A 144,179-nucleotide genomic window follows, 5' to 3' on the forward strand; every position below is an offset into this window, starting at 1 on the left:
TTGTAGTCTTCAAATGGTGTACTAGATCATTCATTTGTTGGATTTTCTTTCCCTCTCTGCAATGTCATCATTACCACAATAAAAATATGAAGGATTTACCTCATAGTGCTAATCACTTCATTGTTGTTTTCCAACAGATTTAATTATTTAGTACCCATTATCTTGCCTAAAACCCAGGTGATAGTTTGTATGATTTTTTTGTGAAATGTTCAAATATACCTAACTCTAATCTGATTTTCCCCACTTTTCTGGGGGTTCTTAGATAATGTGTTTAAAATGTGATCTGTAATGCTTCAGAAGGATTTAAATGAACAAGTGGGATTTATAAGGAAATAATTCAATCTAAGGGAAACAAACATTTATCACCATAATAACCAAAAGAGGAAAGAGAAACTTTATAAAATAAAATTTCTGAATCACTGATAATGCTCAGATAGGACCAGGTGGCCTTTCCAGGGACAGAAAATGGAATTCTTTTAAAGATTGTAAAAGATTATAATCTATTACTTGTACTTCATCTACCATTTCTTAGCACGTTAAAATTCTAAGTAGAAGTACACAAATGATATGAATAAATTATAGAATGCACGATAATATAAAATGATTTTGCTATTGACCTAAATATTCTATCCTTTTTAGAAAAGTCACCTTTATTCCCTGGGTTGGGGGTTGACACTCCCATTTCTTTTATGTAATAATGCTTTCACATCATCTAAGAGTAATTAAGAAACATCAGAAGAATGTGACAGCCTGGAAAGGATAACAGATATAAAATCATCCATCGTAACTTCTTTTGGAGATCTGAGACATTGTAGTTATGCATTTAAACCTGAATCTAATTCAGTGGACATCTTTGGCAAAATTAATACGATATGGATGTTTCAAGTCACCTCTGCTTAGTCTCCTCACTAAACCTCAAACTTCAAACAACCAAAGAAACAGACAAAAACAAAGCAAAACATAAAACACACAGAAGGAAATCTATTAGAGCTCATACTTGTGGTTTAGCTTGAAATCTCTCCCAGTGAATTCCTAAAATAGCTTACTTATAATTTCTCTTACGGCTTTGTCACTTCCTATTGTATGTAATGGCTACTTTTAATTTTAATATGCCATTTATTTCCTACCATTCTGTCAGTGTCTTGAAGTTACAACTGGTATCTGATTAATGTTTATATCCACAAGTACAGCTAGCCTAGTAGCTTGTTTTCAGCAGTACACAACAGCAGACGTCTAAACTATGTTAATAAATGTCATTAACAAGGGAGGGACTTAATTTTTTTTATTAGAGAAGTTGTGGGTTTACAGGAAAACCAAAAAAAAAAAAATAAAGTTCCCATATATCCTCTCCTTACACTCAGTTTTCCTTATTTTCAACACTTTGCATTAGTGTGGTAACTTTGCAACAATTGAAGAAACAATATGATCATTATAGCATTAACTATATCCATAGTTGACGTTAGAGTTCAATGCTTCTTTGTATCAGCCTACAGATTTTATTTTTTAATTTTTATTCTAGTAACATATATACAGCCTAAAATTTCCCCTTTTAGCCGCATTTAAATATCTAATTTGGTGGTGTTAATTACATTCACAATGTTGCGCTACCGTCACCACCATCCATTACCAAAACTTTTCCATCGTCCCAAAGAGAAACCCTGTACCTATTAAGCATTAACTCCCCTTGAGAGGGATTATTTTTCCTACATGAAAAAAATAAACTTTTAGGGATAATGATGTACTCTTTTAATTTATTAACATAGTAACATATTTATAAGTCTATATTTAGTTAAATCAGAATAATTAAGAAATAATGCATTTTTCTATTCATATTTCATAAAGACTTTTCTTCAAAATCTTCAACAGGAGTTTTAAAAAATCCTTTTGAGTCATTTGTTCCACTTTTTCAAAGAATGTGGTTTTCACCTCTTTCTAAGAATTTGTGAGTCTGTCCTTTATGTACTCATGAATGATGTCGTTACTGGAAGTTACATCCCAAGTCAGGTGTCTCCATTTGCATTATATAAAGGTGGTTGTTTTTGTTCAGTTTGTCCTTACAGATATATATTTGTGACTGCTACACAAACTTATTTTTTAAGTGATATTTAAAGAGATAATTTACAAGGACATCCAACAGTTGAAAAAGAGAGGTATATACTTCAAGAAGAATGAGGAAATGGGTATCATTTCTTAAACTCTTTCTTAAGGAAATTTGTCTCCAGTAATCTCAACATGCATCAAAAACTAAAATTGATTTAGGTCCTTACAAGCTGATTGGTCTTTCCAAAATACTAATTGCTGTCTGAAATAAATAATTAAGTGAGATTCCTATAATGGGAGAGGTTTAGTAAAGATCGAAATTCAAGGTAATCCTTTTTTTGAATGATACTTCTGTTAATGAAACTTTCCTTACATTTAGGCAAATGCACACCACTTCCCTCTTACACCCTACATTCTCCTTTGGATCTCAGAAGTTTTAAATGCTCTAAAAAATAATGCTGTAAAGAAAATAAAAAATCATTTCAACTCAAATTTGGCCATTTCTTCAACCATACCTTATGCTATTTTTATGAAGAATAGAAATAATAGGTGTAAAATGTCTGAAATCTACTAGACCCATACAACAAACAATAGCTGCTAATTTTATTGTCAGCAGATGCTCAGTGTCCATTTAATAAATGACGCTATCGGCAGCTAATGAATGTGAATTCCGTGCTAAATGCTTTGCTTACAAAATACTATTTAAAATACTATTTAATTTTCAGTGAGGAAAATACTTACCAACCCCATGTGCTCAGATGAGGAAACCTGTCTAGAAGGTGATGTGACTAAGCTTCTTGCCAAACAGCCTGCTTTATTGTCCTAAACTGATGCACTTTTTATATAGATGCCATATTTGAAAACAATCTTGGGACAACAGCTGTGTATCAACATTTGGATCAATAGTCAGGGCTGAAGGGAAATTCTCTACCTCCATCTCAAACCTGCAAGATCTTTAGTGGAACTGTCAACTGGGCTCAAGTGTACCAATTATATCTAAACGTGGCTTGCCCTCTGGTCTGGATGGAGTCTTGAGTGCCTTTGTCGCTGTACCACGTGCAGAAGAAGGAAGCTCAGGCTTGCCCATCCTTTACCTGTGCATCTGACTCATCAGAGTTGAGTCAGCACTCTTGCCCCAGGACGTGGGTGTACCCTCCCTGGTCTTCACCGCTTCTGGCTTGTGTTTACTGTATTCACAATTGCTATCTGGAAGGATCAGCAGACGGAAACCCTGTGACTTGCTAATTAGATTTCCCAAAGATAGCGTCAAATTAAAACCTGGGCCTCTAAATTCACATAAACATCAAGAGATGCAACAGCCAAAGATCTGGGGCGATTGTTGAAACCTGGCTGCTTTCTGAGCCATCCCCCCACACCCCGCAACTATTCTCTTATCTGAGCTGAAGAGACAATTGCCTCCAGCAAAATTGCCTTGAGCACTTATGATTCTTAAATAAACAACAGTGCAGCTGAGCTCAGGGTGTTTTTTTGGCCCCAGTGCCCCATCATCCAGCAAGTTAAATCCAGTGTTGGGGCTGGTTGGAGGAAATGATACATCTTTATTTCAAACTGGTCAGCATTTCTAAGTCAATACGGTAGGTGTCTTAGCCCTCGGCTGTGTAAGTGCAGCTCTTGGATCAGCTTGTTTCCACTCCCAACTCTGCTGGGCGACCTTGGGCAATTTATTTAAAGCCTCTCTAGTCTCCTTACTGGCCCTCAGTTTCCTTATTTGCTCAATGAGGATCACCTACCTCATAGGGCTACTGTGGGAATGGAAAATGCAGGCAAAGCACTCAGCTCAGGACTGAACAACCGTGAGCTCTCATTTGCTGCCACTTCTGGTATAAATGGTGCCCAGCTCGCTGGAGGAATAAAGGAAAACAAAGTCAAATCAGTCACAAGTCATGCCTGCATCAAGAACAAGACTTTAAACGAGGCTGGAAAGGAGTCTTTGACTCTGGGAATGCCTTATAAGAGAAATCAGAAAGGGCACACTGAGATTTGGCCAGGAGGTGAGCTGGGAACCCTCCATAGAATTGTTCCATCTCTGGTTTGGGGGGATGTATCAGAAAGGGAGAATAGGTGTGGAGGTGTCAAAGACACATCTTGTGGGTGATGTGATAGCGCACAAAGCATGCAAGCTTCATCCCCTAAAGTTGAATGTGAGCACCATTTCTGTTACTTTTGATAAGTTACTTAATTTCCCAGGACCTAAGGTTACTCTTCCCCCCCCCCCCAACGTTTTCTGTTAGGTGGAGAAAATATTTCCCTTCCTAAGATATTATTAAAGTCAAACGAGAGAACGTTTCTAAAGCATTTCAATCCTTGTTCATGGGTACTGGTGAAAAAGAACATTAGTTTCTCTAATCTTACACTCTCCCCTCCCTACACACTTGCCTTTATTTCACGAAACAGAAGATAGTAAAAATAAGTTGCAGCAAGCTGAGAAAGAGAATGGAAAAGTCATGTGGAGAACCAATGGAAAATGTGTCGGGGAAATAAAGTACAGGAAGCCAAATTATTTCTAAGCCTAAAAATAGTACAGGGCAAAGGCTAGACATGTTCAGAAGGCATCTCTTAAATTTTGAGGTGCTTATTATGGGTACAAATACCATATTTTCCAACAAAGCACCCCTTGTTGCTCCTGAGAGAGGCAGAATGATCTTCTGAGAATAGACACCCCTTCTCTTTTTCATTGTAAGGATCTTTTCACACTGTTTCCAACTTTTTAGGCATTTGCACAGATAATTTCACACTTCCACAAAAATCATTTGTGATTTCAAAAAGACTATTTCAGAGATATGTTGAGGGCATCTCTGGTTGATAATGTCTTAACTCTGAGTTAGGCATTTTGGATTCCTTAAGAGAAAGAAAAGTTTTGCACAATGAAAGAGTTTGTGGCCAAATCTATTTTCCAAGATAGTAAAGGCACAAAATGACTTAGACTCTGAATCCCAGCTGGGTTCCAGTCCAGTTAAATGGGAAAATCACAAAGACCTGAACCCACAGACCACACAGTGCACAGCATCCTGACACAGTGGATTCAGCTCACACCTGCTGGGTTGAGAAATGAAAGGCAAGTCAGCTCTGATTCACATCTCTGATTTTAATTTATTTTTTTTTTCTTTTCTAGATCAACAAGATAGCATCATTCACCTTTTCCAGAGAGACTACCTGCGTCTCTGGTGAAAACCTACCCCAGGAAGTACATTCCACTTTTACTAGGTAAGAAAATTAAAAACATTTAGATAATTTTCAAAAACAAAAGTTTGGTCCTTATCGTGTATTATGGTAAGTGAGATGAAGGGTGAAACTTTAAATAAATCCCTCCTTTTCTATCATTGTATTTTATCATCCTTGCAATAAAATCCTACACAGTAGACATCCTCATCTTATAGAATAGGAAACTAAAACTTAGAGAGTCTAAATAAAACACAACTAGTGAAGTGGAGAGGCTAGGATATTATCTTAAGTCTTATGATCTTTCTACTCTACTACCTTTCTTTAAACTCTGTTTTCTTTCTTTTTTTTTTTTTCCTTCAAATTATCTGCTTGACAGGAGAGATTTAAGATTTTGTAAATCAATAGTCTATGATGTTATCTTATCAACTACTATGGAAAATGGTCAATCAACTTCTCAAAGACAGGCTTAGTATACACAAAATGAGAGGAACATGGAACACCCGTTTTTCTTTCCTATGGATAGAGGCAGGGTCTTATGTTCAGAAGAAAGTAAAGAAAGAAAATATTCAGGAAGCTTCTAGAATTTAGAAAGAGACACCAGTCACCCCATAGCCAGTAGTTCTCAACTGAGGATGATTTTGCCTCTTCAGGGAACATTTGACAACATCTGGACATATTTTGGTTGTCACAACTGGGTGGGTGAGTGGGGCTGCTGCTGGCATCTAGTGTGTAGAAACCAGGAATGCTGCTGAACATCCCCTGGCGCATAGGACAAGCCCCAGCCCCCAACATGGAATTATCTGGCCCCAAATGTTACTACTGCCAAGATGGAGAAACCGTGCCAGAGACTGTAAACTCCTTGAGAAGAATTATGGGCAAATGAAAGGCACTCACATATTTGTGAGTGAATGAAGGAATGAGTGGTACATGAACTAATGTTCACATCAGAAAATAGCTACATCTGGTAGCACCAACCAGACACAAAGGAGGTCCTGAATTGTATCTCAACTGACAATTGTACAACTCACAATTGCTATGTGCAATTAATTATATGCAAGTAATATATCAGTTAATCCAATGAAAGGTAAAGAGAAATATAATGCCATAACCCATTTTCTGATCCTGTCATGGCATCATGTAACGATAATAAAATTTAAAATCAGAAACTAAATAACAGTGTACATCATTTAAAGTTTCCAATACTTACTATTCTGTTTAAAAAAAAAAAAATCCTTGAAACCCATGCTATTTAGTGAGCACTTTTCTTCGAAAGAGGAAATGGTTATAACAAGGGCCCTGTTAGAATTAATACAGGCTTTTCTATCGGACTCTCTTTCCCCCTTTTAATTCTGTTTGGGCTGTATCCTCATCAGAAAATGGACAACCAAAGAGCGGAAAGGGGGCGGGGCCGGGGAGGGGGCCACAGAGTTGTTAAAATGTCACTCCTCTCTGCAGCCGTAAAACGACCAACCAATAACCTCACTTCCTGGTATCATCAGCATTATTATAATGCTGCTCTTGGTACCGAGTTTCATCACAATAAACTCATGGTTTCACTGAGGCATTTTCCCATGAGAACATTTTAATTAATGTATTAATTGCAAATGCAGCTGCAGGTGCTTGAGTGAGTTGTTTTTGTCGGTCGTGTGTGTGTGTGTGTGTGTGTGTGTGTGTGTGTGTGTGTGTGTGTGCATCTGTGTGTGTGTGGCTAAGTGCATGCACATGAGTGTATGTGTGTCTTAAATGCTTCTAGATCCACCTCCCTGGCTCAACCTGTCCCAGCTGGTTGGCAGCTCTAGAAACTGATTCCCAGGCAAGTCTGTGCATGCGACTTGTCACGTGACGGGGTGATCCTCTCGGGCCTGCGGAGTTATGCAGGAAAATAGCATTGTAATAATCAGGTGCTGGCTTGTTGGCTCCTGGACCCTGGCAATGGGGTACAGGCTGGCAGCAGTTTCCTTAGAGACAGGGGTGTTATTTCTAACCATGATGGAAATGTTCAGATTTTTTTAAAAAGCTTCTTCTTTATGCTAAGGAAGGTCTGGTCTCTCATGCCAATGTTAGCACCTTACTAATGATTTTCTGTTATATATTTTCTAACCCAACGATATCAGCTGGGAGTTAGCCTTTGCACTCTCAGCATAAAACCTTTGCAGCTGGGTTTTTGGTTTTCAACAAAGCGCCATTTAAACGGGACAAAGATTTTAATATGGCTACTTCTTGGGAGGGAATTAACAGTGTGAAAAGAGCCAAGACTTTAGAGTTAGACTGAACGGAGCATCAACCCAGTTTGTGCACTCATCTAGATATTGAGCAACTTGCCTGAATGCTTTGGAGTTTCATTTTGCCCCTTAATAAAATAGCAGTTAAAGCAGCTGCCTTGTGGGACTTTGTCAAGATTAGAATACTCTTTGAACTGTTTGACACATAGTAGGCACTCAATAAATGACTTGCTGGTTAATGCCATCACTATTGTTTTCTCATAAGCACTACATGAACTGTCTGGTTATTTTCATTCTCAGGTCTATAGTTTCCATTAAAAACTGATTCATATTTCCACTTTTCAAATTGAATGTTCAAAGATAAATAACTAAAGCAGAGCGACCTAGTTCTACATTTCCCTTTCCCTTCCCATGACTTGCTATGGTTAATTATTTGGCTGTTTGCTCTGTCTTGTTCAGTAAAAATACAAGTCCTACTAGGGCAAGAGCCATGTATTTTCCACTTTGTGTATTCCTTCATCCCCTCACTGCATTAGGAATTATTAAAGTCTTAGTAAGGTTCTGTGTTTGTTGTTATATTTTCTGGACATAACTGAAAGCTTACAGAGTAGCATCACTGAGTTTAATAAGGAATCTTCAAGTTACTTTACTGATAGGATCTTAACCTTCCAAGTGAATGCTTAGTGTCCACTATAATCTGTAACCTTGAATGAGAACTATAATTTGCAAAAAATAAAAATAAATCATATAACAATGAAAATCATGTGTGACACTTTTAGCATTGATCTCCTATGGACAGAGTCCAATATGGTAATATAATATACCTTGGCATGTTTTCCTGTTCAAATGCTTGTTGCTAATTAAAATAAACATTAGATTCCTGAGGTTTACTGAAATTTTATTACATTAAAAAAAAAAAAGTAAGTGTGTGTGCGAGAGAGAAAACGAGCAAGAGAGAGATAAAAGTTAATTAATAGAATTTGGCCTTCCTCCAAAACATACTCTGTGAGTTTGAGGTATTTGAGATTGGGTAATTCAGGTTGGTTGGTATGTGAAAAACATCCGTCATGATGGGTCTTGCTATAAAATGCCGCTCACCGGGAAGGCACTGCAACACGTTCAGCAGCATCAATATGACTTTCAAAAATGTGCCACTTCCTCCATCAGCTGTCTGGTTCTGGATTGAATGACTTTCTGCATTGATTATAATGAGCTTCACCCTCTAGGTTGGCTCAGAAAGTTGAGTGGTTAGTGACGCCACCGGTTCCCCTTGGAGTTGATTTATATTTCTATTGGGAGCTCGTTTCTCCACCAATTTTTCCTAAATGGAGTTGGGAAAGTTTGATTGGGTTTGGGGTACCCTATCTGGTACTATTTATAATCTCTTAGTCCCCATTTTACAACAAGGTCTGGAACTAATTGCACATAAAATTTTCCAACTAGTTTCTGAATTAAAATAGTAATTTTTATGGCTAGAGCCAGGTTTCCCAAAGGATATTCCATGAAATGCTACTACCATGAGATGTTCCTCAAAAGGGGTCCATTGTTCAAATAAACTTTGAGAAAAAAGTTCATCCATTCTCTCTTTGCTGTATTTTCTGGGCAAGATCTAAAGCTTAGGGAAGAAGTCTCAGGGGCTGCAGAAGCAAGATCCTTGGGGATAGTATTTAGCATTGAAGCTCCTCGCATAGTGACCAGCAAATGGGCAACACAAAATTTTGTTAAATTAATGAATAAATTAACGAAGGCTCTGAGAGTCCTATAATAAGGAACCACATTTAGCTTTGCTCAACCAAATATTTTCCAAATTTTAATAATGATGGAACCATTTACTTTGCACAAACTATTACCATTACATAGAACTAATCTTCTCAGGAAAATATTTTAGGGAACTCTGTCAAGAGTATTCAGGGAATTCATTAAAAAATACTTATATGTGTATATATATATTAACTCATTCAAGAATTATTTGAAAGCCCACTATGTTCTATGTTCTGTGAATCAATCAATCAACAAAACAGAGGCTCTGCGTTGTTGACCTTGCAGCCTACTAGAAGAAATATGAAACACACATGTTTTAATACAAGACAGTATGTGGTAAGGATCATATGTGAAGCATACCTAAGTGCTATGGGGCTACAAAGTGAGAGATGGAGAAAGCTCTATGTTTGGATATCCTCCTCATGACCCAAAAGTCAGAGAGCTTTGCTTGTCTGTGTGATTCGTGGATGGTTACTTCTTACACTTAGCCTGTGATCTGTAAGCTTTGTGAAGATGAAAGCCTACTCCTGCAAAGACTGAAGAGAAAGGGTAAGGCTGCTTCAATTTCACCAATTTTTAATAATCCACTCTCAGTGCCCCCCCCCCAAATATTTTTCATCTAGCTGCATAACAATTGGCTTTATTCAGTTGTCAAAAACACCCTCCCTGCCACTCCCACAGAAAATATCCCTGCCATCTCCTGATACTACTCATTTTCTTCCACTATAGGGGCTACAAACTAGAAAGCTGACAGAGGCCAAGCAAGTATTACAAAAGAATAAAATTCTCTGGGAGTAAGTCAATAGAGAGAGGCAGGGACCATGTTTAACTGGAGAACGCATGCCAGTTTCCAACCAGATAGAATTATTGCCACGGACCTGGTGTTAACAATCTTCCTATTTGTCTAGAGAACTTTTAGCTCTGGATTTTGATGTACAATATTCTAATTATGTCCTTCTTCTTATGTACTGACAGCCGATTCCATTATATACACACACGCCCTTACATATATATATATGGTAGTTTAAACAGACACATGAATTTTCCTATTCTCTCAAAAATGCCACTCAAATTACAATAAGGGGATGTTTTAAAAGGAGAGAAATCTTCAAGGATGTGGAAAACAGGAGAGGAACAATAGCAAACGAAATTTGGCAGCTGGCAAGGGGATGGACCAGTGGTAAATAATTTAGCTGTTTCCAGAAAGCCAAATCTCAAACTTGGAATGAGGAAGGCTGAGTACCTTCTCTTACGCAATTTTCCAAAAAACTCAGTAAATGTCACCAGGTGGCATCACACCTGTGGAGGAAGGCAGGATGGCTAACATCAGACAGATTGTGTGGAAGCTGTTTGAAAGTGTTTAGATCCCTAGATGCCCAGTCTACCATATTCTGAGCAACTGATTTCTCCACACTGTCAAATGTTTGGCAATTTATTCCATGCCTGGTCTGAATAGAGGGGTCTGTGGATTGTGTGATGCTCAGCAAGTATGAGAGTGTGGATGCTGCAATAAGTGAAAACTTAATTATGTGGAATCCTGAAAAAAGGTACCCCTTACCCCAGCCCTCTACTCCCATTCAACTCCAAACATACTGACAACCTGACTTAACTCTCAGACAGGAAATTGGGAGAATGTTCTCTTGGGATACAGACTTCGAGGGATCCCAGACCAGTGGCTACCTAGGTCTTTCTACGGCAACCCTAACAAGCAGTCCCATCTGCAGGATTCTCATCCTCATTTTAGCCCACTGCTCATAATAGAGCAGACAGTCAGGAATCATGACACACCTGAGAAAAGCCTCTGCTATGAGTGATAGAGACGAAAACAAATAGATCAAAGTAGGGTGGAGGAAAGAGAGACTATATAGAAAGAACAAACCTTCAGAGAGACAGATCATTCACATCTTCAGAAAGAAGCTATTGCCTCCTTGAAATAAGAGCAATATGCAATGAAAAAGGAACATTTAGAGACTGCAAAGAAATCTCAGAAATTAAAACATCTTAGAGAATAAATGAAAAATTCAATTGAAAGGATAATAAATAAGTTGAGGAAATCTTCCAGAAAGTAGCCACAATGTCAAGGTGACTGAAAACAGGTAGGAAATAAAAGATTTTAAAAAATTATTAGAGAACCAGTCCATGGCATGCAAAATCTAAATGAGAGTCCCTGAAAGAGAGAACACAGAGGCAAAAAATTAATCAAGAAAATTTCCCAAACACAAACTGCCAGATTTAAAGAATCTACCTTTTAACTGTCCAGCACAGTGAATGAAAATAGATTCATACCAAGGAATATAATGTTGAAACCTATGATCAAAGACTTGGCTGAGTATAGTGGGACCAAGTCAAGCTGCATTTAATGGATCAGGAAGCAGAATGACATTGATTTTTACACTGGAATCAAGAAGATGGTAGGGCAGTGGCTTCCAAGCACTGCAGAAAAATTAAACATGAAGATTATTATCTCCACCCTCATTATCAATCAAACCTGAGGCAGAATGAAGACTTTTTTTTGACATACAGAGTCTCAAAAAACTTACTTTTCCTTCACCCTTACTAAGGGTATGTGGAATCCTGAAGTAAGGATATGCTCCACCAAAATGAGGCTATAATCAAAGAAAGAAGACATGGGATTCAGTCCAAGCAAGAGAAAAGGAAATGGAACTCCAAGCTGATGGTGAACGGAGATTCCAGGATAAAACTGCATACAGTTCAGATGCAGCAGTGTGTTCCAAGTCACCCACAAGCAAGCCTGCTGCCTTCAACCTCAGGACAGAATGCCTGGGAAATCCTGGCAGAGTTCATTGTGCAATCAGCTCAGTTTGATCATTGGTTGATGCAATTTTTGCCCTCCATTCCTTGCTATCTGGGCCAAATGAAGATATTTATTGAGTCCAACAGATACATTCTGTTCTGAATTAGCTTTAAGAACTGGAGGAAAACGTGTGTTTAGTCATTAGAACATTATCAGGCCATGAAAAATCTTTCTGGACATTTATTACCAGGCTCATACTATAACCATGTCACATGTCCCAGCTTGGTGAGGCCTGGGTTACTCAGACCTCACCCATGAACTTGCCCATTTATTTCCCCAGAAGGGGATTCTCTAAACTCTCTGGGAACTGAAGCCAGAGCTACTGCTCAGTTTATTTTCTATGTGGATTTCTAATACAACTTAGTTAACAGGCAATGTTGCCCTCTACTTACACAGCTAGGATTGTGCTTGCTATTCAGGTTTTCAAAACTTAACAGTATATTGCTCATGCACAGCTGGAACAACTTTAAAATCAAATGAATAAGCAAGTAAATGACTATCACAAAAGTCAAGATAATGGTTAGTTCCCGGGAGAGGAGGGTATATAAGTTTCCTATTGCCGCTGTAACAAACTACCACAAACTTAATGTCTTAAACTAATGTAAATTTATTCCCCTATAGTTCTGGAGATCAGAGGTGAAGAACCAAGGTGTTGGCAGGTTGGTTCATTTTGGAGGTCCCAAGAGAGAATTTGTTTCCTTGCCTTTTCCCAGCATCTAGAGGCCACCTACATTTCTTAGCTTGTGGTGAATTGTTCGAACCTCTAGTCCATAGTCACATCTCCTTTTACTGATTATGACTCTTCCCGCATCTCTTTTATAAGGACCTTTGTGATAACATGGCACCCACTGGGTAATTCAGGATAATCTTCCCATCTCAAGGTCCTTAACTTAATCAATCATATCTGAAAAGTCCTTTTTTTTCATGGCATGTAACTGATTCAGAGGCTCTGGGGATTAAGACAAGGACATCTGTGAGGGGCCATTATTTGGATGCAACATGGGAGACTCGCATAGGGGACTTCTGCAGATTTTTAAAGTAATATTCTATTTTTTAAGCTTCATGGTGGGTAATGAGTACTCATTTTGTTATTTTTCTTTAAACTGTACATTTGTTTTACATGCTTTTCTTTGTGAGTCATACATTTCATTAAAGTGTACTGCACATGTACTGTCTGTGGGAGAGGTTTATCTTGTGGCCTCCAGATCGTCAAGTTTATCCAGGAGAATACTCACGTCACAGGTCTACTTACAGTCAGAAGGATGACACAGCTTATTTGGTGCTTTACTCTCTGGCACAACTGCCTGATCTCTTCTTTGGATATAGCCTAATTTCCTTTGGATTTGAGGCTATGGGCATAGGTTAAGTGTATTAGTCTGTCTTAAAATGTAGTAGGATAGCAGAACCAAGAACACTTTTGAACGGACATTTATAATACGTCCTCAAAAATGTGAAACCATATTTTGGGTTTGAATTTGTTTTGTCTTGGAATAGACATTCTAGAGGTTCACTTCAAGAAACCAACATCCGAAATAATTCCATATTCTCTTCCTTTTCCTGTATCTTTCCAGTCCTTTAACAGAGTTTTTACAAAGTCATGTGTGAGGGCCTAAGAAATATTTAGTTACAGGCCAAATGGCTCATTTCTCACCCCTTGTGGTCCAATGGCATTTTCTTGGTGACCCTCTTGAAATTTTCAGGAGTCAATTTTTCTTTCCCTCATCCGAGCCATCATCACTTCCCCATGGACGTTAGGAAACCTTCAGGCTTGAAGAATTTGGAAACCATGGGTGGGGTAGCCTAGTAAAACAATTGTTAAAAAAATAAAATTCTAACATCCGAGTCTACTTTGCAAACAGTAGCAGCGATCCTGTCAGCAGGAAGTTTCCAGGTAAGTTTATGGTCAATTCGAAATTGGCAAAGCAGGATACACAGCATATTCTATTATGGAGATTTCCTTAGTGTTACATTTCTTCAAGTGATCGCGCCTGTAAATTTCTCTGGAAGCTAGGTCAGAAATTGAAAGAATAAAATGAAAGTTTGTTGCAGTATTTGCCTTTTTCTTTTCTTTTCTTTTCAGTCTGGGCAAGAAGCATAAGATAGAGAAAATTTAGATGAAATGCTTTTTGTTATTTTAAGAATATAAAATTAATATTTAAAATCCTCAAAGTGGAAGATTATTATTACTAACTGTCACACATTGAAGCTGAACAGCTGGGAAATACTTATTGTCAAATTTTCAAGCTTGGAAGATTTTCATATATACAAGGACATGTTCCTTAGCTGGTAGTTCAAACTATCCAGTGCCCAGCTTCTTCAGAAAGAAGTTTAAAGAAGTTTTCTTCATCTTAGGACAAAAGGTCAAAAGCTATGAGATGACATTATACAGTCACCAAATGAGCAGAGTATTTAAAATTTGTATTTTTTAACCTGTATAAAATGTGAACAAGAACACATAAGCTTCAATTGAGTCAGGGCCAATTTCATTTGGTTGTTAGGGAGAAATGTGTGCCTGGAATGATGGGTTTGCCCTGATCCGATACCTTTAATTCTGGCTGACTTATTCTGGAACCAGCAAACATCGGTCTTTGATGTGACAGCTCCGTTGAAGCCAACATCCTGGGCTGCTTCCTTTGCTTTCAATTCCAATCCTGGCTTCTAATGTGCTGGTCTGATCTCATATCTGGTCTTGTTCTCATCTTTTGCACTCAGGCATGAGGCCTGCCCTTCTTGGTTTGGGTCCCCAGTTATCCCCAACACATGACCAGAGCCAGATGCCCCTATTAGCTGGGGGTGCATCTGGCATCTCTCAATTCATGGTTCAGGCAAAACTCCTGCCTGGCCTCGAGGAGGAAGTTACTCCCTCCAGTACCTTAGCTTAAAGGCCTCTTCCCAAATCTTGGTGTCCTGCCCAGACTGAAGGCTTAGCAGGATAATTTACATTTGATGCTCCTCGGCGGAAACCCCATCCCTGGCCACTGTGATAAGGTGTCTCCTCTGGAAAAGGTAAGGCATTGGCACCTTCCCCTAAATTGGTTTTGTTTATTTGTTTTCTTTTCTTTTGTTTTTGTTTTGGGACTTAAATAGCCCTGAATATAGGTCATGATCAGGCAAGTCCAAGTTGTAGGCACAAAGTTCAGTCTAGTTCTTCTCCACTTTCTCCTCATCAGCGGTTCACAGAATCTTGTGCTTTTGAACAGCCACGTTAGGTGAATATTGTTTACCTTTTTCCAAATTGAAAGCTTGGGGCCCTGTGCATGTGTGTGTGTGTGTGTGTATGGAGGAGTGTTATCTTAGCAATACATATTTTTAATAGGCATCTAATATAAATTTTTAGATCCATAACACTCTAAGAGTCTTTTCATTCCTAATATGACAGTGACAGAATTTTAATGAATTTGGCAAATGAAAGCTCCATGAAAGAAAAATACAAATCACTTCTTCTGGAGAAGCCCCCTAAGCAGCTTTTCCCAAAAGTTGACAACACATAGATTTTAGGGGTTGCCTTTGTGACTTTTCCACATTTTAATCATCACAACTTTAATAATAATATTAAAAATAATAATAGTAATAGTAATAATTGCTCCAATATTACTTGCAATTTAAGGAGCATAACCTACAGGCCAGGCACAAAGCTAAACATTTATTCCATTTTAATGAGAAAGAGACCAAGGCTCAAAAGAGTTAAGAATGTTGTTCAACATTATGTAACTAATAAGTGATGGAGTTTACATCTCAGTTCAAGTCTGTTTAACTCCAGATGTTTAAATCTGAACTTATATGTAAAAACAACAACAACAACAAAACAACTACAGATAACAAGCAGTGGAATGAAATTCCAGTATTAAGATATTGAGCTATAGAAGTGAAGAAGTGAAGTGTCCTTCACTCCTTAGAAATCACCCCAAAACAAGAATAAGAAAAAATTAATGCATGCAGACATCATCGTCAAGGAAATAAAGGGGTGTCTCTAACTCCAAGCCACAATAAGTGTTGCAGGGTTGCTAATTGCAGTGGTGATCAAATAGGGGCTGGGAAGACTGAGAGAGAACATCTGCATTTACCTTATTTCTGAAAAGCCAGCAGAATTCAGTTTTCCAAAGTAGGCAGGCACCCTGGAAGGTAATAACCACAATCTGTTGTTGGAACAATTAGAACCGGGTAGTTGGATTGGCGATGGAAATTTCTTGGGTCCTGTTTGGCAAGACAGAATCACATTGGAGATAGAAAATAGGGAAATACTCAGATATATTTTCCATATTTGCAGGAAGCAGCCAGTAAATGAGGCAGAGAAAGAGAGAGACTTCAAATTGTGAGCAGCTCTGCAGCTGCCATCCTTTGTTCTCTTTGTCACACACACACACACACACACACACACACACACACACACACAGTGAATCATTGAGGATTCCTTTTACAAGGGAACAGTGTACTGGCTCTTCCCCACTGCCCCCATTCTCTTCCTACAATAAGAGGCCCATGGGCAAAGTTCTTGGGGGTTGAGAACATAACCCAAGATTTTTATCCTTGAGTAATGACTACTTTTTTGACATAAAAGAAATGGACCAATATTGCTAAGTAAGAAAGAACACAGGGGAGGTTGTCCCCTGAGACCTTTTTGAAGAAAAGGATAGAGGAAGAAAGGGAAAGCTCAATAATCAAGAGATGAATGGAAAAATTCTGACAAAAGTATTAGCCATGAAGCTTGACTCTACTTAACTGTAGGACAAAGGCTGAAACAACCAGGGATTTAGAGTTAAAAAACAGAATGTAATGTAATTTAATGTAATTGATTGACAGAAAATAAATGTGTGGATGTGCATATATATATATGATACACTACACAATGACATATATTAAATATATAATATGTATATATAGGCATATATATGATCATGACAATTAATAAATAATGTGTCAAATAAAATCACAGTTTGTAAGAGGAACAGGGATAGAAATTATGAGGTGCTGTAATATGCCAATCTTTTATAGCTGGAGTTTAAAATGATACAATTTAAACTATATAAAATACATAATAATGCAAAACTATATTTAAAAGCATAAATGCAAATACTAAAAGAATTTCAAAAATAATTTAATCCGTCAAATTCTGGTAGTGAAGAGATGATGGAAAAGTAGGTAAAGTGGAAAGGAGAGCAATCATAAGTTTTTAATTTCTCAATCAACACATATTTTCTAGAAGAAGAGACTGAGAGGAATATGTGAGTTCCAGTTACAAAGGAAACCAAAGGAATGAAAAATAGCAAGTAAAACTTCCAAATTATCAGAAGGAGCACACACAACAAACAATAGAGCTAGGAAAATAAGTAATACTGTAAAAGTAAGAAGCGAATGAAGCAGCAGCAATACAATAGAAAGTATAACATAGGTTATGACTTTGATTCTTTATCAGTAAATATAAATGGTATAAAAATGTAAAGGGAAAAAGAAAAAAACAAGTATGTCCCAGACAGGATTACAACTCCATAGTGTATAAATCTATGCATACTGCAACCCTATACCATGTAGAAGAGATACCTAAAACTGATTGGGTATGGCATGTGGGGAAGAGGGAGGTTTGAGGGAAGGTGAGTGGTGGTTGAAAATAAAAATGTGGACTAAAGAATAACAAGTAAATGAATAATGAAAGGAAGCAGGGGTTCTAGTCTGAATGTAAGATATGATTGAATTCTGAGCAAAGGGCATTACAAAAGACTACAAAGATGACATGATATAATCAATCCACAATGAGCATTTAATAGGTATGAATAATTGTGCAACCAAAAATATATGGACAAAATCTAATATAGTAGATTTCAATATACCTCTCTTACACATGGCATAAAGAGTGGATGAAAAATAAGTATAAAAATTTAAAACCTTAAAAAATAATAATAATAAAGGGGATCTAATATCGTGTGTGTGTTAGTACATGTTAAATCTAGATTGAGGAAAGAGAATAAGCCTTTACAAAGGTTGATACGACATTCACAAATGACAGTATATTAAGCCATTGTAAAGCCTTAATAAATTTCCCCAAGGCAGAATTAGTACAGAAAACATTTCATTTTCAAAATAAAAGAAGACATGACAATAAAATTAGGGGGAAAAACTAAAATGAGTAAATAAAAAATAATCTTGAAAAACATGTTGATCAAAAATGAAAATAAAAATCAAGTTTTCAGAAAATTTACCTAGTCACAATAATGAAAATAAGTATCAGACTTTGTGATATTCAGTTAAAGCATTTAAAGAAAACTTCACACATAAGAATATTAACATTGATATAAAATGAAGAAAAAATTAACAAACATCCAAATCAAAAAGTAAGAAAAGGATTAAGAAAATCAACCTAAATAAAATCAGAAAGGAGCAATACCAAAATAAAAGCAGGCATTAATGAATTAGATAACATAAAAATATAAATGTAAACAATAACAATAATAATAGCATAATAGCTTGCAGTTATTGTATATTTGATCTATGCAAATCATTATGCTAAATGGCTTGAATATATTAATTCACTTGACCTTATAGTCTTTGATAATAAAGTTAAAGAAAATGAAAAGCTGTTTTTTGAGTAGACAGATAAAACAAAGAGAGCATTAGAAAGATTGACTAAGGTAAATTATAGAAAAAGCCAAAATAAACAAAATCCGGTATGAAAATGACAAAACTACAAATAGGGAATTATAAAAAAATAGTGTACCAATAATCTTTGCTGAGAATTATGAAAACTTAGAGGAAATAGATACTTTTTAAGAAAAAAAGATGAAATACCAAGCTGACTCAGGAAGATATGGACTACCTGAAAAATATCAAGAAATATTAATGAAATGGAATCAGTTTTTAAAACACCCCCCTCAAAAAAATAACTACATAGTGAAGATGATTTTAGAGATGATCTAAATGTCAACATACAAAATATCAAGGTACAGGTGTCTTTAAAAACTGTTAGAGAATAACAGAAGAGATCAAATTCATGGATTAATTATGATGTTCTATAACATATATCAAAACCAGGTGAGAATGATAAAAGAAACAAAGTTACAGACTACTCTCTATTATGAACAAATGAAAAATAATATTTTTAAATATTTAAAAAATGTGTTTAAAAGTGGAAATGTTAGGTGGTATGTATGTTACTAGAATAAAAAATTAAAAAAAAAACAAACATTAGACTGTGCAACACAGTGAACCCTCATCTAAACCATAGACTATAGTTAATAATACAAAATAAAAATGTTCTTTTATCAGTTGTAACAAATGCAATACAATAATGCCAAGTGTTAATAATAAGGTGGTATATGGGAACTCTGTATTTTATGGGTGATTTTCCTGAAAAGTTACAACTTCTCTAATAAAGAAAATAAAGATTAAAAAATGAGGTGGGGGTCAGGGAAGGCTTTCTGGATAAGGGGGTTCCTGAAATGGCACGCAGTGGAAGGAAAAATAAACAGCAAATTTAAACCAATATTAAAATGAGGTTGGTAGCTACAACCTTGTCTGAGATGAAGAGCACAGGCTTTTTCCTTGATGTGAACACATAGAATTTCTAGATAAAATACTTAATAGTAATAGTAACATTAATATTAACACATGGTATTAGTACAAGGCTGTGCTTTAAAAAATTAAGATTTGTGTATGGAAGGGTAGCCCTGCATGCTAGAGACAAATGCTGCCCAGAAGTCAGAGATCTGTGAGTGAACTGACGCTGCAGCCCTAGTGACGAGGGGCAGGCCCAAGAAAGAACAACAGAAGTGACCTTGACCCACCCAAGCTGGGGGAGCTGGAATCCCACTCCCTTCAGAAAAACTCAGAGCCTCAGAAAACTCTCCTGTTAATGAAAAGCTGACTTGTCAAACTCTTCCTTCTTGCGCTGGGAAGCACTGAGGAATTTTGCCATTTCAGAGGAAGCCTTGAGAGGAAAAAAAAAATTAATTCGTCCCCAAGAATAGGTATGTGGTATTCAAATGTACCCCTGCTAAATGATGTAGGAACACTTGACCAAGAAGTTAACAATAACAAACAAAAAAGATAAACAAACAACTTTCAGAACCTGGGAACTCTCTAGAGCTCCAGCAGAATAAATGCAAAAGCAAGCGCACATGACATTTCACCATCAGGAACCCACCCAGCTCCCTTAGATATGCGTTCGTAACAACAACAACAAATTACACACTAGAAGAGGATTTCACAAACAAAAGAATTGGCATAGGAATGGGCAAATCTATCCAAGGAACAGTTCATATAACAAAGGTGGCCTTACAAATTAGTGATTACAAATTAGTGAGGATCAGATGAGCCATTAAAGGAAGGTTACCAGGGAATTCACATGTCCATATTGAAAAAAATAATTAAAAAATTTAAAAAGTCACATAACTGGACAGAAAATGGGCAGAAAATTGTAATACGTAATTCACAAAGAGGAAAGCCAAATGACTAATAATGCTCACACATTTTAGTAATTAGAAAAACGTGAAAAACAGAGGATATGTCTTCATACCTATCAGAATGACAAAAAAAAATAAATAAAATAAAAGGTGTGATAATTCCAACTGCTGGAGATGATATGGGGAAATGATGACACATGCTAAGGGCTGGGCAGGGAAATCTGTGCAATCACCAAGAGAACATTGTACTCTTAGCTCACCCTGAATCCTCTGTCTCTGTCTCTTGGGTTAATGGGTATCTGTTAATGGAACTTACTCAGGAATCACCTTCTATGACCCGCTTCACTCATTTCCCAGATGATAATTGCATTGAAAAGTCCACCTGCAACTCATCTGCATTTCAACCCTCTATCTCCATTCAGGCTGTACATCAAAATGATTCAAAAGCTATAACAATGGAACCACATAACTTATGAGAGGATATACATTTCCTTATTTCTCCTGTTGCATCGACTGGCTTGGGATTTTGTGGAAATATATTTCAGGCTAACGCCTAAAGCCGTGGATCAGTTTTTGCACGTAAAGTACGGACCACCTCAGTGGCAAAATCACTTTGGCTGGTGACAACAGCAGCTGTGTGGAATGCCACCTCCTCCATAGAAAGAAGGGAATGGGCGGGAATCCCCCCAAATCCTCTACACAAATAAGGTTCAGTTGATGAGGCTCTTAACTTCCATTTTATAACAGATCCACGTGGAAAGATTTTTCCACACTGAAATCAAAATGGGTGGGATTGGTTTTGTTTTATTTTAACTAGTTTTCCTTCATATGTGAGATTTCTGGCATATAGCCTGAGAAGTCTGCAGTAATGAAATGCATTTAGTATGGAGAGGGGAAATAAAATTTTCTTCTTCTTTTAAAAATTTTTTTCCATGCCCGTAAACACCCCATTTCACCTGGCAGAAATGTTGGTTGTGGCCGAAGGCTCACAGGCAAAACAGGGTTGGACCCAAAGGAAATAAAGAGAGCGCTTGTCTTTTCTGTTATGTGGAGCGATTTCACATGCAATGACCCATAGTTTGAGAGGAGGAAGATTTTGTCCCTGGAAGGCTTTCCCCAAGGTGGCCTGCGCCAGGTGGAGCAGGTATGATTTACAGAGTAAATCTCAGAGGACCCGGGCATGGCCTTCACTCTCAGTAGACACTGCTTTTGCAATCAGTTGTTATCTGTGAATCCTTGCCACAGAAGTAAAATTATAACAGCCTATAGCTTCCTGCACTATTTGCCACTTCTCCTTATGGACAACAGGCCTGTGTGCAGTGCGAGCTGATTTTATCAGGATATGTATTTTGAGTCTGGTGGTTAAAGCCATAGCGAGGTGTGATAAGGTGTGAAGGAAACAGTGCAGTTTTCCAGCCTTAATCATTCTCCCGGGCAGCAGCCAGAGGAGCACAGGTGTGTCTGATCTCCCCAGGGGGTTGATTATCTCAGGATAACCACATCCTCTGTAGTTCCCTTACTGCTGTTTTTTTTTCCCAGGTTCAGATACAAAGAAGTGATTTAGGTGATTGGGTTGACTGACAAAAAACTGCCAGCCGGTCTGCACCATGACATTCTAAAGGAGAATATCCACTTTCTGCAGGATTAGCTGCCAATAGGCCAGTGTCAGCAAATTAAAGGCTTCCTAGATGAATTAGGCTCCTGCAGCAGCCGTTTGTGTTTCAATTTCCAATGTCCTTTTCACAGGCAATTCAAAACCTAAAACCTAAAAGCTCCCCCTGCTCTTAAGAGAGATAAAGGGCACTGAGTTTGCATCACTCTTCAGAGAAGTACACAATTGTTTGGCCAGTGCTTAACGATGGATTGGGGGAGGTCAGCTGCTATACCAGATTATTCTGGTGGATCAAATGTAGCAATAACTTATCTCTTACAACCATGCTGAGACAGGAAATGCCAAAGGCTAGATGAATTACTTGCAGGATAATTTCATATATGATGCACAGATAAAATGATCAATATTTCAATCTAGTTTAATTCAATGTGAGAAATTATGATACTACTGATATCCCGTTTTTGGACTGCGTACTTTTAAAAGACTATTCATTAGTTTAATGTTCAGTATTCTTTTCCAGAACAAAGTTAAATTGGGGATTAGAGAGAAATAAATGAAAGTTTAGCTAAAGATCGTTTTCTCTCCACAGAAGGGGATGCTGTAAATGAACCTCTAATTGCAGCTATCCTAAATACAGAAGAATAAAGTTGTGTAACTTTTCCATATTCTTTCCAGATGCAAAATATCTTGGATTTCAAGTAAACTGTTCTTTTGTAAATAAATGGTCTATTTTTTTTTCCCTCGGACTGCATGGCTTCTAATCATTAAGTATTCTTGCTTTTAACTTAAAAATAAGAACTGGTCACTGCTTCGAAGACAAACTGCATGCTGCGCTCTATTCTAGGAGCTGAGTATGTGTTAGTGAAGCAAAGCCCTGCTCAGGCTGGCTCAACCTTGTATTCTAGTCCATTCGTGTAAGGGTTGGGATTACGATTAGGTTATTGACTCAACAGTGGTTATCAGAGTTTTAGGACTGTAATCCATTATGGCAACCAAAATAAGTCCAAGTATTTTGAGTACACTCATTTCCTGGGAGAATGTGCAGTTGCATAGTACGTTTGCACCTTGAAGGGAAGCTTTGCAAAAACCAAGCCAAATGGTGAAATCAAAAAAGTTGTGCAACTGGGATAACAGGGCAAGGGGTGACAGCTATGTCAGCATACATGGATGTGGCCAGAGCTATCTCCTATTACATTTATTCAAATATCATCAGATTTTCTAATGATTTCATACTCAAAGCTTCCTTTCTCTGAGGGGCCCTTGCATTTTCTGTTTTTCTCACGTCCATGTAGAAGTCCTAGTTCAGGGATCCACATTCAGTAAGGGCTCAATAAATGTTTGGTAATAAACCAACATGTTTCCTTTCCTCAAAACTGAGAGAGAGCTCTGTTTCCCCTGTTGGAAAAAATAACAATAGCAGCAGCGACACACCTTGTAAAAACTCACTCACTTGGGCAAAGAGAGTTTAGAGATGGATTATAACATGAAGAATGAAGTCTCCCCGCTGCTTGAAAGAAAGTTCAGCCAGAAAACGTACACAAGAAAGTACCCTCTAGGATACAACGTGAAATAATGCAAGAGAAAATGGGCCCTTGGAGGAGGTAGTTGAAGGACCACAGGATGAATATCTCTTTGTACCTATAGCTGAAATGATACAGGTGGATGAGGAGTAACATCTCCATTAAACAAACTATTGTGTATCTAAAATGGATGGGTAGATTTCTGGTTTGTGGTAGAAGAAATAGAAAGATATACATTCATTTTACTACACTAACAGGGCATTAAATATGGAGGGTGTATTTTTGTAATGAATACAAATAATTTTATAGTTTTATCTTTCTAATTTTCCAGTAAGTCAGGGTTATTGATGGTAAAATGACTCGATGCAAATTCATATTAAGTTTTCATTTATTTTCCCTGCAATATTCCTGAACACCTGAAAGAAACGTTTCATGAATGGAAAGTTAATCTACCCAAACTGGGATGCCTAAAGCATTATGAGAAATTGGACACTTTTTTGGATTTAGTCGACCACATAGGAGCATTGTACAAAAAGGTTAGGATAGAGACGTGATCTCAAGGTCCAGAGCTTGATCCATAGTTGAAATAATCAAGGTGCTTTGTTTTCATTTTTCCATTTAAATGGGTTCAAATCACCAGCTTCCTCAATTTTCACCCAGAGCTGAATGCACTGGGGACTCCCAGGAAATAAAACTTGAAAAGCAAAATGAGTATATCTACTAACAAATATTCTTAATGACATCTGAAACGTGGCTGATGTATAAATTCTTTGTCTTTAGAAATGTATTAAGGACTCAAAGACAGTAAAGTGTCTAGACAGCTTCTCTATTATTTTTCCTCGAATGTTCTTTCTCACACACAGACAAGAGGCTTACCTTAACATAGGGATTTAAAACTTTAAAATCTTTTTTATTTTGGTGAGCACCTCCATTAAAAATTATTTCTTTTTAATTTTATTATATACACTTTTGTAGACATTCACTGGAGGTAAAATAGGCAGGTGAGTTTAGACTGATAGCCAGCCTGTTGGTCATATCCAGTGTTCAGTACCCATGACAGACAACTCAAAGATAGGATCTACCATCAACTCTCGATTCCTGCCCCTGGAGGAGAAAAGTTGCAGTGATGTGCGTTTAAGTCAAGAATATGAAGAAGGAACAAAACCACCACAATTTGAGAAAGAGGCAGGGGCATACATTGACACTACTATCTTGGTTTGTCTTATGATTCGCATCAAATATTTGGTAGAGTAGATGCAAAATAATATTTATAAAATATATTAGAGTATACAAAAATAAATATAACAATGATCCATTCACCTACCACCCAGTTTAAGAAATGATATATTCATAATCATGCTCCAGCAATGATTTGGCTTATGCGTGCATAAAAAGTTTAAAAACAAATAGAAATATCATTTGACTAAGAGATGTAAGTAATTAAGAAAGATTATTGAATTATGCTTCTGCTGACACACTTATTTATAAGAATTTAAAATAAGACATTAATCATAGATTTTTCTTTAGCAAAGTGTTGGTATTCCCAGAAGTAAACATTTCTACCGGCATACCATATCCAAGAATTTGGCACAACAAAGATCTTTTTGCTCCTACACTCCTACCCTGATGCTCACAGTCAGGTCAGAAATTACTTCAGTTTTGTAATAAATCTGCAAACAGAAGTTTATCTCATGATTGTGCTACTTGTTCTTTCTTGTGAATACTAATCACCAACATTCAAACTGATGATTAGACTTCATCTGTGATATACAAATTCCTGATTTTCTTGTACTGTACAAAAAAAAATCCTGGTTTCTCTGCATTTTTTGCATTGTAACTTTTCTCTGCCTGTTCTCTGCTTAACTGCTTTTCTAGAATCTGTTCTCGGTGTCACTTCTACATAATTCCACAGGTAGAGGTCCAGCATGCAAAACATTCATATTTTTTAACTCTTTCACCTTTTGGATTCTGGGTTAAACTCAAGGGGGCATATATTTTTTTCTTGGTATTAACACATCAGTTTGGCTCCACCTGAATTTGCCTTTGGCTATGAGGAAGGAGACAGTATGGCATGACTGTAAATGAAAAAAGAAAATAGGGAAAATTTGTGGAGAGCCGTCTCCCGGGACGGGCATAGCGCATGCGCTGTAAACCTGCTCCAAAGTCCCCCCGCCCATCGAATGAGCCAAGATGGCGCCCATATCCTGCTTCCGCTTATGACGTGCACACTCACTATTCCTATCTGCCAATTGAGTGCATATGCGCGGCGCTAGATCATTGGTTATGAGTAGAGTACTTAAGAGTTTGCCCAAGCGAACCTCGGGGAGACAGCCCACTAGGAGCCGTACCTGACGGCCACATCGAGGCTGCTCTCCCGCGAGGCACTCTGCCCCGCGTGGAAACCTGTAACAGAGAATGCTTATCTAGCTTCAGTAAAAGACTTGCTCTCGCAACCGCCGTGTGGCTCGAGTCGTGACTTCCAGCCAGGTCAGTTTGCGTGGTCTGCATCTCTCTCTCTCTCATCCCTTGTTTCTCCCCTCGCCGGCCGGGGAACAGGGGTCGAGCGGGGCGGCGCCGGACAAGTGGTGGCCCGTACGGGGAACGCTCCTCCTCCTGCCTCGCTCTCGACGGTCCCTCTGTGAGGAGAGCAGCGCTGCGCATCGAGCTTACGGCGGACTTCCCGCGCCTGATCAACGCGAGAAGGTGAGTGCGTCTTATTACATGATAGTTAGGGCCCGTGGGTTTTCAGGTGACCCCGGGGGACTCGGAAGAGCTCTCCGAGTGACTGAAGTATAGTGCCGACTGCAATCATGGGGCAGTCCGGAAGTTCACCTCTCTTAGCTCCCTTAAAGAACCTTTTGAAACAACGGGGTATCTCGGTCAGGAAAAGCTCCCTTCAGCGTTTTCTTGATGATGTTGATACTTTTGCCCCTTGGTTTGCCTGCACCGGCAGCCTTAGCCTACCCTCTTGGATGAAGCTCGGTCGCGACATAGACCGAGCGCGCCAGACGGGCGTGTGTATGGACCCGATTCTAGTACCCATATGGGAGACCGTCCGTGCGGTCCTTGAACTAGAATCGGCTGCCGGCCTAAGCCCGTCCTCTGCCTTGCAAGAAGCACGGTGCGCGCTCCAAGAAACCCAGTCAGTTTCGTCAGCGGACGGCTCCTATAAGGGCAAACCGCCGGAGTCCAGTGACTCTGACTCAGAGTCAGATAGCGATACCGACGAGGAGGCAGAAGCATCCCCGCTACTTGAGTGGGAGGAGCCTCCCGCCACACCCGTGCGGCCTTCCGCCCCGCCAATGTCTACCGCTGCACCCCCAGGGACACCCCAGCTCCCAACTGACGCCTTGGGCGGTCCCACCAAAGGACCTCGCCGAGAGCTCCCTCTAGTGGCCATGCCCAGTAAATGTAATTATCCTTTGCTGCCAGACCCGGAAACCCCGATGGGCCGGTCAGGGGAGGGGCAACCTTTGCCGTACCCCCCGCCCGAGTACACAGGCCCTCAGGACCCTTTGCCATTAGGTAGTGGTGGGAGACATTTCTGGAGATGGAACCCTTTCACAACATTTAGACCTTTTGGCATGCTGGGTGGCTACCAGCCACTTGAGCCGCAGCCAGTCTCAGAAATGTACCCGGTTATTATCAATCCCCAAGGTGGCAATCAGCACGAATCATATGATTACAAACTATTGAGGGAATTGAGGCAGGCCGTCCATCAGTATGGCCCCAATGCCCCTTATACCTTGAACATGATCGAGAACCTCTCTGCTCTAAATCATACACCCGCAGATATTTTTCAGCTAGCCCGTGCTTGCTTGCCGTCAGGCCGATTCATAGATTGGAAAGCATGGTTTGAGGAGTTAGCTGAAGAGCAGGCCGCAAGGAATGCGGCGGGGAGACGTGGCGGGTGGAATGCTGACATGCTGTTGGGGAGAGGCGCCCATGCCCAGAACCAAACGGGTTTCCCACAAGAGGTCTACGCCCAGATCTTCCGCTGTTTTGTGGGTGCCTGGAAAAAGCTAACAGGTAAGGGAGAGGCTCAGGCCTCACTCAGCAATATACACCAAGGCCCCACAGAACCATTTGCGGATTTTGTAGCCAGGATGCAAACCGCAGCTGAGAGAATCTTCTCAGATCCAGGAGTAGCAGAGACTGTGGTTAAGCAAATGATTTTTGAGCAGTGCAACAAGGAGTGCAAAGTTATCCTGGCACAAAACAGAGCAAAAAATTTGACAGAGTGGGTCAGGCTCTGTAGAGATACTGGCAGCCCTTTAACTAATGCAGGTCTAGCTGCCATGCTAGCTAGCTCCCTACAGGTGGCTACAAAAGGCCCGAGAACCTTAGGGGCAAAGTCTAACGGGTGCTATGGCTGTGGCCAATCAGGGCACTTTAAGAGAGATTGTCCCAATAGACGTCAGCCCCCTGCCACTCAACGGTTTGGCGAACCAGGTGCAGTAACCAGGCCATGTGGCCGTTGCCACAAAGGCCCTGACCCGGTGCTCAGCTGGGCCAGAGGCTCTGTTTGTGTTTTTCCCCAGGAACCAGGACGTCAACCAGTGTGGGTTCCGGAAAGACTGGTGAGAACCGTGACATCACCTGAAGAAGCCAAGGAACAGCTGTCAGAAACGCCAACGAATATACAACCTGAACCATTAGACCAAGCCTCCGACCCTGCTGATGATGGCGACGACCGACAAGACGATAATAGTAGGACTGACCACCCCGCGGTTGCCCAAAAAGAGGATCGTCTAGGCGTCCAAGAGGCATACCTTACCCGAGACGTGCTACGCCGCCACAATCAGATGCTGAACTTAAATTTCCAGGCCATTCAGAAACTCCTAGCGGAGATAGATGAACTTGGACTAGAAATAGATGGACTCTGGAGAGTTCTCCAGCAGACGTGTGATACCCGATGGTTATTCGGGAGGCTTTGTGTCACCCCGGTTAGGGTGAACTTGACAGAGGAGCAGCAAGATGTCGCCGAGTGGCTCAAGGACACTTATCTCCCCAACTTCACCAATCTCTCCGACCAAGTGAAATCCGACCTTCAGGGACTTGAGAACATTAGGGAATTGAAGCCTGTTAGTTTCGACCTTTCCACACTGGGCGAGACTGTAAAAAATCTGTGGGACCAAGTCACCTCTTGGTTCTCTTGGCCCAATTTGACTAATTGGATTCTCTTGATGGTGGGACTATTGGTGGGATTAGTCATTGTTAAATCTTTGCTAGAACGCCTGTTTCAAGCGCGGCAGTACCGTGTTACCACTATGATGGCTATGTCCTCCACCTTTGATACCCCCAACAGCGACCATTCTGATGGCCATACCCCATCCTGGCCGCCTCGGGCGGGGCACTCGGGAGCGAGGTTTGTAGCTAAGCGCGCAGCTGTGTCCCGGGTATAACGGGCGACGCCAGCAGTCATAATTTTTGTCTCAGGTAGGTCCCTAAGGCAGAGTCATAGTTGTGGCCAGACTTGACTCTAGCCAATGCATAGGGACGCCTAGTGACGCCTCCGACTCTGGTTAATGCTATCCCTGCCCCCGCCTTTGTCCCCCAGTTGCAAGGCAAAGCACTGCAGGGAGAGTCATGTTGTTTCCAGCTCACGGACTCTCCTGTCTCCATATGAGGTGAGCATTCTGGTCGGTGCTAGAGGCTCCGCCGCTAAATGGCTGAGACCTAGTCCAGACTCCCCAAAGCACCGGAACAAATTGTGAGCCATCTGGGTTCACGGGAGCACACTCATCACTGGGGACACTGGGTCGATATAAATAATAAAGGGGGAGATGTGGAGAGCCGTCTCCCGGGACGGGCATAGCGCATGCGCTGTAAACCTGCTCCAAAGTCCCCCCGCCCATCGAATGAGCCAAGATGGCGCCCATATCCTGCTTCCGCTTATGACGTGCACACTCACTATTCCTATCTGCCAATTGAGTGCATATGCGCGGCGCTAGATCATTGGTTATGAGTAGAGTACTTAAGAGTTTGCCCAAGCGAACCTCGGGGAGACAGCCCACTAGGAGCCGTACCTGACGGCCACATCGAGGCTGCTCTCCCGCGAGGCACTCTGCCCCGCGTGGAAACCTGTAACAGAGAATGCTTATCTAGCTTCAGTAAAGGACTTGCTCTCGCAACCGCCGTGTGGCTCGAGTCGTGACTTCCAGCCAGGTCAGTTTGCGTGGTCTGCATCTCTCTCTCTCTCATCCCTTGTTTCTCCCCTCGCCGGCCGGGGAACAGGGGTCGAGCGGGGCGGCGCCGGACAAAAATTAAGCAAAGCATCCTGTTTACCTTCACTGGAAAAGCCGAGTAGAATAACCTGCTAAGCCACAGCCTTGTTTTTGGACAGATTATGCATTTGGTTAGCAAAAAGGTGGTTTTAAAAGCACCTTTTTGAAAAAATAATCACTGGGCACAAAGTAAAAAAAAAAATCATCATTTTGGAGACCATTCCTGGAATAGGCAGACTTCTTAATTTATTTTAACTACTTGGGCAGGGATATTTCAAAGACAGTCTATGGGTACCTTGGCACCAAGATTAAGCTGGGCAAGGGTTGCATCTTAAGTTCTTTCCTTGGGGCACATCAGCCTTGTGCTACTTCTACAGCCATTCTTCCAGTTACCCTAAATATGAGTAACTCTGCAGATTATCCTGCCTCTATAAACAACTTGAGTTATTACAGATGGAGGCAAAATATTTGGTGGGTTTATGTGGAAATTTACAGAGGAAAAATTGTAGAAATATATGCAGATTCTGTATGTTATGAGGACTCTTAGGTTGAGAATCTAAATGGGTCATTTGCCTTGCATTTTGGTCACTTCTGCAGGACAGTTGGATAAGGCTTAGTTTCAAAATAGACCAAAGAACCTTGTAATAAAACATCCCAGGAAAAGTAAGTTGAGGGCCATTAAGTTTGGTTCAAAGACAATTCTATAGTCAAGATGGTCTTGATTCCATGGATTCATGTCTGATAAGAGTAATTTTCCAAAAAGTGATAGTAAAAAATTAAAATGATAATTTTATAAAATCTCTGTAAGACACTGAGAGACTAAAACAACATTGCTTGTAGCTTTAACACAGGATGGAGATTAACTGAGGTTAAGTGCACATGTCCCATTTCAGATCACAATATTCATAGCTGTGAAAGCACAGAGTTTATGCTAACAATGTTTGATCTAGTTTTAGATGGCAACATTACTGGTTGGTAGAGTGGGGAGTACTAAGGTACATCATTGAAGAAGCCAGAGGGGGAAATGAGCACAATGGAAGAAACACTATCACAAGTAGTGGAGACAACTTGTGGCTAGCATTCTTGAGACATCCTGGGAAGTTCCTAAAGGCAATAAAAGGAATAAGTATGAACAGAGCTAGATAAGTACTTGCTGGATACTATTCCACTGACTGTAACTTTACCGCCTCCCCCAGATTATTGTTGTGGTCTTTGGAAATAGATTAAATATGTGACTGTATCAGCATGACTCCTGACTTGTTTGTGAACAGTTGCTAAAAAGCAAAGAGTTTAACCAGTGATCCAACTACTAATAAGCCAAGTATTTTAACTTGATTGATAAATCCTTAAGAGATTGACAAAATGTAGCTGTTATTTTGGTCCCATGTGGTCAGGTTTTATTGAATAGTCATCCTTCTAAACCATTTTTTTTTTCCAAAAAGATCTTATCTGCGATGATTTCTCTATTCTTAAATTGTTAAGCTGGAAACTTGATGATTGGTCTTGGAGTAAAGTGATGTGGATGGAGGAAAAGTTAAGAACACATAGTGAGGGTTCTTACATTGTTTTCAGCGCTAGAGTAGATGGCCCTTAAAGATTTACCCTATCTCAGAATTATATAAGTGTTATAAAAATTCTTCAACCTTTAAACAATGAGGTTAGAGTCATGCTTATTGTTTATTGTTCAGGTTAGTCATTGGAATAGAAACAACCAGAAATCAAAAACTTACTTTCTGGGTTCTAGTGCTGGCATTGATCTAACTCACTATGTGATCCTGGGCAACCAACTTAAGTTCTCTTTGGTTTGTCTGTCTCATCTATGAAGTAGAAATGTTAAAAGTTAAATTGAGATGAGCATAATTGCTCTTTGAAGAAGGTAAAAATCATCACAGTGGCCTATAGAATATATTTTGATTTACATATTTAAATAAGAACATATATGCACATAATAATTGTTGACTTTAATTGGCATAATAACCAGACCATAGAATCTCAGAGCTGGGAGAAACCCTAAATTTTAGAATACAGTGGTCCTCAGACTATTTTGTCAACCAAACCTTTAATCAAATGAAATTCCACTGAGAAGTCCAATGTTTACACCTGATAGGCATAGAGTTGCTCTAATATCAGTAGGAGTCAGCAGAGTATCCCAAATGGACTCAACAACAAAAAAAAAAGTCCTTTTTTTCCAGTCATGGGTACCTCCATGACATCTCTATTTCCTGTACAAAACAATTGAAACTTTTTTTTACTGGTTTACTCCCTTCATTTACAGGTAAAGAAGCTGAAATCCAAGGAAATTGCTATTAATTAACAAATATATGCTGAGGGTCAAGTTAATCAGAAAATTACATAGTTAACTAACAACAGAGAAGATCATGGAACCAGCCATGCTGCTACCCTCAGAGCTCTGCATCCCTCTGCATGCCTCCCCTCAGCATCCCCTTACGGTCATGGGAAGACAGAGATATAAAAAGAAAGTAAATTCTCTAATGGTGTGGTAGTGTGGAAAGGTAAAGAGAACTTATTCAACATAGAAGCTACATATCTTTACATATGATCTTGTATCTTTGAAGCAAAAAGGATGAAGTTCTGCAACTTATCTTTGTTGAGGAGTTGTCCATCTAAGAAGATTATGTGAGGTCTCAATTGTCCTTATGCATCCTGATTTACCAAGGGAATCTAGCTCTCGAAAACCTGTCTTAATATAATTGGGACTTAAATGAAAATTTAAAGTGCCCACTTTCCTTCTGAAAAATAAAAATGAAATCAAATAAACTTACTTTCTGTGTCTCTTAAAATATCTGACCTAAAATGAAACATGCTATGTTCATTTCCTTGGCTACTCGAGCAAATAAATACCATGCAATGGTTTGGCTTAAACAATGGGTATTGATTAGCTTATGGTCTTGAGGCTAGGAAAAAGTCCAAATCAAGGCAATTATTTTCTCCCTGAGGACTGGCATTCTGGAGTTGCCACCGGTGATCCTTGGTCTTTGGCTCCTCTCTCATATGACAATGCACATAGTGACCTCTCCTGGCCTCCCTGTTCTCTTCTGAGTTCTGTTGACCTTCTGATTTCTGCTTCCTATGGCTTTTTCTCTCTGATGTCTGCATTTCATTCTGCTTATAAAGAACTCCAGTAATAGGATTAAGGCTCATCCTGATTGGGTTGGGCCACACCCCAACTGAAGTAACCGCATCAAAAGGTCCTACTTACAATGGGTCCACACCCACAGGAGTGGATTAAGTTTAAGAACATGTTTTCCTGGGGTACATAGCTCCAAACCACCACACATGGTTAAAATAATTGTTTGTGTATAATGCTGTAAAAATCAACACACCTTAGAAGGTTAAATGTACTGAGTTCACTCTGACTTCGAGTATGCTCACAAAAGGATTATGTTTCAACAATTTTTTAATCCCTACCATATACCCAGTCAAAATCCAACTAGAAAAGAGCTGGCCTGAACAAGCAATGGGGCAAAACTCTTCTCTAGCTATTATTTCTCTCTAGGAGCATTACCCAGGAGAAGGTATGACTTGGTTTCTCAGGCATTTAAACAGTCAGTAGTTAGAAAGTACAGAATGAGCAAGAAAGGAAAGCCAAAAACAAGAAACAGAACACTCCCACACACCCTACTTGACCTCAGATTCCAGCATAATTATACATCCACATCTTCTTTCTTAATTTGTGTTTTCTGTTTTCAAGAAATTTCCAGACAGCTACAGAATGATGCAATACTAACATTTTTTAATTATCATTTTTAGTAATTGCTTATAAAATAATTCTTGCTTATTGTAAGAAGAAACACAATATTTTAAAGAAGAAGCAAAGCCACTCAGAATGAGTAGGAATTGCTTCATTTAAGCTTCTCTGCAAATATAAACACATTCTTATTCAAAATTGGAATTAGCGTGCTTCTCAATGTTAATGGTAAGGTGACATGATACGGAAGAAAGTACTCTCGACTGGGAATCAGGAGGCCTGTGACATGGTCACTACTACTTTACTGTTATCTAGATGAGTGGTGTGAAAAAGTCCTATATCTCTTTTTTTGGTTTCTGTTGTTTTTTTGAATGTAAATGGATTTTTTAATTAATTTTTTTTGTTAGAGAAGTTGTAGATTTACAGAAACATCATGCATGCAATATATAAAATACAGAGTTCCCATATACTACTATCTTATATTCTCTTGAATGTCGATTTCCTCCTGTCTGAAATAATACATTTGGACTAAAAACATTAGATATCCTTCCAGGTTGAAAATTCTTTGATGTCATCATCATTATTATTATTAAAATGAGTAGTATCAAATGACATAATGCATATATTTTGCATGGATAAAATAATTAACAGATGAAAGTTGCTTTCGTACGTGTTGCCACAAGATGATCATGGAGTTAGATGTTACCGAGGTTTTAGGTGAGAAAGGATTTTGAAGATGAAGAAACAAGGTCTCAAAGAGGTTCTATGTTAGCTCTTTCAAAGGCCAGTAAGGACAGATCATTGCTTTACATTTTCAGTTGAAATGAATGCTGTGCAAGAGCATTCACTTTTGGTCACATGGGTTGAAATTCACTCCCAGGACCAAGAGGAAGCTGTCACTCATCCACCCATAACCCTGTCCGTAGATTCAAACTATTGCTCCAGGATCCCAGAAAAATTCTTATGAAGTTAATGGCTGCCACTAGCTCAACAGAAAATTATAAGGGGAGTGGTGCAGCACTGGTTTAGTTATCTAAATGACACATATGAACATTGGCTGCCACTAGCTCAACAGAAAATTATAAGGGGAGTGGTGCAGCACTGGTTTAGTTATCTAAATGACACATATGAACATTTGTATATTTGCAAGAGTTTTATTCTATATGTTTACCAACTTCTACACTGATGAATCATCCCATTAGGAATGAAATGACTAAAAATCCTAAGAAGGTTTGGGTGTCTTTTATGTGGGGAAAAGAATCCAAACCCTGCAGCAAGAAAGCCGTGCTCATTGGAGGTACAGGTGGTATTTTGGGAACATGAGCGTGGGAGGAAGCCTTCCCTCTCTACAGGCTTCAGCACGGTGCTGTGTGTGTAGGTCCAGTGGAAAATCGGAAATCCCCACGTGCCTTGCATTCAGAAATGCTCCTTCGGCATGTTGGGTAAGAGCAACGTTATATTTAAGAAGTATCTGCTATGGGAGCCTGTACTATCTCTCTTGAATCAAAATTCCATGAAATAATAGCTCTAACTCCAAATGTTGACCAGTTTTCTCTGGTACTAGATGCACACACACACACACACACACACACACACACACAAACAACATACAAGGGTACTAAAAAAGGTCCTCACCTTCCAGTGAGTTCAATCTTCAGGCCTGAGTGTGCACTCCTGGGTGTCCTGGCAGTGAGTCAAAGCTGGTAACTGTAACCCGCACACTTTTAGAATTTGCCTAGAATTTTGAGTTGCAAATGGATTCATGCTTTACCTCATTTTGCGTTAAAAAGATTTCTGGATAGTTAGTTGGAGGCTGCCATTTTCTGCCTCAGGACCACTGAAGTTGAAGTGGAGGGCCTTCTGGGAGGAACTATCAAAGAGTATAATCTGATAAAGAAAAGGGGCCATTCTGGGAAATTTGGAAAGCACTGAACTTTCAAACCAAGGCCGCTTCGTTTAATAAATAGGCTAGCGGTAAGCTGCTGTGTCCCCTGGCATGACATCTCCTAAACTTTTGGATTTAATGTCTTTCTTGAAGGATCTCTTATAAGCATATATCATCAAGAAAAAGAATAAGTTTATAAATCTTCACTATCTAAAGATTATAACACATTTAATTTCAATGTGATGTATTTTCTTAGAATAAGGTAAAATGTGAAAATTATTTTATTTTGTAGGTTTTGATTATTTAAAAATGTCATGTTGCAGACATATTTTACATGGTTTAAAAATGATAATAAAAATATATTTCCATAAAATAGCTTACTCCTCACCCATCCCCATTCAGCGTATTCCATGCTCCCAACTTTCTCTCCCCATAGGTAACCATACTTAAAAATTTTTATATATTCTTCTATTTCTGTTGAGACAAATAGAAACAAATACAAAGAGATATGTTTTTATTTCCTCCCTTTGTTATACAAATGGTAAGGAATAATATGTTCTGCATTGCACCTTTCTGTTTTTCACTTAACAATATATCCTGGAGATCTTTCAAAATTGGGGCATAGTTTCTTCATTACTTCTTATAGTCCCAGAGTATACAAAGTATGACCATTTTATGAATCCATTCCCAATAGATGTATCCTTTTATGGCTTCTGGTTATTTGTAGTTGGAATATGCATATATTCAGGTAAATATATGGGATTAATTCTCATAAGTGGTGCTGCCAGGTTAGAGAAATACATGAATTTGTAATTTAGATAAATATTGCCAAACACTACCATTATGAAGTCAGTTTAAAATATTTCAGAATATGAAGATATTAAGATTCTTCCCTTCACATAGTTTGGAAAATGATCAAATCTGATCCACAGTATGTAGCTCATGCAGAGCTAGCCATCAAAGTTGCTTTGAAGAGCTTTTAAAATGCAGATTCCTGGCTCACCCTCTGCATGAGTTCAATCTTTGGGCCCCGAGTGGGACCCAGGGGTTTGTGTTTGAAACTCCCAGGTGATTGTGATCAGGATGGATTTAAGGTCTTCTGTGGTCTTAGACAACTTAGACATTTGAGATGACAACCCTCATACTGCTAAAAAACTAAACAAAACTAAAATGAACCACATGCCACTATATTGTTACATAATTTCACTTTGGTAATTAACAAATTTGATTGTGCAGTTTTCATATATTGGAAGCAATAAGCGTTTCCCCCACCTTCAAATAGTTCAATAGGTCGTTGAAAGTTTGGAGGCCCCAAGCACCCAGCATAAAACAACCTAGATTGGTATTTGGGAACCACTGGTCCTCTCTCATCCAAAGAATGTTTCTTCATGGCTGCAATATTTTTAACCCTTACTTCATCTATCAATCATGAAATCTGAGATTTCAGAGTCGTAATTTTATTCCTTCTATTTATTTGGAAAATGCGAAATGCAGAAAGTTTCAACGACTAGCCATGCTTCTCCCAGCAAGGGTAGGATATCCCAACAGGGAAGCAGCTTGTGGGAGGTTCTGGCTTGTTTTTCCAAAACCGAAGGCAGCTGCAGACCATCAAGTTGAAGGGGACTGGGCTCACCCAAGGGAAGCCAACTTTAAAAATTGACCTTTAGAAAACTAATTTCGGTGAATTTTAGAACCTGCCACTAATTAAAACTTGCAAATTGGTAGCTGGTTGTTTATAAGTTATAAGAAATTGTGACTAAATGGCAATCTTTGGTAAGCTTTGGGGGAACTTTGTTTCAAAGGAACAAAGTTCATTGTTCTTGGCTGGGATTGGCTAATCCGTTGTGGAGGAAGCGATTGGTTATGTTTGAATGGGAGTTTTCAATTCCACAGGGCCCTCAGGAAATGTGCTACAGATTTTATTCCCAGACTCAGACCATTTCAGCGTGAAGAAGGCATCATGTAAGACAGAGTGAGTGGATGGGTACCAGAATATCACTGGTTCTGGGTTGCCACAACTAAAACAAACCCCCTACTAAAGGTAACTAGGTTTGTCTATGCATAAGAACAACTGTCAAACTGCCTAAGTGTGACTGTTATCACATTTTGCAAATTCTGCCTTAACTTTAGTAATATATGTATTAAACAATAAAGGGTGCTGGCACACAAATTGTGCTGATACATTCATTAATTGTAATTATGTCACCTGCATATTAAATATGATTCTAATTTCTTTTGTGACCTTCTTGTTCTTTTTACTTTCCTTTTTACAGTAAAATTGATTGTTAAGACCCATTGTTTTGGTTTCCTGTAGATGCTAACATTAACTATTCAGGAATGTAGAAACTCAAAAGCCTTATGAGAGAAATGTGATCATAATAATCCAGAATTATTGTTTCTTGTTAAAGGACCTTCACAGCCCATGCACTATCTATTACTTGAAGTTACTGTGACAAATAATAGCTTAGCCTTTGTGTTGTTTACATTTAAGCTAAGAAAGTGTTTTCTTTGTGGAATTTTGTAATAGGTGCATTTATTGTCATAACATGAATATCTGGCTCAAATCTTACAGTAAAGGTAACTGAATATATGATTAGTGCATGGTACTTTCTTTTAGAAAACATTCTTGAATAGAAGAAGCAATTGCTCCTCCGTCAGAAATTCTTACTTCCAGAAAGTTTAGAAACACCAGAGAAACCATAAAATTCTACTGGTTTTCTTTGAGACTCACTCATATTTCAAATATCAACAGAAGGCAGATATTTCTAGAAAGCCCACTATGCGTTAGTCACCCCGACATTTAGACACATCTTTCAGAATGGATCAAATTGTTACATTCCCATCATCATGGTTTTATTCAAGTATAGCATTGTGTAATGAAGAATCATGGACTGAGTGCAATAAGCCAGGTAAACTTTCCAAGTAGGCATATGGGGATACATTGGATGGAAACTTTTAAAATTCCATGCAGTTTGTTCGGGCAGAACCAACCATTTAAAAATGAACAGTGACAGATCAATTTTTAATGGTAACTCTATTATTTTTTTCTATTATACGTACTACTTTTTGCCAGACCATGAAAATTATGTTGACATTTGAGAAGCATGTGATTAATTGTAGCAGAACAAACATTCTGAGTGCAGCCTCAATTTAGGAAGGTGATACCAAGCATGGGTCCTGATTATAACATTGCTGGCAAACTGTAGACTTGCCTTTTATTTTTTACTTCACTGAATGTTGAAAATCCTAGGTGTGCCAGTGATGAATTGATATACATTTCAGGCACAATGGATTGTGGAGAAGCCATTCTCAAAACCCAGAAATTCATTCAACTAAAATCTGAGTAGATTTCAGAAATGAAACCATATAGCCAGACAACTCTGGGTTGTAACACAGGCCAAAATGTGCAAATGATGTTTACAGTTGAAAGAGTTGTGCTCAGACATTACAAAGAATTCACTGCGTATCAAAGCACAGATATGAGAAACTTTCATTTTAATGGAGTACAGATGCCATCTAAACATTTCTTAAAAGGGATACAGAACTGTGATCATAAAATAATGAGATGGGTTTTCATGATATTAAGATGCCCAGATTAGAGAATTGGAATTTAAGAGTTGAGTTATGTCAAGACATATCTGAACTCCAGATACCTAGTTCAACTGCCCCACCTTCCTTGATATTCTCATAACTTTTAACAGGATCTTTTTGGGGTACAATATTTAGCCATGAAGCATAGCACATTTAAGACCCATATGGGAATCAAACTTAAAATTATATAGTTGTTGGTGTCATGCTCAAATCACCTAACTTAAGTGATCTGGAATATACCAGGTTTGAAAAACCCACATTTTACTCTGGTATTTCAGAAGAGAGAAAGACTGGGGCAATTATTTCACAAAAAAAAAGGAAGACTCTGAGAAAAAAATCAAGTTAGATTCTGAATCAGAACTCAACTGCCAAATTACCTGAGTTATGTTAGAAATACTGCAACTTTTCTGAGGCTGTCTTTTCACCAAAATCTAATGCATTTACTCTGATATCTGCTCCCAGCTTTGGCTAAAAGAAAATGTTAGGTATTAAAGAAGCAAAAGTAAACGAGCCAATATTTGATGGGAAGGAAACTAACCTTAGTGATACAGTTTCATGTGGATAAAAAGTACAGTCATGAAGATGATATAAAGAAAGCCCTTTAATGTTTTATAGCATGGTGGGAATGGTTAGATCTTCATTCCACTGGCCCCAGATGTCTATATTTAAGCAACATATTGGAGAAAAATAGCATAGGGTAAAGTAGGAGTTGACCCAGTGTGATGATAGTTGTATGTCCTAATTCTAGAAAGATGTTTTAAAAAATTATTTCCATTGGCTGTTTAAGTCACCTTTACTCTTACAGTCTTTAAATCCTCTCTAGACCATTAAGAAAAAGAAAGGAAGCTTAACTGGAAGAGAACAGCTGGGCTTATTAAGGCAACCCAAATAGCAAGTTTTCCAGAAAGAAAAACAGAGAGGAAATCATCATTTCCATTTAAGTGCTTTACTACAAAATGGTGCTTTATTATTATAAGCCATTATCAATATTTGTTTATATCTACCCTAGGCAGAAACTTTTTTATGCCCTTGTTTTATTGCTACACAAATGAGGATTCCCATATTCCTACTATGTTTTTGTATTGAATGAGATTTAAATTTGTGAAAATGATTGTAGCTCAGTGGTTGCATATGGACTGAAACAGATAAAAATGAATGGAATTTTGAGAGTCCAGTTATTATTATGGTTGTGTATTTCTATTAACAACTGGAAAACAACCTAATTTGTTTCTATAAGAGGCTGTGGAAATCTGTTGAAAGTTAAATGAATCTTCACCTTTGAACTTTGCCCATATGTTGTGTGGTTTTTAATTAGTCATGTGTAGGTGATTTTCTTTTCACTTTGATTGTTTTCATGATTTATATTTGTCTTTGGTGTTCTGCATTTAGTACAATGTGTAAATGTAGATTAATTTTCACTTTCATTTTTGGACTCGTGGTTTTTGAAACAGGAACACGAGGACATTGATTCTGGAAGATTCTGAACCATTATTTCTTTTAACATTGTTCATGGAGAAATTTCCCCCCTTGTGTTTTATAGTGTGATATTGAGAGTTCTTCTTTAGTGGGACTGAACTCTTCTCAATCTCTCTCTCTCTCTCTCTAACCCCCCCCCCACACACACACACTTCCCTCTCTCTTTTCTCTCTCTCTTTTCCTTTGTGAGTCTTCCTGTGGGCTGATTTGTGGGAAAATCACTCTAGAACTATTTTGGGTTTGCTCTGTGACACACCACAGTGATGTCATTACAGTAGACACCAGCCCAGATACAAGTTTTCTTAAGTGTTTTGGTTTGGGGGTTCCTGAAATATGAAAATAGTGTAAAATTTAACTTAAAATGCATGAAATTCTTAGGCTCTCGGTGGAGTTTTTTTTTTTTTTTTTTTTTTTTTTTTTTTTTTTACCCAGAGTCCTAGCAAAGATAAATAAGCATCCTTATATTCTCCTTGTGTTGCAAGTTTGTTTTGTTTAGTTTTGTTTCTTCTCTCACCTTCTAGGGTGCTTCCCTTCAAATGCCCTCACTTTAACTAGGGATTTCAGTTCTAATTCAGTTGCATTATCCCTGAATGGGCGTTTTAGCCCAAGTTTTAGGTGACGAATCTGAGAAGCTCTTCTCCAGGCTTCTGAAGCATCACAGGATCAATCCACTGATTTTCACCTTATTACTGGCACAAGATGATTTTCTTTTACATTTTTCAAGCTCAGCTAAAGATTTATAAGAAATTTTGTCACATTTATCCAGACTATATGGATGCGTATAGTAGGGGAAATTTCGGGTTGTTATAATTTACCATCTTGCCCATAATGTGCGTGATTTTACATGTTTCCAGTTCAATAATGCTCGCCTTTAATTCTCTGCCTGTAAATGAGGGCTGTAGGTCATCCTGGATAGAAAATCCTTCAGATACATTACAAGGAAGAATACATGTTGCCCAAAATCATTTGCAAACATTTCTGAAGCAAAAATCCCATGATCCATCTGGCTGGGAATCAGCAACCTTCGAAGTTTCTCGCTACTGCTTTGCCTGAAGATAAAGGATTAGACCAATGTGAGGCAGTCCATTCTCTTCCGGGCTTGAACTTTAAGGATGTTGTTATTTTTCTCTTCCCATAAGGTCAGGCTGCCATGTTCTGCTCCTTCCCCAATGCTTTTCACACATCCTCTCCCTGGAGAAATGTGAGAGGCAGTCTGGAAAAACATCGCCGTTATGTATATCAGAGCCTGCTTACACAGAATGCCAACAGATGGCAATATTTTATCATTATTACGCAGACCAGAGACCCCTTCATCTTTTGCTTCGGGGAACGTGAGGAGTCGGCTCTTTGGTGTGGCACATGTCACTGAAGCTTCACCCCCCATTAACTGTGCTGTTGTTTGTGATTGTTAAGCTGCGTGTCTCGCCGTGTGTCACATTCTTGACTTGTACAAGGGTCCATTAGTAAGAGCCATCTGAGTACCGTGAGTCATAGAAGGCCCCATTCTTGGAAAAATAAACACTGCACATTCGGCTGAGATTAGAGCCACTGGCTAGTAGTGAACGGGATGGGGTTTCATGTCAAAGGCTGTTTCTGCGATTCATCAAGGCCTTTCTCCCCCCCTATCAATACACTAGAAATGCATATGACTATCGTATGGCACCCCCTGTTCACAAACACAAGCAGGGCACTCGTTTATCTCTGGTGCTAGGTAGGATTTGGACTATGAGAGAGGAAGAAGGAAGAGCAAGGAGAAAATGTGAGCCACATATTTCAAAGCTATCTGGAGCCCTTACAAAATTAACCTCATGATTGCAAGTAAAAGATGATTTTGATTTTTAGATGTAATTTCCAGAGGCTTGCTCTTTATTTAGCCCCCTATTGTTTCCTTCCTCCAGTCATTCCTACTATTTCATAAATTGCTTTCTCTTTCTTTTCCTTATAGCTTTCAAGATTTTCTGCCTTTTTCTTTCCTTCTTTCTAACTTTAACTCTTTTACTCTTTTCACATCATCTTCCTCCAGGCTCTCTTTCATTTCCCAGCTTACATTTCCAGACCCTGATACATAGGACTCCAGCCCAAGAAAGCCATCCTAGTTCTTCAGAGCTGGCACCAAAGGGACGTAGCTGCCTTGCCAACACTACCTACCCAAGGAACTGAATTAAGAAAAGAATCCCCTCCAGCCATCATCTTACTTTGCCATCGCCAACATTATAATTGTAAGTCATCCATTGGTTGAAAACTGGCCTGAGACTAAAGAAAGCAAGACAGATAAATGTTCCAGGTTGGGTATAGGGAAAGTTTTGGGGTTTCTCTCTGTGCATGTGACTTTTGAGGCTGCATTTCAATCCTTGATCCCCCTAGCAATCTGGCACGCTCACTGTTTGTGTTTCTCTTTTCTACCTTTCTTTTTTTTTTTCTTTTAGAAGTGAATTCTGGCATTTTTTCCAGGAAGGAAGGAGCAGGAGGGCTTCAGGCACTGCTGGGAGGCATGAAGGCAAAACTGCACGAACATCTTTACAGACCATCTACCCCACTCAATACAGGGTCATGACCATGTAGTCAAACAACCAAGGGTCAGAGGGGAGAAAACAGATGGGGACCATAGGCTCCCAGCTTCCATGCCTTTTTTCAAACCCTGTTTCAGAAAGTGATTTTCTGTGAAAGTAGATTTCCGAGGGTAGAGCTTTTACAAACACTGCCCTCATTTCCTTGGCCTATGAGAGGTGTTTTGTATGGGAGCGTTTGCCATCCAACAAGGTTTTATTGAATATCCCCCTTGTTGTTGTTATAATAATCCATGCCGGTATAAACCATGCTCCATAAAAAGCCACAATATACATCCACTGGGCAACGCCACCGGGCAGGCTCAAGCCGAGCTCCTCGGGCAATAAAACCGAGACTGCCAGAAACACGGCTGCCATTTATTTCCCCGTAATGTGCTTTCTCTCTTTCTCTCTCTAGGCAGATTTTCCTCGTGTTGAAAGGGAACCTCTGGTCAAAAGTCAGCAAGCAAAGTTGTAGAAAGCTTTGATAGTCAGTGAAGTGAATCATGGCCGCACATGGCAGTAGCATGCACCAATGGAGACTTGCTGGGCAGACCTCCCTCTAAGAGCAACTTCTGGTCATCAGTCAAAGGGGCCCCCAACAAGTTTTGCACAACCAATGGTTTCACCAGCTCCATGGTGCCTGGGTCCCATGTTGCCCTTTTCCACAGGTATTGCTAAAGCAAATAGCAGACTGTATTTACTGGGTGTGATGCTTTCAATCACATTAATCTAGCCAGTAAAAAAATTTATGACCAATAAAAATTCCACCATGACATGGCTGATTGGAGGGGAGGTTGCACGATGGAAATCCAGGCCACGCCTCTGCCTCTCGCTAGACTGTCACAGACCCTGAAAGGAAGTAGGAGTCCGGGAAGAGAAAGACAGAAAAATCTCTGGGGTTGTTAAAACTAACTCAAGGGTAGATCAATAAAACTCTTAAATCCTTTAATAAGTCCAAACTCTGGAGGGTGATTGATTGAACACCTACATTGAAAAGCTACCCGGGGAAAGTGTAGAGGTGGTTCCACTTCTACCAGAGAATCACATTGGGTTCCTTCCTTCCAGGCCTGTAATCATATGGCTATTTATTCATAATTAAATAAATACATTTTTTAAAAAGTAATCAATTTATAAAAGGGCTAGAAGGATGCCTGGGTGAAGACTCTTTCTCTGTTTTGGAGCCAACGGGGAGTGTAGCCCACATGGGTGTTTTTGTCCTGATTGACTCGTACATGGTTTATACAGATCCAGAAGGGCAATGACTGCTCTATTAACATCTGTAAGTCACTCCTTTTCCCAATTCATGGAACAGTCCCCAGACTGCATGGTTCTCAAGTACACACCGGCCAAATCCTAATGCTCTACAGCTTCCCCCTAGAATGGGGCAGCAGATTCAATTATTTGCTAATGATCCTAGGTCACGCATGACAATGAGGATGTAATTTTAATGAATTTATATTAGAAGTCCTGCCACTTTTGAGTGAGTACTTGATTAGTTAATTATGGCTAATACTTCAAATAGCTTATCTAATATCCATTCTCCAATTCTTTTTTAGGAATAGAACCACAAATTTAATCCATGTGGCAATGTGCCAAGGCAAAAGACTATTTGTAAACTCCCTTGCCATTGAGGTTGGCCAATAAGAGGTAAACTGAAGTTTTGACGTGGAAATTTCAAGAAAGCTTATAAAAGAGGGGGACAGATTGTTGGCATTTGCTTTCCCATCCTTCTCAAACTCCCTTTCATTTCCTGCCTGGAGTGAAGACCCAAGAACTACAAGGCAGGAATTCCAGTAATTGTCATGAACCATGGGATGAGTTTGATGATGGAAGTCTCATGTTTTAAGGATGGAGGAGCAGAGAAATAAATGGAGAGGAGCCTGAGTCTCTGATGACTTGATGGAGATACCATATGATCTGGAGACTGCCTGCCTCCAGATTGTTTTATTTTGAGAAGGGAAAAAAAAAAGAAAAAAGAAAAATTTCTGGTAAATCATTGCTATTTCCAGTCTAAACACTAGATTTCCTAATCAGAGTCCCAGAGTTCAAAAAGGTGTGTTGAGAAGCTGTCTTTTACAGCAACCTGCCCTCGAGGAGTACTCAAATCTTCCAAACAGACTGACTCTCTTGTTTTAAAATATTTCTGGTTGTAAGCAACTTCCTCTAAAAACCAGCACTTAACACACAGAGAATTTCTCGTAAGACATGCTTTGAAATGTTTGCTGAAGCATGGCTGGCACTAGGGAGTAGAAAATAGATAATGGTTTTTATATCCCAGATTCCTCACCGACTAGCAATGTGAGATTAGACAAGTTACTTAAACTTGACCACCAATGTTTGTGACAACAGAATGTGTAAGGCACTATCGAACTGGTAAAAATGTACTGACAGATGGCCCAAAATATATTTAAAGTAGCCATAACATAACAGATGCTTAGGAAATTCCATTCTCTTCTTGGTTTGGAATTCCATACCTCGGTTTTAGTGGCTTATGTTCTCTTAATTCTGTCTTGGGGACAAGTATCAAAGTCTTCCTGCCAACCAACATATCACCAAGCTTTGTAGCTTTATCTTAAATACATTATTTTAATAAAAGGGCAGGAAAAAGGATGGGCTAAGCTGATTCGATTCCTTCTAAGTGCAACAGCTAGTTTCCCCTCGGTACATACTTCCTGAGGTCTAATGCCTGGTAATCTCTTAAAGCCAAGCACGTGATTGCCTGTGTTGAATTTCCTGGTGGTGCCACACTACAGAGAAATTACCAGATATTCATGGAGGTCTTGCTGATATGTGACATTTGTAAATTAAGAAGCACTTTTAATTTATTATTCACTTATAAAGAGCACAATCCAGCACTGAGTGGTGAAGGGTAAAAACATAAATTCAGACAGATCCATGTGCCTATATACCCAAATTAACTGATTGGCCTCTCTCAGCCTCTGGGCCTCATGAGTAAAAGTGGGAATTTAATGGTAAATGCCTCATGGGGTTGTTGTGAGGGTGAATGTGACAATGCGTGTAGACAACAGAGTATGATGCCAGAACTATAGTGGTCACTACAAAGATGGTTTTTATAATCACTGTCTTCCTCACCCCTTACTAAAGGGAACAGGCAGTGATGACTTATTGTCGGTCGGAATTCTAGGACCTCCCCTCAAACAGGAGTTTATTTTTAGAACTGAGGAAAAGACCTCATCAAAAGACATTGCTTCTTGTCTCTCCAACAACTTCAAAATTAGTTCCTTTTGAAAGAGATGGGAGTGGAAAACAGAAGAAAGTGAGGCAGTAAATTGAGGTTCATGAAAAATTTATGTTGACCTCTGCTAAGTATGATTTGTGAAACGCCACTTCGGCATCCCCTTGTAGAAGACTGGATAGTTTAGGAAACAAACCTGGATTTGAAACCCAGCTTCACCATTCAGCTGCTTGGCTTAGGCAAGTCAATGCACTTCTCTGAGTTTCAGCTGGAATGCCTGCCTCTCATGTTTGTAGGCAGATTACATGAACTAACATATGAAAGCACCTAGTACAGAGTCTGTAAAATAGGAGTGACAGAAGAGATATTTCCTCTCTTTCTCCAGCCATCTTTTTTTTTTTTTTTTTTTTTTGGTTGTTTCCCTGTCCATGAACATTGGTTCTTCTCTTTATCAGGAAAAGTTAAAAGATCTTTCCAATGGAATCAGGAATCTGGTGGATTAAAAAGGAAGGAAAAGAGAGAGAGAAGGAAAATAGTCAAGAGGCACTGAAAACAGATGCACCAAGGTGCTCTGCTTTGTTTACGCTGCGGTGCCAATCCTAAGGCTTGTTGCCGCCTGGTACTTTGCTGCAGTTCCGGAGGTGGTACTTGAGAAACCACAGCCAGGCCTGGGATCCCATGGCAAACCACCACCTCTTGAAATAACAACCCCCTTAGTCTCTTTATTTCTCAGTCCTCAGACATAGGAAACAATCAGGACAACACCGCAAATTAACCAAAATAGTCTATAATAAAGGATTCTAACCCCACAATTTGGGACATTTGGAATCAAGCTACCCCAGCCCCATGGCATTCAAGGTGATTTTTCAAATCTTTCACTTCTATGTTTCAGAACAAGAAACAGGCAAGAAATGATCTACTTATTTACTTAGGAAATTTCATTTTTTCCCTAAAGTAGCGTATAAAGGGCTTTTAGCCCAGTCTTCATGGAAGGATGTGTCTTCCTAAGAAGGGTAAATGATTCTCTAAGTCTACCTACCGTGGACTGTTCACAGCTTTTATATTCGGAAGTCACAAGGGACAGAGTGGTCCTGATTGATGGTCACACTTTCAACTACTCCTCTGATGAATCTGACCTGGAAATGCTAATGGCATTTCTGAGTTTGAAATTAAGTCTTTAGTTTGGAGACCTGACATCATTTATTTGGTATTGCCTAAAATTAAGTGGCTCATTAAGCAACTGAGAAAACTGCCCAAACCCACTTCTGGAATGGTGTCTCCAGATTCAAATGTTCATTAATACTTGAGACAATTGCCTGAATATCACCTTCCAAGAATGCTAAATCAACCCTAATTATTGAGTGATGACAGAGGTGGTTCATTTCATTCTTAGCAACTTAGAGGAGCATTTTGGTTATTTTTTTCCTCCAGCATAGCTTTGGCCAGTACCCTATTTTTCATATATTCAGTGTAGTCAGAAACACCACACAAAAATTCTTTTTTTTAAAACCAAATCTGTGCTATTCAAGAGACAATAAGAGACTGATTCCTGGAGAGGAGGGTCCCTTCTAAGAAGAAACAAAATCAAATACACATGGTCATGTTATTAGGAAGCAGATGCCAAATATCATTTTGGCTGGAAGGTTTGGCAAGTCACCACTGGGTCTGGGGCTCCCCGTCATTACTGCACTTGCAGTAATGTGCACCCCTCCAAGCCTAATGCAAAGCTAAACACCAACCATATTGCCAGACTATGTACGGTCTGGGGACAAAAACAACCACCTATCACACTTATCCCATCTGAAATCATAGCTTGGCCTACATGTGCTGAAGGTTTGCAAACTTCAGCGAAACTCTAGACTCCCCTGGCCTTGATGTTGAACCGGCAGCAGAGGTTTTCCACAGCTGCAGTAGAAATACCCGAGTGAGTGAAAGTTTTCACTTTCTAAGCAGGTCCAAGCTGGCCAGGACTTTCCGAAGCAGGAGTGGAGGAGAGAACAAAAGCGTAGGAGTGAGGAATGGGAAGTTGTGAGGTCACAGAAATTGCATTTGATTCCTAAAAATAGGATTTTACCTTTACGGAAATACAAATCTCTGAAAATTTAGGTTGATACTAACTTGTAGCCTAAAACTAGCATTTCTTAATAGCTCTGAGATTTTCTGTAAAAAAAATAACAACCACTTTCACTAGTCTGGGATTGTAACTATATATGGGCCACAGTGCCAGGGAGCTGAGCAGAATGTTATTTGCCATGAAAAATGGGACTCAGAGGAAAAGACTCCAGCATTTTCTTTACTATAGGATATCAGTTCATCTCTTCAAGTATTGACTTCTTTGTAGGCAACATGGCAGCATGTGCCAAGGAATGCATTTGGTTTTGAGAAGCTTGAAACTTCCCTAAAAATCTGGGCCAAGTCAGTGCCTACAATCTCTCTGTACTCTGATTAGCACAAAAGCAAAGTTCTCAGTTTAAAGACAAATGACCAAGGGGGGAAACATAGAAATTAGGAGAGTGAGTGCTTTCCATGGAGCTGAACTTTATCATTAAAAGTATTGAACAGGCTTCTCCTTTAGCTTCAAGAAGACATAGGATTTATAATAAGAAGCAGAGAGTTCCATTATTCTTAAGAGGTAGCAAGGGTATTTGCTCCTATTTTATGGCCATCCATTCTAGAGCAGAAGGCTATGAAAATTGTTGAGGAGGATTACAAGGTGGGTGGATTTCCAAATACAGGTATCCTGTATTTGTATTTGCTAAATATGGCAATACTAGGCAAGAAATGGCTATTGAGATTGGAGATAATTGGAAATGCAATTGGAAAGAGAAGGCTGACCCCAAGAGAGTTGGACTGAGTATATTTTCCTTGCTTCTTCCATAGCCCCCTTGGGTTCATAGTAGACTCCCTAAAAATGAGAATTGATTGATTCATTGACAGATAAAAGAGAAAGGCAAAGACTAAGCTAAGGACTTCTGGTTTGAATGTTTTATTTCTTGGGCAAGATTTGGACGTACATTTTACCATTTGGAACACATAATTTTGGAATTGCAAAATATAATGCATTTCTAAACACAGGTGCCCTTTAAAGTCCCACCCTGATAACTCTCTCAGGTTGTTATTCATGTTTATATCTTAATGTATTCCATAAATCAATTTTTCATTTTTCCTGGTGAATATTTCTGATGCTTACAAATGAATATCACTCCCCTCCCCCACCTCCATAAACTCCCAAAGCTATAAATATAGACTGAGACTGTTATGAGCCCCCCTTTCCCTTAATTTTTTTCCCCAGTGTGTAATGGATTTCTCTTTTCACAGTGTTAAAAGGATCAGTAAATCATTGGGTTACCTATTGATATTAAAGTCTTTTCATTTGAAATCATTATTGTTTTAGCAAATGGCAAGGGAAAAAAATACAAAAGAGCAAATAAATCAAGGAAAAATTACAAGCTTTTGCAAAGTATGGGTGGAGTGGAAAAAGTGATCTTGGCTTAATTACCCACACTTAGTCATAAGATGCAGGAAGCAAAGGTTTTAAATAGTCCAATTGGGGCTGTGTTTTATATACACACACACACATACACATATATTTTAAGGTGTTAATTTCCATCACATCATACTGTGCTGGGTTACCATATAAAAAAACTTTTGAATCTTGACCTTCATGTGAAATGTTAAAATCACACTCTCTTGGAAGGCCCAGCTGTCATGAAATATTTTCTCTGCATAGTCACTGAGGAGTATCTCTGTACAGGTAACTGGTGGTTCAAGATCTAGGTGTATATTGCCTGGGGAAAGAAGCGCATGATTATCTGATGAGTCTGGATTTCCTTTATGTCAGTAATATTTCATTTTTGCCTCTATTTGTTAACTCATACCATTCTTTGAGATTTGAATGCACTAATCTCTACAATCTCCTATGTTTCTCAACCTCAATCATTCCAATATGATGGCTCAAGTCAATCCTCCTACCACTGAATTTCCCCTTCCCTAATTAAGCAGTTACATCAGTTGTAGTCAATATTATGCACTTAGTTACACACTTTAACATTTGATTATTGAATGCCTCATATTATTTAATATTTTCTCATGCATGTGTGTCATTCCTAAAAATACTGAATATACCCTAAGGACTTATACATCTCGGAGGTGTTTTGGGAAAAGTAATCACCTGTGAAGGTACTGGGTACCATAACTTTTAGAATAATGCCAACAGATATTTCTTCATGAACCTAATGCTATTATTTCAATCAAGTTACTTCAAGGGAACCAATTCATATGTTAGAATGAAGGGAGAAGTCTAAGAAGTAAAAGAATTTGTCAGTTTGTCATTTAGTAAGATATAGATACTTGTGCCTTATATCCATAATCCCCAAAGCAAAGTCTATTTCCTTGCATAAGGCTGGCTATTTAATAACTACCTGTTGATATGCATGATCATCATGACAGATGGGTTTTTCCCTCTTTTAAAAATGCTTGTTAGTCTAATTTGAATGATTTCTCAAACATTTGGCATTGTGTGGAGGAACTGTTGGCATCTTTTTTATCCAGGGAGGAGTACACCAGACTCCAGAAGCTCTTTAAAAAAAAATCCCATTGCTTTTGAACAAATGTTTGCTGGGTACTTAGTCTACAATGCACAGAGTTCAGCTGGATGAAATATAGCTGGAATTACTTGGGTGTAAACACAAAGCCCCAAGCTGACTTGAGTTCCTAACGATGAAGACCATGTATCAGGACACTTGAATCCCCCAAACACTAGAACATTGCTATTGGCTGTTGTGCAAGCTAAGGATGCACGTGTTGAGGGCTGAGGGTGGCAGGATGGAAATTGTGAGGTAAGGGGTTGGCTCAGCTGCCCTGTAGCATCCTCATTCCCTGGGAGCCTCTTAGAAATGGAGAATCTCAGATCCCACCCCAGACCAGTTGCATCAAAATCTGCAGTTTAATAAGATACCAAGGTGATTTGCATACACATTAAAAATGTAAAGAACTACTTGAAAGTAACTTGAGTACTGTCTTAGGCAGGAATAATTTCTGGTGCCATTTTTCTCTGTCAGTATTCTGGGGACATTTTCTACCTTTAAATTCAAAATCCAAGTCCACTGGCTCATTGCTGCTGTATTTGACTGTCAGTAGTGGATGTAAATGTCTTTAGAGGGTTTGAACAGTGTTCCACACTGTCTGTTTCCTACCACCTCTCCTCTTATCCTTCCTTCCCCAGGTAAATGAGAAAGCCCTAAATGAAGTCCAAATTTCACAGGACTCAGACCAATTTTCCTGATCCCCATGATGTGTGTGTGTGTGTTTAAATCCAAGGGTCACTGCAAAGTCTAAGGGAAGTTGCCGAGCTTTGTAAATACAACAGATTTGGACCCTATTTTATACGATGGAGGAAATAGCAGCAATGTGATGTGGCTGATGTAGAGTAGATTTTATCAACCTACTTAGCCTTAATAATAAAACCAATGGCCCCTCACATTTGGAATCAGACACATCAGGATTTGAAATCCACTTCTGTTTTCTAACTTTGAGTTCACTAATTTCTCTATCTTGGTTTCCGTCATTGTTAAGATGGTGATCATTATACATACCTTTTAAAGAAAATTTAAAAGAGATTATGTTTAAAAAGCAACTAAACAATACATGACAAATATTAAGTGCCCAATTAAATGGCGGTGCTATAATTATAATTAGACACATAAATTTCCCCCAGTTAATTTATTATAAATTTGTGTCTGACCCACCTGTAAAATGAATGAAGTTTGCATCAAAGGAGTGTCAGGAAAAGTAATCTGTGTTTGTAAAGCTCCTTGGATGAAAGCTAGCATTTGGCACATGCGTAAAATACTATGTGTTTATTGACATGAATATTGGAGTCTGAAAAAATGAGTCCAAATTTTTTTGCACCATAAAATATGGGTATGCAATTTGATATCTCTGTTATCTAATAGGATGGATTATTTTGTTTAGACTGCCCTTTGGCTTCATTAATGGGAGGGGAAGGGATAATTGAAGGAGTTAGCTGCCACAGATAGTAGTAAAATGATCATCATAAAATTGGCATTTCTCACCTATATTCAAGATTATAGAGTTTTACTAGCCAGTCTTCTGAACATCTCTGTAACACTGGGGGAGTCCTAATGTGCGACAATGAGGTTATAGATTCAAACTCCATGGTCATGACCAAACCATGGCCTTCAATGTATCGTGAGTGGTTTTGACCATGAATATAGATAGAACTGAAAAAGCCATTTAGCAAATTGCCATCCCCAGAGACAGTCCCTTGAAGAAATAACCCAGGGAGAAAGTGTATTCAAAAGTATAATCATTTTTAAAAAGTTGAAATAAGAGGTAAGAATAGTTTCAATATTTACCCAAGGGTATTAGGCTACTGACGAGGGGTGTGAGTTTGGAACATCCATGTAAAAATGAGAGGGAAGGTGATGAGAAGAAATCCTGCCTTCTGTAGGGTTTTCCCCTATATTAAGCAAGTGGGTTTTCTTGTCGTTGTTGTTGAACTATCTCCGCAGTGCCCAGAATAACATGAAGTCTGTTGAACTAGTGGTTTGAACGAGGAGACTATCTTTTTCAAATGGTGTACTTGTTAACCAAAGAATCATATCCCAAGTAAATGGCCAAACCACATAAAACTAGTCAACGTTCAAGAATAGACTAGGAGCAATCACTTAGCAGTGACTTTGGGAAAATTGAGATGACATAATAAACGAATATAAATAAGTTTAACTTTTATAATCTGACGTAGTGTCTTTTCTCCCGAGGGATTCTGAGCAAATCTCAACAAAGTGAGCAAAATATTGAGCTCTTTTTTTGCCCCTGCATTGAAAATAGTTGTGTTTAAAACTTTTTATGTGAAAAGAACACCTTTCTAGTTTAGTACCTAACAGCCTCGTAGATAAACAATTCTGTCACCATCTCATATGAGATGCAAGTCTCTCTACAAAGGACAAAAAGCAGAAAAATTGTGAAAGTCCGATTGCATCAGCTCGCTAAAATTTAAATCAAGATTTGATATTGAAAATCAGGTCAATGAGTCAAACAAACAAACAAAAAAAGTCAATACTTCAGGGGATTTATAATGCTTGTATTCTACTGATTAACAAAATAATATCTTTCTATCCAAATCTTTTAAAACTTAGGGTCACAGAAATAGGCCACCCCAGAATGTTATTTTTACTGTTCCCTCTATTTAAAAAATACGATTTTAATCACATGTTTCAAGTTTTCTTATGTTCAACTAAATATCTCTACTATATTTAACTGGATGATTTTCCCAAGTGTGCTAAATACAAATGTGTTATACTTTGTATACAAATTGTTAAAAAAATTGTACAAAATCTTGAAGGCAAAATTGTAAAAGTAAAATTTTAGATAAGAATATAGACAAAAGAAATTGATTGGTCACACAATTTAAAGGAAACTTATAGTTCTGGAGAAGAAATAAAGGATGTAAAAAGGATAAGCCAGAACCCCAAAATCTGACAAAGAATTTACATTAAATAAAACAGCATTACTACTACATTAGAAAAAATTGCACTGAAAAATTTCAACTTGAAATAAAAGAAGAAATAATCATCAGAGTCTTTTTTGTTAATTACGTGTTGGTATTTCTATTCAACTACTTATGAATCTATTCTGTTCTGAACAGAGGGGCTACATAATGGGGAACTTTTTCAAAAGTAACAATACAATACCCATCAAAGTATCAGAATCCCATTAGAGCAGAAAGAGGCAAAAGGGAAATTCAAAAAAGTGGGAAAATTTAATTTTATACCAAATAAATATCCAATATAAGGCAGTGATATGTAAGGATGCCAATTAGAGCCAAAAGTCAAACAGTTAATTGAAAGTATAGGATTCATTCTATTGTGTACTCAGAGTCCAGGGAAAACTGGGCACAGAATTTTTTTTTCTTTCTAGATCCATAGAAATAGTCTTCTAAGCCCAAGTGAGTTATTCTTTTTTCCTTCTTTCAATTTACTTCAATATAATTTGCTCAAGATTTAATGAAGGAGCTGTGCAATCCATATCCCACCCCCTTTTCAAGAAGTCTGGCCAATGGTAGCTGTAAATTAGAAAATAATGCCCTGCATTCATAAAATACTTCACACATAAATACAAAATATATAAACACTGATTAAGCGAGTCTTTCCAATACGTTGTTTAAACAATATATATATGTATATCCTAAAAGCCTCCTCCAACTTTTAAAAAATACATAGTTTTACTCTAAAAATGTCTGTTTCTAATCATATATTAACCCATACTCATATTTTGAAGAATGATTGCTAAATTGCAAGAACAAATTATTAAATGCAGGAGGTCCGAAGCAAGACCAAAAGGAATGTTGTGATTTAGTATTTTTTGACCTTCCTGTTAGATGATCTTACGTTCAGGCCCCCCCAAGTATAGTCCCAGCTTATGCCAGTTATCCTGGTGTAACTAGTAACAGCACTGCCTTCCACTCTGAAAGGGTCCCATTTTGGATAGTAAATTATATGGTCACCCACCTTTAAGCAATATATGAGGTGTGGGTCAAGAATTCATGAAGCTTAGTCTTTTATTTTTACAAACCAGTAACACACTGAATGAACTATTAAATATTGTTAAATTTGGTATAGGGAATTTATTTTACACATATGCATTCAGCTAAATGTGTGTGTGTATATATAATCTCAAAATTCATAGCTTGTGAAATAAATAAGTTTAAATAAAAAGTAACAAAGTTTATTCCACCACCATCATGCTACTTAGGGACGGATTTCTTCAAAGAAGTTATTTTGGGGCACTGTGCATATTCCAAAAACACCCATCCTAACACAACTCTGCTCTAAGTGCACATTTAATCAAGTTATAGACATTTAAGAAAAAGTTTCATTAATAGCCACCATGTATTTTCAATCAGAAAGTGACTGACCAGATGACACAAATTTTAAGACCAGAAGGCTTTTATTTAGTTCAAGAAAACATCTACAGTCAAAGGACACTCATTTTAGTTTATTAGGTTGAATCACAATAATTTGTTTACTGTTTGTCTCCTCTCTCAGCTCCTTGAGCACTTGAAGAAAAGAACTTTCTTTTATTCATTGTGTCGCTAAAATCCTGTACAGTGCTTAGGGCTTATTGGACACTCAGCAAATATTTGTTGAATCACAATGTGAATGAATAATGAATGAGTCCCCAGTCTTTTAGTCTTTGAAGACAATTCCAAAAGAAGAATTTGCATACTCTAAATATTGTTAGCAATTGTTTTGAAGGAAACAGTGCTAATATTCAGGCAAAAATCCCAGTGGAATCATTTTTAGGTCATATGAATACACAAACTTAACAATTCCGTACCTTATCCCAAACAATTACGCTCCCTTTTGTGAATGATTTTGGTTCAGCACTAGAAATTGATCTTGGCTTATTGTGGGGATGCAGAGGGGCCATACTGTACAACTTTGCTCCTCAAAGTGTGGTCCATGTATCTACAACATCAGTGTGATCTGGCAGCTTGTTCAAAAAGAGCCCCACTGCAGACATACTGAATCAAAATCTGCATTTTAGAAAGACATCCAGATAATTCGTGAGGGTTTACAATATGGAAGTCAAGACAATGTGAAGAACAGGAGTTGGGGTACAAAGGGGTAAAAGATGGGATTTAAATATTACAAAGCAACCAGCTTGTCTCTGAGGATTTTATAGTCTTGTGAGAGAAACAGACCTTTTAAAAGCAGGCAGAATAAAATGAGAATAATCATTTTATACTTTTAGATGGAACATAGTGCTAGAATAGAGTGAAACTAATATAATTCTGTGTCTTGGAGAAAGATCAACAGGGATCAAAAAAATGGAGAAGGACTGATGATGTTTCTTTGTGTGTTCATGAATACTTACACGCCTGTGTGGGTGCTATCTCACACACATTCGTCTTACACGTTTACCTCTGCCTGCCTAAAAGAGATTTGATGGGACTAAAATATGTGTCATGGCTATTCTCCTGGTATTGATGTTTCTCTTTAACAATGTGGTTAAACTCTAACTTCAATGCCCTCATTAGTGACTTGAATAACTTAAGACTATCCATAGGGAAATAAATATTTAAATGAAAAAAAAAAAAAAAAAACTGCTTTTGACATGCACTGACCTTGTTCACCTTGCAGGTAAAAGCTCACCAAGGAAATAAATATCATAATCTAATGCAAGCAAGCAGCCACACAATATGCAGGGCTGTGATGAGCTTCAGCTGTTGCTCTTTCTCCTGAAGATATAACAGAGCTGCTGAAAAGCTCACTCAAAGAAAAGTAAGCTTATCAAGATGACTCCAAGACACTAAACTGAGAGTGCTTAATTGCCCAGGGCCTAGAATCTAGGATTAACCAACAGAGAGTATTACATGGACAGATAATGACATGTCCTTGGTTTGACTCATAAAAGGCTGTCTTAAATTTCTGTCTTCAGTCTGTCAAGCTTGTTACCCCAAAGCCAATACAGTTGTAACAATAATATCAGATTATAACTTAAAAACTCATGAATGCTGAGAAAACCCCACTGAACTATTTGTGAAACTATTGATCCTAAAATACATTTCAAGAGTAGTGAACCTGGCAAATCTTGCATATAGACTTGGTTATAACATTTAATTTATGCATCTATATTATTCTAGAGAAAATAAATCAAGTCAACCAATACTTAGTGATCCCCTGCTATGTGAAAGTTTCTGAAGTGAGTTTCGAAATCAATTATAACATCTCTCTGGGGGAGACTTTTCTGAACTTCCCTTTTCAAGAAGAGTCAATAACCCTATCTTGCGTGCTATGACCTTATTTCTAAATGGTTAATACAACTGAGCTAAGCGTTATTATTATAATTTCGTTTTATGTTCTCACATCCATATAATACACATTCCTTAGATCAGGGGCAATGTTGTGTTCATTTGCTTCCTTATATTCTAGTACAGATTTTTAAACTTGACAAGCACACTTAATTAAGGTGTATACATAAATGTATATCCTTGTTCTTAGGAAATATACATGGCAGTATTAAATATTCAAGGAGCATGAGGTATACACCTATATTTAAGTGTTCAGTAAATGGATTGATAAATAGACACACAGACAGATAGATGGATAGATGAATTGACAGACTGATAGATAGCTAGAATGATATGGCAAATGTGGCAAAATGTTAAAATTGATGGGTCTGGATATCTGGGGGTATGGGGTGTATTCTAATTTTCTGTATGGGATTTGCATTATTTTTGTAACTGTCTTGTAAGTTTAAAGTATTTCAAAATAAAAAGTTTAAAATCTAAAAAAAAAAAAATTGTGTTTTAAATACACTTTGCTAAGAAATTAACCCAGGTGCTTTGATCATTTCTGTCAGATCTGCCAAGGACAAAATGCATTTCAGACAGAGTGAGGTAACACACGAAATTATTCTTACTTTATTCAGAATTTGAATTTGCTGTAGAAGGCTGGTTCTCATTGTCTGGCTGAATATAGTGAAGTCATTCCAAAGACTCAGCAAGTCATCATTTTTCCTCCCACTGATACTCATGGAGTTGATTTTAGTTTTGTTTGTTTTCAAATAGTATATATTTCTTTACCTATAAATACAAATATAAGCATAAACTAGACAAACTTGGATGTAGATAGGTTAACCAGGAATGAGAGAACATACCCGTGGTTAGAAAATAAATGTATGTTCATGTGGCCATTTCTCAAATGAAGTGTCTCTTTCCCCCTAATTAATTGCTTTTAAAGACTTTGAATATGCATAATTCATATCTGATTTGTTCCATAAAGAGAGATGTGGAGTTTTAATACATACATGAATATGTTCGTCTAAAAATAGGGCCAGCAAACTTATTTAAACATTCTTATTGTAAACTATTGGCTTCCTCTCAATGAATGCCAATTCTAAAACGACTTTATCACCCAGGAACTCTTACTGTTGTTATTGCCCAATCTGACTTCAAATTATTGTACAAATTGATGCAAGTTTTAAAGTGCAGACTTTAAGAGACGTTTGCTGAAGGAGTTACAGCACTGTCTGCGAGCTGCTTGAGGATATCTGTTCCCCGGAAGAGTTGAGTCAGAGGATGATGCTTTGCACTGATTCTTTGGACACGTAAGCACACAGCTGATTCTAATATAAGACATTAAGGGTCTTTAGTTTATAAAGGCAGGAATTATTAATACTATTTTTCATGCCAAGACATGGCCCTTGTGCAATACAGCTCTTGCTTTACAAAATATATGGCTTATTATCCATATTTTTTTTCTAGAACTAACAGACTGTGATTATCCAGCAGCAAATCATTTTCTAAATGTTAATTGCATTCTTTCAAGAAGGAGGAATGTTCGTGAATGTAATGTAATTGTATTTTTTCAGCCCTTCTAAGTAAAGCAATGGCTCACTTGGGTTGGCACCTGTAAGAACAAATATTGTTTTTACTTAAGTGAATTAGCAATTATGGATCAGGAATGAAATATTAGGACCAACTGAGACCTGATGCCTAGGTGATATTTTGGCAGGTTGGATGTTATATGGGTGAATGGAAAGAAACTAAATAAATTATATCTATGCTTAGTTTTTTGTTTTTTTTTTTTTTTAATCCAACCACCCCCCCCATCCCAAGTACTTTATGAAGGTAATTAGTACTTTTCAGTAATTGTACCTCACACTCACCATGGCTTAATTCCCAAGTGTTGGGTAAGACTGTATAATATCTTTGAGCCTTGATGAGGAAACACTCCCCTAGCAGGGATTATCAAATTAAATTGGATGCTTGAGTTTCTGACCTAATATATTTTTCCAGAGGACAAGAGAGTCCAGTTATTAAAGTTCATTAGGGGCAACCTTTTGCTGCACAGAGTATGGAAGAGAACGACAGTGAGTTAATAGAGAGGGGAAGAGAATAGTCCCCACCATCCATAGCTCTGGTGGGAATGAAACGTTCCTTAGGGATATAAACTACAGTGCCTGATTGGGATTTTGGACTTTCCTAAATTACAGCAGTCCTGAGCTAGTCTAAAGGAATCACTTTAGACTTGTCTTGGCTTGCTTTAAAAAAAAAAAAAAAAAAAAAAATTCCCACAGACAGAACAACCGGAAAGGTTCAACAGCAGGTTATAGAGTCTCAGTCAGCCAGAAACTGACAGTCATTGTCTTAGGAGGATAAACATGGCTGATCCGATTTTTTAATTTCTTTATTTACAATACTATGCTGGCAAAAATCTTCCCTTGATTTTTTTTTTCTTTTTCTTTGTTTTCTTTCATTGTGTAATCAGATTTTTACCTATCATACTATTTTAATCTTCTAGATAATAATGCAACAATCACATTTTGCTTACAACCAAGATTTTACAAATGTTAAGCTTTTTGCCATACTTGCTTCAGATCCCTCAAAAATATTTAAAACAAAGGAATCTTAAAGAAATGTAGACTATCATTATGCTTGGAAACAATTCCTCTCAATAGGACAGATGTTTATTTCCCATCAATTGTGCTTATCTAGATACTGCATGTATAAGATATAAATATACACTCAAATATACATATAATTTGTTATTTTATCTTTTCCTTTGGAGTTTAGACTGCTTAAAGCCAGCGATTATCTTTTATATATAGTATTTTCCTCATAATAGGGACTTAAGAACTATTGTTGGCAGAAAAATATAAAAATAAAATGCTTATTAAATATCTTGTGTTATTTAATTTTCATTTTTTTTTTTTTTTCTTCTGAACCATTTAGTTGGTAAGGCATTAACTCAGTCAGTTCTTTTCATTCTTCTCCTTCAAACCATTGATTGGTAGAGAGGTCATTTAAACTCTCCAAAAGTTCTTGAGAGCTCAGTTGAGCTGAGTGATACAACGAGCAGTCCTTCCTTAAAGAACCCATATCCCTGAATCAAAAGAGTGACAATAGCCAAAACGTGAGGGAAAAAAAAACAAAAACAAAAACAAAAAATAAGTATCTATCAACAAATGAAACACAAAATGTGGTATAAACATATAAAGGAATATTATTCAGCCATAAAATATAATGAAGTTCAGACACAGGTGAAAACATGGAAGAGCCTCGAAGACATCATGTTGAGCAAAATAAGACAGACACAAAATGACAAGTATTGTATGGTTCCACTTACATGAATATCTAGAATAAGCAACTTCCTAGAGACGGGAAGTAGATTAGAGGTTACCAGGGGTCAGAAGGAGGGGAAATGGGGAGCTATTGCTTAAAGGGTACAGTGTTTCTGTTTGGGGTGATGATAAGGTTTCAGCAATGGACAGTTGCGATAGTAGCACAACATTGTAAATGTAATAAAACCACTGAATTGTACACTTAATAATGGTTAAAATGGGAAAATGTGTGTTATATATTACCACAATAAATTAAAAAAAAAATAACAAAGAAAACCAATAGAAATGTGGGTGATAAATCAATTTGTTATATCATTTTTATTTCCTGGATCAGTGCTTTTGAGGCTTTGTTCATTTTTCAAGAGCAGCAAAAACCTTTCTTGAAAGAAATTGTTCATGGAAATTTGTTCATGGAAAACTCAGTAAAAGTGATGCTGTCCGAGTTAAGGCAGGAAGTGGGGAGTGCACAGCCAATTTAGCACCCCCAACCCCAGTCCATCAAATCCACTGCCTCTGAGACTCCAGCCATGGAACTTCTAAGACTCTGTAGTGCAAAGTTTAGAAACTGCTTCCCGAACTCTACCTTAATTTTGATATTTCAACTCCCATTAATCTTTTCAACTAGTGATTTTCAATCTTGACTGCCCTTTGGAATCACTGGAGCAGCTTTTAAACATGCCTGTGATTGGGTGGGCCTCACTCTTGGAGATTCCGTTTTAATTGTTCTGCAGTGAGTCCCAGGAATGAGTGTTTTTTTAAAGCCCTACAAATAACTCCAATAGATAATCAGGTTTGAAAAACACTGCCATGATTACGAATAATGAATTTGGATCCTAATTCTATCAGCTTTCGATTTCCTTGTGGAAAGAGATTGCACGTAGTACAGCTTGTCTTGCCGTCAACGTTCAAATAAATGAGAGAATGAAAGAAAAATGCCACAACCAATCAAAATATCCAAGAACACTAATTTGTCTATAGGGCTTGTGCAGCACCCCAGGCTGGAAATCAAAAGGCTTCCTTTATTCCCTTACCCATTCATTTATGTGCCAGGTTTTTAAATGTGCCTTTTAAATGTCTGGCTTCCTTATTAGACTTGAACGCGTTTACAACAATTAACGTAGCACTTGGCACATGAAGTTACTAGCAAGGTGCTGGACATCTCCAGAGAATTAACAGTGTTCCAAGATACGTTCTTTACATTCAAAGAACTAACTAGAAACTTAAGAAGAGAGGATGGACATGGATATCACATACATTATGAGAAAATATTGTAAATGAGCGGTCCAGTCTGCTGCATCAGAGAGATTTAGAAGAAAAGGAAGCCAATAAACTTGGGGCTGCCAAGGAAAATAATACCCTTTAGTGGCACCCTCTAGCTGTAGTTCTGCTAAGGTATGATGGGAAACTGCCAACTTTTCCAACTTTCTTTGATGAGTACATATGGCTTTTTTTTTTCCCCAAATTATTCTCAGAACATAAAGGGGATAGGAAATAATCAAAATAAAGGTCATTGGATCTCTCATTTAGAACCAGAGAATGTGGTAAAAGAGAAAGTGGGGTGTGCCCACCAGACTTCCTTCCCCCATTTGTACACATCTCTAAGCTACGAGGTGTAGACAAAGGGAGACTATTAAGCAGCTCCCTACGACTGGACTCCAGACACATAAGTAGCTCCTTGGTGTGTTCTTTTGGCCTGCCATACTATTAATTAGGCTGTGGTTGTTTATTTTGAGACATTTAACTAGAGACCTTCTTGAGAGAGGCCTATCCTTGTGGTTTGCCCTGATCCTCCTCTAAGTGTGGGAACCTTTGTCTAATTGGATTGACTGCAAGTGTAATAGTCATGGCGTGAGCTCTGTAAGCAGTGCCTAAACCGTGGACATTCACATGGAAATGAGGTTAATTACACAGCATCATGAATCCAAGGGTTGCACCTGCAGCACCACAACAACCTCCCTTTAACTCAGTTACACAAACAATTACAAAGAGCAGCTGCGTCGTTTCCACAGTTAGAGTTAAAAAATCTGTAATGATCCCCAACAGAATAGAGGGACAGGGGGTAAGTGTGAGGAGAGAGGGGATTCTTCCGGTTCAGATGCCCTTCCCCAGCCACCTGCTGATTGCGCTAATCCTGGGAGCCTGGGGTGCAGACGTGGAGCCCCATAAGCTGCTGCCTGCTAGTCTTTGCCTCCCACTCCCACCCCTGCTGACCAAAATTACACTTTCTCATGTGTCAAGATTCATTAACATGGTGATGGAGAGTCAGCGAAACTCCAGACCCCAAGGTGGTCAGTACCCAAACCATTCCCCAAATCACGGAAGGATGACTTGGACCCATGCAACTGAGAAACAGCCAAAAGATTGTTGCCGAGCCATCTCAGAAGACTCTGTCTTGTTTCTTTCCCTCCATTTTCTCTTCCTTTTCTCTTCTTCATTTGATATGTTCTTAATTGTCTTTTCCCCATTTCTATCATTTTTCTCATAGGCACTGTTCAGTGTTCAGGAATGCTAGGAGGACATTAATCTACAATGTGTGCTGATTCCCACCCCTACACATAACTGGAGCTTAACTTAGCTGAGCTGATACCATCTGATGGGGACTGGGCTCTCAGAGTGATCACGTAGGGATCCAAATGGGATTCCCCTGCCGTGACTGTGAAAGATGACTGCTGCCAACGTCAAATCTGCCCTCAAATATTTAAACATTTAAGGAATGTGCTTCAGGCTCTAAAAGCAATTCTGAAAAGGGGCAGGTACAAAACGCTGATGAATAATAGTACAAACTTTCAAAGGAACTGAGTTGAAGCAGGATAGCCATGGGGCTGTGTAACTTGTTATGTTTGTTAAAATAAGTACACTTATTTTTCTTTTAGTCTGGTTTCTTATTTCTTTTCATACCATATTGACCGCCAAAGACAGGTCAGAGGCAGCAAACTTACTAGGTACACTGACAAACAGTAATCTAGAAGGCAGTCAGTTCTGACATTCCTGCTCAGCACTGAACTAGCTGCAGATGGATGAGAGGGGAGAACTAATCTCAGAGAAAAGCCACCAAAATTCCATTGGTTATATCCGTAAGTCTCCACATATGAGGATCCGCTCAAGAAAACCGTGCCGACGTCTCCATGCCTATCGTGCGGAGGGCGGCAGGGATGGGAGCATGGGGGCCACTGCTTTTGAGGGAAGGAGTGATACTTTTCTACTCCCCACTTCATGTTGGGGGTCAATTTCATAGGACATAGAAAAGTGAATTCAGTTTCCAAGCAGGAAGTAAACAAACAGAGACAAATCATGAGATTTTTGAAAAATAAGTTTACTTCCTATGCCTTTGACTCTTCTAGATCACACCCTGACTTGATAAAGGGCTGAAAAGAACCCAATACCTCCGTTTTGAATCAATCCAAGAGGAGACAAACTGGGCTGTTTTCAAAACGTTCATGCCTGGGCTAGTTACTTATAACTCACCTTCTCAGAGGTTAACGACAAAAGTAATGTTCGGGCCAGTAAACCTAACCTCAGAAGGTGTTGCCATCACTAATAAGAGTTTGCAGAGAAGTGAAAAGTCGCGCTGTGTGATGCAAGGCGTGATACAGGCACTTAAGAAAAGTGTACTCAAGGCGGGAAACACAGACCTGATTTAATTACTGGCAACCAGATGCTAGGAACTTAACCATCTTTACGCACAAAGCAGTACCCAACTGGCTTCCACTAAGTTGTGCATTAGCAAAGTTGGTTTGGTGGTGCTAAAACACGCATAGTACGTAAATGTCTTCTGTTATCACGGGTGGCCCTGGAATCATTTTTGTTGAATGTATGCAAGTCATTTATATTCAGGACAACTTAAAAACTGCCACAACCTAACTGGGACAGTTGGGATAAAAAAGAATTGCAGGAACATAATATAGTTTTAGCATTTAAAGGAAACACACATATGCTTTAAAAGGCTGCCATTTGGTTTAATTTGGATTTTCGAAAACAGTTCATGCAAACAAGACTTCTGTTTACACTTGGGGAGGCTCATTTGACTTGTTCTGTTTTGCAAAGCTCAATGTTTCTGTAATAGGTTTTGGTGGCATCATTTCAAATCAAAACAAGGAAAGTGGTTCTCAAAAATAAAACCAGAGGCCAGCTAAACAAGGATTTGCTAAGTCAATTGGTTGTTTGCTTATTTATACTACACTTCTTTTCCTCCCTCCTTTGGGAATTTGTATTAAAACACACACACATGCACACACACCTTACACATACACACACACACACACACACACACACACAGAGACTGATTGTGGCAGGGATTTGAACAGAGAGGAACATCATGTCCTCAGTTCCCTGTGACAATTTGAAAGAGGAGGTGAGCAATTATATATATTTTATTTTTATTGACCCAAAGAAAAGAGGGTAGATAGTAGCTAGGTGAACAGTTTAGATGTAAAACAAAGAGACTTTCACCAAGCCTTGCCTGTTCAAACATGCTATCTTTTTTATTTTCTTTAAGGGAAAACCTCTGAAGCTGATTTGCAATTGTTAAGCTAATCTGTGGCCTAGGGGAGAAAAAAGCCACCAAAACCTTATAGAAATGAAGGAAATTACACAGACATGCCCACCCCCAGATTTAACGTTCCACTTCCATGCGGTTTTGGAACACATGAGAAGTTTGAGTTGTACTTGGAAAGAAAAAACATGCACCAACGACATCTGGAAGAGGCATCGTGGTAAATATGAGGATTCTGACAGCAGTTGGGGATGCTGCTAATTCAGGCTGGCAGTGGCTGATTTTATTATTAAAAGCAGTTTTATTCCCTTTACCAGATACTGCAAAGAAAAAATATATATGTTTCTGTAGGCTGAGGAAATCTGTAATCTGAGGCTTTACCGAACATGCTCAAGTTCATTCATTCATCCATTTGCAAATTATCTATGGAGCACAGCCTATGTGCCAGGTCTTGGGTAACGGCAGTGACCTGGAGGAAAAGCCCACTCGACCTTTGGAGCTCCCATTCTAGAAGGTGTTGGCAGACAATAAATACATGAACAAATAGGCAAGGTAATTCTAGTTAGCAATATCTTTTAAATATTAGAACATAGAGCAACATGGTACAAGATAGAGAGTAACTGCGGACAGGGATGCGTGGCTGCTTTAAATTTAATGACCAGAGCTGGTCTCTAAGAGGTGACAGTATTTGACTTGAGACCTGAATGCAGGGCGGAGTCAGCCAAGCCAATGCATGTAAAGCAACTGCCCATCATGGTTTCAATTCCCTAGGGCCCACCAGATACATTTGCAACTCTATCCTGGCATCTGTGTCCTCCGTGATCTAACCATGACATACCTTGTGGTCTGAGCTCTCATCACGATTCTTCAAAATTCTCAGTTCCAACCCAAACGGAGGTTCTTTGTTCGTGACTTTGTTTTGCTCTTACAGTTCTTACTCCATGGACTGTTTCCTCCACCCTACTTTTGTATGTCCAAATTCTCCCATCCTTTAACAGCTTTTCTAAATGCCACCTTCTCCATGAAACTTTTTCAAACCCCAGATAAGCAAACTATCCTTCCTTGAGTTCCCATCAGAATATGAATATATAGTTTTATGTCACTTCTTAAACTCTCTTCTTTACCTTTTACCCTAGTTATCTATACTGTCTCGTATTTCTCCTACTTGAATATGAACTTTTTGTGAATGACTCTCTTTGTCTTAACTCATTAGGATATCCTCCATTTCCTTAGTGAACATTTTGTCAGATCCTCAATAAATAACTACAGAATGAGCAAATGAATTAAAGCTAATTTCTAAATACAAAACCAAAAGTAAGGGGTGTGTGTGAGTGTGTGAGATTCGTGGAGGGCTGGACAAATAAACGGTGGTAATAATAAAATGGGGGAACAGCATCGTAATTAAAACAGAATAATTTTTGTTTCCTTTTTGTTATATTTTTCATCTTTACTCAATGTTTGGGTCAATCAACTGGAATTCAGTGTGACTGTGACTAAGTTCTGTTTGGTGCTGATAAACACAAGCTTGCTCATGAAAGAGGAAATTATTTCCAGCCATAACTCCAGCCAGTTACTTACCAGGAGATATAGCTCTACTTATGGAAAAACTCAAAAACGCAACAGGTCAGAAACAACATCTTTGTAGGTAAAGGACAATACTTGCTTTGGTTGGATTGAGCTTTCTTCCGTGATAACCTTGCTAAAGAAGATATCAGCTTGCATTGCCTTCAATGATTTGTATTTCTCAACATGATATAGAATCCATCTGTGGAATTTCAAACATAAAACGGGGCTCAAGGGCTTGTGTTGAAGAAGATGAATTTGAAGCTTTGAGAGGCTTGGTGATTGGCCCAAGGTCTCATTGGTAACTTCAGGACTTGTAGCCAAGACTCTAAAAAATTCTAAGCGCAGTATGGTTTTACAGCACGCTATCTTGATATCCATTATGTCATAATTTTAAATGAGGAGAATTTTTTTTTTTGTTTTTTTGTTTTTGTTTTTGTTTTCCTGTCATACTATCCTTGAAGATTTTAGACAAATTGTTTCTGGGAAAAAGCAATCCCTTAATTACTAAGATATGTGAATAATAAAGAATCCTCAAGAAACCCTATTGATGAAGCTTCACACCAGTTGCATCATTTCTGGCACTGGGCCACCCAAAACAGAGCAGGTAGGTGGTGCTTATCTCCTTAGGTCTCTTTATGTTTCAAAATAACTGACTTTCAGGAAGGACTACAACTGAAATCGTTCCCAACATCACACAAAGGAAACTGGGTGCAACGAGGCGCTATGGGAAAGTGAAAAGAAAGAAATAAAGAGAAAAAAACCCCATTGATGCCTAGTAAAGCCAGGAGTAGGACAGGGATCAGGAGGGTTTGTCGGTTCCAGAAATAACAATAGTTGACATTTGTTACATGTTAATTACACGGTATTGTCTCTTGGAGGTTAAATCAATCAGAAATTTCCTGTACAGCCAATTAAATTGGAACCCATCCTTGGTTTGCCATGTCACGTTAAAAACTGTCTCGGGACAGAGTTAGAACACTCAGGCTTTCATTTGTTCTGGGCAGAAGAAATGAGATACTGCCTCTTTGATTAAGTTAGACAGGTTAGTGTTGTCCTAAAGTAAGTGTTAAAGGAATAAAAAGTATGATAATAGCTGGCATTTATTGAAAGTATATTGTGTACCAGGCACTTTTGTAAGCGCTTCACAGTAGAATCTTACCTGCTTGTTCACGAAATCTGATGCAGTGCTATTTTCTCCATTTTAGAGAAACAGAAGCTGGGTCTCAGAGAGCTAAAATAATGTGCCAAGTTCACACAGCTGGTAAACATTGCACTCAGAAACTGAACTCATGCTTGTCTAACACTAAAATCTGAGTTTGGATCTAATAATCTCTAGTGCACGTATTACGTATTCAGCTAATACTTGATGATTTCAGTTGAACACTAGTATGACATCATTTGAGTGCAAAAGCCCATATCTACTAAAAAATTTATTGACTATTTTCTATTATAAGCACAATTCTTCACGTGAAAAAAGTTGTTTTAAATATTTAAACGGTTACATGCCTCTCCCCCCAAATATTCAGCTGTTGTCTTTTTTTAGATAATTCACAGACAATCAATTAAATGTGACAGATTAGATGAGACTCAAGGAGTTTTAACTAAATTATCTCAGTACTAAGAATATTTCTATAAGAAAATCAGAAAATGAATATCTGGATTCACTTTAGATTGATTATTGTATACTTTAGCTTTTGGGCTCTATGTTGAGAAAACCAAGACCCAGATATTCAGATCCATGTTTTTTGTTTTGTTTTGTTCTGGAACTGGTTCAAAGTATAGTTCTTCCAAGAATTTTCCCTGATTCCTTGCACCAGTGGCCCTAAACTCCTTTACTCTGTAGTATTCAAGGCTTAAGTTTTTTAATTTAAATATATATAATGTTTACTACTGAGTTTTACTTTTGGAATATATTTCATACAGTTAGATTTTGTTTTTCTGGGTAGATGGGATACCTTCATTCAACCTCCTTATAATCCACTCCTCCACTCCTATATTCCATCCAATCTAAGATATCATTATAAGACACACCATTATTTTGGACTGAAAATGAAAAAAGAAAAATGAATGACAATTAATCTGTTGCATGAAGTTTTACGACCACATCAATTGTTAGACTTGTTCAGTTTCAGAGACGTTAAAATGTAAAAAAAAAAAAAAAAAAAAAAGTACATCCTAGAATCCATGAAATGCATTGACATATTTTGCCTGATATGTCTAAGCACTAAATCAATGTTATAGGTTAGCTAACTGGTTGGAGTGGGACTAGGTGGTGGTTAAGATCTTTGGATAAAAATAATTGTTTTAGAGAACTTCCATAGGCCAAGGTTTTCATGGAGGTAAAAACTCTTGTCTTACAAATGTGTTAGAATTATTTCCGTTTTACAGTAGTGAGAATATGAAGGCTCCCGTCAACTCTTGCTCATTCTGCTGGCTTCTTCAGTTAAGGAGAAGGCCAAGATGCCCAAGAAACTTATGGAATTATTCTACTTACTAAATTTTCATTTATTATTTCATATTTTCAAGATTGCTAATGCTAGAAAGACTTTAGGGATCAAGGTAAATATTCTATGCAAACTGTCTCATAGCAACAAAAACTAAATGCTGCATTTGTGTACGGTCAGCCAAGTTTATTTGTTGCCATTTTCCCCTTGGGTGCCCTAAAGAAATTCTTCCAAGGAGAAATATTGAAATATTACCAACTCCTAATATTTTGTAACTCTGGTCTCCCTGTGAATCAGTCACGACTCACTTTCTTGAATTTCCTTAATGACCCGGCTCCACCTGCTTGTTTGTGAGAACTGGCTTCCAGCTATCCTGGTACTGCAGAGGCCCTTTAATTGGCTGCCTGGTAAATGACACACTGTATTCTTTTTATTGGGATAATTCCCAGGCAACTGATTGGATATATGGAAATGACAGTTACCAGAGGATTACCGGCTGGGCCGGAGTCTTGCTTATTAACCAACACAGGTAGGACTGGTATTTGTCAGCCTAAATTTCCTTCTGCATTCATCTTTGTTTCCTGGGAGGCAGACTTCTGGCTCACTTCAAGATGTTGAAAGTGAATTCTTAAACATGTACTGAGCCTGAAAGGTGATTTTTCTCTTAGGCCACATCATGATGAATAATGTGAGGGGAAAATTCAGATCACTAGCCAAAGGAATGAAGGCTCCAAAACTGGTTGCGGGGGAAAATTAGATTTTGAAGAAGGGAGAGAGGGAATTTGGTTTTATAGGCCTTCAGATATTTAGATGTATGTAAATTCCAGGGTCAAAGTGATTTCTCTCTGGAATTGTGTCATTATTGGACAGTTTCTCGGAAACAATCCAAGCTTTATGCTTCCTTTTATGTCATATGCATGGAAAGGACATGCATCTTGTCCTTATGAGACAAGTAGAAATTTGCTTATCTGGAGTTAGGATTTTGCTTGGCTACTAACACAGATATTAATCCAAGCCTGATTTCCCCCATTTCTAAGGATGGAGCAGTTTGACATCTCTTATAGCTGTCTATTCTGCACCATTCTTAGACTTTTTTCAAGCCTGCCAACATTAGGTTTTTCATGCTTGCATGAAGAACAGCTAAAATTTGGCAAGAAAGCACAAGTGATCTTTTTGATTTTTTCCATTTGGAGGAGATTAACACTGAACTACTTCCATTAGTTCCCCTTAAACTGGGCACATGTGTGCCTTGGCTATAACATGACTTAACCTAGCCCAATATCCATCTTCCATCATTGTGCATGGCTAGTCTGGGTCTGCCTCCTTTTCCTATGTTTGTCACCATGCCACACCATGCCACCAACCCCTCATAAAATGTTCTTCCCTGGTTTATTATCATTTTGTCACTCCATGGATGCCAAAAAATATTGTGTGGCTAAATTGTGAAATCACACGTTCAAGAAAATGCATTCCTAAGAAAAACTGGGAAGAGGTAAGTTTGAATGAAGTCCACTCAATAATATTTGGGGGAGGGAGGGCTTCAGCTACTCTTTCTTCTGATGCTTGATTTCTTCCATTCTCAACAATCCCCATGGTTGCATTTAAGGTGTCAGAATCCGTAACTGTAGCACCTTATCTAGGCTACTGTCTTTTAGCATGACTTCAGCTGCAATATTCTGTTTTGCGACTTCATTGGCTCATCTGAACCCTTTGCTCTAGTCAAATGTCAAATTACATTACATCATAGTGGTAGAACAGCAATCTGATTAAACCAATTAGCTCTATTACATGAATACATGATAACTCATGAATTAGTTTATACTGTTTCACTTCCTCTTCCTCCTGGAATTCTTTCTGCTTCCTCTGTTCCTCTCTGGTTTCTCTAAGGTATTTAAGGTTTTCCCCAATTCTCTCTTTGCCTTGAAACCTTCTCTGATCCCCAGTGTACACAGGGGCTCTCACGTCCTTCTATATTTCGTTCTCTCCCACTTATGTAGGACTTTAATTAGACTGTGCTATAAGCTTTATAATAAGCTCTCTTCTCTTTTGCACCATTCTGTTCTCCCCAAATATAACAAATTAAGGTATACATTCTTGGAAAGCAGAGGTTATGGTAATATGGAAAGAGCCTTGGAAACGGATTTAGAAAGACCAAAGAACAAATTTTGGCTCTCTCATTTACTGATTCTGTGACCTTAAACATATTTCTTATCGTTTCAGAATCGGCTTTACATTCTGTAAAATGGGGATAACAAAAATACCTCTTGGGGTTTAGTGAGTAATTAAATAGGCCATTGGAATGTTCTTAGTATACGGCCTGACACATACCCTGCTCAGCAAGTGTTAACTCCCTTATACATCCTTTTTTCTACCCGGTACCTGACCCTGTGCTGAGTAGAAAAGTAATTTTAGAAATTAATAACTGTGTGCTGATTGACGTCGCTGTCATCCTGAGTTTCTCTGATGTGCTCTCTCTCTCTCTCCATAAGAACTTTTTAATTTCAAGAGATAATCTTATTCTCAGTAAGTCAATCTTTTTAAAAGGAAATGTGATGTTCTTTTGAAGGGCTGCTTCAGACATCCTTTAGTGTTCAAAAATTGGTTGACGAAGGTCACCGTATGGATGCTGCCCACCGAAGTAGAAGTTCCACCATTAACAGCGCTTTTGGAATGTGAAGATGAGAAAAATATCATGCAGTTGAAAATTAATTGCATGCTATAAAATTTGTCTTTTAATAATAAAATAATTGAGGTTGGCTGCAGTCAGAATCCCTGCAAGACATCTGCTGGACCAGAATGAACCAGTGGAGACACACATCAGAGCCCAGACTCCGCTGCCTTTCCACTGCTCGTGTGTTTCCTCCTCCCTTTTCATGTTGAGCTGGGAATGAGCAGAATTTCTTGTGTGGGGTAATTGTCCTGTGGGAGGTTTTTCTCCAAGGCACCCCTAGAGGGCAAGATAACTCTCCTGCACTTACATTTTCTGCTGTCTGCCAGGGGCATAAGTACAGTTTGAAGTCAATCTGTTCTACCCAACAGAGGGTTCAAAACTTAGTTGCAAATAACTTAGATCCAACTATTGACCGATTAGCATCATCACCTCATACTCGTAAAGTGCCTACTATGTGTAAGTCTTATTCTGTTGACACAACTGGGCAATGTAGACATAATGAACATTAGGTTGAACTCCATTCACCAATAGTTAAAACCTGACATTTAGACTCCTGAGTAACTGTATTTAATACATTTAAAATGTATTATTTCATTGAAAAGAAATGTGTTTTGTTCTTTCCCTAGACAAAATAATGTTTAATTTTTTCTCATATTTGGATACTGTACTTTTAAAATTTTAATGCGTACTGCACTAATTTTCTAGGAGGAATTCAGTGTTTGTATGACCATTTGTACGCGATTCAAAGTTGCATCTTTTCTTTTTTTTTGCTCAGAAATCCTTTATAAACATAGATGTTTATTTAATCCTTGAATATTTATACTTGCCAATCTAATATAATGCTAAATGGAGGAAATTTCCAAATAAATACAAATACCCATTTTTATTTACACAGTTGTTTAGTTGTGTTTTTCTGGTGATGTCTGGAAGCTTGGTGTGATGCAGGCACAGAATCAGCTCAGCTGGAGGCAATCTCTTACATATGTGGGCAGCACAGATTCGTGGTTTAGAGAAGAACCCCTGGTGATGAAATGCTTGGGTTCAAACCCTGGCTCTGCTAATTGCTAGCCAGCTGACTTTGGAATTCTTGCTTAACCACTCTAAGCTCTAATTTTCTTATTTGCAAAAAAAAAAAGTAGGGGGACACTTATAGTACATATTTCATATGGAAGTTTAAAGAATTAAATGAGACAATCTGTGTAAAGCAATTAGCACAACGCCTGGCATATAGTCAGTGCTCAATAAACACTATTATTCTGAAGGACGTGAAATTTTGTGGCACAATGTTCTAAAACTTTTAACACAGCACAGCTTTATTACAAAGAGGTAAATCATACACAATTATGCCCATGAATATCTGATCCTTTTTATTCTAAGATTTGGGTGTGTCATTTATTGAGTGCAGACATACTTTGGTACACTGCCCACATAAGGAATGATTTGAGAAATAGTTTGGTTGCCGGTAGTAAAACACAAACACACACACATTCACCAGAAAAATTTTACCTAGTTGATTTGAAGTGTGTCAGTCAATGACTTGGGACTGGAAAATCTCATAGAATTTCTTACATCTGAATAACATCAGTGCCAATCTGTCAGCATGCATTTTTAAAAAATGGAGCAAAGTATCTTTTTTATCTTTTCAATTCTGTTATCAAATCCAGAGTGCTTCTTCATAAAAAAAGATCAAATAGAGCAGCAAAGATTTGAAGGATAAAAGAGATTTGATATCCCCCACATGTCCTCTTTCAATTCCACCTCCCTTCTAGAGAATCAAATTTGTCCTTGAGACACTGCTATCATAAAAAAAGAATTGTAGTCAACACATTATTCTCATCTCCTTCTTCACTCAGTTAAGAATATAAAGGACATTCTGCTAGTCTGACTGAAGCCAAAAGGGCATTTCCATTAATTACTTCAACATGGCTTTCTCAGATATAGAACCTTCAACCTGGGGATGTGACTATATATAGACAAGGCTGCCACTTGGGGATTTGATCTCAGGGGCCAGAGATCTCCAGATAAATCCTTCCCTGTGTACAATTGACATTTGAAACTCCACTGGATGAAACCCTGTCCTTCTCTTTCAGGTTTTCATGTGTGTGAACTTTATGTTGTCCTTTATCATTTGACACTTAGCACAAATGAAGATCTTGATGATTGCAGATGAAAGAGTTAAGTAGAGCAATTGAAGGCATTAGAACCCTGATAAAAGGAAGAGAGAAAAACAGTTTTTAAAAAAGTGCTTCCAGGTCAAAGCTGATTTCATAAGGACATAATAGAAAATTCTTCCAAGTTTTGTCGAAAACAAATACTTAGGTGAATGGGTGAGACTGCATTTCTGGTTTCTCCTTGTGTCTGTCAAATTTTACTTCCCAGATGATGACTGGGGTCGTTTTTACTGTCTTGGTCTCCTCCCATCTCCAACCCTGCAATTGCTTTGTTTTTACATATATATATATACGTGTATATATATATATATATATATATATATATATATATATATATATACACAAATACACACTTATGGGCACATGTATGTATACTATGTTATCTGTGGATGTTTAGTGCAAAGCATACGTGATTTGTGGCTTTGGCGGCCTGATTTGGGTTTTGCCCTTGAGACAAACTCTGGTTCTGATGTGTGTATATAGTAAATGAAGCAGATTAATGGCATAATTGGTACATGGTGGATCATGCCATGACCCCAGATTGCATGGATACCTCAACAGTGAGCTGACTTAGGAACGGCACGTTGCACTTTCCTTCCAGGTGAGATGCAAAGAGTTTCGGAAGGTCTGGGTTCTTGAAAGTAGGTTTTGTTCTAAACAAATGTAATACACTTATATAATCAACAGTGTATGCTGCACCTGAAACAAAACTTATTATTCCGGGGATTATTTTTGCCAGTCTCCACACTGCCCATCTCTCCCTACCATGGGACCCACTATATCAAAGCCAGTAGAGGCATTGAAAGATGTGAGAATATCCATTTCATCCACTGCTCCTTTGTGAATGCAAAAGTGCCATTGTCAGTTGCGATGACTAGATAACATATAGCCTTGTCCCATTTAATTAAGCTTAACCCAGAAAGTGACGTATGGAGGATATGTCAAATGCCTGTCAAAACTCTAACTTGAGTTGAGATGAGTAAGCTAATCTTTAAGACAAGAGAATGGCTATCTAGGAGGCAGAGAAACTCTTTTGAGAATTTACTAGGCCCAAATAACTGATTCCAGGTACCAAAGGAATCCTGGTGTCCTGAAAGTTATGGGTACATTTTGCAGAGATTCTGGCACAGAAGGGCCAGTGCCCTTCTGAGGCATTTTGCTTCCAGAAAAACTAGCTGTTTCATCAAGGTTATGGTGGCCAACTGTCTTGGTTTGCCCAGGTGTGAGGTGGTTGCCAGGACACAGGACTTTGCTAAAACCAGGTAAGTCCTGGGCAATGTGTGATGAGTTGACCATCCCACAGGTTCCTGGCAGTCTGATCAGATCTAACCAAGCACTAGAAATAATTTAGCAGAAACATTGTTCTGATAGATGATGCCACAGTCCCATCACCTTTCAGGAATTAACCCTGCTGTTCTTGTCCTTCCAGCAATGATTTTCTAGTCCAAGGACTATGTTATCTAGTTCAGGACATTTCCCAAGGTCCTGATATATTCAGTTTTCATTGAAAACTCATTCATAGAATGCTGAGAAATAAGCATTCTAAAAACTGTATCAATCCCAATGAAAAAATTGGGTTGAACTGGATGGTTTTCATTTTCCCAATTTATTTAATTTTGGTCTCTGCCTACAGACGTTTTGAGTTAAAACAAACATTGCTGGAAAAAAATGTGCAGATGCCTAATTCTTTGCAGGATTTACAATATTACTTAGGGACTCTTTTATACCCCATTACAATAAAATGAGTTGGCTTTATTACCTGCTAAACAACAACAACAACAAAATCACAAGTTGGACAGTAATTAGCTTGAATAGACATTTCTTTTATACTTTTATTGGCAAAACAGCAATAATTTATGCTCCAGAAAAAAAAACTGATTCTTAAATTTTATATCTGAGGTTGCTTTGCCAAACTCACACTAATATTGTTATTAAGTCGATGGCAAAATGTGTTCCTGAAGGCTCCATCCTATAAAGGATTTGGAAAATATAGGTAATATGAGTCCAGTGCTGATGTTTGTTCTTGTATGTACTTGCAAGCTACAGAGCAAACTGGACTGACATTTCTTTTATGCATGAGTCTACCACTGCTTCCAGTCTTTCTCTCCATCCAACCTCTGTCAAAATCCTCCTCCTGATCTAGAAGGTTTTATGATACCTGTTTCTAGGTAAATAACAAATAAGCAGTTGCATTTTAGTAGCTGGCAGTTTGAGAGGGCAGCATATAAAGTTCAAGTCTTCAGACTAAGTTCTTGGGCTCAACAGGAAAGCATAAAACTTACTCTGGGGTCTGAGCACTCCTCTGAAAGACCTATGACACCATGTGCTCCCAATATAAAGAATCTCCCCCATTCTGGTGTCTGCTACCACTGCTCAGTGATGCTGATATAATCCCACACTCCCTTTTTAGACCATGTATCCCCACAGCATTAGATGACTCATCAATTACTCTTTCCATAGACAACTGGATGTCTCCTTGAAGACCCTATCCACAATTATAGTGCCACCTCCACAAACCCCACTCTACCAAAAGACTCTGAATCCCCTTTAGTATCATTTAGTACAGTTCGTCAGACACCACTTGCCATCAGCTTTGTAGAGTGTCTATTCCTTGAATAACAGCAAGAAAAAAATGCAAGGGCTTCACTAAGTTATTTTGTTCAGAAACACAGTTTTGGTTAGTCAAGATACGTGTCTTAGAAAGAGGTGTTAAAAGCACCACCCCTCTCCACATACACACACACATACACACACACACACACACACACACACACACACACACACACACACCATGCAGAGGGAATTTTATCCAGTATTTTCCTTTTTTGGTATACATATCACATTTTCCTTACCACACTGGTAAGTTTTCAGGAAAATCCAGAAACATTGTTTTAATGGATAGAAGGAAAGTGCTTCACTATAATTTTTTTTTTTAATTTTTTGGTTACAAATATTTTAACTTCTTCTATGACTAATGCATCCTCTCCAGGGGTGTATCATCGGACTTGGTTCTCAGAGTTTGGTTCTTGTCCCTGAATGAATCTAGCAATGAAAGGCATCGGGAGATGGGATTAAGGCCTGGTTTCTAGGTTCACAGTATCTTATCAGGTATTTTCTGTTAATACTTTTTTTAGGGTAGGAGGTTGAAATTATAATTTGTCCAGATTTTTATCTATATCTATAAATTTTAATGGCTTCTTTAATTTTAAAATTATATTTTACTAAAGAAAATTATTTCACAATTAGAGTAAAGATAATTCATAAGCAAGCTCTCCAGTTCATAAGCAAGCTCTCCCATTAATCCATTCATGTTCCCTAACTTCCCCTTGGAACAATCTATGAACATTCATTTTTAACCATTTTCCAGTAGGCGCTAGGTGGTTTCTGAAGTCCAAGGAAACAGTATTTTAAGGGAAGCAAAGAAAATGATAGTTGAGGAATTTGGACTGAAAGGAAGGAAGGCATCACTTCTACAAAAAGCAGGTTGGAAATAAAAATAAAATAGTTCTGAAAAAAAATGCACATATCCTATGTACATAGTATGTTTTCACATGTATGTAGCAAGTTTGACTGAGCACTCAGTGTGTAATCAGGTTCTGCTCCCTGCCTCAGGGTAGTTTGTAAAACTTGGTGGTAATATAAAGGTGATTTTAAATCATTTATGTTGAAATAACTTCTGCTATCAAAACAGTAGGACTTTGATTTCCGACAACATTTTGCCAAATCATGAATACATGTTTTGAAGTTACTGAAATAAAAAAGAAAAAAAATTAACAAAGTTAGTACTGAGATTTAAAAACTTTCTTTGGTGTTATTGAGGCAACAGGGTCCAGCAATTATTTCTACTGACAATGTTCACACAGAGGTATATATTTCAATTTAATGAATTCAAGTAACCAAGTCATTAAAGATTTGCTAAACAAAACTATGTCACATTTCTGAATTGACTGCACAGTGAAGCTCAGAGAGCTGATCTTGTATCCCCATTATAGGCATGGGAAAGGTTGGCTGAGTGCATAAACTATACCCCCACACTGTCATTCTGAAACAGTGATTACCTGGTTCCTATGTACAGGTTCAAGTCCCTGAGAGTGTCTTCTCAATGTTAAAATAACAATTGGAATGATTAACAATAGTTATGTAGTGATGTGGACGTCTTCCCACATATACACCCAGTGTATTAACCTTCACACTCCAAACCAGTCCAGCAAACACAATAATACATTGAGAAGAGGAGAGATAATTACTGGGAAAATAGATCCACACAGGAGGTTGCAAGCTGCCTCAGGGGAAATGGCTTATTGTGAACACCAAGTCGTGAATGCAGCCATTTCTGCATCACCACGGTCACCTTTCCATAGTCGCAAAACAAAACTGACTACAGCGGGTGGTCATAGGATGCAAGTCCTGCTGTGCCAAGAGGCAGAAACTGTTGACAACACTCGCTGTGGTTTTCTGGTGGTTGTTAAGCAGTTGACACCCTGGTCAGGGGTGTCTCAGTCTCTTTGGTTATTGTAGGGCTACATATAAGGGAGAAATTACACCATTTAAATAATCCAACACTTCTGAAAAACCAACCACCGAACTCACTCATATAATGAACATTATAATGTTTAATCCTTGCTTTATGTTTACAATAGACTTGTTTACTGAAAATAAGCAATGAAAAAGAATCCAGTTAAGAAGACCTGGGAAAATATCTTTTGTTGAGGTGGTGACCTTCCTCTACCCCTTTTCTTTCTCTCACTGATGGCCTTTGCAAGTGAGCTTGGGAGAGACCAAAGTTATAAGAAATGTTTGCTTGTTTATTTGTTTGTTTTGTGTTGTTTTCAAATGGCAATTACAACTAGAAAGATATTTGAATGTGGATATTACAGAGTCTCATGCTTCATCCTGTGCATCTCAGCATTTGATCTGGCCTCTCTGCCATCCTCCACAAAGGTTATCAATACCTTTTAAGGAAAGGTGATGCATGGAAACGTGTCACTCGTGTATATGTGTGAGTATGAGTGTGTGTTTACACACAACTTAATTTTAATTAGAACAGAAACAGCTTGTTTAAACCTTCCAAACATATGTAGACTATCCTACTTCATCACCTTGGCAAAGGATCTAGCAGTCTTGGTGTAAAAACCTTGATTTTTATTGTATAACCAAATTATATCATTGAAAATGCAGCCAGCAATGCTGTGAAATAATGTAAACTTTAAAAAGCATTGTATTTGAAAAGTTTAGCAGATATTTAAGAAATTATTTAATAAAATTTCAGTAGATCAACACAGTGACAAATATTTATTCTATACTAAAATCCTGAGACTATTGATGACTAAAAGACTAATTGGCTGTGAGATTCCTGGGGATGAATTTACTACAGTTTATCAACCTTGGCACTATTAACATTTGAGATGGATAAATCTTTATTGGTTTTGTCCTGTGAATCATAAGATGTTTTAACAGCATCTCTGGACTCTTCTCACTGGATGACAATAGGTTCCTCATCCCCACCCCTGATCTGTGAGGATCAAAATGTCTCCAGTTGCCAAACATCCCTTCAGAAGTAAAATAATTTTGAGTTGGGGACCACTGGTTTAATGTTAAACAACTTGGAAGTTTAAGGATTTTTTTTCTCAAAATCTTTATAGATAGAGTATCTAATTTCAACTAAGAAAGTTTATGGGTACTGTCATTCCAAGATCACAGAAATAACCATAAACATCCTTGAATACTTTTTCAACTCAGGATATTAGAATCAAATTTCATTGATAGAGAAAATATTTGATAAAGGCAGAGGCATAATAGGACAACAATCTTAAAATAGACTCGACAAATTATCAATAGGCTTGAATCGAAGTTCTAATCACATTAGCAGGAAATATGAACTACAAATTGTAAATGCTGGTACCCAAGGAAGAGGTGCTGCCTTCTTATCCAAACAAGTTGTAAGGGTACAGAAGCAGAATCCAGGTAAGACTAAAACAAAACAAAACAGACAAAATATACTATCTTGGGTATTCACAGATGCTGAGATATAGTTTATATGGAGCTTAAAAGAGGTTCGTGGAAGAAAGCTGAGAAGGTACCTTGTCATTTTGTAACTGCTCTTAAATAGGTAAGTGAACTGAAGGCTGATAGAAAAGTAACTCATGCTCTCCTTGTGTCCTTGACTTCTCAACTACATTTTAAGATTTCAGGGGTATTGCAGATGAATGTGATTTCCCGTCCCTTTTGGCTCAATGCCTAGTACAGTGTTCTACATATAATTTAGTGCTCAATAAGTGTTTGATAATTATAATAACTGGGAGAATCTAGTCAGGAATTGCAAAACTTACCATCTGAAGAGTCCTAGGCAGGAAACAGAGTATCCATTATAGTCAAGAGAGAGCCTTTTCACCAAAGCCATGTTCTACTGACTTACAGAGCTAAGATACAACTTCTTCACCCCAAGAAACAGAATGGACTCAGACTCTTCTCATAATTTTCCTCAGCAAGGACACACCACCAACTTTGCAGCAACTAGTTATCACCAGATTTCATTCTCAACGCTCCGATATGGGAAATCTTCACTACACTTTTTGGCTTGCGATGAAAATGGGGAACCAAAATGTATGTTCATAATGAACTGCTATGTCATCAACTAATTTCTATGCTTGCTGGAAAGTTTCAGTCATTTGATGTTGGTTTAAATTAAATAAAATATGCGGTACATGGGTTGAAGGCTGGCATCAGTAGACTTGTTCAGCAGCTCCTAGGAATCCAGGCTCGATATTAAGAACTAAGGAGAAATAGCAGATGTATTATTGCAGAGCTGGAATTACGTCTGATATTCAGTCGGCTAGAGAAGGTAATTTATAGGCAAACTATTGAAGATTGCCTAGAGGAAAATTTCACAAATTTCATATCTGCTTTAAGGATCAATATTTTCCCATTGCAATTGCCCAAAACTCCCAAATCTTATCATGGTCTAGAAGACCTGCTTTCCCACTTCTTTCCTTCCCTAAAGCTTTCTCTTTCTTTCACTACTCTTCAGTCTTTTCTTCTTTCTTCCCACTTCTCTTCCAGCTTTGAGACTGCATTTACCATTCCTTCTCCCTAGAATGCCCCTCGCCCAGAATTTTCCACAGTTGATACCCACTCATCATCTGGTGCTCTTTCAGCTCACATGTCATCTCTTCAGAGAAACTTTCTTCATGCTGCCCTGCTAGCTAAAGTTTTCACCACCCACTCCGACATTCCCTGCTACTCACTCTCAGTCCCATTATCTGTTTGCTTTTCCTCCTAAAAGTGCTCATTACCTGAAATGATCTTACTATTTATTTGATTACATGTTTATTGCCAACCTCTGGTCACTGGAATGTAAGCTCTAGGGAGTCAGGAATTTTGTTTGTCTCATCGAACACTCAGAAATGTTTTTGGCACATGGCTTCTCAACACTGAAAAGGAAATCAAAACCCTATCTTTGACTAATGTGGGAAGGAGCAACAATTTTATTGTCACTAAATTATTGTCTGGAGTAACAAAAACCAAATAATTCAAGAAGAGGGATGTGTTTTGAATCAAGCAACATTAGTCTGAACTCTTGTGGATGTAGCATCAGGATTTCCTGGCAAGTTCCCCGCCAGAGGGGCAGTGCCACAAAGACAATTTCACTTCTATCAAAGAAGGGACAGTAAGGGGTCTCAGTTCCAGTAAACTCTGACCTACCACCATGACAATCTGCATCAAGAGTTTCCCTTCTCTGCCTCAGTCCCTGGGAAATATGAGTTATGCAGGAGCTTGTTCTCTTCACTTTGATCACAAAGCACAGCTTGGCCAGGCCCAGCTGGTTTGACCCAGTCAAGAGATGAAAGAAAATAAAACTATTATGGTTTAATTAAAACACTCTTGAAATTTAGACATTAAATATTACAACTTGGGCTCCAGAGGTGCTTAATTTCATAGAAATGGCCTGCTCTCTTGTTAACTTTTCAGAAGTTAGAAGATATCATTATAACACCAGACCTTTAGCTGGGCTTTTGCAATTCAAAAAGGCCTGGAGGACAGTTTGTTGCAAATGCAGGCAGATAGCTGAGGAATTAGAAGGCCATGTTTGCCTGTGAAAACCGACCACAACAATAGGTACTTTGATAAAAACTCTGGAAGAATCTTTATACTTCAAACTCCATGCTCTGAAATCGCACACACTGCCTTTATGCCTTGTCAAAGGCATTTGTGAACAAAAGGGATTCCGGGACTTGTGGGAGAGTGAGATAGAGAGTGAAAGAGACATGTATCAGCACAAAGGTGTGGAGTGGGAAGGAGAAGCAACAGGAGGCAGCTGTAGGAGCCAGCTCACAAAAGAGCAGCTGGAGGGAGTATAAGGATGACTGAGAAGCTCCACTATGTTCTAATCAGCCATGGGCGAGAGGGAGGCGAGAATGTTGTTCTTTCTACACATGAATAAAGGCTCAGGCCTTGATGAAAGCTGCACCTCCGGGAGAACTTTGGGCAAAAGATGAAGGGAAGTTAGGGAAATTTCTCCTTCCCTAACTGTCTGAAGAGTCAAAGTTGAAATTGTAATTGGATAATGTATTTCCCACCATCATTTCATATTCAGCTATTCTTTTATTTTTTGGCTCAATGATTGGGTTCAAGCCATTATTCTAGTATGTAAAACTCTCCTTAAAACATTTGCCCTATTACCCGCATTTTTCAACTCTGGGCTACACAGATTAGTCAAATCAATCAACAAGTATTTATTGAAGGACTCTAGGCCCTAAACTCACTGACAGCAGGGGCCATCTGTTGTTTTGCTCCACCAGGTTATCCTCGCAGTATGCACGATGTAGGGGGCATTCACTGTAGAGCCATTTATTGAATGATTACTTGGATTATTAATTCATTTTCATTGCCAATCCGTGTGTTTTCCAGATTTGCATGTCTTTTAATTAGATGAATTTCCCTCTGAGGCTCTGGAGCCCTGGCCACAGACACACACTAAAATAGAGGCAAGTCTACTTGGTAATTTCTCACTTTTTGCCAGTAGCCCTATTATTGCAGCTAAAAAGAATTTTAAAGACATCTGTCAAGAGCAGAGGCAATTGCTAGTGCATGTAGTTGCTGCAGCATACAAAAATACATTTCTAAGAGAACTGAGAACTTAGAATATGGACAGACTGACAGACTTGGCCTTAAATTAACCATTGGGAATTTCATCTGTATCTGGGCCAGAGTGGGAATCAGAAGGAGGTGCACAATGGCTCATTTAATTAATTATTGAATTAACCTTTTAGGACCGGAGCTTTTGGCTGAATTGCCTGAAACTTAACAAACTTTTTTTTCCAACCTGAAACTGGCTCTCAGTATGTGCTTACAAATAAGAAGGGGAAACCTTTTAGGATAGCAGTGGGGATTTTTTATGTGGTGCCCATAAAGGCTGTAATATTGTCTCAATTTTCCAGGGCTGGTTTCATTTCTCCTACTGGATAGTGATTAGGTCATGAGGCCAGTCCTGTTGACTGACCAATTTCAGCAAGGTTTGCTTCTAGAAGTAGTCTTTTGTAGGAATGGTTGGTCACTATGAGCCTTTCTCTGAGTTAATTTGGCTCTCCTTTCAGGTGTCATATGCACCTCCCCAGAGACGTTAGTTTTCCATGTATTCCTAGTAAAAGATATGCTAATTCACCCTACCTCAGTCTGAATTTACTACAGTCCTGACTTGGCTGAACTAGCAGTGGAAGGTAGTATATTATGGCATCTTTAGACTTCCTTCTGGAGGCAGCCAGCAGGGTTGGCAACTATTGTTGCCTTTTCACGGGGAACAGCTTTTCTCCTGGGATTAGGGAAAACACCTCTACAATATTTACAGTAAGTCTGAGCTAGTTTGACTTGAGTCTGTCTTATAATCTGCCCCCACCACCCACTTTCTTGGGGGCATGACATTTCTTCACTAGAGGTTAAAGGTGCTCCTTTCTCAGGAGAGTTGACCGCATCTGCACAGAAAGATGAATGAGAGGCCAGCTCAGAGCAAAGAAATTGTTCCCAGAGAGTTTAGACTGGATAGACTGAAGCCTATTGAACTGATGTCACCACCATGAGTTTTTGTAGGGTAATAAGGCAAGGCAACCATTACCACTTACTGACAATTGATTTAGAGTTGTGGCGCAACATGGAGATTAGAGAGTTAGGCCCTCCTTCAAACTGCTAACTACTCTCCCTGCATCCACCCATATCTAAAAGAAGTTAAATCTTTAGTAGAAAGAACACAGGACCGTATATCAGCAAACCTGGGTTTTAGGTATATCTAGCTCACTCCTGCACATCACAAAGATTTTTAATCCCTATTATATATGGAGTACTGAATATCCCTTAACCCTGCTGGTATTTCATCCTCACCTATAAAATGGACAGATGTAATGAAGGAATAACACAGTTCTGTGAAATGAGTTTGCAAATTAAAGTAGCAGTTCTCAGACTGGGTTCCACGGAGTCATAGGGGGTATGGAGCCATGTCAAGTTGTCTGAGAAATCAAAACTGGTTTAAAAATAATATAAAGACACACTTGCCTTTTTCCCCTGTGTTGTTATCTGTTTCAGTAGTGCAAAAGCTAAGCAATAGCATTGTATTTTTCCATTGCCACAAATTTACAGTAAACAAAAAAGCCGTTTATTTAATAATACCCTTGATGAAGCAATAAAAATTAATTTTATTAAATCTAGAATTTTGGGTATATATTTTTAATAATTTGTGAGATGAAATAGGAAGTAGGCAGGGAAAAAAACCCTTTTGTTTTTGGGTTGTGAACTGAATTAGTCATGTTTTTTATGAAATGCCATTTTTGCATGAAAGGAAGCCTAACATTATGATTATTCAGACTTGGGTATTTGGCAGACAATGTTTCAAAAATGAGTGACATAAACTTGTCACTTCAAGGAAAATAACTGACAAATTTTGCATGTGGCCTAACTTGTGTCCACCACAAATGAACTTGTCAGTTTCCCAATGTTTCAATATGTTTTATGAGATTGATGATGATAGCAACGAATGTGATGATTTGATACAATGAAATGTGTCAATGTTCAGATGATTGGCATAACTTAGTGAACCAATATTTTTCATATGATCTTTGTACGATGTTGCAAAATCATGTATGGCTAAGAGGTCAGAGTAAAAAGTTCATCCATACTGTTTCAGATTCCACACTGCAACTAAATTTTCAGAAGTTAACTCTTGTAGTTTACTATCAAGGAAGAAATATACATAATCATCTGACAGAGTTATTCAAATATCCTTCCTTTCCAAATGCTTATCTTCATGTTGCCAGACTTTCTTCCTATAATTCAGCCTAAACAAAATAAACAAACAGAATGAATGTAGACACAGATATGAGAATCCAGTTGCCTTATTTTAAACCAGACATTAAAGAGATTTACAAAAATGTAAAACAATGCAATTCATTAATTTGGGGAGAGATTATAGCCATCACATAAAAGAAGTGACATAGGTTATCACGTAAAAATTTATTGCTGCTATTTTAAATGTATAAATCAATCAATATATATATTTTAATTTCTCAGTTTTGATTTCTAATATGATAAATCTGAATAGATATTATCTAAGCAAACAAGAAGCTCTTGGGTCCCCAAGGATTTTGAAGCATGAGAAGGGATCCTGCAACAAAAGTTTGAGAACTACTGCTTTAAAGTGACGTGCCGCTGCTTTGTAACAAGAAGAGAGAAATAGGAAGAGGACACTGAGATCCCTTGCTACTCTGGGACGTAGTGGTGATGGTTGCCCAAATACTCAGATTCCCTGCGAGTTTTTGCACCAGCTCAAGATTCACCAGGCTCACAAGTAAAATATTAGAATGATTGGTAATCAACTTCTGAAATCTTGTTTCAACTGATTTCCTCAGTTCCCACTGTCATACAATCCCTTTTCCTTTACTGAATTGGCTTCTTCATGACAATTGCATATTGTTTTGTAAAAGGCAGGGCATATTCATTCCAAACCATCAAAAACAAAGCCAGTTTACCCTGACAGTTACTGAGGTGATCACTTTTGTTTGGAGTGCTTTCTTCTACTTCTGAATAGCTCTTGGCTTTCCTCTTTGGAAACAGTGGAATTGTCCACAAGCAATCATGTGTAAACATTAAGCACTAGAGCTTCAGGATATCCTGAAAATATTTCTATTCATGGTGTTCCACATATAACAAGTTGAGGTTTTATTACAATCAAGCTATTAGAACTGAAATTGTTTTTATACCTGGATTTGTCTTACTGTGTGTAATGAACTTGGAACCATAGAAAATGAGCTTAATTGAAAAGCTAAACATTAACTAAAAGCATGCCATTCCTTCACTGAATAAATATGTATGGCGGACCTACTAAGCATGAGATCCTATTCCTAGAGTTTCCATTTAACCCTCACATCCCCTCCTTCTCTTCCAAAAAAAGCCTTGTTATTTCAGTTTTACAGCTGGCCAAACAGAGGGTCGTACATTGAGAAACTTGGGGAGCCAAGATTAAAAACTAAGGTTTGTCTCACTTCAAATGCATGAAGTCTGTAAGTAACATGGGATGGACAGATTAGAATAGGGAAAGTTTGCGTAGGAAGCCTGTTAGAGACTTACTGCAGTTTCCCAGTGGAAGGCATTATGATGAAGTTTTCTTTCTTCTTTTCTCTTAAGAATGATTCAAAAATTTTTCTAACTATTCATCTGCTACAATCACTCAATGAAAGAGTCAGTAGAGTTGACAGTATTCGTTCAGAGTATTAATTCACTCAATTTTGGTGTTTCCAGATTATTGCTTCATTAGTAACCCTTGAACAATTGCTAACTAAAATATCATTTGTGCTTCATCAAGTGCAATAGCTTTAAATTTAAAGAATCAGGAATTGATATATTTTCACTTGAGGAAAATATGAAAATCACCCTTTGTTATATGATTAAAAACATCTCAAACTACCTCATTTATTTCTTTGTTTTCTTCTTACTTCCCAGATCCATAATCTGAAGTCTGAGGAGCAACAATCATGAATTTGCATAACCTCCATTAAAAGCTGATTTCTTGAATACTGGATTGCTATATTCCCTGGAGGTAAAAAGTAGAATTTAGTAACTTAATGTAGGCCTAATCAGAGATGTGAAAAGCAGATTGTCATACAGTGAAATCTCCCATTCTTGTTTTCATTTTCATTTTTGTAGTGTAATCTCATTTGAGAATTATAATTCTATTTTTGAAAAAAAAGTTTAGAAAAATGCTTACAAAAGAACATACAAGCATTTCTAAGTTTCTAAATTCACATTTTAACACATAGTGAATAGTTGATCATGTGTCAAGATGCCAATGGTTTTGAAAAATAATCATCTCGTTCTATTGCTTAAAACCCTCCTGGATTTCCCATTATGTTCAGGATAAAGTTGCTTTCCTTGCATCCTGGTGGAGAGACTAAATACTCCTGCTTATGTTTATGCTCTAGCTTCAGGTCTACCAGAAACCCAGACTGCGACTTTCTCTCTAACCATGGCAATGTATTTCTAGTTTCCTAAATATGATATATTGTTTCACTTCCCTCTCCTTATTCCCATCCTACTTTGTCTTCAGGGAATGTTCTCTCACCTCCCTTTTTTTTTGTTTGACTGGGAACATACCAACTTAGTTTTTGATATTCACATCAAGTGCCATGTTCCTATGTGCAGGACGAATGCTAGAACCCATGAAAGTAATTTCTGCGAAGATTTTTTTCTTGACAAACTTCCTCTCCCTGCCCTGCTCCATACCAAAATGGAGCACTTTATTTTTCTGTGTGTTATAACTATACTTGAACATTCTTCCATTAAAGCTCCCACCCCAAAAATGATATGTTTATATCCATGTTGCTCCCCACAAAACTATAAGCCCCTCAAAGACAGAGGTCCATGTGACAAACCTTTTTACTCCAGGCAAATATTAATACTACAACAGTAGACACATATTAGGCACTCAGTAAATATCTATTGAACAAATAAGTAGATTACTTCAGTCTAAAGATTTTCCATACCTGCTTAAATTTATAAAATACATATTAAATCAGTATTATGACTGATGTAAGAAGGTGAAACAAACCCTGAGAATGAACCTAGAAATCCTAGTCTAATCACTAGGTCAGTTGATACAAATAGTGTGGTTTGAAGCAAAATTTGGTTCAGAAACAATGTTTTATCTTGGGTTGAGTTTATGCTTGAAACTGAGTTGATCTATGCTGTTTGAAGCACGACTTATAAAGGCAGCATTGTTACATTTAGCCCTGTTGCTTACACAAATACAAACTTTTTTTGTGGGAGTTTAACTAAAATAGGTAGTATTTTATACCTGCGAATTTGCCTACTCGAAAGTCCGGGGCAAAGTTAGTATGTGATAAATAAATTTTGAATGAACTAATGAATGAACTAATGAATCCATTAAGAAACATATCCCATCAACTCTTCTGATTTTACTGGTGATAAACTAATGCCCAGAGAGTTGCACAGACTATCTATTGTGCTGGGCTGCTTTTTCGCTTCTTCACATGGATGGAGAACACAGTCAGGGACACAGAAATTCAGTGCAGGCCAAGAAATACTTATTATAAACTTAACACAGACCTTACATTTTGCAAATGATGTGGATATAAGTGAGTTAGGAAGGAGTAAACCAGAGTTTCCCATGAGGTAAGCACAGTCTCACAGAGAAGAAAGACAAAACAATTATTTACAGTACAATATGATGCATGAAGTGTTAGGGGAACAAAAATGAGGAAGCAGTTCCACCTGGAGGTAAAAGACGGGAGGAGGAAAAACACAGGGAAGAGGTGATATCGAGGAATATGTAGCCGTTTTCCAAGAAGAAAAGATGGGGAATGAAATTCCAAGCAGAAGACACAAATGGCAGTTCATGAGAGGAAATGGGCTGGTGTGACAAAGAGGTGACTTCTGAAATAACAGAACTAAAGATGACCTCAGCTGTGAGACATCACCATGATTCCTCCCCAAACTTCCCAGAGTGGGAAACCAACATGCTGGAGCTGTGGAGAGCCTCAGAAGAATAAGAACAAAGAAAAACCATCTGTTAAGAGGATATGTGCCCTTCCCCTTAGTTAAAGCACAACACACCAGCACACGTTGCTTAGAAATACCCTGGCATGAGCTGATATCAGGAGTCAGCCAGTAATGCACTGTAAATCCACCAGGCCATGCTTTCTCCCAGATACTGTAGCTTTCTGGTGATGGCTTTCCAGCAAACCTCCATCACATGGCAATCTGTCTCCTTGTGTCTCCTCCTCTGGTTTCTTCTGACTGCATCCGAATTTCTTCTGCTTATAAAGACTGCAGCCATGCAGCAGTAAGGCCAACCCTGGTTCAATTGGACCACAACCAAAAAGGATCTTAGAAGATCCTATTTACAAATGAGTTCATGCCCACAAGGACATCAGGACTTACCCATGTCTTTGTGGGGGACATGACCCAATCTACCACATAGAGGAGGAGGGACAGAAGGAGAAAACAATAGACTAGGATCAAAAAAAAAAAAAAAAATGAAAAATTAGACATTAGGATAAGGGTAACAAACACCTGAGAAAGGAAAGAAAAAGACTCATGAATCTTGGAGGAGAGAGGGTTATTTAATCAAACATACAAGAGTTTTACAAGAATGTTCCCCCAGTTTGCTATCATTGCCTTCATCATCTTCATCATGCTTATCATTGTCATCATCATCATCATCATCATCATCAGGCAGTACTGCATATACTGCTTCAAGCCGCAAGAGCAGATTTCCTAAGTAACAATCTAGACCTACCACTGCTAACTCTATAACCCTAGACAAATTACTTAGGCCTTCTAAGTCTCAATTTCCTCATCAATAAAATGGGGGAAGTAATAGTACCTAATATGAGAGCTTTTTAGAGGAAATGAAGAAAATCATTGGCATAAAATATTTAGCACAGTGCCTGGCCATAGATTAGACTCTCAATAAATGTCACTGTCATCACCACCATCCAATAAATCCCTGACTGCCTGTTTTGTGTATTACTAGGAAATTCAAAGAGAGATCCATCTTGCGATGGTCACCATATAGGCAGATGGAGATGAATTATTGATTGGACTGCTTTTTCATCCTGTGAAAATTGCCTTTAAATGAACAAGGTTGATGGCGTTTTCTAAATCATTTCACACTTCTTAAATTTTCTACAAAATGCCAATGCAAGGTCTCTTTATTTTTTTCAGGAAAATATCATAGGCTGGGTCACTTTGAGTAATTAAAGAAGTTGCTTGTGTTTTGTCCACTGTGCCTTGCCTGATTTATTTATTTATTTTTATTTTTACTCTAATATACCCTTCTTCTTGGGCCTACTCCAGCCAGACAGATATTTGCCATTCCTTTATTGTTTTAAAGTGTTAGCCCCAGACACATAAGCATTGTTGGAATGCAATGGAAAAAAAAATGTTTTAAATGTCAACTGGGGTAATAAACTGCAGCCAGAAGCTAATTGTCCTGAAACTTGAGCTTTTATAACATGTTACTACTGTAGTGGGACCACTCAGCACTACTTTGGTGGGGTTGTTGTGTAATTGGTAGTAGATTACGTTGCAGACATATTAAAAAAAAAAAAGTCAAATCAGACATTTCTGCTTATTACTGTAGACCTCGGCATAATTCTCAAAGCAATCAATGCATTTCATCCATTAAACTATTGATGGGGGGTATTAATTCATATAATGTTTAACTGCTCACTGTGGACTTTCTCTCTGCCAAGTTTCTTCCACCCAAGAAGTCCTGAAATGTTGCCGCTCCTGTGTAAAGAAATGAATCATTAATAAGAACCAGCAAGACCAGAAGCGAGCTAGAGGCCGGGCCATGATATATAAGGGCTTCACATTCTTTTAATTTGGTGCTGAGTCATGTGTGTGAAAGCAGCAAACGGCTCAGTACGGTTTTAATCAAAAGTCTGAAAGCGGCACAAGGAAGGGTATATCCATCAAATCTATTTATTGGATTATGAGAATAATTTTTGTCCTAAGATTACAGATGAGTTAGACATTTCACAATAAATAGTAACTCTGAGAAGGCCAGAGAAGGGACACTCATCTGCTGAGGTCTTCAAAAATTGGCCAGGTCCAGGTGAGCGAGGAGCCTAGGTCCAAAGGAATTTTTGTGATAAAGACCATTGTTGTGTTCATTTATTTGGTTCCCTTCCCTTCCCTTCCCTCTTTCCCTTGCTCCTTCCCTTACTTCCTTCCGTTTGGACAGTGATTTTAGTTAACTAAATTCCCAAAGCAGATCTGAGGCCTGGATCAATGGCAATACTGTGAAAACGTTCACTTTGTTCTATATGTGTTCACTTTAGCCACTGGTTGGGCGTTCACCACCTAATTTTTTTTTAAATGGTGGAAAAGTAAACTTGGCCAGATTTGCAAGGGGAATAGCCACAATCTGACTTGTAGCTAAGAAACCCGGGCCCTTTAGGTAGGTTAGAAATATGTTTGGACCCTAAAAATTATTTCAATTTAAGTCTCTCTAAAAGATTCTGTCCAATGGGTTAGAACAATTCTTTCAATCAAGTTTTGAATAAATATCATAATAGAGAAAAATTCTGTGGTCAGAGAATTCATAGCATTGAGCTTATTGCTTCTTACATGAGCTTTTCAAGCTTGAAAATAGGGTCCTTATCATTGTATTTGTAGAATGCTTTAAATTTTACAAAACACACCGAGAATCTCACTTATCTTCACCGTTATTTTGTGATGTCCTTATCATTGTTGTCATCATCAATTTACAACTTTCACTCAAAGCAGATTAAGCAGTTTGCCCAGTTATTGCATCACTGGTAAGTTGCTGACAACCTTCTACAGATTGTGAGTTCAGAGTTATTGCAGTAGAGGATGAAAGGTGGGTTTAGACTCATAGAGCTGAAGGTGACAGATAAATGTGAATAGGCATCCTTTAACCCATACTTCTTAGGGAAGTATCTTTTGATAGTGAACATTCTGAAACTAGCCTCATATCCAAGTGTCTCCTGCCTTTCAGGGATCTTCTGGCTCTAAACTGTTTTTAAATACAAATAATATGACTGATTTCTCAGTAACCATACTAAATTACTTTAGGTGAATGCTGTTCATCACAAAGAAGACTTTACATATATAGCCATTCTTCAGTTCACACAAAAGTACTTGATATAAGCCCTTATTGTATGCTGGGAACTATTCTTGTTTTCTTTTTTTAAAAGGAAAAAACAAAGACAAAAATCTGTGCTCTTATTAATATCACATTCCAAGTAAGGGGAGAGGAAATAGACAAACAAATAGAATACAAAATTTGCCTGATTGTGTACCATGAGATGGAAAAAAACAAAGTGGGGAGTGGGATTAGATATTGTTGGGTGCTACTTTAAATAGGGTTGTTTGGGAAGACTCACTAATAAGATCATATCTCAGCAGAAACTTGACAGGGTGACCTGCTAGGAGGCTATTGCAGTAATCCTGATGAGAGATGATGGTAACTTGGGCCAAAGCAGAGAGAGTGTAGACAGTGAGATGTGTCAGAATCTGGGTGTATTTGGAAGATAGAGCCAACAGAATTTGCTAACATTAAATGTGGAGGGTGAGAAAAAGACAAGGTACTCAACCTAAACTCCATCCTGTAGGTGAGTGTCCTAAATCTGGAATTTAGAGGCAAGGTCTTGGTTGGATATAAACAAATCGAGAGTTGTCTGTGTATGGGGAGTATTTAAAGCTATGAATTTCTTTTTAAATGTAATTTTACTAAGATACAGTCACACACCATACAATCTATCGAAAGTATACAATCGCTGGTTCACATTATCATGTAGCTGTGCATTCATCACCAGAATCATTTTTAGAACATTTACAATACTCTAGAAAAAGAAATATAAAGGAACAAGAAAACCCCAAACATCCCATACCTCTTATTCTGCCCCCCCACAAGCTTATTGACCATTAGTATTGTGCTCTACCCAATTTTGAGACTTAAAAAAATAGAGGTAGGTTAATTAAGACAGTGTAGTATTGTCAGACATAGATGTATAGATCAGTGGAACAGAACAAAACATCCAGAAGTAGATCCACACAAACATGGGCAACTAGCTTTGTGTTTGTGTGTGTGTGTGTGTGTGTGTGTGTGTGTGTGTGCTGTATAGTTATACAATCGCTATCAAAGATCAGGGCTACTCTACCTTTTAAAAAAAAATTGTAGTTTATTTATTTATTTATTTATTTTTATTTCAATTTTATTGAGATATATTCACACACCATATAATCCATCTGTGATGGTTAGGTTCATGTGTCAACTTGGCCAGGTGATACTACTACCCAGCTGTCTGGTCAAGCAAACACTGGCCTGACAATTGCTGTGAGGACGTTTGAGGCTGGTTAATAAACCAACAGGCTGGTTTATTAAATCATCAGTTGACTGCAGCTGTGACTGATGCCTCACCAAAGGGCGTGTCTTCCACAATGAGAGAATGCCAATTGGCTGGATTTAATCCAATTAATCAGTTGAAGACTTACAATCAAGACAGATAGAGGACCTTCACTTCTTTTTCGGCTGCCCAGTGAAGCGTTTCCTGAGGGGTTCGTTGAACATGTTCGTCGAAGATCCCAGCTCATTTCCTGAGGAGTTTGTCGAAGTTGCCATTCATTTCCTGAGGAGTTCATCGGACATCTTCCCTGGAGTTGACAGTTTGCTGACTGCTCTACAGAATTTGGACTCATGCATACCCACAGTTGCGTGAGTCACTTTTACAATTTGATAGTCAGAGACACCTCTATTGATTCTGTTTCCCTAGAGAACCCTAACTAATACACCATCCAAAGTATACATGCAATCAATGTCTCACAGTATCATCATATAGTTGTGCATTCATCACCACAATCAATTTTAGAACATTTTCATTACTCCCCCCCAAATAATAAAAACACAAAAATAGAAATAAAAATAAAAAAGAATACTCAAAACATCCCACACCAATTATCTCCCCCTAATATTTATATATTTTTGTCTTTATTTTATTACTCCTCTGCCCATACACTGGATCCAGAGAGTGTCAGTCACAAGGTTTTCACAATCACACGGTCACATGACAAAAGCTATATATAGCTATACAATCATCATCAAGAATCAAGGCTAATACATTACAACTCAACAGTATCAGGTATTTCCTTCTAGCTATTCTAATACATTAAAAACAAAAAAGGAATATCTATATAATGCATAAGAATAAACTCCAAAATGACCTTTCGATCTATTTGAAATTTCTTAGCCCCTGAAACTTTATTTTGTTTCATTTTTTTACCCCCTTTTGGTCCAGAAAGCATTCTCAATCCCACGATGCCAGGGCCAGGCTCATCCCTGGGAGTCATGTCCCACGTTGCCAGGGAGACCTACACTGTCCCACACACAGGGGAGGGTAGTGAGTTAATTTGCAGAGTTGTAAGCCATGAATCTTAATGACTTCATGTGGGGGGTGCCAATAAATGGAAACAAGGCTCAGAGCAGAATCCTGGGGACACTCCTATGGTTAGAAGTTGGGAGAAGCAGAGGAACCAGCAAAGGAGACTGAGATGAAGACCAAGAAAGCCATTGCTCAAAACATGTAGGGCGTGCTTACTCAGCAGGCTACTTGGGGAGTGCAGGCAAATGTCATTTGGAGACGTGTCTAAAACAACCAAAAAATTGAGCAAATTGAGAAACTTATAAAGTGTGATTAAGATGCCTCTATTTATTTGGGTTTCTTACATGACATGTGGAGTTCTTAAAATGACTCAGAAAGCAAGCAAATTTGCAAACCTGGGAGACATCACAGGTTACATATAGAGCCCTCAAATTTTTCTACCTCTGATCCTTCATTTTCTTTGTTCTTCTCTATTATGTAATTCTGTACTGTCCTTCAAAATGGTGATGAAATTCCATGTTCCCTTTACATCATCACTTTTTTAAGTGACTTCTCATTTTGCCCCAAATCTCCCAATGCTGAACTAAGATTCCCCAAATGTAAAAAAAAAACTCTATATTTAATGAAAAAACAAAAAAGTAAAATTTGTATGCATGTGTACATACATATATAGACATCATATATAAGCTATATATGTATATCACATATTTATATTTGCCTCTAAGTGTATTCATATGCTTTGTGCATATTTGCATACAAGCATGCATGTATGTGTGTATACATAAGTGTTCACATATCTGTGTATGTACAAATTGATGTGTGTATTTAGGTGTGCACAAAATATATATACATTTTGTTTTCTCTAAACCATTCAAGAATAAGTTGTAGACATGTTGCCCCTTTGCTCATACACATAGTGTGTTTTCCTAAAACCAAGGTCATTCTATTGTATCACTATAGCACAATTACTAACATTAAGATATTAAAAATGGTACAGTACTAAAATCTAACCTGCAGCCCTTATACAAATTTAACATTTTTTTTTGTCCTTTTAATGTCCTTTTTAGCAAAAGAAGAAACATTTAGTGGGAACACATGAGTTGGGTTGGAATGGAAATGGTAACTGGAAGTTTTTGAAGACCTCTTGAATCTAGCTCATTGTATCTTTTACCACCAAGGTAATATATTATTCAGCATGCCTGGGGTGCATGAAGAATGGATTCAGGAATTAATTTTACTCAATTACTTAATCCCAAATGTGGATGCTTTTACATTGTGGAACTATTAATCACTCTTTTAAGAATAAAAGAGGGCCAACAAAAAATCATACGGGCCTGAATATCTTTCAGCCTAAAAGTGTTCTCTGTTTACTTTTTCTTTGATCATGAAAATCCACAGGCAGCCATAAAAATTTTACTGGAGCTATAATTATTTGAAACTTTCAGGGTGTCTCTAAAGCACTCTATAACAACCTCAAGTATCATAACTTGGTATTATTTCTACTTTTCCACTTATAATGAAAATAAGAGTTGTGGGTCCTATTCATCATTTCCACATGAAAAAACAATAGAAAAAATGGCCTGTTTATTCACCTAGAAAATGCCCAGCTGGGCTTTATTAACCATATTTTAGCTACTCATCTTTATGACTCTCAAATACAGATAAGATAAAATCACAAAGACCTCCCACATGTCAGGTCCAAGAAAGCCATTGGATTAGAGGGAGGCTGGGGTATTCTGTGACTGTTTATAGTCAAAAACAAATCATCTGTGTTAAGGATATCTGATTTCTAGGATTTTGTTTTTTTAAGAAAATTAAAACCCGGAGCCAGTTTCACACCATCATCTGTGAGCTAATTAGCATATTCTTTCAGTATTGGACTGTTGGGGATGCCAGAACTGCAAACTCATGTTAACACTAGCCCTACATAACGATGCATGTTGTATATATATGAAGTGCCTAAATAAGGTTTCCTCATTCTACTTATCTGTCTATCTATGTATCTATCTATCCATCCATCCATCTACATACCTACCTACCTCTTAGCCTACCTACCTCCTACCTGTCTGTTTATCTTTTTGTCCTTAAAAACAGCCTGCTGTAAGAAACTGCAATAAACCATATCTGTGTTAAGACAGGGACCCAAAGGAGAGATATGCATCTTTGGCCTTAAGATGCTCACAGTCTGGGTGGATTCGTTGACCTATACAGATAGTAAACCACAAATCACCATCAATCGTTCTCTAACATAGGTCTACACTGGGTGCCATAGGATCATGAAGAAGAATCTGGCTGAGATTTCCTAGATTTATTTGTGCAAGTTTCACAAAGAAGGTGATGTATGAGCTGTGAAATTCTGATGGCTGAACAAGAGTTTGTCATGAGAAAATTTGGGGAAGGGCATTTCCAAAGAGAAGGACATTTCCAAATGTATGTATATCGAGGTGAGAGGTAATGGTGATTGTTCATGAGTGGTCCATATATTTAGCACCTATAATTAGCAGGTAAGTAATCAGGAAGATCCAATGGGCACAGGGTACAGGGCAAGTAAAGTCAGGTGCTTTCTGAAGACATGTCTCCTGGGAAGATTTGAATACCAGCCACAGTCCCTTCTATCAAGTATCTTATGCATTAGGTGCCATGTTCTATCCCAAATGCCCTAATAAACTGGTCAAAGTTGACTGTAATAGGAATCAACACCACCCCCCCAAAAACAATGTATCTATGAACCAGAAAGTAGTGTATAAATTGGCCTAGCATCAAAGCATCAGCCTCAATTCGATGTAGATGGGTGAATCAGATTCTTTTATCTGCTTCAGCATTTTTACCCACTCTGTTTGGCTTTTGTTTCAAGGAAAAAACAAACACAACAAGAAGGTGAGAGATGGAGAGAGAAACTCTTGAGTAAAGCAGAAACCAGGAGCAAAGCTCTGACTTCATGAACTGTGACTCTTTCCTTGTTCACTCACTCCGGTCACACTTCCCCAGGCCTCCTTCTGTCCTCAGGGACTCTGCACTTGTTGCTCCCACAGCCTGTGGCCTCCCTTCCCCAGCACAGTTCATTCCCTCCTTTTCATTGGCCTTGTCCACAATGTCCCCTTCTCAGGGAAGCCTTCTCAGTAAAGGGTGGCTCCTTGGGTCACCCCTTCTAAAATGCCATCTTCCTTACATTTCAGTCTCCCTTCTTCATTATTTTCTCCTGGTGCTTATCACTGGGTAGCATACTCTATCTCTCCCCCTGCAATCCTCTTTTTTTTTTGGTCTCTTTCCTGAATTAGAATATAAGCTCCATGAAAGCAGGAATTTTGTCTGTTTTGTTCACTGCTGTGTCCCCAGTGTTTAGACCAGGGCCAGGCACTTGGTTGGCACTTGAGTGAGTTAACCATCCGCAGCTCATCCCAGATCCCTTCTCCAACCTCCCTTGCCTTGCTCTGTGCCCTGGGAGGCAGATCCCTGCGGACTGCACCCCTCCTGAGAGGGAGGTTCTGGTTCTGGTACTTCTGCCCCACCCCAACACTGCTTCAGTCTGGACATCCCTCCATAGCTGGAGATTTGGCCAGGTACCCCTTTCCTCTGTGCTTGCAGCTCTCCCTTGGTTCTGGTAAAAGCAATGCCTGCTCTTATTCCTTTGGCCCTCCCAGTCTCTATCTACCTCATCATCTCTAGATTTTTGCTTGTTACCCTTCCCAGATGTGATCAAGTAGAACTTTCATTTGTTTGTGTGATCATTTCTGCCACCAGAAGTAAGCTGCACGATGGAAAGATCAGTGTTTGCATTGTGTACCTTTGTTTATACAACACCAAAAGAATGTTTTTCAATGAATGAATGAGTGAATACATAATTGTGATGTCTTGATAAATTCTAAAATGTCTTTACTACATTCCCTACTTCCCTGAAAAAATGTATCAACTATTAAAACATACATGTGCACAGCATTCTACAAAAAGCAGCTCCATGAAGCAAACAAAGAAAAATAAAGGTTTGGCCCTTCTCAACTTTTGCCAGCAAACAAAACATAGATATATATATATATGCATGTGTGTGTGTGTGTGTATGTGTGTTTGTATAATCAGATGGGTGGACAAAGGCTCTGACAGGTAGCTGGTTAGCAAATGAAGCAGTTGAGATGGGACAATTCATTTATTTTAACAGATATTTGTCAGTATCACTCCAAAAAAAGTGTCAGTGTGTTTTACACACACATGCACACACACACACACATGCTCTTCAACCCTTACCACTGTTTTTGGTGTAAGATTTAGACCGCCTATTTGTGGAATAAAAATTATCTACTTTAGACATTCAAAGTAAGTATTCTCCAGGTGAAAGTTACGTAAGATTCTTACTTAAATTGTACTTACTAGACAACAGATATTTAACACCTATTAGATATATTTGTTATAAAATTGATAAGATGTTTAAGGTACACCCCTATCATTGAGCAGTTTACAATGGGGGGTATTTAAAATCAACTGTAAAAGAAGGTGATATGTAATACCTACAAAATCAAGTCTGACAAAGTTCAGAAGAGGGTGATCACTTCCTGTAATGGAATGAGGGATTTTGTAGATCAGAATGCTTCAGGGAGGAATAAAATTAAATTAGGTGCAAGTGGAAGTAGGGTAAAGAAAAGGGATGGGTGTTCTAAAAAAGAAAACTAATATCATCATTTAAAACCTAGTGATTGCTGTCTCACCTGCACGGAGTGTGGAATAACAAGAACTATACTTACATCATTTCAGCAGTTGAGGTTGTAGGGTTCATTTGTAACTACAGCACAGACTGGCATTGCCCAACTTATGCAATGGTGGGAATCAGATGGGAAGAGCCAGGTGTCTGTGCAATGTTCATAATTCCCATGCCCCATCACCAACCAGAGGCTGACCCCAGGCAGTGTCCTGAGTTCCATCCTCACTGGGTCCACATATTTTCCTTTGACTGTCAGAGTCAATCATGTCATCCAACAATGCAACCCCTTCTTTGGTTCTGTTTCCCCAGAGCCTGAGTAGTTCATTGTGTTTCAACAAGCTCTCCTTTATTAGAGACTTCTAGTGAATATTCATATGGGACAAAATTTTTAAATTTGGGGGCATTACTGAGAAATCCATCTACAAACACCTTTCACCAATCTTTTGAAGTCTATTTGTTCATTCAGCAAAATATCATTAAGTATCTTCTCTCTGTCTTTGTGGCAGATGCTGACAATGTCCTGCTCACATCCCCATGTCCAACTTTCAACCACCAACCCCTGCAGTTTTATTTTCCTTCTTGCCTTTCTCCTACACATGGATCTCTTTTTTGCTACCCAAGTAGCAAGACTAATCGGCCCTGATTATATAAGGAGATAACATTACAAGATGGGATCAAGCAGGAGAACAGCTAGAACTCAGGGAATTCACTGACTACATCTTGGTGCTTCCACGCCTGGTGATTAACATAAATATGTGATCACCTCATTTGTAGTGACTCCATCCTGACAAGTGCATGGTAACCAAGAGCTCAGGGATGAAGGTTTGGGTATTTCTTGGGGTGGACAACCTAGACCAGTAGAAATACTAAGATAGGATGAGAGGAATCTAGAAGGGGTAGTAGAGAGGGAAGAAAGTCAACATCAATTGCAGTCTTGAGACCAAATAAAGCAGACTATAGCTTGTCCCACTAAATTCCCTTCATATTTTATTTAATTATTTCATAAATTGCATCTGGTCCCTGCCTTGAAGAATCAGTACAAAACAGAATGAAATTAACATTGGGCATCCATGGACCTGAGTGGTACGAGGGTTGGACTGTAGTAGATGGTTATAGTGCCCCATCAACAGCTTATCACTCTTACCACTTCAGTGCAATTTCCAGCACATACACTTCCTTGCCTGAGAACTTTCTCTCACTGTCCAAGACAACTTTGTTGCTGGTATGGCAAGCTGGAGTTGTCAGAGAATTACAAGCCCCTGGGAGTGGCCCTCAACCCACAATTGATTAGTGTCTGTCTATAATTACCCCAGTGATCTCATCCTTCCTGTGGGATGATTCTAAGCCATGTGCTTACACTGAGTCCCAGAGATTCCCAGTGGGATTGATCTCCATTCATCCACAGTTGGATCTGGCTTGGTATCCCACTCTTCCCTGGCTGCCTTCCCTTCCTTCTCTCTCTTCCTTACTCCCCATTGGGTGTTTTCTTTGATCCCCCTGAATAAAACAGTTTCATTCAAATCCTTGACTTAAGTTCTGCTTCTGGGGAACCCAAGCTGAGACAGTCTGGTACTTGTCATCTGTTCACACTGTTGGCTGTGGCCCCGTAAATGGTGTAGATATTGACCTCAAGTCAACGGCCCTCCCAGAAAATGTGGACAGAAAGATATAAAGCTCATAATTCCACCAGCAGAAATTCACGTCTCCACTCTATGTCAAGGCCACCTGTGAATTGGGCTGTAAAGCTGTAGCAGATTTCTGGCTGTTTCTGGTATATCACCTGGTTCCTAATGGGAAATAATAGATTGCAGAAACCAATCCTGTCACTATCAAGAGCCTGCCTCACAGTGCTGGTGACAGTGGAAATAAAACCATAACTACTTTTTCTTTTCTTATTAGATTTTTGTCACACTTCGACTAGTTCACTGACTCTGTCTTCCTCAAAATCTCACAATTTTTGTGTGTTGTGTGACATTCCCAACCTGTAAACTCATTCTTATAGTACTTTAAAAGACAATATTTTTGATATAGGGATTAAATCAATCAACTATACCAACAGACCTGGGCTATCTCATCTGCTTGGAATTGAGCCACACACTTCAGAGCTTGCATCCTGAAATCAGCCTGAACCGCTAACGATATCTATTTGACTTAGGGTGAACCAATCAAATTCTCTCCTCCATAAATCTTGAATTGGACTTACAAAAACCGGTAAGTCTCCACTGGGAAATTGAAACAGGAAGCTTGCCTTAGAAGACAGTATTCCACCTTATGTGTATTCAAGCAGAGAAAGCAAAATCTTGGGAAGCTGAGAAAGAGAAGCATAAATAGAAGACAGTGCAGCTAAAGATTCAGAGAAAGTAATCTTGTTTTTAACAGCTTTTTAGTGCCTGTTTCCAGGCTTTTATGAGATCCTGCTGTATTTCTTTCTCTTGGATCCATAGATACCCTTGTATCTTAGAAAAATTTCCACCCTTTGGTCTGAAGTTAACTTGAGGGATTTTTCAGTTATTTGAAACCAAAAGAGCCTGGGTTAAAATAACCTCACTCGACTTCAAGTTCAGGGAGAATGGATACCATCACTTTCTTCTTTCTCATTGTACCTAACACAGTATTGGGCACAAAGTAGACCCTCAGTAAGTATTGGTTAGGAAGACATAAATAAAAATCATTACTCAACTTCAGTAGGAGCACTGAGAAACATATACTTTTCACAATGTTTTTCAGCCTCCCACCAACAGAAAGCTGCTAACCCATGATCATCCACGTAAAGGGCAGGAATGTTCATGCCTTAGGTTTGTTTTAATCAGTAATTGTCCATTCATTTAATCCATTTGAAAAACAGTCTTAACCACTTCTCGAATTATTGGTGTGTATTTCTCTAGGATACATATTAAAGTATTAATTCACCTTGAAACATTTAGGCCCCTTTATCACTCTCAGATGTTCAAAGCGGCTCTGCAAAGGAGAGAGATGGAGTGGAGTTCAGATGGGTAAACCAGAGAAATGAGGTCTCAATCTTCCGCAAATCCAACACTTCATCAAACCAAATGGGAAGAGAGGAGTGTTGTGGGCTGTTGTTTCTTGAGACCTACATTAAGGGAAGGCTAAATTTAGCCTATGCTAAAGTCTCTCTTGTAATGTTTTATGATTGTTATAGTATTTGGTAACTTCTGTTCCCCTCTGGCTGTGATGTGAGGGGCTCCCCCACACCACGTCCCCCCCATGACAGCAATCTCTACTTGTAAAATAGTAAGACCGTCAGCCAGCAATAATTTGCAATCCAAACAGACTTGACGCTCCCTGACATTTATTGAAACCTCAGACCCCGTTCACTGGTTTCAGTTTTCCTCCCTTTGCTCTGTTTTTACAGACAGACAAGTGCTTAGATTTAGATTTAATAATAAGGAGAAATTTCTTCTTGGCCTACTCTTGCTTGTGTTGGCTGCACCGGGGGCTTGCAACAGACGGGTGGTTGGAGTTAATTACACTAAATGGTGAGAACATTATTTGACCCCAATGGTTCAACCCCAGAGGCTGTGCGTCTCCTCACAGACAGAGGCAGATGGAATGCTTCACTGGCTGGGCAGAGGGCAGGAGCCATGTACAGAGAGCTCTCCTCTCAAGAGCAGACGGGGTTTCACTCCTCAACAAAGTCCAGAGCCCTGGGCTCTTTTGTAAGTATAAACTCACAGGGACATAAGGTGACAGCAAGGACTGGGGAAATACACCTTAGCCAGTCGAGTGTCTCTCAAAGGACATCATCGTCAAGCATGGTAGATGTCATCCTTTTTCAGAGCCAAACAGGAAGGCGTCACCACAACTGTGAATTTGACAAGCCAAAAGGGGTCTCCTATCAAATATATCTCTGATGCAGACCTGGTGACAACGACATTTCAATTAGATCTGACAGCCAGTGATAACTGTGTATTATTTAGCTCAGTCTAATACGTAGTGCCTTGCAATGTCCTCTTGGTTGCTGTTTCTGCTGATATGGTAACAATGAAGACAGCAGTATACCCATTTCTCATTGTCCTAATGAGATCACTTGGCATCCATGATTCTCAAGATGAAAAATTAACCAATACACTTAGGTGTAGTAGACACTCATCTATAAATAGTTCGTTGCGCCATCACAGAATAGCTTTAGCTGTACCAAACTCCATCTCACTCTAAAGTGACAAGACCACAGAGAGACAACCTTAAGTTGTTGGCTTAATACTTGTCACAGCCCGAGGGGGCTTTACCAGTCAAAAGACCAAAGAAAATGCCCAGCATCTGCTGGAACATGAACTTTATTTAGGGCTTACTCACAGGGATGCAGAATTTAAAGGGCTTTTCTCTCACAGGGCAGGTACCGCTTTCGCAGGGAAAATCAACCACACAATTCAGAGAACAGCAAGCCCTTTTTATATGGGTTTTAGACAAAGACATTCTTAAGGGTGGGGGGAGCATAGATGCAAGAACAGGTCACTCTGACCTGAGGGGTGGTGCAGAAAGGACTAGAATAGCACTTGAACAATTACATTTTGCTCTTTTTGTGAGACTAAGAGTCTCTCACTTCCTGCCTGCTTTCCGTAAAGTTACATTTGAAGGTCAATTTACCCTTTTTCTCCTTACTGGCTTACAAAGACAATAGGTTAAACATTTAGCTGCCTTGGTCATGCAGACTGCTGTGCATGGAAGATCTGCAGGCCTGTTTTGCTCAGGCCATGGCTTGCCACAATACTGATAGCAAGACTTTGTCTTAAGTTGTTGACTTAATACTGATAGCAGGACTTTGTCCCTAGGATTGTGCTTTTCTATCATTGGTTGTTCTATGCAGATCATTCAGAAGCTCTTGAAAATTTCTAAGCAATAATGGCCTACATGATCGGCTTGGCCATAAAGTAGCATTGCTATTACAAACATGTGAGAATGATTTCTAGTCTATGACACAATTTATGATACTTACCAGATTAACAGGGCAGGGAAGAGTTGGGAGGCATCCTTGAAGATGTTTCCCACTCTTCTCTAACAGACAGAACAGACAGTGGTCCAGGCAACTCTTCATCCATTTCTTATGCCTCAGATATCCTCCTTTTCTGTACCATGGTCACTACCGTTTTCCCCTTTTGGTCCATAATCAAAATTATCAGTGGTAAGTGAAGCGATATTATGCCCCAAAACCCCAACAGTTTCTTGGTAATGCATCAGTTGGGAGAGAGTGGAGTAGGATCGGGAACTAATGTGGGAAAGGGCACTGACTCCATCCCTTTTGGAGCAGCATGATTCACTCTGTTCAATGATCATCCTCCACCACCCTAACCCTACTCAACCAACATACACTTGATCATCATGGCATTATTTGAGCAGGCACGGTACACTTGGTACAACTCATCTTCTCTCATGCATAAACCACTCAAAGTATATGTACTTTGTGAATCAGTAGCATCTTTCACACAGAGGCAACACAGGATCACAGGCAGAATGCCCATTTCGTGAATGAGATGGACTACAGAAACTACCCTGTTGGACTTAAACCTCATAAAACAATTACTATAATCCATAAAAGGAACACACCGTGCAACATGTTTGTACAAAACAAGTATACGAGACCTATTTTTCCCAACAGAAGCCAATTAAGAAGAGTAGGATATGCTTTTGGAAGTACAGAAACAGTAATAGTTCATAGCTTAAACGCAGTCATATAATCAACTATAGGTAAATAATGAGCAAATGTAGACATAAGCTATACTTAATAGAAGTGCTGACATATTTTTAAAATGGGGAAGCAGCATTAATTGGAGTGACTACTCTCAGACTTAGACTGATGGCAGCTGTATTGTAGACCTGATTACACCATAGTCCACGAGTTAGAATCAGCGCATAAGGGAAGTTCAAAGACTGGACAATACGTAAGAAGCAAGGTCAGGCAACAAGAAGACAGGGGCAAAGATAGATAAAAATAAAAGCCATAATAAGCAAAAGGACAAGGATTTCAGGGGAAGACTGAGACTGGAGCTTTCTATGGTAATTGTTTTCTAGTTCCAGGCATCGGTGGAAGGACAGTCAGAAGAGCTTCCTAAAGACTCCTCTATATTCAAAGCTTTTTTGTTATTTGCTTCATATTTGCTTGTTTGTTTCCTACAGCTGCCATAACAAATTACCACAAACTGGGTAGTTTAAAACAACAGAAATGTATGCTCTCACTGTACTGGAGGCTGGAAGTCTGAAATCAAGATGTTGGCAGGGCCAGGCTTTCTCCAAAGCCTCTGGAGGAGAAGCCGTTCTTTGCCTCTTCCTGCTGCTGCTGACCCAGGTATTCCTTGGCTCGTGGCAGCATCACTCCACTCTGCTTCTGTTTCCAGGCAGCCATCTTGTCCCTTTGTGTCTCTATCTCTGTATCTCTTTTCTTATAATTACAAGGACACTGAAACACTGGGGGTTAAGACTTCAACATATCTTTTAGGGGGAAAACAGTTTAACCCACAAAACAGTTATCTTTGATGCAATCTTGTATGGGCAGACATATTAGAGTTGATTAGATTGTAATTCTTTGATTGTTTCCATGGAGATGTGACCCACCCAACTGTAGGTGATAGCTCTGATTAGATAATTTCCATGGAGGCATGGCCCCGCCCATTCAGCGTGGGCCTTGATTAGTTCACTGGAGCCCTATAAAAGCTCAGACAGATGAAACGAGCTTCCTACAGCCATGAGGGACACTTCGAAGAACACACAGGGGCTGAGAGAGGAGCTGTAGCTTACAGAGACATTTTGGACACAGCCTTTGAAAGCAGTCTTTTGCTCCTGAGAAGCTAAGAGAGGACAAATGCCCAAGAGCAACTGAGAGTGACATTTTGAAGAGGAGCTGCAGCCTAGAGAAGAATGTCCTGGGAGAAAGTCATTTTGAAACCAAAACTCCGGAGCAGATGCCAGCCACATGCCTTCTCACCTAACAGAGGTTTTCCAGATGCCATTGGCCATCCTCCAGTGAAGGTACCCGATTGTTGATGCCTTACCTTGGACACATTATGGCCTTAAGACTGTGACTTTGTAACCAAATAAACCCCCTTTATAAAAGCCGATCCATCTCTGGTATTCTGCAAAAAGGCAGCATTAGCAAACCGGAACAGCTTGTTTACTTATTTCCATAAAGAAATTATGGGAGAAAGTTACTCTTGCTACAGGAAGCAGTGTGAGGAAGCTTTGTAGGCACGGCAGATCTTGGTCCATTCAGAAAACACAAGGGTGGCTTGGGCCTGCTGGGCTGTGGGCTGGATAGATCCAGGTTTCAGAGAGATGGGAGGGACAGGCTGAAAACTTGGCATCCATCCTGGTGCAGCAAGGAGGTAATTGAGTAGTTTAAGCAAGAAAGCAGACTGACCTGAGTGGTGTTGCAGAGAAGTCACAAGAGCAAGGTCATTAAAGTGAAGCTGGAGTCAGAAAGACCAACCAATGAGAAGGCAGCAGGCATGGGCCTTCATTAAGGTGGAAGCAGCGGAGAAGCACTGCAGTTGGAAACGCTGGTAGATTTTAGTTGGTGAAAAAAAATGGTGGCATGAGAAAAATAAAGCCTATTGTGATTTGCAGTCTTCTGGTTTGAGTCAGAGTGGCTGGTGGCATCATAAGTGGGAATAAGAAATGTGAAAGAAGGAAAAATGGACCTGAGTTCAGATTTGAATATAATGAATTTGGAGTATCTACAGGCACTTATGCTCAGGTATCACACGTCTAAAAAGCACCAAAGCCAGGACACCTTTTCAGTTCCATTGAACTCCAGAGTATGGACTTTCCTATTTTTCCTGCACTGACTTAGAGAGGAAATTAAAATGCATAGTAGTTATCATTAAACAGGTATGGGATATGTGTAGAGGCAAGCACTGATCAAATATATTCATGGAGGTAGGGTACTGTCTGTCAATTTGTTTTTGCTTTGATGAGCCTCTCGCAGATTAGAGAACTAACTATCCATGAAGAACTTCACGAAAAATTTGCAACCCAAGAAGAGGAGTATGTGTTGTAATTGACTTAGTTGTAATTGACTAAAAATCAATTACAATAGAAGGAATTGCCAGATTCAAGTAGCTATGCCTCTGACAGATTTCTAGTCTTAATTCGCTCTCACTTTCATTTTGTTTTTGTTTTTAAGTGATCTGTTGTAATGCAAACTTATATTTTCAAAGATAAGAGTTAATAGAGACATAGACTTCAACACTGGAGATTTGAATGAGATTTAAATGAGGACATAGACTTCAACATTAGAAGACAGATATTAGTTAGCATTTTCAGAAGGAGAATAGGTTGAAAGATTTATTACAACACTTAGAAATGCAAGCCATCAGATTGCATGCCCAAGCATGACCAAAGGGCGGGTAATAACAGATCTCATTAGAGGCTGTTTATTTAATTTAACATTATTCTGTCAGGGATGTTTACACTGCTGGATAGAGCTCATTTTTTTCTTATAGATTCAATAATAACCAAATACCCAAGAAAATGCTTGTTCTAACAGAAGGCTATGAATGCAAATTCAGAGAGTCACCAAATTGTCCCTATTCAATATACTGTTCTGTGGCTATAGTTATAGGTTTTCAGGACCTGTCCCCTTTTACTTGTAAGAGTTAGAAAATAAGTCATGAATGCTGGCCAAGAAAAGACCCTGGAAAAGGGAGTCTACCTTGGAGATGTGACGTAAGCCTCCATATCATTTTTCATTTTGTATTTTTCCCTTCTATTGCTACCCTATCAAATAATATTTTCTTCTCCTGTTAGTGTCTAACTAGTGTTTCAAACAACCCATGCTTGGAGTTGAGGTCAAAGCAACCCCTGGTTAGAGCTATATACAACAAGGTAAGCCAACATTAGTGATTTCATATAGAAACAATTTATTCTTGAATATCCAGCTGACAAAAACAAAAGATGACCTTGGAGTGAACATGCTACATATATGCCAACATAATTTTCTCCTTATTCAATTAAACATCACTGAAAAACAGATTTTAAAAATTACCAGATTGCTGGTTACATACTTTTCCATTTTGCTAATGCTTCACTGAAGGATGGCCGATGGTGTCTGAAAACCTCTGTTAGCTGGGAAGGCATGTGGCTGGCATCTGCTTGATCCCAGGTTGCATTTCAAAGTGGCATTCTCCAAGATGTCTCTGTGTCAGCCTCTCGAGGCAAACTCTGAGCTAGTGCCTCCAAAGAATTAGCAAAACTCTGCCTTCAACGGCCATCTTCAAAATGTCTCTGTAAGCTGCAGAACCTTCTTCTGTCTGTGAACACTTTTATAGGACTCCCGTGATTCAGTTAAGACCCACCCTGAATGGGTGGGGTAACACCTTCATGGAAATTATCCAAAGGTCTTGCCCACAGTTGATTGAGTCACATCTCTATGGAAACATTCAGTAAAGATTGCATCAAAGAACATGGCGTTTTGGGGGACCTAATGCATCCAAACTGGCACATATATATTTAAAATATATAAGGCACTGGGGTAGTGTAATTTAATCTTAGAAAATCTATGAACTTTTATTAGACATTATTAAATCTATAATGGTAAAAAAAGGAATTACATTGAAATGTCCCCTGTGATGTTGACATTATCTTCAATATAAATATGGAAGTAATAAACATTGTTGGGATATTTTATATAAAGGTCATGTCACCTGAAAATAGGGATTGTTTTACTTCTCCCTTTCCAATTTGGATGCCTCTTATTTCCTTTTCTTGCCTAATTGCTCTGGCTAGAACTTCCAGTACAATGTTGGATAGCAGTTGTGAAATTGGGCATCCTTGTCTTATTCCTGACCTCAGGGTAGTGCTTTCTGTCAGAAACAAAAAGAAAAATATTGTAGGATCTTGCTTATATGGAAATACCTAGAATAAGCAATGTCATAGAGACAGAAAATACATACAGGCTTCCAGGGTCAAGGAGGTGAGGGAAATGGGGAGCTACTGCTTAGAGGGAGTGGAGTTTCTATTTGAGATGATGAAAAAGTTTGGGTAATGGATGTTGGTGATGGTAGCACAATATTGTGTATATAATAAATACCACTGATTTGTACACTTGAAAGTGGCTGAAAGGGGAAATTTTGAGTTGTATATATGTTACTATAATAAGAAGTTTAAAGAAATTGGGGCTAAAAATATTGCTTTATCATGAAACTTCTGGGAACAATGCTAATCCATCGATAGTTTTCATGAAAACTTCTATGAATTAAGAGAATAACCTGCCATAATCTTGTGCAATGGCATTGATAATGTAGTCTAACATCTTCTCAAAGAAGATGTATTCGGAGATCAAGGATTCACCATCCACTTGTTTAGGTGGTTCAGATGATGATTTCATAGCCAAGGCATGGTTCAGGAATTTAGTGTCCCTAACCAGAAAACCAAAGCTTAGGAGGAAGTGAAGCATGGAAGGTAATCAAGAAAGCCTTCATGATGATTAGACCATACCACCAAGCAAAGTTCTCCAGCTTTCCTTGATTCAATGCTGGAACCCTTCTCAATGCTTAAATATTGTAACTAATTGCTAATTACATGGAGGTGAGATAGTAAAGGAACTTTTAGCCAAAGATGCAGATCTCTGTTTATGCTTCAGAGTCTTCCTCTTCCTGACTTTACAATGTCCAGTGATGACACTGTCCTTCCAGTCAACAGAACCGAAGCTTCCCACTTATTTTTATTTCTCCCTTCGGTCCCATTCCCTATGTTTTGTCAAATATTAGGTTATGTCAAAGCTAGGATCACTGAGCTAAGCAAGGGTCAGCAAACTTTAGTGGTAAGTACCTCATAGTAAACATTTAAGGCTTTATGGGTCATACAGTCTGTTTTAGTCTTCTAGGCCGCTTAAAACAAATACCATAAAATGGGTTGTGTTAAACAATCGGAATTTATTCGCTCATGGTTTTGAGGTCAGGAGAAGAGCCAAATCACGGCATCATCAAGGCGATGCTTTCTTCCTGAAGACCAGCTCCCTGCGGTCCCTGGCTCCTCTGTCACATGGCAAGGCACAAGGCAGCGTCTGCTGGTCTCTTCCTTCTCTTTGTGGTTTCATTGACTTCTGCTTTTTTCCTCCAAGGCTTTTTTTCTTCTCTCTGTCTGAATTCATTCCATTTATAAAGAATTCTAGTAACAGCATTAAGACAAATCCTGATTGAGGTGGCTCACACTTTAAAGTAGCCCCATCAAAAGATCGTATTTACAATGGGTTCACGCCCACAGGAATGGATTAGATTTAAGAACATGTTTTTCTGGGGTACATATAGTTCCAAACCATCACACAGTCTCTGTCACACATTCAAATCTGCTGTTATAGTGCAAACCATAGAAAATATGTAAATGAATTAGCATGGCTGTGTTTCAATAAAACCTTACTTAGAAAGCAGATAAAAGGCCCAATTTGACCCATGAGCAATAGATGCCTACCTCTCAGCTAAAGCACCTGTTCCTTTTTTGTTCACTTTCTTGACATTCTGCCTAACTAAAACCTCACTAGTTCTCACCAGGACGATTCTGCTATTTCATCACCTTTCATTTCATGTCTCCCCCAGTCAAGGCTTCCCTGATCATGTTGTCATAGGAATCTTCTTTAAGTACAGTTCGCTCATACTGTTCCCTATAGGGAAGACTCTCCGTCCATCCTCAATTTTCTATAAAATTCAGTTAAGGCTCTTACAGAGTTTAGTAACAACCCAGTTTCATCCACACTTCCTGACCTTTAATGTTGACACTTGTTCATCAAATTGTCCTGCTTCTTCTCACAGCTATTCATTTTTTTATACAGTCCCTTATGCTTGGAATAGTCCTCTTCCTCTCTTCACTCATCATATCCTATCTGTTACTCAAGGCCTTCACCCCTTTATCAACCACTCATGTCTTGGCCTTTACATTGTCTATAGGGAAGAGCCAAAATCATAGATGTGGGGGAGGGGAGGGAAACAATGGAAAAAAAAATAAATTGAGATTGAAATAGAGCCAAGAGAAGAATATTAGAGGTAATGCATGCTTAGGAGACAAGAGGGGAATCCATGCAAGAGACAACAAAGGGCCTTGGGAAAGGTAGAAGAATAATCAAGGAAGCACTGCATGACAAGTTAACATATAGATAAATCATCATGTCTTATCTTTAAATATCATTCCTTGATATGCATATATTACAATACACTTAAATTAAAATATTCTAACATTAGCAATTCAAATTCCTTCTTCTTTTTTACTGTTGCAAATAATAATATGGATTTAAACGTCTTTTTGTGTGATTTATCAAATATTTGAATAATTACTTAGTGACTACTATGTGCCAGGCACTATATAGTCATCTACATATTTGGCAGTTCTTCTTAGTAATCAGCTATCCTGGAAATAACCCCTGGAAGTGGGCTTTCCCTTCAATGCCTAAAGTTATTATAACAGTGGGAAATTTTTACCACAGGACTGACTCATACTGAAGAACTCAGCAGTGAGAAAATTGACAGCTCTGTCCTGTGGGAAAGTGAGGAATCAGAATTGAGAAAATGAACCAGAAGATGATAATCTTGAGATGTTAATCGTTTGGTTTTAGATGCTCCAGGGAAGAATTAAAGAATCTGAATATATATGTTTATCTGGTTTCAATATGTACTCAGTTATTAGTTGTAGAATAAAACAGGATAGAGCTTTCTAGATAAGAAGAAAGAATCCTACATCCATAGCTTTTTAAGATTAAATGCTTCAGGAAATTAAACATGACAGATAAGCAAATGCAGATTATTGATTTACCTTGGAGATATGTATCTGCCTCAATTATACTGATGTTAAACAGTGCGTAATGCCAGTGATAGAGGAAAACATTGGGCAGGAGGATCATTCCAGTAAAAGGCGAAACCTTGTCCAAATTAAAGAGACAAATTTAATTGATACAGGAGAAAAGAGGGCTAAAGTGCATAGGCACATAGATGAAAGGATGACAGTAAAAGTGACAGAAAGAACTTATAAATAAGAAGACTGGTTTCTATTTCTCCTTGGTGGCTGCCTTTTTCTTTCTGTAGATTTGGAGTTTGATTGCAAATAGATAACACTGAGGGCAGAAGTCTTCAGCTCTCTAAAAAACTCCTAAATCCCAACTGTCACTAGAGAAAAAAAAAAAAAGAAATGCATAACAACTTTTGTAGAAATTCATTCTTTTTAGCTGAGAATGACCCTCAGTTCAGGTTGCAGACAAAAATAAAAATCAGTTTACGTGGTAAGAGGTACACTCCAGGAATCACAATCTCAAATATCTAATGAAGCAAAGCAGATTGTGGCAAGGACTAAAGCTGACCAGATTGAAGAGCACTGCAAACTGCAGATGATTGGTAAAGGCATGGGCAATCGAAACAGGCAGCCTCTCTTCAGTCCCAGAAGATTGCTCCCATGAAAGAATTAGGAACCAGTGTAAAAGATATGATGCTCAAAGAAAAGATCAACTGTCAGACTGGTAATATCTGAACTAAGGTGTGACAACTTTGAAAAATATTGACAGCCTCTTTTTTGGGCTAGTGATTAAGTTGATCCCATTAAATCAGATGAAGTCAACTGGTTCTAACTGCCATTGAAAAGTTATTTGTATTTACATGACTTTTTTTTTTATTTATTTCCCTCTAATCTCAATACTCTCATGTATTCAAAAAGAAAAAAAGAGTGAGAAAGAGAGAGCACAAGACAGAAATTTCTGAAACCTCAGGGAACTACTGCAAGAGTTACTTGAAGGAGACTCCATGGGAACTCCAAAGATCCACTGAACTTACCTCACTGTGTCAGTGCTTCCATTTTTGGTGTGTTTGAGACATGGGCATATCAGTTAAAGAACTCAGTTAATGGAGTTTTTTCATGTATGAAAATATGCAAAATACCTGATTCTGCATTTAGCAACGACTGCATGAAGTCATTCAACTTCCCTTTGCAGTAAACAAATACAAAATGGAAAAAATATTAAAAATCAAATATCACAGTGTTCTAGAAAACAAAGGCAAGCAAGAACTTGAGAAGTGCTTGCTCATGTAAAACTGCTAGTGCATTGTGAAAATAACCAATGAGCTTGTGGGTGTCTTGCCTACGGGATTTCTATACGTCCCAGATCTATCAGTAAAAATCTACTGGCTGGAGGTGGTGAACTTAGTTTGGGGTAGATGGCAGAGTAAGCAGAGAAAGATGAAGAGAACCGTGGAAAGGCTGATATAATTCATTCTCCAACTGATTGCTAAATTGGGTATACATGTGTGAGACACCAGAGAACCTGGCAAAACTGGTAAACTTAGTTCACCTTAGAATATGTTCTTCAACCCTCACTCACAGCTGGGTGGCAGAGGGAAGCCTTAATAGCTTTAGGTGTTTGAGTAAAGCCTCTACACAAAACACTGACTGACCGATAAAGTATATTGACACAGGGGAGACCCCTAGAGAACCGAGCTTAAACACACACACACACACACACACACACACATACACGACTGAACATAGACTTCAGTAGTTGCACACAATTTTGTATTTGTTTACTGCAAAGGGAAGTTGAATGACTTAATGCAGTCGTTCCTAAATGCAGAATCAGGTATTTTGCATATTTTTCTACGTGAACAATAAAATAGCCTATTTAAACAAACAAACAAACAAACAAAACAAAACAAAAAAACTTCCAGAGGAACAAATAGAACCCAGAGTCATTGCACTGCATCATCTATAATGCCTTCTCTTAAAGAAAAAAAATTGCTAGACAAATATCTGCGGGAAAGTATGAGCCATACCCGAGTAAGAAAATAGTGTCAATAGAAAATTATGCCTAATGGGTCCAGATGTTGAGTTTAACAAACAAAGACTGCAAAGTAGCTATTATAAATATATTAAAGAAGTAAAGGAAAATAGTATACTAAGAGTGAGTAAACCAGTACCACTCTCAAAAGAAAAATGAAAACTATAAAAAAGAAAGACCACATAGAAATCATAAAACTTAAAATTACAATAACTGAAATTGGATAGGTTAAAGAGCATATTTGAGATGGCAGAAAGAAGAATCAGTAAACTCAAAATAGACCAAGAGAAATTATCAAGTCTGAAAAAAAAAAACTTGAGGAAACTGCATAGACTTTAGAAATCTGTGGGATAATATCAAGCATTCCAACATAAATGTAATTGGGAATCCCAGAAGGAGAAGAAAGATGGAAGAAAAAATATTTAAAGAAATGATGGCCAAAATCTTCCAAAATTTGTTGGAAAACATTATCCTTCAGTTTCAAGAAGCTCAACAACCCCCAACCAGAGAAACATGAAGAAAACCACATTTAAACACATCATAGTCAAGCTGCTTAAAGCCAAAGATAATGTCTTGAAAGCAGCAAGAGGAGAATAACACATTATATAATGAGTAAATAGTACGATTAATGGGTGAACAATGGAGAATAGGAAACACTATAATGACACAAGTATTGAAGAAAAAAACAAATTAAAAAGTGCCAACTAATAATTCCATATCTAGCAAAATGAAGGTAAAATAAAAATATGTCCAAGTAAAAACTGAGAGAATTTTTGCTAGAAGACCTTTGCTACATAAAAGATATAAGAAAGGAAATTCTTCCGACTGAAAACAAACAATATCAGATCAATCCCAGAGCCATAAGAAATGGTATGTGTGTAATTATAAAAGATTGGTGTATAATTCTTTAAAAGACATATGACTGCTTAAAGTAAAAATTATAATATTCTATTTACGGATTTATAATTTTTATAGTATATTGAAAACAATAATGTAAAGTTGGGTTGGGTGAACCATTCTAGTAGAGTTCCCATCTTTTACTAGAAATATCTAGTATTAACTTGCCAATAGATTGGCATAAGATTCATACTGAATACCACAGAGCAACAATTAAAATAACAAATGACAAAATGTAGTAAGAATGCAATGGGTGAATTAAAATGGCATACTCAAAATATTTAAGATAAAATGTTGTAAAAAGAGGAACAGAGCAAAACAGAAATGCGGTAAGTAGAAAACAAATAGCAAAACAGCAGATCTAATTGGAACCCTCTTCCATTGCTAGCAAGCATGCAAAATACTACTGTGCTAGTTTGGATATATTTATGTCCCCAAGAAAAGCCATATTCTTTAAGGCAAACTTGTGGTGACAGACTGATTAACCTGTTGATTAGGGTGGAACCTCTGATCAAATTATTTCCATGGAGATGAGGACCCTTCCCATTCAGGGTAAGTCTTGATTAGTTCATTGGACTACTTAAAAGACCTCTGGAGCCAGAGCAGACAGAGATGCTTGGAGATGCTTAGAGATGCAGTTTTTCCTGGAGAAGCTAGAAAGGACCCCCAGATGCTTAGAGCAAAACGCCCTGGGAGAAAGAAGCAACGATGTGCAGGAGCTGAGAGAGAGAGGCGAAGACAGAGACCCAGAGACATTTTGGAGAAAGCCATTTTGATACACAACCTGGGAGCAAAGGACCAGCAGACACCAGCCATGTGCCTTCCCAGCTGACAGAGGTATTGCAGACATCATTGGCTGTTCTTAAGTGAAGGTATCATTTTGTTGATGCCTCAGTCTGGACACTTCTATGGCCTTAGAACTGTAACTTTGTAACCTAATAAATCTCTTTTATAAAAGACAATCCATTTCTGGTATTTTGCGTAATGGCAGCATTAGCAAACCGGAAAAACTACGGAAACTAAAATTTTGGTGGTTTTCAAAAAGTATACCATATGACACGGCAATTCAATTCCTAGATCTCCATCTAAGAGAAATGAACACTTTTTTACCTCTACAGAAAAACTTATATGTTCCTAGAAGCATTGTTTATAATAACCCCAAATTGGAAGCTTTCCATGTGTTCATCAACTGGTGAATAAATATAATGTGGCATATTTGTATAAAGGAATAGTAGTCAGTAATAAAAAGGAACAAACTACTGATACATATAACAATATAGATAGAGCTCAAACCCCATGCTAAATAAAAGAAGCTAGACATGAAAAACTATATGTTGTGCAATAACATTGATACGAAATTCTAGAAAAGGCAAAACTATAGTGACAAAAAGCAGATCAGTGATTTCTTAGGGCCAGGGGTTAATGGCAGAGTTTGACTGCAAAAGAGCATGAGGGAAATTTTAGGGATGGGTAGAAGTGTTTTATCCTTCATTGTGGTGCTGGTTTCATGACTGTATATATTTACTAAAACTTATAGAACAATACACTTAAAATGGGTGAATTTCATTTTATGTAAATTATACCTCAAACAGTTCTTGAGAAAAGTGATAGACTGGATTGCAACATTAATTAGGGCCTGGTATGTATACGTGTGTGTGTGTGTGAGTGTGTGTGTGTGTGTGTGTGTGTGTGTGTGTGTGTGTGTGTACCTGTGTGGGTGAGTATATGTGTTTTTATGACTTTCATTTCTTCTGTAAAGCAGCATTTTATTTGACCTCAAAACCCCTGGACGTTTGCTTATATTGACAAAATGCTGGCTTAAAAATTATTTTCTTATCTCCTTTGCAAGTCACTCAAAAGTCACATGGTGTAACGGTTTAGAATCGACAACCGTAAGTTAGCATTCATGACTAAGGATAAGCATACCTACAAAATTCCTTGGTCCCAGTGAGAGTGTGTGGCATGTATTCTAATTTGAGGTAAGAACCCGTTGTTATTATAATGCACACTTCTTCATGGGACAACAGAAGGAACATGGCCAGAAGACTTGTCATTACTGTTGGTTTGGGTTGTGGTGATGGTGATGTGTTGATGCTGGTAGTGGTGATACGGGCAGTGACCTGGATGATGGCAAATGCAGCAGTGGCAAGCTTGGAAACAGAGGGAGCATTATTATCAAAGGACAGCAAACTAATATATAAACATTTCACATATAGATCCTCTATTCTCTGAAGTCCTTTGCCCATTTCATCACCACCATTTGCTATGGACTTGGGAGACCAGGACTGAGTTTGGCACTCTCCAAGGCTTTCTTCACTATACAAGTGGGAAAGGTCAGTTGGCAGAGCTCTCCTCTGCTCCCCTTATGGGACAGGGATCTTTCCTAACGTGTGCAACAACTTTAGTAAGCCAGCTCATTGTGTGTTGACATTTTACTTTTGTGTACATCAAGAAGGTCTTGAAAAGGAGACACTAATCTGGATATGCTCCTGCTTAATCCTTAAGACTCCCACTGGAAAATACTGCATCAGCATGCTCCATTGTGGGCTTGTGCCATTTTGTTGTGCTTTATTTCGTTTTCTAGATAGAACAATACTTTTTTGGTTTGGGCACAGTATTGCCTGGGGAAGAAAGGGAAACGTCTGTTATTGCTTGCTAAACATCTACCATGTTACCAGCCAAACCACAGGAGTTAATCTCGAATCGGGGAGTTAACTTCTCAAGGAAGGAGTCCTGTGACTTGCATTCTGTTTGAACGTGGCCTCCTGAGTCTCATGTGTTGCTTTTCCATCTAACTTTTCTATGCACACTTCAATATATATTGTCTCATTTTGGATTTGGTGCTATTGCAAATATGGCGTTTCATTTGAATTTTCTTTTAAGAGGAGAAACAGCCACTGGTTTGGATTCTTCTTCCTGTGGTGCCAGGTGGATTGGGATCTATTTTCAAGGTCTATTTTATAAATTGATTTGCCTTCCTCTGTTTTATTTGCACTGTGACTTTCATTCATCATTCATATATCATTATTCCAACAAACCTTTTAAAATAGCTTCTATGGACCATTTTTAAGGCACCAAAGAAATAAAGGTAAAATATTGAGGTATTATTCTTACCCTCAAAGAACCTACAGTCCATTACAGATTCTATCCATCAGGTTACCAGAAGCAAACAGAAATGGGTTAACTGAAAACAGTTCAATAAAGGCACTGCTTACAAAGGATTAATGGAAACCAACAAGGGATGATAAACAGTCCACTATAGTAAGATCACAGAGCCATCACCATTGCTAAGTCTGAAGGGGCAAGGGTTAGATATGAATTCAACATGGAGAGACCTTCTATAGGAAGAGGGAAATACAGCAGAAAATATAGCCTTAGATTAAGGAACACAGACAACGAAAATTTGGGACAGCAGGAAAGGAGCTGGGGAAATAATTATCCTACTTTCATCCTAACCACCCATCTCCTGCAAATGTCTCCCATTGGTTAAACCCAACTGGAAGCAAGAATTAAGTGAGCTTGGCAGATACAGTTAATAAAAGTGAGCCTCCTAGGACATAAAGCAGGAAAAAAAAGAATGTAGAGTGGATCTTGAGAAACTCATGGGAAACATCTTATGTATAGACATATCTTGCAATGAAATCTCATTAAATTTGCTCAAAAAATGATTGGAAAGATTAGTTCTATATAATTTAGTTAATTGATCCATGCATCTATGATGGATTTTTTTGTTAGTAAAAGGCAGATACCAAGTAATAGTCATGAATTTTTAAAATCAGAAATAGCAAGAAGACTGGCTATCAGATCATATTGTTTTTTAGAATAACCATTTCCATATAATGTGACACATTTCACAGCTGTTCTTTTTTTAAAGCTCCTTCATACTTTAATATTAGTTTTACAAGAAAAATACTAAACAAATATGAAAACAGTAGTGAAGGAGGAGAAAGGTAGAAAGGAATGAGAAAGGTAAAAAGAACGTAAAACTGAGAGTGAGAATAAAAAGAGAGACAGAGGAGAGGGGAGGAGAGGAGAGAAAGAAATAGAAAAAGATGGAAATCAAAAAGGAAGACAATGAAACGGTGGAAACTTGATGCTACTGTAGATAAGGTTGAATAACCCTAACATTTATGGGTTGAATCATTTCTCCCCAAAAGATGTATTCACTTCCTAACCCCCAGCCCCATAATTGTGACCTCATTTGAAAAGAAGGTCTTTAAAGTTGTGATTAGTTAAGATGAGGACAAATGGGAGTGGGGTAGGTCCTGAATCCAATATGACTGATGTCCCTATATCAAAAGGAGAAGAGACACAGGCACAGAGGAGACCACCTTGTGTTGACAGAAGCAGATGTAAGCTTAAGAAAGCCAAGGATTGCCAGCAGCACAAGAAACTAAGAAGAAGCAAGGATGGATTCTCTCCTGTAGTTTCAGAGGGAGCCTAGCCCTGCTGACACCTTGATTTTGGACTTCTTAGCCCCCAGAACTGTGAAAGAATCCATTTCTGTTGTTTTAAGCCACCAGTTTGTGATATTTTGTTCTGGTAACCCCAGAAAACTAATACACCTAATAACATCAGAAGAAGTCATTTTCTGCTGAGTAATCTAAAGCCTTGGGAAGGAGCCAATCTTTATTTTGTTTTTAATCTGAATTCTATTCTAAGGCTTTTCTTGTGCTCTACATAATGTCATCAAACCACAAAGTCTATATTTCATCATTGTCCTTATAATTCCCAAATCTATATATTAGCTTTAACCTTACATATTTCTCAAAATGACTCAGATAGCCAAGAAATTATTGGACATGTTCACTTGGAAGTCAAACATACCTCAAATTCAATTTGTTTACAATTAAACTTGTCATTTTTCACATCAAACCTGCTCCATTTATGCAAGCCCAAAACTCATCATCTTTACTATTTCTTCACCTTCATTCTTGCCCTCATCCCCACACCAAATCAATGAAAAATCTAACTACATTCCACCTCTTGTGATCCTTCAAAAATCTGTTGACTTCCCTCTATTCTCACTGCCACTATCTTATTCGGATTGCCCTTATTTCTTTCTTGTATTACTGGAATCATAGTCTACATGGTAAATCTGCTTTCAGTTTTACTGTCTAAAATCCCTGCTCCACAAGGTAATCAAAGGGATCATCTTGAAATGCAAACCTGATTATTCTTTTAATTAAATCTTTCAGAGGTCCTTCAGAAAAAAATCTAAACCCCATAACATGGCACCCAAGCATGGTATGCCTCTGATTATACTCCCTTCTCTCTCACATACTCTATGTCACACTCAATGGTCCAGCTTTGTTGAATTCCTTTAGGTTCTCTGACCCTAGGCTTTCTCTTGCCTTCTAGCATTTGTAAATACTGTTAAAGTTTCCTCTTTCCTTTCCATCTAACTCCCTCTTCCTCAGCATTCTACTGGCTAACTCCAATTCAAATTCTAGGGTAGAGCGTAATGCTTACTTCCACTGGAAACCCTTCCATAACCTCTCAGGACTGACTGGGATGCCCTTCTGATATGCTCTTTTATCATCTTAAAATCCTCTTATTATAACATTTTCACACTATGTTATAATGGCCTTGCTTCTTATCTGTCTCTTTTGCTAAACTAAATCTCCAGTAGAGACAGGACTATTTTATTTGGTTTGCTATGGCAGCCCCAGCCCCTAGCTGGTCAGTCAGAGTAAAACCTCAGTATTACTTGAATGAGAAGATGATCTCTCTCTCTTTCTCTCTCTCTCTCTTATTTTTTTTATAATTTAGTTGTATCCAAACTTAAGACTCCTAATTCTAAAATATGAAGTGTTTTTGGAATGAAAAGCTCTCTACAGCTAATTTCTAATTTGCTTTCTAGATGGAAATCAAGCTCTAATTTAGTAACTTCTGTACTAATATGTGACATTATTAGGTAAAACTGAGTCAGAGACATGTTTCTTTGCCCCTTTTAAGCCTCAGAGATGAATATCCATATGATTTGGTTCTGTTTATCAAAGTATATCCTTTCTGGGTACTAGGCTGAGTCACAGATAAATCATGCAAACAAAGGTCAGAAAAATTTTAGTCCCTATTTTAGAACCAGTCTCTTATCTTCAGATTTGATGGAGAGGCTGATGGAGAGAGGGTATTCTCTGTATAGAATTTGCACTTAAATTTGTTTGGAAAGTACCTCAGCTGACCCCTTCCACTTGTACTCTGGGTTATCAATTAAAAATCTCTTTTGAGCTCTTGAAGAACAAAATCTATCTTCCTCACTAAACATATTTGGGGATTGGTCGGCAGCAATATTGGACCTCTGACTAATGAGCTTACTCTGAACAGACTCTAGGGAGTGGGGAGCGCCTCTGAGCTGTGCGCTGTATAAACAAGCTGGGACTTGGGTTAAATATGACTATTGATTCATTCCCTGGCATCATCGCCTGTATGAATCTTTGCCTCCGTTTAACCTTAGCTGAAGCCACAAACATTGCCTGATCTTGCTGACACCTGAGTTATACTCATAGCAGAAGAATGAACGTAGAAGCTTGGAGAGGTTACAAAGTCACAATACCCAGAACCTGAAACAGGCAGAAGGAATAGACCTAATTAATCCAAAGGTTTGGTGAGCCCATGGCCAGGTAGCAGCCTAACTCACCAACATCTGTTGTGATTCCTGAAGAATCTAAAGCTGCCCACTCAAAGAAATGGGAGATGAAAAGGACATTTTAGGTCTTGCCCATAGAGTAAAGGCATCTTCTTAGATTCCTGTTTTGTTTTGGCTTTTGTTTTTTTGTGAATGAGGGACAAACCATGTATCATCTCCCTTATACTTATCTGCAATTCAGTGTCTTCTGAATAAGGCATTTAGTAAATCAGTCCATATCTATTCGACATGTAACAGGGAAAAGTACAGTAAGGGGTTATTTTATAATATATAGATATAATATGACTTCAGTCTCATACCTTCAGTCTTTGGTCATTTTCTACTCATATCTGGTCAAAATTTAGGTGACAACCATTGATATTTGAGAGTGAAAATCTAAAGTATGGTGCCTAATTCCCTGCCTACTCACAGGCTGTGTCAGAATCATCTGGGGACTCTTTGTAGATCTCCATCCTGAATCCCCTGCCTCCAGATCACTGGATTCAGTATGTCTGGAGTGGGGTTCAGAAATCTTGGTTTATCAGTCCTCCTGGAAACCTAATGTAAGCCCATCTTTTATATTATAGATTAAATACAAGCCTTAACTCTGTATCAAATCAAATACTTTAAAAAGTTATTCTATATTACTTTAGATCTTGCATAAATGCCCTTTTGTAATTTTTGTTAAGATTTTCTATATATACATATTTATGTTTCTACCTTGTTGTTCAATGCCATATAATTATTCCTGTCATAAGTTCTTTGTTGTCTTACTGCTACAAAGCAGCGACTCTCTCCTGGAGAGTTACATATGATATATAACTAGGACATGCTATGCAAGTCATCTCTCTTTTGCTCAGTCTGCCAAGGTGATCAGATTTAAGTCCAGGAGCAATCATTTCTTTATTTTGGGTATAGCTGTATTTCACATTGATTTTCATTACTTACCTGACCCCTTAATTTTTATATTCTATTGTATACATGCTTTAAATTAAAGCACTAACATCTCTGGAAGCAGATTCATCATCAATTATAAGTGTATGAAATACAGACAGAAGTTGAATCTGCCTCTGTGAGACAAATGCTGGGACAAAGAGCCAACCAAGTCACCATTGCCACACCAGAACAACTGATTTCCTATTTTGATCATATTTTTAAACTAGTAAGTAATGGGAAATTTGTATAACTCAGCCCTCACCAAGTTCTCTAGCTTCCAGGATCACACTTTCGTTTAATGAATAAGTAATCAAAACTTGAAACTCCATCCTATATAACGTCAGAGTGCCCACGGCCTTTGAAAGAACTGTTCAGGGTCCCGAAAAGCTGCTTATATGTCTTCATCGTAGTTTTCACCCTTTACTCCAGACTTCTGTCCTGGGCTTCCTGCCAATCACCATCCCAACTCTACTCCATTCAACTACTGCTCTCTTTGGCCTGCTTCCCTACCAATATGTCCCCACTTTTGCTTCCCAAAACACGAGGCGGCCCAACTTAATAGAAAATCAATAAAGCTTCATTATACCATAAGAAAATCACAATGCTGCAGAAGGAAGAAAATTTAAAGGTATTACTTACCATATCAGTTCACAGGAGATCTGCTCCTTCACCACTTTCACATTTGCCTCTGGCTGGCTACTGCGTTACTAGAATGCTCATCTGACCAGATGAGAGTTTTCTCTGACATGAATTTCCCCATTAGTGGTCTCTAGCTGAAACTGCCAATTCATAGTAACATCAGTTGAGATGTAAATTGTCCCAGTGCAAGCTCCCTTTTCCATTGTTAATCACAATAATTAACACTATACTCAGAAATATCTATATTTCTATGGCATCAATGACTCATTGGATAGATACTGAAGTACATATAAATCTGAGCCATTAAAAGCATCCCAGTGGTCCCTCCATACTGAAGTGTAAGTGTCAGTCAAATCCAGCATCCACCCTTTAAGTTTCGCATAGAAAAGAAATTTACTAGTTTAAAAAAGGTATAACGATGCCCACTAAGTTGGCTAGAACAAAAAAGTCAGATACCAAGTGTTAGCGTGGATGTGGAGAAATCAGAACATTTAAATGGCTGGTGGGAATGTAATATGGTACTGCCACTTTGGAAAATGACGTGGCAGTTCTTCAACTGATTAAACAGAGAGTTACCCCATGACCCAGGAATTCCACTCTTAGGTATATACCCAAGATAAATGAAAACATATGTACACCCAAACACTTGAACTTGAATATGTATAGAAGCAGTATTCCTAATAGCCAAAAGTGTAAGCCATTTAAATGGTCATCAGCAGTTGAATGGACAAGTAAAATGTGGTATATGGACACAGTGGAATATTATTGGTCATAAAAAGGAATGAAGTACCGATACATCCTATGATGTGGATGAACTTAGAAAATGTTATGCTAAGTGAACAAAGCCAGTCATGAAAGACCACATACTATGTGATTCCATTCATATAAAAGTCCAGAATAAGGAACTCTATGAAGACAAAGAGTAGACTAGTGGTTGCTTAGGACTGAGGGGAAGGGTTAGGGATTAGAGGAGTCACAGCTAAGGGGACAGGTTTTCTTTCTGAGATAATTAAAATCTTCTAAAATTGATTGTGTTGATAGTTACACATATCTGTAAATATATAAAAACTATTGAATGATAAATTTTAAATGGGTGAATTGTATGGTACGTGAATCGTATCTCAATAAAAGTGTATATAGAAGGAAAAACATGAACAGAACTTTTTCCTCTTTCCCATTAATCAAACTTTCAGAAATATCAGGATCAAGTGTTGGAATGTTCCTTTACAGTCTTAAAAGTAAACCTAGCAGGCTTTTAGTCTCAGCCTGACCTAGGACAATGATTGGGATTTAGACTTGTCTGGGCATATCTACAGGCAAAGAAGGCTCTGCTGATGGACACTTTCTGGGAAAGATTTTTTCTTAGTGGGAGATTCTGAGCCATATTGAGGTCTTTTGAAGGGGAAGTTCAATTTTCAGCCCTGAACATTATTTATTAACTGATTGTAGCAATCACAGAGGCAAAACTGAGTGCACTAATGATGAGGACTGGGAGATAAACTGAAAGAGCTCTTTTCATAAACTCCTTGAGAAATGCTGGAAACAATGTAGAACTACATTGAAACCAATGAGGTTTGTTGGTTGTGTGCTTGGAGACTCAAAAATTATAGAAGATTTGGGTATATAGAGTCTGCTTGCATGTCCGCAGTATCTTAAGTTCCAGGATGGTCATAAGCAATTCCATCTCTGCATTGTGGAGACTGATCCATCAGAAGTATCAGCACCATTGGTGGATAGTTCTGAGTTGGCTTTTGAAACCTGAACCAACCTCAGAACCTTGTGCAGAAGCATCAATGGGCATGGACAGTGGTGTTGGTGAGTTGGGCTACGACATGGCTTAGCGAACTCCCAGGCAGCACACATCAAAAAGAAATTGGTCCAAGGGAGGAAGCAAAGGGCGCCTTAACTTAAAGAGCTAAGACAGTTCATGCTGGGATCCCAATGAGGTCACCCCAAAGATTCCTGGAAAGTATTGGTGAGAGTTTGCTGGAGATTTGGACAGGGCTTTGCAGGGGACTACTTTTCCACAGTAGTAGGAGGGTATGCACGATTTTTATGTAAATGTGACCCGATTCATAGCGCTAGGCTGGTGTGGTCTGAAGAAACAAAGGCTAGCCAGACTGTACTGGCTCTGGCAAACTCTTAGCCATTGTTTTTAGATGGTTTTAAAGATAGGGCAGCAGGGGTTCATTAATGTTGAATACAGTTAAGCCTGGTGGAAAAATTATGTCTTAAGAATGCTGATTAAGAATTTTTTTTTTTTTGTCACTCTGTAAGGAATTCTCTAGCCTGCTGTCACAGAATGCTTTTCTGATCCTGGCCATTCCACAGCTTTACTGTTGATTTGGGTGATTAATATATGTGCCATAGAAGCACGTTTACTTAATTTGCTGATGACACAAATCTGGAAGGGAGCATTTAACAACATAAGTGATCCAAGATATTTATTAGAAGCCCATCGACCTGAATTGATGGATCAAAACACGAAAGAGGAATGACATGAGGATAACTCCAGGTGGTTTTGCTTTTGATAATTATAATGTGTAATTATAATGTAATGGAAAGAGCACTGGGGCAGGGGGTGGAGCCTGGATTCCAGCCCTTGTCCTGCCACTTTAAGTTAAGTCCAGTTAGACAAGTTAGGATCTTAAGAGATAAGGTAAATCCCTTTATCTGTAATTTGACTAGTCTCTGATAGACCTTCTCGGAAATCCCCTTAGACTCTAAAATTAAGAGTATAAAGTTTATCTGGCTTTGTTTATTGTGGGAAAAGCAGGGCTTTGGGATCAGAAAGAAGTGAGTTGAAGTCTGAGGTCTAATATTTTCCAGCTATGTAAAACTGCACAAGTCTGTAAAGTCTCTGTGCCTCAGTTTCCTCATCTCCAAGACGTAAATCATAACTGTCTTCCAGAGTTTCTAGAAGGACAAAATGAGATAATGCATCTGAAATGCTGGAAGGGAGAGTGGCACATATAGAAATTAACAAACATAATTCATTCTCTTGTCTTGTTCACCTGCTTCATAGTCTGTTTTTTTTAAAAAAGAAAGAAATGAAAGCATATGTAGGGAGTATTTTCATTATTCAAAAATTCAAATGAGCCAATGATGTAATCTCTTCTTTCCAGAATCCTACCATGGCTTATGACTTACAGCTCTTAAGAAGCTATATCCACAAGTGCTGTCTTCAAATCAGGTTTTCATATTCTAAGACGAACCTTAACAAATTAGAGCTTATTAAAAGGAACTCATGTGGAGAGAGAGAGAGTTCCAGGAATGTATCTCACACCACACAAAAAAGCACTGAAGAAAGTACTATGTGCCGCAGGAGTCGGGCAGCTTGTAAAGGCAGATAATAATTCAGAGAATAATCTTTGACATTTGGTACTCTGTGACGTAGAATAGGGAATAGTCTGATTTTGTGCTGCCTCTGAGAGCCAACCTAGGATAGAGTAATAGACCTGCGAGGGGTCAGATTTCAGCTCAACATGAAATAAACATTGAGTTGATTAGTCAGGATTAATATTGAAAAGTCTGCCTCTTCACCCTGTGGCTTCCCCACCACAGGGCTCAAGGAAGACATAGATGAGCTTTAATCAACATGGTAGAAATGCATCTTGCATTGGGTTAGAGATGGAATGACATGATATTCAGAATCCTCTTAACTTTGAGGTTCTATAATTCCATGAAGGAAGTGGGTTAAGAAGGATTACATTCTGCAAACCAGTTTCATCAGAACTGCTCTGTTGTGACCTGAAATATGAAGGCATTCTTCGCAAACAATCAGCCAGCCTACTTCCCAGCACAAGAATTTCCCCCTGAGGAATTCTCTGATGTTGGCACCTTTTGAAATAATGCTTTGGCAACACACATGGGCCTGGAGCAAATGTATCCAGACTCCATCTGGTTTGCTTCCTCTTCATCATCCTAATACGTTTCCTTTAGCCAACACACACCACTTGGCTTCATTAATTAGTTAGAATAACTGTGTATTTATCAAGATTCCCAACTCCTTGATCCCACTTCTCTCATCTCTTACTTTACACTGTGAAGTGTACAATCATTTAGATAGAGTTCTTGGCTCTGGCTTCAACCACAGATGTTGGGTTATTTTTTATTGTGGTGTCTTTCAGAATGACAGCGGAATGCAGAGAGGGTTGAGAATCTCGGGCAGTGAAACACACGTTTTGAGACCTTTGTCTCTCTTACCACAGCTAAAGATGTAGGCATCTGGGGAAATTCAAAGTTCATGGCCTGGACCAAGTAACATCCTCCTTTCCTCAAAGGCTGGCTTCTCTTTGAAGTCATTGCGAATCTTGGGGTTCCCTGCAATACAACATATTCAAAGGTGCCTTTTTTTAAAAAGAAACCTTGAGGTTGTGGGCAGCCTTCCAAGATGTTTCCCAGGGATCCTCACCTCCTGATATTTAGGCCGTTTATAATTCTCTTCCTTCAATGTGGGCTGGACCTAGTGGTTTCTTCCAATGAAGAGAAAATGGCAGAAGTGACAGGATGTCATTTCTGTGATTAATCAACACAATATTTTGACTTCCATCTTGCTAACAGACTCTCTCTCTTGCTGGCTTTGGTGAAGCAAGCTGCCATGTTCTAGAGGTCCACATCGCAAAGAACTGAGGATAACTGCCAACCAGGAACCAAGGCACTCAGTCCAACATCTTATGAGGAACTCAATCCTGCCATTGAACTGTGAGCTTGGAAGTGGACCCTTCCCCAGTTCAGCCTTGAGAGGAGACCTCAACTCTAGCTGACTCCTTGAGTGCAGCTCCTGAGACATCCTCAAGCAGAGGACCCAGCTACCCAAAACTGTGAGTTAATAAATGTGTGTTGTTTTAAGCCTGTAAATTTTGGGGTAACATATTATGCAGAAATAGATAACTAATATATTTTCTATAGTAGATTTTTAAAAAGCCTAGAATACAAATAATTAAGGTGGCAATAATTCAAGAGTTCCTTTGAACCAAGGTATGTTTTAAGAAATTAAGTACCGGTACACCTTGGCTACTTGGAGTAGAGAAATTTAGAGTTAAAGAAGCATTTATTATTTAGTAGAAATAAATCACAAGGTAAGAGAGGGCATCTTTATAATCTTCATATGTATCAGTCAGGGTTTGAGCAGAGAAACAGAACTAGTAGGTGGTATCTATTAAGGGATTTACTGCAAGGAATTGGCTGATATGAATATGGGGGCTGGAGATGCCAGTCCAAAATCTGTAGGAAGACAGTCTGGAACACTCAAACACAAACTGAAGTTGCAGTCCACAGGTGGAATTCTATCTGTTTTGGCAAGACTCAGTATGCTTTTAAGGCCTTTTCACTGAGTCAGGCCCAAGATTATCTGTGATCGTGTCCTTTACTTAAAAGTCAACCATTTATGAGTACTAATCTTATCTTCAAAATAGCTTCACAGTGATACCTAGATTAGTGCTTGATTGAGTAAGTGGGAACTATGGCCAAGTGATGACACACAAAATTGACTTCCACATCATGGAGTTCAAAGGAAAATAAAGAAATATGATTTATAAAATAGTTGAACAGCATTCCAATAAACATCCCCTGTGAAAAGGAAAGCCAATATTTTATTTTAACCTTACTGAAGAGACATGGTTGAAAAGAGATCATAAGTCACCTCTAGAAGTAAGTTTAAATGCTTCTTCTAATATTGTTATTTTATTATACTCAGAACTCTGAAAGCCATAGTTCAATTATTAACTCCAATGATATAAAAGTATTCAAATACTTATTTTGATATTTATTGTCTATATTTTAAATTGCAAGGTGGAAAATGTTAAGTAAGTGTGACGTACATTATCCTTATATAATTATTTCTTTGATAAAAGGAGGAAACTGGTTAAAAAACTGCTAAATTGTCAGAAACAAAAACATTAATCAATTTTCCTTTGACTTGTATACTAATTTCTAAAACTTGTTTTTAAAAACTGGCCATTGGGCCATTTGAGGGGATAATGGTAGGATAAGGATTCTTTCCCATTTGGCCAAACACTACAGACATTATTACCATAAATAAGAGGTGACTGGGGCAATAAACCATAAGCTGTGGGTAAATTACCAATTGTCATAAAAAATTACAGCCATTTTATACATCACGCATGCATTCATTCCCTCAACAAATATTGTTTGGGTGCTGATTATTTGCCAAGTGAGGTATAGGCACTACATATAGAAAGATCCCTGCCTTTATTTTAAGCTGAAAACAGACAAAGGAAATTTGAATGAACACAATAAAAATGATTATAGAGATACTCAGAAAACTGCATTTGTGTTAGGTCAAGTAAACCTGATTAGACTGGATCCTGGCTCTTAGAAGAATATATCTTCAAATATCACATGTGAACTTCTTATACTGGGCATATGACACTCTGAGAGGAGAAGCTACAAAAAGGTGGATAGAAAACTTAGAGCAGGTACTGGAATGTCAGGAATGAAGGAAGTACAAGAGAAACGGTGAATATCTGGGTAAATATAAAAGACTATTCTTCTCCCTTTGAGTTCTTTAAAAATATGTTCGACAGTTGAAAGCAACTTCTGCCTGCAAGTTCCGGAATCTCTGGAGGTCAATTACGTCTGAATTGCGTGAGCTTCATTTCTTGTTCTGGCAGTGGCAGCCTGGAGACTGGGGCAGACTCACAGTGGCAACTATGTTGCACCAGCTTTAGCAGCCAAGAAACATCTTCAGATACATGGCGCCAGGGCATTTTGAGATACTTTTGTTATTAAGGAGACCTTGGTTCATTTTGAATTTATAAGGCCCTTATCAGTGAGATTACATTCCCCTTGAGCTTCCCAGCGTGGTGTGTGGCTTCTATACTGTGTTGCAGGTGGGTGAATTGCATTCACATTTTCATTTCTCTTTTTTTCCTTCCTTCTTTATTTTTCACTTCAAATATGTGATAAAACAGGTAGTTTGTGTGACACAATGTGGCATAGTGAGAGGGCTACCTGTGGCTTTTTCAAGATGTTTGAAAACTGAGATCATTTTGTTCACTTCAAATTACATATTTAAATAAATACAAGTAAATATAATGAAATAAAATTGATGCTTGATATAGCAGAAAATTTGACACAATCATATTTGAAGGCATCGAAGAAATAGATGCCCCTTTCTCAGCGACCCACAATTATAGTTCAATTTTCCCAGCAAAGCCCGTCCATCCCCACCTGGAGAGTGGAGGGCCCTAAACAAAGAGCATTAACATTTTAAAAGGACAAAAAAGGAGTAAGTGGAGAAATGAAGAGACAGAGAAGTTTGCATATTAGACAGAGATGTTGGTCCTGATCTTGAGAGGACGGGAAAGGAGATGTTCATCTCTTTGCTGGCTGTCAGTTCTCTTTGTACTGTCAGTTGTTACAGTAACATTCTCCTATCCCTTGAAATTAAACCACCACCTAGAAAAATATCTCTTTCTCTCTCCCTCTCTCTCTCTCTCTGTCTCTCTCTGTTTCTCTCTCTCATCCTCAGGATAACCAGAGTTGCAATTGAAGAACTGTGGTTAAATCTGTCAGGTTAAATGTATTAAAAAAAAAAACAAAAAACGTGGCTCAATTGACCCAGGCAGAGAAGACATTTCCGCTTACATATTTGGTGGCCATCAGCTTCTTGAACAGGATTCAGGAGTGGGAAGTTGTCCTCCAAAGCCAGCGTAGTGTGAATGAATGTGTTGATGGCCGTGTTCACCCAGCTGCCTTCCACCTATGCATCACTCACCCCTAAACATCTACTCCTGTAGTAATTTTCCTTATCCTTTACCCAGATTTTCAGTAATTACGTTGGAGTTGCCATAGTGCGTGTTTTAATTTCGTTTGTACCTTCATAAGATCATTTTAAAAAAGAAAGACTTCAAAATTGTTCTTTTAATACACTAATAATCCAGTCACTCACATCTCCTTAATTTACAGCAAAGCATCAATTAACAAGAAGCCAGCCAGATCTCCATCGATCTGAAAAAAGAAAAAAATTTCTTCACTGACCCTGTGCCCCTTTTATTCACACTTTTGTCTTTTGTCTTCTCTTTAACAGCCTAAATTCCCAGAAAGGCCAGAATTGCTATCTGTAATTCCTCAGCTACCATTCCCTCTTTGTTGTATTTTTGTTATTATATTTTAAATTGACCAGTATTCCAAAGATACAAAAACATGTACTGAATGACATAACATGTGCCTGTACCTTCTATCAGCTTTGTCACATCTCAATCTTTCCCACTTCCTTTCACAATCTTTAAAAAAGAGAGAACATTACAGATACAGTTGAAGTCCTGGTGGCTCCATCTCATACCTACCTTTTTAGTGAGCATTTGATACACCTCTTGCCTTCAGAAAGCTGAACTACTAGGGATGGAAACCTACCTATCCTCTTTTTGGAAATTCCTCAGGGGATGAAAAGTTAAATTACTACAGATTGAATTTGCTGTGTGATGTAATAAAAGTCAACCACCTGGTGTTAGAACTCATATAATGGTTTGCCATTATATGTGTGTGATGTATGTACATATATTTGCATATGTAGTTGTATATGATATTTTATATGTCTTCCTGACTATATATCGCCCAGTTCCAGGGACAGCTCTAAGAAATGCATGTGGTGCTGTCCCAACATGCACACATGAAAAAAAAGAAAAAAAAAGGATTTGTCACTCAAAAATCATGTGTTTTAGAAATGCAAATTAATTTTGAAGCATTTAAAATCTTTGTCTTCCATCCATGACTAAAATTGTACCAGTAGAGTCAGTCGTGTGGGCTCTGGATTTGACAGCTTTAAGGAGTTACCTTTTTAATGTGAGCTAAAAATGTAAGCTCCATGAAGCCAGGGATCTGTGTTGGTTTGTCCATTGCTTTATCCCCAGTGGCTATTATACAAAATACAGATGGAGTAAATATTAGGTGAATAAGTGAGATATTTTCAGGCACTGGTGTTATGACATGGATTCTGATGGGCTGTTGCTTTTAAGCCCGACAGCAGCCTACAGCTGGCTGTTCATGGAGTAGGAACTTTGCAGAGGGACTGAGGAGGCAGGCATCATTTCTTAGAGTCTTAATTTCTTAGACTTAGAAGGACGTCCTACCTAATTGTCTTAGTTTTCCAGGGCTGCCATTCAAATATGTCAGAACTGGTTGGCTCAAAAAACAAGAATGTATTGACTTACAGTTTTGGGAGCTACAAGTCCCACATGAAGGTACTGGCGTGACTTGCTTTCTCCCAGGATCTGTAGCATTCCCGCAATCCTCTGTCACAGGGGATCCCTCTCTGCTTCTGTTTGCTCCTCTGATTCCCACTGACTTCTGGCTTTTTCTGACTGGCTGTGTCCAAATTTCCTTTGCTTATAAGGCCTCCAGTCATATGGATTAAGGCCCAGCCTGATTCAATTCGGCCCCATCTAAATAGGAACGTTGTAAATCCAACTCCCAAATGGGATCGAACTGACAGGAATGTTGATTAAGACTTAAAAACGTCTTTTGTGGGGTACATGATTCAATCCCCAACACTGTTGAAGAGGTATTTTCAAGTGTGTCCCTAGGATACGGTCATCACCCTTCTACTTTAGTAGCTCTGAGAGGAATCAGGGAATGGGGAACTTAGTCTCAGTCCTACTGCTAATTTCTAGGTGTCCTTGGACTGGTCTGGGCCTGGCAAACTCCCGGACAAGTCTGTTAATTGAGAGGTTTGGACTTTTGTGGGTCTAGATCACACTGGCCACAAAAGACTCTGGAGTGAGGTGGCAATCATGAAAAAGGAAGAGCAAATGGAATTTTACTCACTTCAAAGTTTTGTCTGGTGACTGGTCCCCTGGCCTGCTTCAAAATTAATTTGCATTTCTAGAACACATGATTTTTGTGTGATGAATCCTTTTTTTCCCCTTTTTTCAGTAAATAAAAACAACCCAGAATTCAAAATCCTCTGCAGCTAATCCACAAGGTAGATAAAACACATGCAATTCAGCCCGGAAGCCAAACCATCGACAAAAGAAAAACAAAAATACAAGGGACATCTCAGTTTACTCTCTTTTTCAGAGTGAATATGAAGATCAAAGAGGAGTACAAAATCCCTGAAGCAACCATCGCTGCCTAGAAATATACCCATGGTTTTGAGTTTATTTGGCATTTATTACTCTTTTCCATATAATCACCACCCAAATGAAGGCATCTCTAAATAATGGCAATACTGACTGACCAAAAATAATGGAAATTCTAATGGAATCTGAGAGCAAAATTGCCCCAGACATGTTCTACCAGCTAATCCCCCATAGTCATCCTTTTGTGTTCTAGAAATGGCATTAAAGCCACCCAGGGAGGGACAGGAAACACTATACAGACTCCTGTTCATTGTGGGCACTTAAAACATCGCCACCAAATGTAGGTTTTGACTCTCTGCCCAGCACAACTTTGAAAGTTTGGCCATGAAGTCCTAATTGCTAAGTGAATGTTCACTCAATATTTCTCCATAAAGAGGAGAAAAGGGGGTGGAGAGTGGGTGAGAGAAGACAGAGTGTATGTCATTTAGTTACAGAAAAATCCATATTGTAAGTGCATTCTTAGACTGGAGGTTTTTATTTCTGTGTATAAAACTGATCATTCCTTTATTAAGAAAAATATATTATCCTCTGTGTTTCTAGAACCTTCTGTAAAAATGTCATTCCACACTCTGGTAGATTGAATCACATCCCCCACAATGACATGGTTAACTCTTAATCCCTAGGGTCTGTGTGTGTGAATTCATTTATAAATAGAACCTTCGAAGATACTATTTGGATGAGGCCAAATTGAATCAGGGTATGGCTGAAGTCCTTATAAACAGAGGAAATTTGGATGCAGTTAGTTAATAGAAGCCAGAAGGAGAAGCCAGAGGAGGAGAGAGAGATTGGCATGTGATGTGGGTGGAGAACCCTGCAGTCTTCAGGGAAAGCCTAATTCTGCTGACCCCTAAATGTTGGATTTCTAGAATCACAAATTGTGAAACAATAAATTCCTGTTGTTTAAGCCAAACCAGTGTGCGGTATTTGTCATAGCAGTCCTGGCAAACTAAGACATCCACCCACCCCACAGGCTACCCTCTAGTACATACATGAGATGCCTTTCTACTCAGAAGTATTTGCCAAAAGGCAAGGGAGCCAAAGTTCCCTTGACATTTTGTGCACTATGACTTTGCCTCTGATTGCAAATGTGCTTTGTTTCCAACCAGAAATGCTGGTGTGGATCTCCTGAGACTGTTAGATTCCTGCCAGACACATCCAAATAGAAGGTATAAACTCTTGCCTGAGGAGTTCATGGGACCTCATGGGAGGCAAAGCCAGTTTATGGGTGTTCTGGATTGCTAATGCTGCCATTTTTGCAAAACAGCAGAAATGGATCAGCTTTTATAAGGGGGTTTGTTTGGTTACAAAGTTACAGTCTTAAGGCCATAAAGTGTCCAAGTTAAGTCATCAACAATCAGGTACCTTCACTGGAGGATGGCCATTGGTGTCTGGAAAACCTGTTAGCTGGGAAGGCACATGGCTGGCATGTCTCCAAAATGTTGCTCTGTAAGCTGCAGCTCCTCTCTCAGCTCCTGTGCATTCTTCAAAGTGTCCCTCCTGGCTGTAGCAAGCTCGCTCCTTCTGTCTGAGCTTATAAAGTGCTCTAGTAAACTAATCAAGGCCCACGCTGAATGGGCGGGACCACACCTCCATGGAAATTATCTAATCAGAATTATCACCTACAGTTGGTTGGGTCGCATCTCCATGGAAACACTCAGTCAAAGAATTACAATCTAAACAACACCAATACATCTGCCCCCACAAGACTGCATCAGAGAACATGGCATTTTGGGGGACATAATACACCCAAACTGACCCAATGGGTATATTGTGGCCAATCTGTACATATATTAAAAAAATACATAAAATAAAGTCTTACCTTCATGATGGAATTAGCATAGTGAATAACATAAGCAACAACAGAACAGTAAATGATTCATTTAAAACCTGAATGTTTTCTTTCAGTTTTGTGTCTTCAATACTATGAATTTCTCAATGTTATTGTTATTGACATTTGGGCTGGATCATTCTTTGTCCTCAGAGGCTGTCCTGTGCATTGCAGAAGGTTTCCCAGCATCAGACTCTACCCAGTAGGTGCCAATAGCAGCCCCACCCCATTTGTGATGACTGAAAATGTCTCCAGACATTGCCCTGGGGGATGGGGATGGTAAACTCGCCTCCGGGTGAGAACCACTGAGTATGGAGTATAGAGGATTGGGGAATCTGACCAATGATGCTTTTCCTAAGTGTCTCACCTCTATATCCAAATGACATCCTATGTGATCAGCTCAAACGGAAACTGAGGAAGGCAGGAGAGGAGCCATAATTATCACTTTCCAAATGGGTGACTATGGCAACTTATTTAGCCTCCCTGAGTTCCTATTTCCTCATCTGCAAAATAAAGATAATAATAGTACTCATGTTCCAAAGGTTGCAGTGTAAAGCTCTTAGCAAATGCTAAGCGTTGCTTTTGTGATCTTTCATAAGTCACAGGTCTGAGCATAGTTGCATCCTATAGTCAGGAGTGTGGGGAAGTATTCTAACGTGACACAGGTTTGTTTCTATGGGCATGAACATTTTAACTTCCCACCTCACTCTGTGTCAAAGAATGACTTCCAGACTCATTACAAATGTTCACTGATTATCATCCTGACAGAGTAGAGAACCACCCTGGGTCCTTTTCCTGTAGAAAAATAATTTTGAATTCCAGCTGGAGGATCTAGGACATCATCTCCACTCTAGGCAAAGAGAGAATCACCCCCCTATAATCAGGTCTCTGTCTACTTCCATTCACTCAGCTACAGCAGGTCTTTTGTTGGGAAACAAGTAACACAGAAGGGAGGGAGAGGTGAAAGTTTTCCACGAGGATGAGCAGAGGCTGGAACTTGGGAAGTCAGGGCCAGAGTGGCTGGATCACCTACACCCATTGTCACTGTCCCTACAGGGGAAGGTGAGGGCCATGTTCTTGATGGTGGTGGTGATGATGCACTGCTGTGGCAGTTCCTGCAAAGGTAGAAACTTTGTCTTTAACACACACACTGGGAAAGATGTGTGGCCTTTTATGAGGGCAAGTAGTGATAGTCTCAGCATTCATGGGCTTTAACAGTTCCCTTTCCTGAGATAGTCCCAAGGTCTCTTCATAGTAGAGCCACATCATTATGGGGGAGAGACCATAACCCTGAGTGGCCCCAAGTGTGAGCAATTCTCAAGTAAAGTGGTTGATAGTTTATGGACTTGCTTTTGAATCATCTTGCCAACACTGCATGGTGGGCTCATCACACCAGCCAAAATATGGAAGTGGTGCAAGCTGCTAAGTTAGTAGATAGAGCTTGACCTGTTGAAAGTCCTTCTATTCCTATTCAGAAACCCCATTAAAAAGGGGCTGGGTCAGCTAGCAAATCTGCTGCAAGAATGCGTAGAAGTCCCCAAGTGGCGTTAGAAACCTGGGTAGGGGGCTGGGGAGAAAGTCCCCAGATCATTTGGGACTTAACTCTTAAACCTTCCTGAAATGTAGGAAATAGCAGTCCATTGAAAATCTATAAATAGTTGTATAAGTCAAGGTTTCTATTCAGACAAGGAAAAAAATATTAAAACACTCTCTGGAGAAAAACATGATCTTTTCTCCATGTTTTAGTTGTCAGTTTTGACAAGAGTGATACAAGCTAATTAAATTTTTGTTAATTTATTTTGTCTGATTCAGTGACTGCCTGTCACACAAATCCCTCAATAAGTAAGATTTCTCTCTGCTATAAACTTTCTACTTTTTCTCTGAAATGCCATTAGGTAAGCGCAAGAAAAGTGGCCCTGTTTTACTCAAATAAACACTAAAAGCACTTAAACTCAATCCGCCCTCAATACTTCAACTCCTCATGTCTGTTTTGGAGAGGATCTAACTCTTTCCAGCTTATAAATCTCCAATTGGGACTATTACTCTTTCAAAAATAAAAACCCTCATGTTGATAAAATACAAAGATGGAGTGAAGAAATTGATGGTAGATGAGATATAAGGTTATGCTGCATCCCCCGTTTACCTAGAATCTCCCAAGGAATATTCTTTCACATCATTTCTCTTTGAATGAAAATTGGAGAATGACACCATGCAATCACTACAATAGTTATCTAGAGCGGTTAAGTCTTAATCTTCTTGTCAAGAGTGATATGATGAAGAGTCACATTATCAAACATGGATGGAGCTTGATGTTTGAATAGATACCAATATAGTCGATATTTGTTGTTACCCAAACTTTATTTTCTGCACCATTTCCATTGAAGGCTCAATTCTCTCTTATCGTCTGAGACTTAGTCCAAATTTCACTCCCATTGCAAATCCTGCCCTAACTGCCTTCACTCTGCTCCCACCGTCGTGGCTACCCTAGAACTGAGTCCTTCCCTCCTCTGTGTTTTCTCAGCATGTGGTTCTTAGCTGTTCTCACTCTTCACGGTAATTTCTTGCTTACATCCTTGTTAGTTAAAAGCAGTTCCTCTAAATCATGTCCTTGAATCCCTCACTGAAAGGACTGGGAGTAAAAAAGAGGGAGCAAGAAGTGGTGGAAAGGGGGAAAAGGGGGAAGAGGGTGCAAAGAAGGGGGAAAGTCAGAGGGAAGGAGGGAAAGAACAGAGAGGACCTTTTTTTTTTTTTTTTTTTTAGCCACCCTTCTATCGTATAGATAAGAACAAATCCCATACTGGAATTTCCTTAGCTTCCTGAGCCTTATACATTACATTCTTTGTATTTATCATCATTAAAGAGAAGATTCACATTTCATCAGTATCTATTAACTAATTTTCGGTGTATATTCATTAGAACTAAGGCAGAAAATTAGTCATTATACATTAGGCTGAGCTGATAATATTAGCGATAATAACTAATCCGTTGAACAGTTATTTGTCCCAAGTACTTTGCCTATGTGAAACCATCAATCCTCCAAACAATTCTGTGGGTTAGACACTGTTGCCACCCCCATTGTAGAGCTGGGGAAACTGAGCCAAAAAATGGTTAAGTCGCCTCATGGCCATGCATGAAGTGGCAGAACCCAGACTTAACACCAGGCAGCAGAGCTCAGGCTCTGAACCACCTCGTGAATAATCACATGACTATTAGAAGTAGCTTCAGGGTAGTCAATCCGTAAATAATTGTATCTGTAGATATTTGTAAATCAGTTTTTATTGCATTTATGGCTATGAATTAAAGTAAGGTAAAAGGTTAGTAAATGAAGCTCTAAGCTCTCCTTCTCCTGTGCTCTCACGCTAGATATACCCTTCTCTCATGCCTTGTGGATTTTTGTGGACATTGTCCCTGTTGACTAGACTCTAAGCTTTATAGGGATTTATTTAGCATCACATCTTTCATGATACTTTTTGCTGAGTAATAAATATGCCTAAGATTGAGTAAACATATTTCCTTCCAGACATTGTCCCACATAAATACAATTCATGCATGCCTTCGTCTATTTTGATTGACTCTCATGTTCAGGGACATAATATTAACTTTAATATTTGTCATTATTATAGTCCTTTTTTAGTTCTGTATTGGGATGGCAATTTTGAGACAAGCTTTCTTGGCATTGGAAATGGCTTCTGAAAAACTTGATTGAGTAAAATACCCAGGGACGGAAGCAGAATCTATAAAGTTCAGGCTACCAATTGAATTCTTCAGAAACAGTTAAGAATTTTCTTCATTTGGAATTAGTCATTTTGTAGGAACTTCACATTCAAAGAACCTTTTAATACCAGCACAGAAGTTTTGTTATGTTCTCTTGCATAATGTGGTCATTTCTGCATTAAGGAATCTGCAAGTTTTAATTCTTCTTGGCACCAAAACATTCAAGTACGTGACTTTACACTCATAGACACTCTGGCACATTAGCTGTTCTCCGCCCCCCAACCTGCCCTCCCCCCACTTCTTTTCTCCCTTCTTTCCAGCTGGAATTCACTCACAGAACATGCTGCACTCTCCCTCAACTCAAACTGAATATCCAGGGGCAAGAAATTAGACAGCAATCCATTACTAAAGAGTTGGTGTCATAGATCCATTGAATCACCTTGTGATGTTTACTGATTTACTAATGCCCCAGTAAGCTGAATCACAGTTAGTGCTGTTAGCACATATTTGGTGAAAGACACGACTGCTGGGTCATGCTCTCTTTCTCTAAGTTCCTTTATTTGACGTCACTTTAAGTCTGGAGTTGTTAGTGGATCTTCTCCCATCCTAGAGTAGTATTCCCAAGAGTTTTGCAGATAAAAAGCTGCTATGCACACAGTCATCAAATTAACACAGCTAATTCCTTAAAATCTTATTCGGATTACTGGAGAGTCATCATTTGACCTAACACAGCACTGGGGAAGAGATCATGTTGGCATGTGGAGATGGGCAGCAAGCATGGAGTGGGACACTAGCTCTCTTCAGAGAAGGGACAGTCATCCAACACATAAAACTTATTTCTACTTGATACCCAAGAGGCTGGGTAGGGGAAGGGGGAAACATTCACACCCCTCTGGCGAGTGAGTTGTCTGTTCCCCTCTCCCAAAGAGGATCAGCCCCATTATTTTATGACACAAACTTCCAGAGAAACACAAATGTTAATAGCTTTTCTTATAGACCAAGCTCCTTTTCACAGCAGAAAACGTGTAGGAAAAGAGGTGACTTAGAAGGTGAGCTGTGAAATATGAGGAGGCTCCATGCAATTCAGAGCTAAGGTCTCCCTGATTGAAGCCACTGGGTTATCCAAGTTTTGGGGAAAAGGAATGCTATGTTACACTTATAATCTTCCTTTCCTCTCTGACCTTGTCTGTACCCCAGCATTCTTACTAAACCTGCCTGGGGGAAAGTTAATGTCCATTCCAGACAAGAAAGACCAGGACTTTGGAATGTCTTAGCCTCCAGCTCCTAATATGGTGGCTTCGTCAACCAGGCAGTGATTTCTGCAGTGTGATGGGAGAGGAAAAATGGCCCATTTCCTTGGAAACGATGGAGGATGAGCCAGACCCGAGTCCTCAGGCTGAAGATGTAACAGGTCCAGTCCCCGGTTCAGTCTCCTAATCCCTTCTGCACCCCTCCCATGGTTTTAAACGTTCAGTAAATTAGGCTCCAATGAGATTAGTCAGTTCATAAGTGGCCTTTGTGGGGGAAATTTACCAGGACAACTGTTGAGTGATGTCTCAATTTATGACCCAATGGGGACAAGGCATCTCTGGTAATGCCATTAAGTGGAGAAAGACGAGTGTAAATGTGCCGTTTTCTCCTTTCGCTGGTAACTTTAAAATGTTTTTTTAATACTTTTGGCCCCATCATTGTGGTATTACTGCTGACCATGGAGGAAGAGTTTGGGGCTCCAAAGGGAAAGAAGAAAACACTTAAATGGGGATCCTCAGATTTCTCCACTTTCACTGCACAAAGTACGTTTTTTTCCTTCCCTCTTGCAGAGAAACAAAACAAAACAAAACATACCATTCTGCTCTCAAAACTTGGGCTCTCCAATAAGAGCCATTAAAGATGGAATAAAGACTTAACAAAATTCCCACAGTGACTAATAGGAGTTAATGCCTGTAGAGCACACAAGACATAGTCCACGATGAGGACCCATTTCCCTTGTCCTCACTGCTCTGTTTGTGGCAGGCAGGGATCTGAAGTCTGTACGACACTCAAGGGCACGGATCAGGGAGCTCTGGTTAGCTTTCGGGCAAGATGGAATGATTCAGAATACCAGCGTGTGCCTGTTTTATCCCTTTCCTTTCACCCAGCCTCTTCGGCTTTTCACTAGTAGGACGGAAATAAGAAGTGAGTTGCAGGGCATGAGGTGAGATCTAAAAATACAATAGGCCAGCTCCTTCAACAATATCCTAAAGGTTATGAATTTTGTCACAGGCAAAAACAAACTCCTCATTTATTCCCTCACAGGGTAAAAAAATAAATAAAAAATAGAAAGAACAAACTTTGCCAAAGCATTCCCAGGTTAATTGGAGGAGAGCACTGGCTTCCTCAGACACCGCCCTGTCTAGACATGAAATCCCAGAGGTCCTCCGTTCACTTTTCACCCAGTCTTTCCATCCCCATCTTAGGGATCACACATACCACCCATTCCCCATGGAGGCAGCTCTCACCTAGGGGAAGGTGGGGTTCCCAGCACCTCAGCTCCAACAGAAGAAGACAGAGCCCCTGCCTTCCTCTTCCCCCTATAACAGTCTGGATTCTCCTCAACCAGTGACAGCCCATCAGGACTGACACTCTATCCTGACATATTTGGTAAGCTGATGTGCAGGAATAATTCCTATGAAGGATTGAATATGCAAGATACGATGCAAAGCATTGTCATTCTTGTTTGATGATGATGACAATATTTACATATGGTTTTGTTATTTAAAAATAAATCAAATAAGTCACCCAGTTTTTGATATGGTCCCAAAGAGATGATAGGAATGGGATTCGTTTTCAGGAAGTTGTTGAACAATGTGCTTAGTTTTAAGACCCTATATGATGGGGAAAGGCAGCTTCAGAGAAGGGGGTCCCTATCTATGTGCAATTATTTAAAGGAGGGATAAAAATGTGTCTTCTGCCTCTCCTAGTTCAAAAAGTATCCACTTTATTTCAATGTGTGTGTTGGGAGGGAGGGGATGGAGCATTTACAATTGTTGCACCTACCACTAATGTATCTCCTTTATAAATAGTCAATTGTTACTTCTGAACCTAATTCAGTATCTCAGCATTAACAAAACATTTCTGATTATTATCCCCAAATGGTTCCTTTGTAGAGCAAACCTCTAGCAATACACTTGGGACAAATAGAATAAAAATGGCAGAATTTGGTGAGGAGGGTTGAAGCTTAGTTCATCCAGCCAGAAGGAAGCAGGAGACCAGCCTTTAGCATTGGCCATAAGGAGGACAGAGCACTGCAAGGCAAGAAACATAGTTCAGAAATGAACTTCACAAATCAATTAGCTCAGATCTGGTTTCCTGTTATTGAGATGTTGCTCTTTCTAGATTTTAAAGAAGAATCCATATATTTGTCATTTGATCCTCTTGAGTTGAGCAGAGCACATATTATTGTCCCCACTTTACACCAAGAAAACTGAGGTAGAGTGGTCCAAAGTCACACAGCCAGTAAATGGTGCAGCTGGGACATGGACCAAAGCATTCGGACACTTGGGATACTAGCGCTTTTGCCACCAATCTATTTTTGAGCCTTCTGTTTGACGTGTCTAAACTGCCTGATATAGCTAGCTGCATACACTTGAAATTCTCCACTTGGATTCCATGGACCCCTTGGCGATCCATGCATGGATTTCACAGGGTTTACAGACCATTTCATCCCTGAAATGTCTTGAGAAATTGTGTGGTATGCGCCCATTGGCATTCATCCGTGGGATAAGTCCATAGCTTTCACTAAAGAGATTGGAGTCCCAATAAAGTGTAAGAACAACTGCCTGAAAAAATGCAGGAGGTTGCCACTAGTCTGACTCCCTTTCTTTATTCTGTCCAAGAATCTCTAACCAGGACTATACGAGCAGGAGAAAACACTGCAGCACTCACGTTTGTTCTCTATCTACCTTGAAACAACCTTGGATGCACTTCAGGAACTCTCCAGCAGCCCTTCCTGGTATGGAAGAATGTGAATAAACGAGAAGGAAAATGGTGACTTCAATTCCTGACATATTAAGCAGTCTGCAGTGAGACGTTTTTCTCGCTCGAATATTGGGTTTTTGGCTCAAAGGGGAGTTTGACTTCTCAAGGATTTCAGAGTTTGAGACACGTTGGGTAGGGGTGGGGAGGTGGACTAAGGCAGTGGGCAAAGAGAGGATGTGGCAAGATGTTTATCTTTCAAGCCACCAAGGGCACAAGTCAGCCAGGTCTGGGAGGGGCTGGCATGTTGCATTTCCCCCCTCGTGCCTCTGCCAAACCACCTTAATCCTGACAAGGAGAACATTTGCTGCCATAGCACGGGGCCTCCCTGGAGATCAGCAGCTGGACAGGAGTACTTCCTCTCCTAGGCCAGGCCGTCCAGACGGGGGCCATCAGGGGCTGCTCTCCCTGTCAGACTCTTTTCCATCCCAAGTCACCAGGGTTTAGAGTCACGAATGAAAATACCCTAGCAGCTCTTTGGTTTTCCTGTGACCCTGCAGCCCAGGAAAAAGCATGTCTACTATGAAATTACTCTGCATTTGAGATGCAATGCAGTCTAGTGGGAAGCCTGCAGTGCTGGAAATTGGGGAACTTCCCGCCAAAGTTGGGATCCATTGCTACTTCTGTGACCTTGGGCACATCATTTAATTGAGTAATTCAAGGAGAGTTTAAATGACCCATACTTGTCTGACCTTGTGAAAGCTTCACAGAGAGAAAATAGGGAGACAGAGACCATAAGTAAATTGAAAACTGAGTCAAATCTGTGGCTTAGCTCTAGAAAATGGATCAGATCTTTTAGTATATATATTGTATATTAACCTCATCCCTGGCTTCTTCTAATTTTTCCAGGATTTATTTCCCTTTGTTTCCATTTTAAATAGCATTCTTTTATTTCTTTTATATTGCTATATGTTGTATGTATTTTAACGCCATCTTAAATCATTTTGAACAGATATTTTAAGAAAGGGAGGAAGGGAGAAAAGCTGGGTTCCATTCAGCAATACCCACCATTATTTCACTGCTATGGTTACTGAACTCCCAGCCAATGCCTTCCATCTCTAAAGATTTTTTACCAGGCTCATAGCTTCTGCTTCACCCTGAATCCTGCCATCATTATGGATGACAAGGACAGCTCCTTCAACGTTCTGGCCTCCCAAATGCTTGACCTCTTCATCTTCAGTGACCTTCAACTCTGCTCCACCTCACCATTACTCCATACCCCAATTTCGATTTCAAACCCTGGGATGTTTCCATATAAGAAATGGTAAATTCAGACATATCAAATCAGGTAAGTTAAGACACTGCATATTACAGGTAACAAAATATGATTCAATCTGGTTGAAACTCTAAAGGGGATTTATTAGTTTGCATGACTGGAAAGCCCATCGATAGGATACACTTTAGGGCTGGATTGATTCAGTGACCCACATGGCCTTCCCAGACCCAGCTTCTGTCCATATCTCCCCTCTGCCTTCTCCAGCTGCATCCTCCGGGGGGTGCTGTTGATGTACAGTTCGAGGCTTCACACCATGTACCCCCAAGGAGGAGAGAACAAGCCCCTTTTTCAGAAATCCATGGAAAATTTCTTCATTCTCATTAAGGCACACTGAGTCCCGTGTTCATCCTGAGTCCCGTGTTCATCCGGGGTCTAGGAATGTTGGCTCACAAATGGATTACTGTAGACTGATTGGCGGAGGTCTGGTATATCAGGGATGTACGTATATAGAATTAGTCCACCTATCACACACAGGCTGCGTGAGGGAGGCACAGATACCAAATAAGAGCTGAGGGAATCAACAAGAGGAGGTGAACAGATGTCAGGCAGGCCTTAATGTCTAGGCATCACTTCGTGAACACAGACTCCTATCCTCAACTTTCTCATTAGTTTCTTCC

Source organism: Choloepus didactylus, chromosome 18, assembly GCF_015220235.1.
Source record: "Choloepus didactylus isolate mChoDid1 chromosome 18, mChoDid1.pri, whole genome shotgun sequence".
NCBI lineage: Eukaryota > Metazoa > Chordata > Mammalia > Pilosa > Megalonychidae > Choloepus > Choloepus didactylus.